Below are 144,179 nucleotides of genomic sequence, written 5' to 3'. Positions count from 1 at the left end.
TTTAGCCACAATAATCATTTGGTGTGACCATAGTTTTCCCTCCGAATAATATGTTTTTATATGCGTGACATTTCAAGTACAGTAATTTCTGAAAGAAAACACATACGCATAATGTAACATCCTTGTTCATGTACATTAAAGGCTTGTTTTAAACCCATAAAACTAATGTAGATGACTATCATACACTTAAGCCTGTATATGTGATTAATATTTCAGTCACAGAATTTAAATGTTATATTCTCAATTTTTTATACACTTTACAGGCTTGTTTACTTGTAAGTGCTTAGAATTAGTAAAAATATATAGATTTGAGCGTACTGTTTTAGTGATTAATATTTTGATTATTTTGATTATTATACATACAGTAGTTGCTGTCACATGATGGTTCATGTCAGAGTTACTGAGGCATTATGGCTCACCACCAAGCAAGGGTAAAAATAGAAAAATCAGATCTAAAATCTCAAAGACAAACATCTGATTTAAAACACACACTTTTGCGTCTTTGACAGATTACATGAAGATTACATGATCAATCTTTCCAATCTCTTTTCTCTGTGATAGCTGAAACAATAGTGTAAAATGTTAATAAATTCGAATGCAAGATTTATGATATATACTGCATATACTGTATAAGTGCCTATGTCATGGAAAACTAAAATAAGTAAAGTTTGGATTTTGGATTTGCCTATGTATAAGAAAACACTTTAATTATTCCTAGCTGTAAATTTCGTATCATTGCGATTTATTCTATTACATTTACACCTAGGGTTTTTAAGTTAATAAAAAATTAAACAACCAACTGAATAAATGAAAAACATATTCTTTAATTAGAAGGGAGAAAGAGTACAGCCATTCCCCGCCCTACATTGTTAATTGGTTCCAAGAGACGCAACATTTTGTTTTTTGCCGTAAGTCGGAAATGCCCCTATAAAGTGCTGTATATGTTCCCTATAATGACACTATGATTTTATTTCTAATATTTTCTGTGTGGTATCAGTACTATTTTTTATATTGAATATATGTATTTTCTTATTTAATTCTTATAATTCTTATTAGTTTGGTTTTATTAGCCATTTTTCATTGTTACTATGCGACAGAGGGACTGATGTAAGGTTATGTAAAGTGCCATAAATTAGATTTAATTTTTCAATTTAATATTTAAGGATGAGCGGCGTAAGGTTGGAATCGAAGTAAGTTGAAACAATGTAAAACGGGGCACTACTGTAATTGGAAACTGGGAATGTAACAATATATTCTGACACACATTATAGCATTATAACTGGACATAAAAAAAGAATAAACATCACATATTTCCCTTCACTAAATGTGGAGATGCTCATTGTGTGTAACTGCTTGCAAATGCTATGGTGCACTCTTCTTTGTTTTTTATGCTTTTGTTAACTCTGCCACTCGTGTTATGTTTTGGTTCATGTCCTTGTATCGTCATTGGCTGTCTACCTCATGTTTCCTGCTTGTCTTATTTTCAACTTGCCCCTTTAATGATTTTCTGTATTTACCCCTGTGTTTCATTGTTCTTTGTGAAGTATATAATATTAGCATTTAATGGCAATTAGCACTGGCATTACCATGTCTGGTTCTCTGAGTTTGCAGACGTGGTTTGAACCATGTCGTTTCCCTATTTCCCATTTTTGCCTTTGTCCAGTTTGATTTTTTGGCCATTGCCTGTATTCCAACCTTGAATCTGCTTATTGATTTGGATTTGTCTGCGCATCTCTCCATAAAACATCTGTTTCAGCCTTCTCCTTTATGACACTAAGTAGAACTGTTAATAGCTAATGTTAACATAATCTGTTGGGGAACAGAATTCTTTCTTTTTCTTCAAACCTTTTTGTTTTCAGTAAAGAAATTTCCCCACTGCTTTACTGCTGAGTTGGAATGAAAACCTGCACCCACTTCGGCCCATTCTGGATAAGATTGGACATCCTTGTGTCAAACTGATTGTTTAAACAATAAATAGCTCTGGACATCTACTCTTGGTTTTCAGTTTCAGCCTGCATTTGTTGTTAAAAAGGATAAGCCAACATGAAGATCAGAGAGTGTTCTATGGGAGGAAAGCAAGACATTTTGAAGCTGAGAAAAAGGGGAAAATCAGTCTGAGGCACTGCAAAAACACTGGGCATAACCAGTTAGGAATGTCCTGATAAACAAAGAAACCAGACAGACACCAAGAAAAATGAGTTGATGACAGAACATAGGGCATGACACCTCCTTAGGGTATTGAAGATATCACAATCCACTATTTGAAGCAGACTTTGACAGCAGAAATGCAGAGGCCATACCACAAATGCAAACCGCTCATCAGCAGTAATAAACAGAATGCCAGATTGGAATTCACAAAAAATACAAAGATGAGCCACAAAAGTTCCAGAACTAAGTTTAAGCTTCACTAAAATAATGGAAAGGACAAAATTTGGGAAAAGAAAGGATCTACTCATGATCCAAAGCATACAAGCTCCTCTGCAAATTATGATGGCTTGGACTTGAGTGGTTTCTTCTGGAACAAACTCACTAATCTTTATTGATGATAGAAGCAGATGGATTTCAGAAGTTTACAGGAACATTTTATCAGCCAATTTGCACGTGAATGCGTCCAAATGATTCCAGTCCAATAAGGACTTTATCATTCAGCAAGACAATGATCCACTAAATCAACAAATGTCTTAATCAAGGAGAAAATTTGAATGGTTTTAGACTGGCCAAGGCAGCCATCAAACTTTAAATCAATTAAGCATTCATTTTACATCTGAAGAGGAGACTGAAGGTAGAAACCCAGCTCCAACTGAAAGAGAAGAACCACAGAAGAAGAAACCAACAAGCGCTGATGCAGTTATTATAGTTTACAAAAAAATTCTCTTTAAAATGAGAAGTTTCAGAAATAACCCAAGCTCAGTATTTTCAACATCACATTCCAGAAAGTATTCACAGTGCTTCTCTTTTTCCACATTTTGTTAAGTTACACCCTTATTCCTAAATCCATTATTTTCCTCACTATTCTACAAACAATACCCCATAATGACAAAATGAAAGAAGTTTTTTTTGCAAATGTATAAAAAATAAAAAGCGATAAAATCACATGTACATAAGTATTTATAGCCTTTGCCATGACACTCAAAATTGAGCTCAGGTGCATCCTGTTTCCACTGATCATCCTTGAGATGTTTCTACAACTTGATTGGAGTCCACCTGTTATAAATTCAGTTTATTGGACATGATTTGGAAAGGCACACACATGTCTATATAAGGTCCCACAGTTAACAATACATGTCAGAGCACTCTCTGTGGAGAGAAGAACAACCATCTCTGCAACATTCCAGCAATCAGGCCTGTATGGAAGAGTGGCCACTCCTCAGTAAAAGGCAAATGGCAGCTCACCTGGAGTTTGCCAAAAGGCACCTGAAAGACTCTTAGACCATGAGAAACAAAATTCTCTGGTCTGATGAAACAAAGATTGAATTCTTTGGCCTGAATGGCAAGTGTCATGTCTGGAGGAAATCAGGCACCGCTCATCCCCTGACCAATACCATCCCTACAGTGAAGCATGTACAAAGACATCCTTGATGAAAACCTGCTCCAGAGCGCTCTGGACCTCAGACTGGGGCGAAAGATCATCTTCCAACAGGATAACAACCCTAAGCACACATCCAAGGTAACAAAGGACAACTCTGTGAATGTCCTCAAGTGGCCCAGCCAGAGCCCAGACTTGAACCCGATTGAACATCTCTGGAGAGATCTGAAAATAGCTGTGCACTAATGCTCCCCATCCCCGTCAGCACTGTATGTCTGACTGGTGGAAGTGATAGTGGTAAACTGGTAGCACGGTGTATTGTCCCACAAACTGTGATATGGGTATTCATCCTGCCTTTTCCAACACATATGTTTATGGAATGAAATGTTTCCTGGTGCCATATTATTATCGTTATTGTGAACACATTAGTAATGCTTGTTTTGTGCTATTTGTTTGTTAGTGTAAATTCATCTGTTCAGTGATGTTAGACTGGTGAGAAAACTGGCAACTTTGATGCAGCCAGCAAACACAGATGAAAATTCAACAGCCTGTGAAATGAGCATGATACCAAACTTCAATATTTACCCTTCCCCATTTCCCCACTGTGAGCATGCACATGAAATGACACATATGGACGTAACCTTTAGAAAGTTTAACACAAATAATGATTTGGCATTGTTTTACAGCTAAACTATTGCTAGATGAATCTCATGAGTTGCAGAGTTTAATCATTTCAAATATGGCATGCCCTTGATGTGATTTGTAAAAGAGAGCATCTTAAAGAACAAGTACAGAAAGAGATAAACAACTCAAAACTACTGGAATTTAATATTCATAGCCTATTATCTTAAAGGAGAAGTTCACTTCCAGAAAAAAAAATCGACAAATAATTTCCTCACCCCCTTGTCATCCAAGATATTCATGTCTTTCTTTCTTCAGTCGTAAAGAAATTATGTTTTTTGAGGAAAACATTTCAGGATTTTTCTCCATATAGTGGACTTCAATGGTGCCCATGGGTTTGATCTTTAAATGGCTCTAAATGATCCCAGCCCAGGAAGAAGGGTATTATCTAGCAAAACAATCGGTCATTTTCTTAGAAAAATAAAAAATTGTATACTTTTTAACCACAAAAGCTTGACTAGCACTAGCTCTGGGATGCTCGTCTGCGACGCTATGTACTACATAATCACGTCGAAAGGTCACACATGACGTAGGCGGAACTACAGACCCAGTGTTTACAAAGTGAACATGCAAAGACCAAGGAAGTGCATTTTAAACAAAAAACTGACACAAAGACATACAGTATAACTTTGTGTCATTCCATACACAACAACTTCTCCACACTAGTAAACACTGGGTCTAAGGAGGTGACAAGGGGGTGAGTCAATAACAAGGGGGTGAGTCAGTTATTTGTAAATTTTTGTTCTGGAAGTGAACTTCTTTAATATTTACAATAAAGCTCTTGTGTCACATACTATCATTTTTTTTAATCTGTGAGAAAATCCATGAAATGATTTGAAAAGGTCTGAAAACACCCTTATTTATCAAGCTTGCAGTTAAAACACCTTTAGTTGAAGGCAGTATGTGTATTTTCACAGTCATGTTTGCTTAATTGGATTCTCATATACCTGAAATAAATGTAGGGAAGGTTAGAAAGTTAATTTAAAATAAAAAAAAAGAATTGATCTTAAAATAGAGACGGCAAAGCATAGGTAGAAATACACTATATTGCCAAAAGTATTCGCTCACCCATCCAAATAATCAGAATCAGGTGTTCCAATCACTTCCATGGCCACAGGTGTATAAAATCAAGCACCTAGGCATGCAGACTGTTTTTACAAACATTTGTGAAAGAATGGGTCGCTCTCAGGAGCTCAGTGAATTCCAGCGTGGAACTGTGATAGGATGCCACCTGTGCAACAAATCCAGTCGTGAAATTTCCTCGCTCCTAAATATTCCACAGTCAACTGTCAGCTGTATTATAAGAACGTGGAAGTGTTTGGGAACGACAGCAACTCAGCCACGAAGTGGTAGGCCACGTAAACTGACGGAGCGGGGTCAGCGGATGCTGAGGCACATAGTGCGAAGAGGTCGCCAACTTTCTGCAGAGTCAATCGCTACAGACCTCCAAACTTCATGTGGCCTTCAGATTAGCTCAAGAACAGTGCGCAGAGAGCTTCATGGAATGGGTTTCCATGGCCGAGCAGCTGCATCCAAGCCATACATCACCAAGTGCAATGCAAAGCGTCGGATGCAGTGGTGTAAAGCACGCCGCCACTGGACTCTAGAGCAGTGGAGACGCGTTCTCTGGAGTGACGAATCGCGCTTCTCCATCTGGCAATCTGATGGGCGAGTCTGGGTTTGGCGGTTGCCAGGAGAACGGTACTTGTCTGACTGCATTGTGCCAAGTGTAAAGTTTGGTGGAGGGGGGATTATGGTGTGGGGTTGTTTTTCAGAAGCTGGGCTTGGCCCCTTAGTTCCAGTGAAAGGAACTCTGAATGCTTCAGCATACCAAGACATTTTGGACAATTCCATGCTCCCAACTTTGTGGGAACAGTTTGGAGCTGGCCCCTTCCTCTTCCAACATGACTGTGCCCCAGTGCACAAAGCAAGGTCCATAAAGACATGGATGACAGAGTCTGGTGTGGAGGAACTTGACTGGCCTGCACAGAGTCCTGACCTCAACCCGATAGAACACCTTTGGGATGAATTAGAGCGGAGACTGAGAGCCAGGCCTTCTCGTCCAACATCAGTGTGTGACCTCACAAATGCGCTTCTGGAAGAATGGTCAAAAATTCCCATAAACACACTCCTAAACCTTGTGGACAGCCTTCCCAGAAGAGTTGAAGCTGTTATAGCTGCAGAGGGTGGACCGACGTCATATTGAACCCTATGGATTAGGAATGGGATGTCACTTAAGTTCATATGCGAGTCAAGGCAGGTGAGCGAATACTTTTGGCAATATAGTATACATGCCTTATTTTTCAGCAGCCTGAATTGAGGTCCAGTGACATCAAGAGTTTTAACAGGCCACCAGACTTATGAGAAATGAACTGGAGACTAGCTATGAAAGAATCAAAGTGCATATTCACACAAACACAACCCACCACAAGTATTTTCCTGGCCTGTGTGCATCCTCTGTTGCCTGAGGAAGTGCATCTGCTGCATCATGATAAACATAGTAATTTCAGCCTCTCAAGAGCCAAGATTTCAACCGTGGAGAATCTGCAGATCACTGCTTTTGAGCACAGTAGCTGCAATTATTCTATTAAAACATCATGCATCAGCCAGAAAAGCCTTAATGAAGATTCGATGAAGCTTTGTTGATGCTTAAAATTTCCTGAATTAAATGGAAATAAATATGTGTTGCTCTGATTTCTGTTACATAAGAACAAGACACACATGAACACAATACAGAACTAATCTTCTAATTGCTTCTGTTTCCACCTTCTGCTCTCCTCTCTGGTTAAATTGCCATTGTCTGGTCATTTGTTGACAAGAGACTGATTAGTTGTTTGTCCTCTGTCCTACTTTTAGGTACTGCTCCATCTCTCTCTTTCTCTCTCTCTCTCTCTCTCTCTCTCTCTCTCTCTCTCTCTCTCTCTCTCTCTCTCTCTCTGTTCTAATTCAGGGAACAGTAACCTGAAGACCTACAGAAGATCAGGAGCAAAATATTTATGCTGGCAAACTTCTTTATCTGAAGGTATCTCAGATAAGATCTCAGATAAAATGCACAAGTACATTACATTCACTTCAGCTGTTCAGCATAGTGGAGTTTCATTCTCAATAAAATAAGCAATGCGGAGTCTCGATCCCACGCCAATCTCATACAGCCTTCAAAGTAAAGACACATTGTGCCTGAGAATGTTAGTGAAACATAAGGCCTGAAGAGTGTGTTACTGAGTCAAGTTTCCTCTTTATTTATGATTTCCTATTTGTGTAATGCACATAACACAGAGTACAGAAAAAAAGGAAGAGCTAGAAGTTTTACTGATAAAATGTGATAAAAGTAGCGTTTTTTGTGCCACACACAAACAAGTAATAAATCAGCACTATAAAAATCCTTATGTGTTTAATATTTAAATCGTAGATACAGCCTTATCTGGTTAACATATTCTGACTGTATCTACCACTTAAAAAAAAGTCTTAATGAAGCTTTGTTGAGTTAAATATCTTGAATTAGTTGGAAATAAAATTGTGTTTTAAGTGCTCTGGCTCTTTATGGTTCATAAAGAACAAGCACAGGCACAAGCACTATACAATACAATATTATATTTGAGCATGTGTTTATGTTCTTGGAGATAAAAGCCTCTCAGCTTTTAGTCTCTCTATAAGTCTGCAGCAGCGAGTCTATAGTTCTACATATCAGTAGTTCCAAATCCAGTGCAAAATCTCATGCCTCTATATAAGTATTTCTTTTCGACCTAAATCTCAATAAATAGAACTTAATAACAGACCCAACAACAGTGTTGCTGTTGTTCTTTCAGCTGCTCCCTGTTCAGGAAGGAAACAGCTCTTCCTGAAGGACACAGTCGTCTTCATAAGAACCAAATACCTTTTATTGTCATTAAGCCGCATTTACACTGAAAGCCTGAGTTCTTTAATAGCAGAAGAGAAGAAACAGAATTTTTCAAGTGTAAAATGTAGTGTCAATATTGTTGAAATTCAACAACTGTATCGCTTAACAGGGAAAATCACGAAAATAAAAAAAATCATAATGGTTATTATGGCTATTATTATTGTTAATATTAATTAAGCAGTTGTAATTCATAAAATTCACACAGGAACAGACGGCTAAAAGTGTTCTTAAATTGATGTTGTTTTATTCTCGGAAGAGCTGAGGCTTTTGTCTTTTCTTGAAGGTTACTCAAGAATATGCAGATAGAAAAAGTTGCTTGGTTCATTCCAGCATCACAGAACCATGAATGAGAAGAATTTTAACCATAGAATAACACAAAGCTTATTATAGCAATCAGGATAGAACCTAGGCTAATTTTGTCTAGCGGCTAAGGAGCCTGTGCTCTCGCTGCCACAAACCAGATTTGGATCCTGGGCAAGCACTCTGGTTACACTAGCCAGTGCACTCTCAGGTGGTTTTCACTCGGTTTGCTGCAGTTCAGATCTGGGTGTAATTGTTCCTGGTGCTGCCCATAGCATTGGTCTGGTTTCAAACCCGCTCAATTCTGTTGAACCGAGTGCATTTGAATTGATCTTACGTCATTATAAAGGCAAACTCCTCTCACCCCACCTCATACAGGTATTCTCAGGGTGTTTGCTTCTGCATGACAGCTTGCACATTACTAGTTTTTCCTGCGAACTGTGCCTTGTTTCAGACTAAACTGCCAGTGTAAAAGCCCCCTCAAGCTCGGCTAAAAATGGGAGGGATACATCAGGAAGGTGTAAAACCTGTGCCGAATGAAATATGTGGATCAGGTGATCTGCTGTGGAGCAGCTGAAACATGTCAAGTTCGTCTTGTTGTTTGATGATGGATATAACCATTCCTCAAATTGCTTGGGACTAGAGCTTATATGATCACTTAGACCTAATCCTTCACTTGGAAGGAGTGAAGCAAGCAAAAGAAGCCCAAATTCCACCATGAATTGATCAAAGGAAAATTGCTTAAGAAAATGGTTAATGCTGGCATTAAGGCTGCCAGGGCAAAACTGAGGATTGATCCTTCACCTAATGCAACAGATCAAATGCCTAAGCCATTTATTTTGGTATATGAGCACATGAGAGTGAATGGACTACTCCTCTGTGTTCTAGCTTGTTAAAAGGAGTTCTTATAGTCATTTGAGTGTGCAGGCACACTGTGACCTGATATGTAAGGTGTAGAACAGCATGTGCCACATGGTATAATAAACCCAATTCTATATCTGAGACACTTCTTAAAACACCTGTCATTAGATATTGTGATGGTGGCTCACACACCACCGAACATAAGCCACACAAAATCGGTCCACACCCCTGTAAAGCAGTCGTACTTCAGCACCAAGGACAGCGCATCTAAGTGTGGTTGCAAGGCGGGGATTCTGAAAGCACGCCACAACCGTGATCAACCAATCAGGAGCGCTGCTGAAATTATTCACCCTCAAAGAGAAGGCTTGGCACTAGAAGGTAACTGAGATAGCTTTGCATGATCTCTCTCTACTTATGTTCCAGAGTTTGCAACCTGAAGAGAATGACGCTCCCCATTCTGCTAAGCCAACACCACGCTCGCTGCATCTCTGCCTCACTATCCTGCTGCTTCACCCGCACTCCACCTCCGCTGCTACAGCCTCCTGCACCTCTGCGCCTGCACCTTTGCACTGAGTGACTGTTGTCTTTGATTGCAAGATTTTTTCACATTCTAAATAAAAGAGAACAAATTTCCATGATCCCTTGACTCTGCACCTTCCACCGAGTTCCCCTCTCTTATATACTTGATTTCTCTGCTTCTACATCAGCTGATCAACAGCTGGCATATCAATTCAACGTCTTTCCTTCGGATCAGATCTAACACCCAGGGTGTTCATGAAGTGTATGTAGCTACAGCGCTAATGTCTGTATGTACTATTCGCTGCTTTGAGTTTCATCAGATTCTGCAGACAGAACTGTGTCATTACACCCCATATGTTCTGTGGGAAGTTTGAGTGACACACTCCGGCCCTGAGGAATTCTTAGTAGAAGACAGCATTGAGTAATTTCGTGTAATTTCCTCCTCAATGGAGTATAGTAATGGAACTAACGAGTCCCACCTTTAGTGAAAAAAAGACAGAAGCAGTACTCTGAGTGATTCTGACTCCTCTTCTGTATAGTGCAGGATTAATATTTAAGACACTCTTATCCTCAATAGAATCAGCAATTAAATTATTAAAAAATAATCATTAAAGCTTCAGTCAAGTCAAGCATCTTGCCTCCAGAATGGATCGATGTCATTTTATAGGCTAAAAATGTGAGGTCAGTCAAGGATCGGAAGTCGTTATGAATCAGACCCATGCACAGGGTTAAAAGCCTTCCTTATTTTATTTAACTAAAAATGACACGACCTTACAAACGAAACAAGAAATAAACAATACATAAATACTTGAAAACATGACTGAAAACAAAACTGAACATGGCAAAACAGAAACACAAAGAACCGAATGTGACAGTACAATAAACAATAACTTGACAAGGACAGACACAAAAGGGCAGGTATAAATAAGGCAACACATTAGAGAAAATTAAGAACAGGTGACATAACACATGACACAATCGCATTACGCATTACAACAAGGAGTAACAATCCACCCGCCAGCGCCCCATCTGGTGGTCTGGCAGTGAATTGTCCCTTGCACTGTGATAGAGTTTGGTGCTCAGAAATGACCACACTGGTAAGCTGTTGGATGCAAGAGCAGGTTTATTAACAAAAAAAAATGTTAGTAAAAGTCAAATATTTAGGACCAGACGTAAATCGGTGCTGGTGAACAATCCTCAGACAATGAGCAGGAACAAAAGGTAAAAGAGTATCCACATAGACCTTCCCCAATATAGACATAGTTGAGAACAGGGAACACATAAACGAACCATGCTAATTTAAATAGCCAAGAGTGAACTGAAACATGGTGTTTATGAAGAGTACCAAACCTACGCAATGGTGGGAATGCAGGGCGTTGGAGTCGGTTCATAGGTCGTGGTGAAGAACACATTGTGACAACATACTAGTTTTAGGAAACTGCCTTGGCATACTTCTACTTACATGCTTTATTTGCAAGACAAACTACAATATGATCACATTTATTTTTTATTCATTCATTTATTTAACGTTGTGCCAGCCATCATTCTTGTTTCATCGATGAATGGATCTTATAGCACATGTGGTGTATAAACAGCAGAGGAAATGGCAGAAAATTGCTTTTCTTTGCCTTTGTTTCTTTCCCTCTCAAACCAGGATTTATTGGCAGTTCTGAATGACACAAAACAGAGGCTTTGGATCTGACATAATGGCATAGTCGAAATATATCACAGAAAAAAAGGATTTATTTAATTTGCGGTGAACACACCTTGGAGATTATTGGAGACTTTTTTTTTTTTTTACTCAAAATGCTTTTGTAGTGATTCAGCTGTCAAGAGAAGAAGAATATTTCCATGTTATTATATTATTATGACTATAATTCTGTTAAATACAGATCATGCAGTTTATTTTAATCACCTGAGCAATGTTTGTGTAGATTATTTAATGTGTAACAGGGTTACTCTCGGTACAGTGTGTCTACAGATATGTGTGTGTGTGTGTTTAGTAGGGAATATGTGGTTTTATATGTTAGTTGGGACTGAATTTCCTCACAAAGACAGTGTCACAAGGCAGACTCAAGGGGTTGGATGCAAAAGTAGGATATAATAACAGAAATTGTCAAAAAATTAGGAATAGGCAAAAGAATTGGAACAGGCACCGCATAAATCCAAAATGTTAGGGAAAAGTCCAACAGAGCAAAAGCAGGAATGTTAGAGCTTTACAGGATCAGAAGTCAGGAAAAAATAAAAAATAAAGTAAAAAAAAAACCTTGCAAGAACTGAAACAAAGAGGTATAACGCACATAATGGGAAACAGGTGTAGGAAATTATGACTCTGGTGACTGTGATCGTGGGAGAGATGGTGGTTCTTGGTGATGGAGTCTGTGGTTGTGTTTGTTGGCTGCACTGAAATGGAGCATGTTATGTTACATGATGTGACAGACAGAATATCTGGTAAATCATGTGGGTTGGTTGATCCCTAGAATTATAACCATTTTTTTATATATAAAATGAAACCAAACTAAAAGGTATTCTATTTAGGTATAGGCATAAAGCTGATTCATTAGTAAAAGGAATGAATGAATGAATGTGTGTGTCTGAAAGTGTTGATCCACAGGGAGTTAATGAATGTCTCACGTAAGCTACTCCAGCACAGATAACTCTCATTTGTCTTCTCTCTATCTCAACCCTCTTATTTTATTGCTTTCCTCCTCCATACTTCTCACTTTCATTTCTTTGCATCTGGCTTCTCTTTTTTTTCCACATCTTTCAACTTATACCCCTTTCTCTCATACATATTTCACACCTACAGTGTGCTTTTCTCAGTGCTTTTGGATTCGTTTACAGTGCACATGAATACAGTCTCGTGTTGGTCTGGTTTCATCTGCTCTTAAAATCTTGCCAATTAATTTGGGGTCAGAAATTATTTTTATCAGTTTTATTACATAGCAGGTGCACAGAGAAATCTGAAAGAATACTGTTGGTGTGGAACATCTTGTCTTGGTGCCAGTGTGAAAATAACTTCAAGTGTAAAAAAACAAAACAAACTCTTTTAGTAGACATTTTAAGTAAAACACGTTCAGCTCAGTCTGGACTCTGAACAGATTCATTTGAACTTCTAGACTGCTATAAGATGCATGTGTAAAACATTTGGTTTTGTTTACACCCTTATCCAGAACTGACATTTTATCTCACTTTATACAACTGAGCAATAGAGGATTAAGGGCCTTGCTCAGGGGCCCAGCAGTGGCAGCATGGTGGACCAGATATTCAACCTCACAACCTTCCAACCAGTAGGCCAACGCCTTCACCACTAAACTACCACATCCCCTTGACCACTATAAACAATATCATTAATACAGTGATCATTTACCTGAACAGATAACTATGCCTTTTTCTGAAAATGTGATATAATTAGAGTATATTTTATTGGAGTGGACACATATATATATTTCAAGGTCTTTATTTGACTTTTATATCTTTTTTCAGTTAAAGACCTAGTGTGCTACTGGTTCTATACATTTACCATTTTAGTATAAATTAGAAGAAGCCTTTATTTTTGTCACATATACATTACAGCACATTTAATTTTTTGGAGTTTGGGATCAGAGTGTGATGCAGCCATGATACATTCCTCCCGGAGCAGGAAGGGTAATTCATTACTCAGGTGCCCAACAGTGACAGCTTGGCAATGCTAAGGGCTTAAACCCTAACCTTCTGATCAACAACCCAGAGCCTTGATCAACTTGATCAACAAGCTAACTGGCTAGCATCTGTTATAACTCTAACGCTAATGATTACATTAGTGTGGTTAATATTATAGATTTAACCAAGTACTTTACCTGTATATTAACTGATCTAAAGCCAAAAATGCTATTGCTATACCCATTTAAAGGTAGAGAATGTTGTGTCAGGTCAGCACTGGCAATAACAATCTTCATAATCACTCAAACCTATTTTATTTAATTAGCATGGCAGTTTTAGTTCTGTGCTTTCTTTGTTGATTTCTGTCGTTCAAGACCGGTGTATGGTTTGGATCTTCGTGTTTTATTTATACTTTTGGAAAAAAAAATTGCACTTGTATTCACCCAACAGTGAATATTAGGGAAGTTCAGATGCTGCAATTTAGATTCTTATTAATTATTTTTTAAATTTAATAGGTTAAATTGAGCAGTGCTACCTCTGTATTTAATATGCTAGATTACTGATCAGAAGGTCCCAAGTTCATATCCCACAGCTCCACTGCTAGGCCCTTGTGCCTCATTTGTATAAATGAGATAAATGTGATAAATGTAAGTTGCTTGGGATAAGGGTGTCTGCCAAATGCAATAAATATAAGATCTAAATTCCATTAAATTCAGAAACTGTACAACATGATCAGCCTGAAACCCTGCAGAGATCTCTGTTTAATATACAAACCCACTTCAGACCTTTAATGCTCATAATCTTATTGCAGGATCTCACAAAATAGCTTTAAAGCCCAACAAGCAGGGGGTCGTAAATTATTTATCCTTGAAAACGTTCAAATGGGAAAAGCTTAAAAAAAAAAAAAATCACACTCCTCTTTTTTGACGCACCCAGAGTGAGCCTTTAATCCTGTGATTGGTATTTATGTGCATGAAAACAATTAGCTGGAATTTCTGGTGTGCATTTTTCTCAAGACAGTTGCTATGGAGTGAAGTCACTGTCAGTAAACAACAATAAAATACACCCAAGCAGAAGGCAGAGGGAGAGATGGTGTTGTTAATTTGTGGGATGGTTCATATTATCTGCTTCTTGTTGTGTCTGGATGCAACCAGACTTGGTGAGAACAGTTTCCATGGAGACGATTAGTGTGTGATCTCTATATCTGGAGCTGGTCTGAAGTATTACTACAACACACACACACACACACACACACATGCACAAACAATGTATGTTATCACTTGTGCCATTTTTCTGTAATAAACTCCTTTATTCTTTATCAACCCATTGCTGAATGTCCTTTTTTAATAATACAATTTATAATAGTATACAGTATCTCTCTCTCTCTCCCACTCTCTCTCTCTCTCTCCCACTCTTTCTCTCTCTCTCTCTCTCTCTCTCTCCATATGTGAGTCATATCTAAAGTATGTTCTTTAAAGGTAGGTACTTGTCTTGGCCAGACCTCTGAAGACTCAGTTACAGTGTTTGCCATTATGGGATAGAATAGTGTCTGTTCTGGGACTTAATTTATATCTTAAAATGTTATTTGCATAGTAAAATATCACATGGATAAACTTGAGTGCTTTTGACAAAAATGTCCTTTTTAATTCATTGATCTGATGAAAGGCTGCTGTATATCTGGACCTGGAGCTAGAATAAAGTATATTCTGTAGGACAAAGATAATGCCTAGAGATAAAGTCACCTGCTCAAAGGTCCAGAGAAATGACTGCTGCTATTGACACAGCCTGCAATATTGTCTGCTGCTCTTGGTCTCCTGTGCAAATTCTTCATTCTGAAATAAATATCGTGTCTCATACCTCAGTGTGTGACCATATTTATTGCATATAGCTCTGTGTGTGTGTGTGTGTGTGTTCCTGTATGCTCCAGTTCTTAGTCCTGTGTGGACTTTCCTTGACATTTAGATGAGATGCAGATACATGCACATATTAGCCTCAGAGGCAGAAAAGTTTAACGCTACAAATCATATTTAAATCAGAATGGTACTGTCAAAGCCTTAACCAAAGGGGAATAATATATGATGCTCTGTGTGTCTCTCAGAGAGAATGAGGTCAGTGTGGATAAGCGTATTATGAAGAGAGAGAGAGAGGGGACAATGGGTAACACTGTGGACTTTTTTTTTTGTGTTCTACTGCCAACTTTTTTGTGTTCATTAAAATCAGAGTTAAACTCTTAATGGTGTTATAGTCATAGTTCACATTTGAGAAAAGGCATGGGCAGATACACTATATTGCCAAAAGTATTCGCTCACCCATCCAAATAATCAGAATCAGGTGTTCCAATCACTTCCATGGCCACAGGTGTATAAAATCAAGCACCTAGGCATGCAGACTGTTTTTACAAACATTTGTGAAAGAATGGGTCGCTCTCAGGAGCTCAGTGAATTCCAGCGTGGAACTGTGATAGGATGTCACCTGTGCAACAAATCCATTCGTGAAATTTCCTCGCTCCTAAATATTCCACAGTCAGCTGTCAGCTGTATTATAAGAACGTGGAAGTGTTTGGTAATGACAGCAACAGGCCACGTAAACTGACGGAGTGGGGTCAGCGGATGCTGAGGCGCATAGTGCGAAGAGGTCGCCAACTTTCTGCAGAGTCAATCGCTACAGACCTCCAAACTTCATGTGGCCTTCAGATTAGCTCAAGAACAGTGCGCAGAGAGCTTCATGGAATGGGTTTCCATGGCAGAGCAGCTGCATCCAAGCCATACATCACCAAGTGCAATGCAAAGCGTCGGATGCAGTGGTGTAAAGCACGCCGCCACTGGACTCTAGAGCAGTGGAGACGTGTTCTCTGGAGTGACGAATCGCGCTTCTCCATCTGGCAATCTGATGGACGAGTCTGGGTTTGGCGGTTGCCAGGAGAACGGTACTTGTCTGATTGCACTGTGCCAAGTGTAAAGTTTGGTGGAGGGGGGATTATGGTGTGGGGTTGTTTTTCAGGAGCTGGGCTTGGCCCCTTAGTTCCAGTGAAAGGAACTCTGAATGCTTCAGCATACCAAGACATTTTGGACAAGTCCATGCTCCCAACTTTGTGGGAACAGTTTGGAGCTGGCCCCTTCCTCTTCCAACATGACTGTGCACCAGTGCACAAAAAAAAGGTTCATAAAGACATGGATGACAGAGTCTGGTGTGGATGAACTTGACTGGCCTGCACAGAGTCCTGACCTCAACCCGATAGAACACCTTTGGGATGAATTAGAGCGGAGACTGAGAGCCAGGCCTTCTCGTCCAACATCATTGTGTGACCTCACAAATGCGCTTCTGGAAGAATGGTCAAAAATTCCCATAAACACACTCCTAAACCTTGTGGACAGCCTTCCCAGAAGAGTTGAAGCTGTTATAGCTGCAAAGGGTGGACTGACGTCATATTGAACCCTTTGGATTAGGAATGGGATGTCACTTAAGTTCATATGCGAGTCAAGGCAGGTGAGCGAATACTTTTGGCAATATAGTGTATTTCTGAAAAACCTTTCCATTCTCAGTTCAGATTACTGCATTGTTAATTGTTAACTGTTAATTGCACTTTAAATATTTTTTATTAAAAAAAAAAAAACGTGACAAAGGCAATCTTCTGATTTTTGCTCTGAAAATGTTTTAAAACTCATACAAGAGGATGTTGTGTTAAATTTCCAATTGCATCTAATGTTATGAAAAATAACGTGGCTGTCAGTAATTGGGTAAACATAATCATGACACGATGCTTTGCAGCATTTATTCATTCATTCTTAGTTACTGCCTGGACAGGGTCTTGGTTGTTTAAATTAGGCTACTTGTTTGTGTTTATTTTGTGAAATAGAACCAACCGAGGCTGTTAGAAAATAATTTTGGGTTGGAGTGGGACTAGAAAACCATCCACACACATCTAAGGATTGAGACCAATTATGAAGTGGAGTGATGTAGCTGAGGTTGAGGGTCAGAATTCACACACCATGCTGACACTGCTGACATTTCTACTGCTGTGGTTTTTACAGTACGTCTGGGGGAAGAGTATTTCCTCAGCTGACCCATTCACCCCTGTTTGTATTGAGTGAACACATTTCTAATTGTGTTATTACTCTTCCAATATTATACATTAACACTTTGATTCAAACATGTTATTTTCGTACTTGGCACTATGGCAAATATTTTCGTGTGACAAATTGCTGACTAAGATTTTTGGCAGTAACACAGTTTACACACAATCTTGACAATCTTGACCTGAATAAAAAGTGTATAAATATCCAGAGAGGAGGGAAAAGAAGCTCCATGCAGTCAAACAGCTTTTGATTATGTCATTTCCTCAAAATTATGTCCAAAATGTCAAAGTGGTGTTTTTTTTCCGGGGAGGAAATGTCATGTCATGCAACTGAAGGATAACAGAACTAAATATTAAAACTACATACATTACAGGAAATTGACTGATTTTTAATTCCAACATAATAATGCACTTTTAAACTTGTCATGCTGTAAGTAAATTATCCAAATGCAATGGAAATCAGTAACGATATGATAAAAAGCTGTTTTTCAATGAAAGAAACGTTTTAAAAGATCTTTTTTTGTTTCGTATTACATAGTAAAATGCATGCAAATCTATTCATTCAACAGGATTAATTGTAGTGAATACTGAATTGAATTTCCTTATGAGCAAAAATAACAGAGTGATTGTGTACATGAAGGTCACCAAATCCTGAGAATGGCTCAGACACGTTATACTTCAAGTAGCGCAAATAACCTTCATATATGCCCTGAAATCCAAGAGAACACTAACTAGCACTGTATACTTTTCTTCCAGTTTCCTCAGCATGAAGTTGCAGTGCATCACTTTTTAAAAAAAGTTTCATTGAATGGTTTCACATGTGTTAGACCTACCAGTGCAGTGATAAACCTCATGTAAGCTCCAAAAAACAAAGCACATACATCACTACAATTCTTCACTATGCCATTTACACAACTACACCATCAACAAGCAACAAATTCACCACACTACACTTCATTATGGTGAGTCAGGCTGAAATATTACTCACTGTTAAACACAGGCTTGTGATCCCAAACTGTAAAACCTGATGAATGGTTCTGGACTAGCTTTCCACAGCACAAACAGCACCTCGTAGGACAGACAATAGCCCAAAGTAACCCAATGAGGAAAGCGCACCAAACGTTGAAAGTATTTATGCCACTGGTCTAAGTGGTGGACATAGATCCTAAGAGCCAGGACTGGTCAAAGTAGATAAAGCCTTTCTTGCTCCGGAGAAACATGAGGCAGAGGGAAAAAAAGGCTTGCAAGGTGACCAACTGGCTGGTCACAGAAGGCACCTCCAGTATATAATGCAGTCTGGGGCATAGAACAGCTTTGACCACTTCTTAAAGTCTGATCAGTGAAGTGAAGTTAATGCTAGAGACAATTTTAGAGTCAGTAACATCACTGAGGCTGATGCTAAGGGCTCAAAAGGGGCCTCAGATAACCTTTCCAGGACCACAGAAAGGTCCCAGGAAGGAACTAATAGGAACTAATAGGCCTTACCCGTCTGGCACCGCACAAAACCAGGGGATGCTTTCCCACAGAAGCTCCAACAATAGGTATGTGGCTAGTGGAAATAGCAGCCACATATACTTTAAGGGTAGCAGGGGGTAACCCTGCTGATAGCCACTATGGAGGAACTCCAGCACTGTACCAAGTTGCTCAAGCCAGCTCACCCTGGTGGTTTATGTAACTCTTCTTGAGGTTCAACCTGAGACCCAAACACCTTATGTGGGCAAGCAAAACATTTCAGTATCTGCTGCCATCTCTTTCAGCTGAGCTAGGATGAGCCAGTCATCAATTCAGTAATTCAGTATATAAATGCTTTGGAGTTGCAGAGGAGCCAGAGCTGCATCCATGCCCTTTGTGAAGGTGTGTGGTGATAAGACTAGACCATAATGAAGAACTCGACTGGTAAGCTTAAACCCCAAAAGTGAACTTCCTGTGTTCTGGTAGAATCTCAATGTGAAAATATATGTCCCATGATCTATCATGACAAACCAATCCTTAGATTGAATTTGCAACACAAAGAGTTTAAGCATTAGCTTCTTGAACCTGTATTTTCCCATGGTGTACTCTGGCCTGCCTTCAGGGACCTGGGCTCAGAAACATCTTCTTTTTAGCCACTTTGAGGAGATCATTGTCCTCAGATTGAACATCCCCTTGAACATACCCTGCGGCCAGCTGAATATGTGTGAATAAGGGAATTGACTAATTGATTGCAAGGACCTACCAATACTCATGAACCTTATGCTCTACTTTAAACATCCAGAATAACTAATCAATCACTGTCCTGCTTAGTAATTGGCATTTGGTGTCTTTTGTACATAATGTTTTTACTTTTGAAGAGCAAAGGCAGTCCTGGGCATGATTAAGCCTGCATCTCTTTTTGTTAATTTTATATATAAAAAAATAAAATAAAAACAATAATAATAATAATAATAATAATAATAATAATAATAATAATAATAATAATAATAATAATAATAATAACGATGCTCTAGTGATGTTAATAAAGTGAGAAAGAAAGAAATTTTCATAGACAAGAAAGAGTGTGACAGTGAGGCATCTGAGTGATCTAAGCTTGTGCAAGTCAGTCTACTGGTAATAATTCAACCACAAAACAGTAATTTTCCATTCATCAGCCAAATGAATTCTCACTATCTCCGTGTCTGCTGGCTTTCATAATATTCTGTGAGACAGTGAGCATTCTCCAGAGCTCATCTTACTCATGCTCATTCCAACAGAAGAATTTTTCTCACCCAGAAGGTTTCTCTCCAAATAATTGAGGGCCCACCGAGGCTGGTTTTTTATCAAATGCAAGAAAATGTCCCTCCAAATACGTCTATGTGCATGTGGCTGACAACTACTCTTCCCATAATGCTGTCATAACTTAGTTCAAACTAACAATTTCAAAGCTGTAGCTCTGCTATATCTTTTGTCATAAAGTATAATAATACAGTACAATAAATACAGTCATATAATAAAATATAACAATTTTATAAAAAAAAAAAAATCCTGGACATAAATAATGACGTTGGCCCACCACTTATATCACTCATCAGGAATACCTGTTCCCATTTCATGCAATTCTTCAATCAGCAGTGTCTCAATATACTCATGCAGGTTCATGGGAAGAGCTTCTTCAGTAAAGTGTATCTCAGAATGGGTAAAAACACGACCTCAGTGACATGGCTGGTGATGCCAGATGGTTTGGTGTGAATAGGTCAGAAACTGCTGATATCCTGGAACAGTCTCTAGAGTTGAGACAGAGTGGTAAAAAAAATATCCAGTGAGCAGAAATTCTGCAATCAGAAATGTTTTTGATGCACAAGGAATTATGGGAAATAAAAAAAATTCTTTAGGGCATGTCATTTTAACATGTTAATAATTTGCATGTGGAACATCTAGAGCGGTTAGGTGCAAGAGTGTACAGGTACTATTAAGATTTTTTAAAGAAGACATTTAATTCTTTCAGTCTTTTTTCATTGTGTCCTGTATGAGATAAGTATAGGAAAAAAGGTTTTGAAGTGTTTATGCATAATAAACATCAACAACAATAATAATAATGTAAAAATAAATTCATTTAAAAAGGTAATGGGTACATTTGTTTTCCAAGTAGGAACTGGAGTCCAAATAAATTCAGAAGGTTGTGAGTTTGAATCCCAGGTGCACCAAGCTGCCACTGCTGGGCCCCTGAGCACACAATTGTTCAGTTGTATAAAATGAGATAAAAATGTAAGTTGCTCTGGATAAGGGCATCTGCCAAATGCCAGAAATGTAAATTCTAATTCCTTAAAATGTTATGCTTAAGCCAGGGTTAGCAATACTCCATGTATATTCCAGGGCTGGGTGAAATGTGGAGATTAAAAAAAAAAACTAAAAAAGCTGTGGTTCCCCGACTGTGCAGTTGGGAATGCCAAAGGTTTAATCAAGGTATCTAAGAAAGATTGTGGGTACATGTCCAGGAAATTGTTCAAAGACTTGCTGCACAAATGAGGTTTGTATCAGAGGGTTGCATTTAAATGCTCATACGCCTCTTACTTGAGAGTAAAACCTGGAATTGAAGCTGATGCAGTTATGTTAACACCAGCTTTGATCATTTTAAAATAATTTAAGTGGGAGGAACCTTTTCCATTTGCACATATTGGGTCAAAGTTTTACTCCCAGAGGGATTATTTTCATCAATTCTTCGACAGCACACACACGTTAGTGGGTTTCTTGTCCCTACCACAGAAACAGTGAGGGCTAATATTCCAGGACATGGTATCCTCTGGGAAAACATTTCATTAAAATTACTCCAGTGATTTTCATAACAATGGAGAGTTTTTGTGGTGTGACTAATCAGCAAGCTGAATGAGATTAAACTTTTGAAGACAGAAAAATCTGTAACAAAATCAACCATGATGAGACCTGGGAGGATAATATATGGGAAGGGGTGGACAGAGTCTGGTGAGAGAGGAGCTCTTGAGAGGATGGTTTATGGAATGTTTTTGGTTTGTCATCAGAGATTTTTTTTTAAGGCAGAGGTGTCCAATCTTATTCAGAAAGGGCCAAGTTTTCATTTCAACACTTGAGTCTACTCAGCCAAGGTCAACTGATTAAACAGGTGGAATCAGGTGTGGCTCCTGCTTGATTGGAACAAAAAACCTGCACCCACGCTGGCCCTTTGCAGGTAAAATTGGACACCCCTTATTTAAAGTGTAAGTGGTCAATCAGAATTAAGAATGATGAATTGCTCCCTCCAGCCAGTGCCTTCACTCCTTTCAGGCTGCATCAATGGCTAAGGGTTCTTTGTTTCCTATATTAAAATTTTTCTCTACTTCCTAGAATAGAGAGTGCTGATAAAGAAAGAACATGAGGCATCTCGATGGCAGGAAAAGGTGCACTTGTGAAATAGTACTTGAGAGTTTGAAGTGTCTTGAATTTTTCTTTAAGGAGTAAGGTCAGTGGATCTGTCACAAAACCAAACCCTTAATAGAAGTGAAACCGAGGTGAAACTTCAATCGGTTGTCAACTGGAAACTCTGCAAAAATTTTTCAGTCCAAAAATGTTAAAGCTTCTACCTTGGTTTTAGGATCTTCAAACATATAACCCAGGAAACATTATTGAATTTTTATGGAATGATTTCCCTGATTTTTTGTGGAATAAATTAAAGATAATTTTGTTAGGAATTTATGGTGATCTTGACGAAGATGATCTTCCTCTGTGGGTGAAAAGTCAAGGCCACCAATGTACACCACCCAAAAGCCACTAAGATAGTCACATAGAACATTAATGAACCTCAGCTCAAACAGTGTTTACCAAACCATAGGGCATTACCAAATATTCATAGCATCCAAATGTGGCTATATATATTTCTTCTTACTTGTTCAGTTGCTGAGAGGACCAGAGGAACTGGGTGCTTTTTTGATTGCAACTGCAATAAGGCCTCTATAATCAATTTGTGGCCAATGCCCTTTCTACACAAAGAAGGTGACAGCTGTTTGTACATCCTGTTTGGCTGGAATGGAAACCTGTGAGGACCAAAGACCCATGCAATAGTACATAAGCCTGTATTAAAAACTCTTAATTAAATAGCTTTTGAAACTTTAAATTCACCCCAGATGGGATCCTCACCCACTGGTACAGCCCCCAAAGTGTTATCAAATATGTAAGTGTCAGCCCCTAATGGTGTGCTTTATCATGATCCAGAAATGAAAATCATAAGCTTTAAATCTCAAATAACAGTCAACACTATTGCTCTATTGTAGCTCGCCAAAAGCACTCCATCTTTCTGTCAGCCCCGTATTGAACTATTCATGTGAGTTCTACTCATTGATGAACAGCAGGCAAAATTAAGAAAATGTTCTGTAATTAATCAGCAGCTTTGCCCAAAGGAAATCACACATATACTCAGTCCCTAAGCCACAACATCTGAGAGTTACTTGTGAAAGGCCTGATTATGAAAGCCAAGTTCCTGTATTTGGCTAAGGGTGTATATGTCTGAAGGAGAGACAGTGCTACATGTGATAAATCAGAATATATAATAAAAACCTGAATGGCTAGAATATGACATTTCACACACACTCTTGGTTGCTATTCAGGATTTTTGTTTAAGTGTACTGGGCCCAGGGAAAGCCGATGACCAAAGCTAAATCCAGACATCCTTAGCCTTATTTAAAATGTTCTTTAAAATGTTTTATCCAATATCTGGATGATGTCCTTTTAATGCAAAGAACTTTTTGATGATTATGTCAAAAGAGTTCACAAAGTCCTTCAAGTCCTCCAGAATCATGTAATGATGTTGATGCACCAAAGATATCTTCATCCAGGACTTTTCAACATAGCAAAGCACATCTACAAACTACTAAACCAGGGCAGGAAGTCCTTGTATATGGGAAAAATGTACAGAACTTTGTTTCAGAGCCCCTGTAATCATCAGGAAGTTTGTCACCCTTCAAACATACATATGCTGTAGTTCCCAGAATGTATTGATTAGTACCTACTAAAAGTGGTCCAAGGAAGGGCAACAAGTGAACCAGTGACAGGGTCATGGGCACCCAAGGTAGAGTGATGCTTGTTGATAGGGATGATAGGGAAGAATTACCACTGACTGAACCTTAGATAGTCTTCTGTCCATAGACCAGGCACAGACATTTCATGGAAGACTGTGATTCTCTGAAATTGAAGACTATCATCCTAGTTTTTCAGTCCAATGTCAATGCACTAGATCTGCATGCAACTTTAAAGGGGTTTGTTAACCACATGGCCCCAAAATTGCCTTCTTCCATTGCTTTCTGAACAGAGGGTACTGGATTAAAGAGTTCCACAAAGTTCACTTTCTTTTGTTCAATAATATCCCCAGTAGTGGTCAACACTCCCCCACACTTGCTAAGATGATGAATGCCTTGCTAGAACTGGGGCACATAATAGTCTTTTTCCATAACCTCTCTAAATTGTTCCAATGGCCAAGATTTTGCTCTCACAGATCAACTGTATCTCTTACATGACTCAATTGAATCCGTAGAACTCTCCACTAACAGAAACCCTCCTTCTTAAAATCTTTACCACCCTCACCACTGGTTTACCAGCATGTCCTAGGGTTACCACTATGAAAGGCACAGACAGCCATTTACCCACAGATTCTTGCATGGTCCATTCAGAACTGATTTCCTCACAATTACATAGTACACATTAGACGAAATTTTGGTGGTGGGACTTAAATGTTTCTCTCACTGAAGCTTCTATCATAACTCAGAAGGCTATCTTGGGATTAACAGGCAAATCTGTTTGGCACCCTGTGCAATGAGTAGCTCTCATTACCAAGAAAAGTTCTGCCCATATTTTTTGTTAAACTTCCAAAAGTTACCAGTCTTATATATACAATAACAAAAGTAATCACTGACCTTTGGCCTAAAGTTCGCAGCTAGACTAATGAGCAACCTTGGAACAAAGTGTCTGTTGCTGACATTTCAAGGTTTTCACCTGACTGACACTGTAGCTGAGTCCTACCCATTATCTTGCATGTCTTATCATCTAGCACCATCTTATCATTTCTGGCTAAGCCTGACCAGGTTATACGGCTATAGGATAAGGTTATAGGATCACTACCTTTCCCTGTCCTTAGGATTGCTCTTTCGCTGACTCCTCCCCAAACATGGTCCTGAAGGTTCACTGAAGCTCTTTCACCAAGATTATTTGAACTTGAGAGCACGGAAAAAGTTCCTAACTGGCAATTCTTTTAAGATATCAAGCTAGAAGGTTTTCCTTAATTTGTTTACTTGTACAGAATGTTGGTTGTAACAAAAACATAGATACTTGAGCTGAACCTTGAAAAACATGATTAGAAAAGCTCAACATGGCTAGTAGATGGCATTTAAATGATCCTGGTGCTCCGGTGTAATGAAGAATGTAGTGGGTGTATGACGGTAATGCATCTAGCTCCCTTTTCCAAAAGCTAAAGGCACTGAGTGCAGCCATGTGAGAACTCATTGTCACTTTGCAGGGAGCCATGTTGTATAACTGCACTGCCCTCACACAAGCTGTTTCATAAAAATTAACAGAAAAACCAATCAAAATTACTCCTATCCCTTAGCAAGATCCTAAAAAAATGAAATCAATAACAGCACATGTATGAAAAACTTTAGCTCCGTAGCTCTTCATAGTTTGGCTCATTCCCCAAAATCCAATAATTGCTTTTAGACAAAAAATTTCAAAATGAGGAGCTTTGAATGGTCCAAGAAAGCGGGAATGTTTTTTTTTTTTTTTTTTTTTTTAAGGAAGATACATAGATTTTACATTCGGAGTGTAAATTGTGTTTATGCAATTTGATTAGACCTAAATTATTTTGTTTTCATTACATGATTTTCTTTACAGTAATAATTGGCTTAACTGTTAAAACAAGATAGGCTTTTTGATTATTTTTTATAAAAACTCCATAGATTTTTTAATACAACATACCATATTTTCAACAATTCAACATCAATAAAACTGTTAATTAAAAAACTGCATATTACCTTTTATTGCACAAAACAATCTGAACATTTTTTTTTCATATTTGTTTTTTTTTGTCTTTTACCCCCGATATAAAAGAATGTTTTGGACCACATTATTTAACATCTTGGTATGTAGGTAAAAAGAAATGAGTAAATAGCATTTTCTTGGTATTTTCAGAAGGGGAATTTGCACAAGATGAGCACAGTAGGTTTGAAACATAAAAAAAAGCATAAACAAATGGCATGGGAAAATATCTGAGCATATCTCACTCCTGTATGTGAGTAGAATTTTCTTTTAAATTTATCTAGTGAAACCATCTGTGCTCCTCTATCATCTGTGCATCCCATCAGCATAAGAGCAACAAAATAATTGCTCTGGTATTTAACCCACTTTGTCTAAGCACTCAATCCTGCTTTATCCCCTTCACATCCACAAAGCTCCAACAACCACATTAAAAGACTTTCACTAAGGTAAGAACATCACATACATATACTCTCCTGCAAAGCCAAAATCACAACCAGTATAATTCATTATCCGCTCTTTAAATGCTTGTGCAACTCATATTATCAAGGAACACTATTTCATTTTTACAAGTCATATGAAAAACGTTGTTTGGGATTGTTTTGGGAATGTTTATTCAAATAGTGATCAATTTAAATTGAAACATTTCTTTTAAACCAATCTGTCGGTTTTGGATCATAAGACTGCAGCAATAATTACAGGCAACATGAACATCAGGGTTGTCAAGCACATTAACTTTTATAAAAACTAATGCTTATCCATACGCACTCATTCAGGAACTTTCCTGCTACAATGATGAAATTGTAAAGCTTTTGATCCAAAAATAGGAACCAGGAGATGTCTTGTTATGTAAACATAAAATGGCATTAACCAATGCCAAAATAGAACCGGTCTCTATCTGTAACTTCAAGCGCTAACATACAATATACAGCAACTTTTGTAAGACCTGCTGGTTAAAATATATATATATATATATATATATATATATATATATATATATATATATATATCCAAGGACAATGCTGTAGAAATGAATCATATAACTGTGATTATATAATAATACAAAAATGTCTCCCTTAAGCTCCTTGAATTTTGTTAGATCCACATTCTGTTCCACACCATATGGATCAGAATACGCATTACATTCTTAATTTCTGTATAAAAACAAACCCTTAATATTCATATGAACCCTGTTTTTTTGCTCACTTTCCCTAAAATTAAGCATGATTTATAGGTTAGGATTTTGTAGGTTTCATTTAAAGGTTCAAATACTATTTTTAAAATGTATTTTCAACTATTTAACGTATTCGTTTGTTTGTTATTTAATGTATTAGTTCCTCAGCTGTAGTCCGTGTCTTAGAAAAGTATTCAGTAGGCTACTATTACCAAAGACGGACAGTAGGAAAAGAAATTTCACTGAAGCCGAGCTGCCAGGGTTGGTCTGTGTAGAAATATATTTCTTTTGGTAGTCTCACCCATTACTGCATATTTTTGTAGATCAATTCAATGAAATTAGGATGAATAAGGGTAAAATAAGCCAAGGGAGAAGTAAAAAGTCATTTTAGAATGTAATAAATGGCTCATCTACAGCTCATCACAGATGTGCTAGGGTTTACTTAGTCACTTACATATTCCACATATCGGTCTGTTAGCTTAGCTAGTCAGCAAGACTGTGACCACATGAAAGCATGAATCTTAGAGTAAAATATTTCTCTCCAACATGACAAGCCACAACTGTGACGGTAGCATGAAAGCAGCAGATACTTTTCTAAGACAAACTGAAACAACATACTGTAACCTTATTAAACGTTTTCTTCTCATCGTGTACATTTTACTGTATAAGTATCCTAGCTATTGACTTTTTTATAAATGAACTGTATCAACATTAGCCACTATTTAAGTGCTACTAGTCAACAACAAATGGTAGCTAGTGGCTAGCTATAGCATTCAGCTAGAGCTGAGCTACAGTGTGCAATTAGCATAAAAGAAGGCAGATGTGAGACTTTTGGTTAAAGTGCCTTTCTTCTTATCTCTGCAAGTACAAACAGATTTACCTGCTAAACTCCTACTGCTTCTGTGTTTTTCAGTTATGTGTAGATTAAGAATGAACCTTTTACAGAAGCCTATCACTGTCTACCAAAAATCATTAAAGCTGTCCTCAATTAAATGCCTCCTTATGTGTGACTACATTAATCCTGCTTTCAGGAGGAGTGACAGGTTTAACTGCAGTCCTGCAGCCAGTAAGAAATGAAATACAAATTCGATGATGACAGGACGCAAATGCTCAAAAAAACTGTGATCGAAGAACACAAAAATTGCGAAGAAACAAAATTTTCTCTGGGGAACGCCAAAGTTTTGCGAGTAAACAGCAAAGCATTGACAGAAATTTTCCTCAAATCTCATATTTTTTCCATTACCATGTCCCTTTAGGGACTCTGCAACTTCGCTGATTTACAAATCCCATACAGCAGCAAAATGATTTTATGTCAAGTAGTAATCAAATTCTCATTAATAACATACTATAAGCATTGTTAGTGTGACTTTTATACCTGTCATGAATGTGCTGTTTGCAAAAATAATGCTAGTTGTTTTTTCTCTCTTCTCTGTTTCATTTACGATCACATAAAACTTCAGTTACCTTAAAGTTGAAATCGATGTTTTTATTCGACTTTTATCATAAAAATTCTTTATTATGGTTTATGCTGAATGTGTTATAAATGCCCCATGTATGGACCCTACAAATAAAGTGTTACCAAGTTTAACCACTTCTGTACCAGCTTCCTGTATACTGTTGATGAAAGGTATACTCTCCAGTAATTCATGCACTTCTTTGTAATTTGCAGGGCAACCATTTGCATATTGGAGCCTCATATATTGGCTTTTATAGCCTGTGACGGAGGACCACTTGCAGTATTTCAATGAGGTTTAAAGGAAAGCTGCAAAACCTTTGCCACTGAATACCTCTTTTATACTGTCTGTTAAATCTACACGTTTTGATTTTAACTTCAATTTTCACATTTTTTAATTAACCGAAGTATAGCCCAGGTCTCACAGAACTGAAAAGAAACCAACACATATGGCATCCGTAAAGACTGAAGGTGCTGAATACAGCCATGTGAGAGATGAATGTTACCTTGAAGGGAACCATGCTGTGTCAAAATTTTAAATTTCAATTAGTTTAAGGTTGTAGAACTTATCAATGGGTTAAAGATTTCATTCTTTATTCTCTATTCTACCAAGATAAATAACTGTGTTTTCCAAATAGTCTTCTTGTGTCTCTATACATAAATATAAATAAAAAAAAATGAAAAACCAAATGAAATTCTCAACTGAACCTAAAATGTTTTTCAAGACACTCTTGTCTTAGAAATGCTCTGTACAGTGTATGTGATTTGTAGTGCAGTGTTTGACTTGGATACCAACAGTATTCAAGGAGTGTGGCAGTGATCATCTGAAACAAATGATATATTCAGCATAGCATTGAATTAGTTAATGTGCTTTTCAACCCAAAAATGTCTGCTGCTGCTGTATAATAAAACTTTCTCAGTTTGAATCTTAAAAATAAATCATACAATAACACATAATGCAGGCAAAAGGACAGCAAAGGAGGACAATGGTCTTTTGTGTTTTGGTGGTTCACACGAACATTGAGAAGGGTTCATTAGTCTTTTCCTTTTTGCCCATAAAATTCCAGTTGAATGTTTTACAAGAAAATTGTCTTTCAAGAAATGGTCCCTGAAGGCCAAGCATAAAAAGTCATCAGTATTTTTCCCTTCCCTTTTCAACAACAAACACACAACATCATAAACACTTCCTCTATAAGAAAGTTGCAGGATCCACTGGTTAATCAGGATGGGTTTCATATTTTACTCATTTGTTTTTTTCCATGACTTTAAGATTCCTTGCATGGATTAAATCATTTTCATATTAAATTTGCGGGGTGCATCCGCAGTACCACTGCTTAGTCCTGCATCTGATTTACGTGGTACATACTCGATCTCGATGTTGTGTTTGGTGTTACCTTTACCCCTGCTCCACAGAAACAGCAGTACCAAACAGAATAATACCACACCAAGGAACGAGATGAATCCCATGGTGGTGGCAATGATAAGAGTCTTAATGTCAAAGGGGAAAGGAACAGTAGCTTTGGTCCCATTCGCTCCGCTGTCACTGGGCTGGTTAGAAATGAAAGCAAAGGTTTTGTTGAGCTGGTTGGGCCAGTCAGGAGAGTAGCTGTGGACATGAAGGTGAGCGAGAGCAGTGTCATTTCCACCTGCATTACTTGCAATACATACGTATGTCCCATTGTCTTGGATCTGAGCGTAGCGCACCTCTAAAGTACCATCAGGAAACATGGTAAGTCTTCCTATTGTTTTTGGGGTAATTAACTGTTTTTGAGGGGAAAGCCACATGATAACTGGGGCTGGATCTCCATCTGCCTGGCATGCAAAATGCACAGTAGTTCCCTCATCCACATACACCTGCTGTGGTTTGCGGTCACGGATTCTTGATTTGCGACATGTGAAGTAATTAGGCTGTAAGATGTCAGGGAAATCTTTGAACTCTTTACCCTGGACGAACTCGGGTGAGGCGCATGTGGGTTGCTGGCGGTTGAAATTCAGTCTCCATCTGCGACGGAACACCCAGAGAAGCCTACAGTCACATGCCAGAGGGTTGTCATATAGCACCAGTGTCTCCAGGTTCCCCACTGAGTGGAAAACTGATTCTTCCAAGGTTGTTAGAGCATTCCCTGACACATTCAGTATCTTTAGATAGTTGAGTCCTCTAAATGAGTATGGCTCTATTATAGCCAGTCTGCCACCAACCAAGTGAAACTCTTGCAGTCTGAGCAAGTCATGGAGCTTGTTCCCTTCAATGACTACAATGGGGTTGTAAGACATATTTAAGAATCGTAGGTAAACCAGGTGCCGGAGTGCCACATATGGGATCGAAGTTAAATTGGCATTGGTGATTGATAAGGATGTAAGATTCAAACCGTACAAGCAGTTAGTAGTCATCGTGTCCAGATATGGCCAATTAGCAATCTCCAGAACTTTGAGACGGGAGAGGCGTTTGAAGGAATAATCTCTGATGCTGTTAATGTTGAGGTTGCGCAGACACAAAGTGTTGAGGCTGTGCAAATGAGTAAAAGCCTCTGTGGGAACAGAGGTCAGGTTGCACTTTTCCAGTGTCAGATGTTCCAGGCTGTTGAGGCCATGGAATGCTCGGTGGGATATAAACACCAGGTCATTGTCACCCACTTCCAGAGAGCGTAGATTGTAGAGATCCTGGAACATGTAGTCTAGCAGGATAACTATTTTATTCTCACTGATGTCAAGCTTGGTAAGGTTACTGAGGCCCGTGAATACACCCAGCTGAATAAGTTTAAGTTTGTTGCTGCGGAGCCCAAGAGTCCGAAGGCCATACAGGTTGTTAAAGGCCCCAGGTTCAATGGTAGATATGGTGTTTTCATTCAACTCCAGTTCCTCCAAGTTGGGAAACCCAGAGAACTCCTCTGGGTTAATTGTTTTTATGCGGTTCTTACTGAGATCTAGGAATCTTGTCTCAGATGGAATACCCTCAGGAATTGACATCAACTTTTTGCGGTGGCACACAACAGCACGCTCCTGGGCATTGCACTCGCAGCGGGATGGACAGCCGGTGGTAGAGCCAGACAGCACAGTGGCAAGCATTAGGATTAGGATGGGCTGCCAGCACGCCACCAGGTAGCTGTGCCCACTTACTTCCACTGCCACCATCCTACCGGTTACCTGCACAAAAAAGAGGAGTATTCAGCATAATCTAGCAAAGGAAATTTGTCGTATTGTACATATATACAAATAATAAAATAGTGAATATATGTGTTTTTTACACCAACTGTTTGGTATAATTTAAAATGCAAAGAGGTTTTACAAATGTATTTAAACAATCTCCTCTGTATTAAAGCAGAATATTTATACTATGAAAGAATATTTCATAGTGTAAATATAATGATACAAGAATAATAATCAGTACAAATTGATTCCAATTTTGCTCAATAGTATTTCATTCAGAAAGTCTTCAGATGATGTGTGATTCATAAAATTAAATTCTTGACATTTCACTGAAAAGTTCATTGAGGCTCTGTGGGCAGGAACAGCAGGAGGTGGAGGAACCAAGGAATAAAGGTGTATGTATGTGTGTGCATGTGTGTGTGTGTGTGTGTGTCTGTGTGCGTGCATAATAGTGAGGGCTGACATGTTCGGATCCTGCATCAGTTCTCTCTGAAACATAACTCCAAAGGCTTTCTTCTAGCAGTTATTATAGAAAGAATGAGAATATTGCATCACTATTATAGCAGATTTATGACATAACCTGCAGTCATAGTGTAGCTGAAAAGTGCAAAACAGAACTTTAGCACTACTCTATCCTAGATTATTTCTGGGTAGCTTAATAAAAAACACTGGTATTGTGTATTATGCACTGCTTTTATTACCAGCAACTCCAGAGAGTAATTAATGATCTAGTTCATGCAGTGTCAGGCTGCATGTATGGACTAACATCTGCATCATGCACCACCTGCACTAACTCAGCCAGAAAGGAGAAAGAACGGTCAAAGACAAAAATGCTTGTGGTAATAAATGTGTCACTGCAGAACATAATTTGTACAGCTGCAGACAGCTGGCTATAGACATAATTTGCAGGTGGAGTGATTAATCTGCCAAGTTAAGGGCTTTATTATTCATACACTATATTAAATATTTATACACAGCACAGCTTTCAGTAAAATACTTTACAAAATGTACAACGTTATTGTTCTTTTTAATGGAATGTCACATGACAATGCAAATTACATCCAAACATAGGAACATCCGAAGCAAAACATGCCGACATACTTCATACATTACAGGGCAGAGGAAATGAAAGCTGCAATTGACGTGAAAAGAAAATTAAAAGCATGCTGGCTTTCTTTAGTTCTTTAGTTAGTTCTTCAGCTCCTACATGCTGTGAGTGAGAACTGAATGTTATTGCGTCAGTGTGACTGAACTCATACACCACAAGAGTCCATTTACGGTTAGCGAGCACAAAACATAAAGCAGAATGAAAATGTCAGACTGTCTATTACACCGTGTTCCACTTTCACTGGCTTCTAAAAGTATTTTCTCTTTAGTAGCAAATCAAAGAAATATTCTCCAGAAAGGTGAACATATTTATTACTTAAACTTGAAAAGAAAGTGTTTAGTCAAACCTACATCATGTGGCTGATTCCTATAGTGTAGATATCTTTTTTAAAAGGTTGCTGTACATTATTTTGATCACTACAGAAGTAGATTGCAGTCAGTAGTGTTATTATTATCATGCACTACACACAGAACCTTTAATGTAATTTATTATAATGTAATTTTTAATAAGGCCACTGATCCGCAGGAAAAAAATCATATCAACCCACCCAAAAGTCCTGACACCAGCAACCTTGTTTTTTTTTTTTACAGTGACAGATGTTTTGCTGTTCCTGGCATGTGCAAATTGAGTAAGTGAAGAGAGATGGTATGTTGACAGAGAGACTGGCCAAATGCTATGGGCATTTGGCCCAGTGACCGATGCCAATCAATCATTAAACATTAGTACTAAGACAGCTGTATGGGTGCATGCTAATGATACCAAAAAAAACAAAAAAAACCCAAATCACTTGGCTGACTGGCTGAAATTTATCCCTGGAAAAAAAACATACATCAGAGATTCAACTGCAAAGCGTGCTGTTTATGGTAATCCCAAAGAAATAAAATGCACCATCTGTGAGAAAACACAAGTGACAATCCCTCTTAAATGCTCTAGCTAAATATGTATGATCTGCTTAGAAATCCCTCTAAGACTGCTGTCACTGCTATTAGTGCTAAGAGTTAAGAACGTAAGCCATGACAGTTTCACTCACACTGCTCACAAGCCCTAATCCTTCTAGCCTTTTACATCATTTTCCATTTGCATGTCTTTGAATCTCCGTCCCTCGTGCGGTGCTCGTACACAGCCTGAGTAAGATTGACAGATGAATTTCAACACCTACCATCCTTTATCTCCCTTACATTTCATCACTCCTACTTTTCTCTCTTCGTGACCCAACCCTATTATCATAAAGAATCCATTCTCAGTTTGTATTTAGTTCTGCACTTTTCTTTTTTATTTCCAACCGAGCTGTCTGACAATTTTTAAACGGTTCTAAAACAAAAGCATAAGCCGAACTCAGTGCCGGGGTCATCAATGTAGACGCCTCCACCACCAACAAGTCTGCTCCTTCTCCTTACTCATTTGTATTCCAGAAATGCTCTTAAAATAGACTTCAAACAGGAAGGAAGCTGTTGAAGAAAAACTATTTCAGACGTTTGACCTTGTTGTCACCTGTACCCTGCTGAATGAACTAGTCACCTAAATATAGTGCCCTTTATGAGTTGAATCATCACTTAGAGCAGGGGGAACATTACACTGCCTGGTACTGTGTGATACTGTGACACAGCAGGAATGTACCTTTACACCTCTGCTATGCCATCGTAGCAATTAAAGAGGCTGGGGTTTTATCAGGAATAGAGATAAAATATATATGCTACTTATTTTCTCATTGCCTCATTTAGGAAATATACTCTTACTTCTTGCTATTCCTACTTGTACTGCCACTGCTGCTAAAGCCAGTTGGTTGGTTTTAGTTATTATTTTAAGTCTAGGTTATTGTATTGTAGTTGTTGTTCTTTAACATGATAACATCTGGTCGCTGTTGTATTGTAGTAACAAATGCTAAACCCTTATAGTATGTGCCTTTCTTGTACTTTCTGAAGTGAGTATAAAGGTGACTGCAGGTGTTACTGTGATTGAGATGGGGCCCTGGTGGGATGATTGAATGCAGTGTGATGTGCAGCAGTTTAAAGCAAAGCTGTTGCTGGACAGATGGGACAGCCTTTAATCCCCAGCCAGGAGCTGCTGTTTGCAACAAGGTGCAGAGTTCCAACAGAGGCCAACTGCTTCATATACATACTAAACCTTATCAACACACACACGAACATGAATACACACAATCTGTAGTGATGATTAATATTCTTTCCTCTCTCCCTGTCTTTTCACAGAACGTTTTTGACCCCCATGTCATCTTCTCCACTGGCACCAACGCTAAACTGGCAAACATCCAATAAAGAGTAAGGCTTCGAAGAGAATCACTGCCTCAAATGTCATCCTGCCTCATTCTTCTCGTGACTGTGCGAGGCTTCACAGGCTGCAGATGAATACATGTGTGATGTCTCATTTTTTTCAGAGGCCTGAATAAGAAAAAAAAGTCCTCTGGCACCTTTCAGAGAGGCCATACGCATAAGCACACTGTGTGAAGCAGCCTATTTCTGGGAGATTGTCTCTCTTCTCTTCTGAGTCAGGACGGCTTTTTTCATTCTATTTTATTTTATTTTTAAATCCCAATATCTTGCTAAAATGACTTTTTCACCATAAATCACTCATATCTCCTTAATAAACACAAGGAAACATTTTATCTTCAGCTATAACACAGAAATACACAGCTTTAAAGAATAAGTTTTACAGAAATATAAAAATTCAGGATATAAGTTATAAATTTCGATTTTCAATAATTCCTAATGAGCAAGCCAGAGGCGATGATGGGAAGGAAAAATTCATTGAGATAATATGAAAAAGAAACCAAATTCTATTATATTTGGGTGATTATGACTTGAGATTAAAGCTTAAGTACAAAGTATAATAAAATAAAACAGCAAAAAAACTCATTTTAACTACACCTCTTTGTGGAATTCATAGATATATACACATTACCTTGCCATCTCTGTATAAAGTATCTTAGAGAATATGATTGGTGCATCTCCTTGAGATCCATGTGCCATTTTGATGATCGAACTGGAGACCGACTACATCACTGTAACTGTCTTGTGTTTTGTCAAGAAGAATTAATTCTATTTGTACTGATAATTGACTGCCTTAATACACTTCACTATATACAATACATCTTCTACAGCTGCTGCCTGTCATGCTGGCTATTCTATTTAGATAGTTTTGATAGGGAACAACTGGGAATTTTATTTCAGAAGCAAGTGCAGTGGAACCTCAGCATACAAACGCCCTCCCTTACAAATTTTTGCCTTGACATTTGCACTGGCATACGAAGCATTGTCGGCATACGAACGAACCGAAGTTGCGCGTATGTCTGGGAGCCGTTCAAAACTTGTTTGCGTCAGTGGAAAGCCAAGCGAAGCCAACCAAAGCGAGATTATGAATTGTATGAATGTTTTTTAGTCAGTGAAAGAGTCAACCCACGATTCCAGCATAGCCTTCGGCATGCATTCAAAATCTTTTTTTGTGCGTTATTTTGTTGACAGATTAGTGCATGGGTGGTCTGTTCTATTTTTAGCCCAAGTTTGGTGGCACGACTTCTTGTGAGGACCCTCGACATGGAATGCTTGACTTGGGTCAGTCCTTTAGCAGCCATACAGTTTACATACGTTTTGCATTGGAAATATTGGTAATATTTTTGGGTGGCTGGAATGGATTATCTGCATTTACCTTATTTTTTTGGGAAAATTCATTTTGCAAAACTAATTTTCACCTTAAGCCTCCAGAACGAATTAAATTCATATGACGAGGTTCTACTGTATTGCTAACGTTTGCAAAAGTTATGTGATATTAATTTACTGTCCTTATAATAAAAAAGAGGTTTTTTTCCCTTGTTGTTTCCATCTGGACATTAGGCGCTAGTAGGCTTTCGTTTTTTTCGCCGTTTTTTAGCCATCTTTCAGTTATAGCACGAAGCAAATCCAGAAATAAGGATGATAAAATATATATTAAAATATCTAGAATTTTGTCTTAAGAATCTGACCATAATCACTACCTTCTTTTTGTGCCAGAATTATTTATTAAATTTATTTTGTGGTAGATCACTAGCAAATGACCCCGGATTTCAAACAATAACATGGTTTTATTATAGAAAAAGCAGATTAATCTGTTGGAACTAAGTGCCGCTATGGGCACAGGAAAGAGTAAACAACTGCAAACTTCTCAAATGGAAGACATTGTGGAATGGCAGGAGTTCTGGTTGTATATATAATCTTTCTTGGTGATTTATTCATCAGCACTATTCATTCTAATAACATTTAGGCTTCCGTGACTAAATCATCATGTGTTCATGGATAAGCCATGCTATTCCACTGCACCTACACTTATAAAAGATTACAACACTAGTATAGAATAAAATTTTGCTTTTTGTAAATTTTTTAATGTAATTCATGTTGATCTTCATTTTATTATTTATTATACACTATTATTATTATATACTTCATTTAATCTTTATTATTATTATTATTATTATTATTATGAATTCTGTGGGTTATCTTTCAGTCTACAATTACATAATGGATTAGTCTTTTTTAATCTGTTTCTCAGCTTTTTAGCAGGAAATTCAATAATAAAAAATGCCGAACACACACATCCTGATAGTGGTGAAGATAACAATATGGGAATTGCAAATAAAATTTAATGGGCAAGATCAATTTACATCTTAGTAGAAGACAGGTTTACTCATATCAAACAATTACAGGAACGTCTAGTTTCTCAGACAGTATGTGATATCTGAGTGTTTTGATATTACATGACAATTGATTTTCTGTTTTGTTAATGTTCTGTTTTTCCATTACCTTGGTTAAATAGCATAAATAATTCTGGCACATGGCCAACAGTTTTCTCCATTCCTTGTTGTAATAATGTCAATTTTTAACTCAGAGGCATAAAAAATGGATTTGCTCCTGTTTTGTTTTTTCCAAAGCAGAAACTCTGGGCTTTAAGAATTTGTTTAATTAATCTTCAAAGAAGTCTAACCTTTTATTAATCAGATAAAAAGAAAGGATATTTTAATATTTATTCTTTTAATAATATTTTGTATTTGTCATAAGTAAATGCTCCAAAAACTAAAAATTCTAAAGCAAAAGTATTATTTTGGTAAATGAGAGGTGTGCTATTTTTGTGTGATTTAAGATTACAAGTGCACATTACAGATAAGCTGAACATGAATAGAATGGAAACCCTTGGAATTTACCTAAGTGAAATAATTTTCTGTTGTAGGTTTGACTGTGTGAAGAATGGTGTCAACATACTAACAATGGGAAAGTCAGCAATTGCAACGAAAGTCATGTTTCACAAGAGACACCGACATCAATTTTAGACGTAAATCTGCGCACATGCACCTTTAAAAATGAGGGCGCAGGTTCCGAGCACTGTAGCACATCACTCGACAGATTAAATCCTGCCGCTGTCAGCAAGATGGGAGATGATCTACGGCTACAATCCTATTAGAGCAGGATGCTGCGCTGCTCCGATTGTTCTAACGCGAGACGAAACACTACAAGACAACCCATGTACTGTTTTATTTCTCTGTCCATCATTTGCACTGACTGAATAACTAACCATCAGGGCGACTGACTTTCATCTACCGTTCTTTTCTCCTTCAGAGGAATGACAAACAGGGAACAAAAAATTTAAGATTCAATTTTGATCCTTGGCCAAAACAGTGGAGGAAAAAACACTAGCAATTTGCAAACCAGTTGCTGATTCATGGCTGGAGAATTTAGGGCCTCTTGAATGATATAAAACTGCCTCGGCAAAGTCAATACTGTTTACTCATTTAAAATTTATCCCCTCTGATGCAGCGGGTTGGAAAAACTATTTTTCATAAGTGCTCGCTCTAAAAAAGGAAATGGCAATGAATTATAACATTTGCCTATAAACAACTGCATGCTAAGATGGAAAGAGAAAGAGAGACAGAGGAAGAGGAAGACTATACTGACTAGAATAAGAACAATGCTGCAGTACTAGCCGATGAGGAGGAAATAAAAACTTCTAGTTTAATCTCACTTTTCTGAGCTCAGATATGTAGAAGTACCAACGTCTACAGTTTGGCTGTAGCATGTATGATTTTTGATGCCTTGCTATGGTGATACTGAAGACACATGAAAGCTACACTTTTCCGCTTTCTCAGTTGCAGTGGTCAGATCGAATGCGAATAAAATTCGTCTTTTACAGACAGGGAAAGGATGTGATTCATGAATGATATGCTTTCGGTTACTGCTACTTATTTTAGAGATCTTTGAGATATAACCACCAACAGAAAACAAAGGTGGGCTTTAGTCAATAAACAAGTGGAGGAACTTATTATTACTTGATCTTTCACTTCACTGTTTTCTTACTTGAAAGCTTTTGAGCAGCACACTGGAGTTACAGGATGCTGGTGGAATGGAAATCAACTTTTCATACATTTTCAATCAGTATAAACAGATGAATGATGTTTTGGCTTTGAGTCTGACAAAAAATAAGTCAGGACACTGTTGGCTTTTAGTGTATTTTAGACGTGTGTTTTTCCCTCTGTTGTATGACCTTACACAGAATTTTAGTGGTTGAAAATCAAATTTTAGCTGCTTTTTAGAAGAACAAGCACTTCATATGAGCTCATATTAACCACCACAAAACTTTTTTTGGGCATCTGGGAAAAAGTTAAAGGAAAAAGTTAAGGCTATGGGTTGCTGATCAGAATGCACCACCAAACTGCCAATGTTGGGCCCATTAGTAAGGCCCTTAACCCTCTCTGCTTCAGGGATGCTGTATCATGGCTGACTCTAACTTCTGAACAAGCTGGGAAATGAGAAGAAAAGCATTACTTTTTGCTGTAATGTAGAAGTTTCTTCTTCATAATATCACCTGGTATTGGGGAATTCTGTATGAGTATAGCACTGAGCTGACACCTTGATACCAGAATAAGTAATGATGTGTCCTTATTAATAAATAATACTAAAACAAGTTTATTTAGTATTATCTAAATCCCCATTAAAAAAAGAAACTTTTTTTTATTCTGAGAAAAAGCTGCTCTTTTAATTTGCACAGGAACAGCTGCACCCTTGATCTGACACTGGCCAGCTCAATCTGTCTCTGAAGCCTGTGTGTGTTCTTCTTTGGAACTGCCTAATGCTATTGATCACTGTGGGCTATTCTATTTCCCTGGACAGGGCTCAACTCTTTCATTTGTATTCTTCCCTTTCACATCCTTTTCCATCTCCGGGCTACCAGGAAGAAGGCAAGGCCAGAAGAGTTGAATGGTTTCACTCTAAGTGTGGCTGGGGAGAGAAGAGGCCTTAATTAGACCAATGAACTGTCCTGGAAGAGGTTATTGTTCCACGCTGCCGAGGACTTACTGAAGATCTGACAGCGAGAGAAAGAAAAGGCAGAATGAGAGAATAAAAAACGAGGCTGCAGCAGATCATACTTGTCTCTCGTCTGCTGTGAGGGCCTCTTTTACAAACCTTTCATACTCCAGCTAAGAGGCTTATCAGGGAATGCTGACCCTCACACTATCAATAATTATAAGCTGGAGGAAAACGACAACAATGCAACTGCAATTTGCTGGGTGTTAAACACAAGGGAATTAGAACTAATTAAAGATGAAATTACTCATCTAAGCTGTTTCATGTCCTCCTGAGCTCTCTTTCTTCCAGCCCCTCTCCACCCTCATTATTCAGAGAGCTGAGGTCACAGAAATGTGGGATGAAAATAGTGGTAGTAGATAGTTTTGAAGAAGCCTGGTTGTATTAATCCAATCCACTTTTTTCATGTAAAAGGTGACCCAGGATAGATGAGGTTCTGCAAATATACTGATTTCATAGACTGTTTTTAATCCTGAGCTCTGGGTTACTGTCTGTCTGGTGTTCTATGCATTCTCCCTCTGGGTTCTCCAGTTTTCATCCTAAACTGCCCCTCGATGTAAACATGCATTGTTCCCTGGAATATCCTGGTGTCCCATCTAGAGTGTATTAGGGTGTAATTAGCTATTTTAAATGAGGCGTTTTCTATATTCATTAGTGTATTAGACGTCTAGCTAAATATTTAAATATCTAGCTTATATTTGAGCCCAACAGACCTAATCTTAAGCAGAAACTATGAAACAGAGCAGAATAATTTATTTGACATTAGCATATCAGCCAAAATCTTGGCCTAGGGATACTGCATTATGACTCCTGACTTATTCACTTTTTCACTTGACATTGGCTGCAAGGAAATGATATAAAAGAAAGTATAGTGCATTGTTTAGGTAAGAGAAAATAGGGAGACTTACAACAGTTGCCTCAACGGGATTCTATATCATCTTGCCATTATTCCTTTTCTTCTTCTTTTTCTCTCTGATTACATTAATCTACAGCACTTCAATATAAAATATACAGCTGCAGTCTGAAGTCATTTTAGGCCTTGATTCCTTAAATCAAAGGCTGCATAATATAGCCTTCTCTAGCCAACCTGCCATCATCACGCCAATCGACTACTGCAATAGCAAACACTGTCTCTGAATATAGACAATGACGGGCACCATTTCATTGTCTCTTATAATTGCTCTCATCAATACAGCCCTGTCTCATCACTACATGTATTTAAGGTCACACACTGCCCAGAAAACAGCAAAGGTATGAAATACATACTGACTAAACCACCAGGGTAAAACTTTATGTAAAAAATGTCAACGTAAACAAAAAATATGTCTGCATATATATAAATACTTGGGCCCAAACCCCAGTATGTACATCAGACATTTCCTGCTTATGCCATTTCACCCCTAACATGTAATTAAGCATAACAACTCCCCTCCTTAAAAGTAAAAGAACACTGTCATTTTTCTTACAGAAGAACACTCATTCTGCAGTATTTACATTACAATATCTCCATGTCTAATTTACTGATACAAGATAAATGAGTATTGTGATCAAACATAATGCAATTTGCAGTAGAGTTACTGTGAATTGACTAATTGAATTTCTACAGTGAATAAGACCTGCATTGCATTTCTCAGGCTGATAAATCCTGATAAAAGAATTGTATTCATTACTTTAAAACCATGGCTGCTACTTTCGGGATATACAATGGATGTACAAACGTCCACACACCCCTATTGAAATCACAGGGTTTTCTAAAAAATGAAACTGAGATATGTCAGCTCTTTTCGTCCCTTTTCGTTCGATATAGCAGCTAAAAAATTCAAGTGAAAAACAAATAGAAATGTTTCAAAGACAAAAGGAAACAATATAGACAAATCTGGTTGTTGTTGTTGTTATTATTATTATTATTAATAATAATAATAATAATAATAATAATAATAATAATAATAATAATAATAATTTTATTTATTTTAGAATTTTTCCAAAACATTCTACCTTGGTCTCATCAGATCATAACACAATTTACCAGATAGATTATTTACTTTACATTAAAAGTAACAGGCATTTTAATTTGGGGTCTGTGACTTTTTAGCCACTGTACATTTCTTCTGTCAGAACTATGCAAAATACACAAACTTGGGACAAAACACTGGTCCTGCTTTTAATTCAGTAATACATTATGTTACAGTGTGGCTTTTTTGGGGAAAAAAATAACATTAATAACAATAATAATCCTTGTCTGAATATACCACAGCTGCATTATGCAGTATGAATTCTATTGTTCTGGGCATGTGACATTACATATGCAGTGAATATTTACTAAACACTGTTTGCCTTTTCCAACCTGTAATGATGAGTTTATATGTGAGAATATTGTCTCTGCATTAAATTATTTACAAACCCGGAAGAACTACTCTGAACTATTTCAATGAATGATACTAATTACAGCTCTAATCAGTTGATTCCTTTATAGATACCACATTTACTTACATTACTTGGTAGATGCCCTTATCCAGAGCAACTTAAATTTTTATCTCATTCTATACAACTGAGGGTGCCTAGTAGTGGCAGCATGGTGAACCTGGGATTCAAACGCACAACCTGCAAATCAGTAGTACAGCACCTTCACCACTAAGCTACCACTGGCCTCTAAGCTACCTGATATTTGTCAGACATTTTTCTGAAAAGAACATCATATTATCTTGCCTCTTAAGTGTTCATGTGACTAATGGTTTTCACATACAGTATAGGGACTAGTCAGTATGATTACCAGAGTAAAAGTCTAGAATGAAATATTGAATTATGCCATTGATGATGACTGAAATTTTGGACCATGTAACTTCTAATATAAAAATTCCCTCTCTCTCTCATTCTTTCTTTCTCTTGTTTTTTGAGGATCTTTAAATGGAACACCTTTAAATACCCCTCCGATGCTCCCAGAGGCTTTTGGGGAACACATTGATGCACGCGGGCACACATACACTTAAACTCTTGGTTCAATTTACACCAGTAATCACCAGTGCGACTTCAGGGATCTATTTCCCAGAGGATCTCTGACATGTGTTAATGTGTCATCAAATCACTCTCTGTCATTCACATTGGCTTGGCTCCTTGTGCCTGTTTAGCAGAGACATTTTTCTCCAGCCTCTTCTCAATAACCTTCTACTACTCTCTCTCTCTCTCTCTCTCTCTCTCTCTCTCTTTCCTCCACATGTAGATCTTATAATCTAAAACACATGGATGTGGAAACCTCCTTGGAAGTGGAAATCAGAAACATATTACACAAAGCACTATGTAACCACAGGAACAACAGTGACTACTGCATGGATATGCCAAAGCTTTTAGGGCGGGGCATCTGAAAATAAAGTGCTCATCAGTAATTGCAGTGTGACCATATGTGCTATACAGCGACTGCACAGTATGGTAGGATTTGGATTGAACCCTGTATTTATGACTGGCTCATCCCACCAACCCGGACTAGGTGCTGGAGGCTCTAATTAAAGACTAATGCATGAACAGTCTCCCAGGGTCGCTTAAAATGAGCGGTACGAGTGTATTGAAAGGCCACTCTATTGTAACATGGAAAAAAGGGGTGCAAAATAGGCCTAACATGAACGTTATGTTTGTTAAGAAGCGGATTAAAACACACATTAGGCTTTTCAATGTACGGAGAAAGAGGCTTGTGAATTGTGGAATCATTAACACCGAGTGAATTAGCAGAGGGAGTGATCTTCTTTTGTTGGACTGGGATCCATTTCCTTAAAAGAAAGCTCGAATCTTTAATGTGCTTTAATGGTCTGTGGCAAATAGCCATCCAAATAAAGTTTGCCCCTGTACCTCTCCTACCAAAAAAAATAGGTCCTGAATGTGTACAATATGCAAGCATCTACATTAGGAACACATTTAAAGCGAAGAATCACAAAGAAAACCACAGAGGCATTTTCAAAAAGCCCCTATTAAAGCTTTCAGAAATGAAAGCAAAATGTGAGAAGCCATTAGAGAGGACCCAAGTATCATCTTTGATTTTTATGTCATTCACGTCTTGTTGACAGAGGACCAAAGAGCTTGCATGTGTGTGTGTGTGCGTGTGTGTGTGTGCTGTTATCACCTTCTGATAGTGGCTACAAAAGTCCTCGCATGGTAGATAAATGGGGTTTGGGGGGGGGGGGGTTCTTGGAAAAATGCTACTCATACTAATCCACACACACACACACACACATTGTCTTAACACCATCAAAAGAATATAGCAATGTCAGACACCCTGTATGAGATGAGCAGTTTCTTCTTCAAGTCTTCCTTAGCTGAATCCGCCCACATTTACACTTTGCCCCTCCCCATGTTTTTTTTTTTTCAATTAAACACTGATACATAATAAATATTGATCCTGTCATAGTGACATATTTAGGATGCAACCTAAATCAGCATGACTGCTGTAGATAAATAAACAAATCCAATTAAAGAATGCGTCAGTAACACTGCGCTTAGCTCAGCTCCCTTCCTAAGCATACACACACACGCACACACACACACACATACACACACAAATGAGCTACAGACAAACACATACTGGCCTAATGCTGATTGATAAACCATGCCAAACCTGTGTAATTTACAACCTCTCTGATCTACTAAGCATGCACATCAATCAGTCTGCACCAAAATGATGAGGGTTGCCTCGAGATTCTCTCAGCAACCAGGCAGCCATTGATTGGTTCATTAGAACATCCTGTTTACCAAAACTTATGCCACACACTGCAGGATTCTTAATAAGCTTTCTTTCTGACTATAATGAGCTTAACTGGAGTGTGTTAGTGGCGAAGAAAGAGAGAGTATTGCAACCATACTGCAACATTCGCAAATTACAAGCTGGAATGTTAAATGATCCTGAATATTTTCAGTTTAAATATATTTTCCTAAGAGTATAACACAGGCTGACAGTAAAGAAAAGACTGATGAAGTTTGGAAACAAAGCAAGAGCATATTAAATTAGATTAAATTCAACCTAACCTAATGTTTTATTTTTACTGCAGAATTCGCAATAAACAGAATCCTGTTGTGTGCCAATGGTCCAATTTAGCCTGGATTTAATGAATTTGATTTGGAGATTTGAAACCTGAAGTGCTGACCTCAACGTACAGCAATTGAAATTTCAGTCAATAAGATAATAGATTAAAAACAACGCAGAATTCTTCGGATTGTAGTGAAGTACATTATATTTCAAAATTAGCTGTAAGCTTCTCCATTTCTCTCTTGTGTTCTCTTTCTGTCTGTTTGAGGCTAAGACTGGAAGTGTTTTGGTTTTCAGTGCAATAGGAATGAGTGGGATTGACCTTTCGGAATAGGGTAATATGGCCAGACTGAAAATCAATGCAGTCACAGATAAAGATCTTTGCATTAAGAGACCTTTCCACTAACTTTAAATGAGGTATTAATGTCATATTTGCAATGAGAACTTCTCAGCACTGTCCTTTTTTTTTTCCAGAGGACTTTTTTTAGACCTAAAGTGATGAAAAACTGTGTGTCTCTCAACCCCCATCTCCCTCCATGTCCCATCAGGCTTTGAGTGTATGAGCTATGGAAGATTTCTAGGAGATCTGCACTGCATGGCTCCAGCATAGTAGCCATGAAGTACAGCACCTTGAAATTAGCCTTTTTTTCAGAGTGGCTTCAAGTGTGTGCCTGCTTTAGGATGCTACATCAAGCTCCTGCTGGTGTTGTAAGGGTGCTTGAGGATAAACAATGGTACATGGTGAATGGAACTTGAGTTGAAAAACCTACCTCTTCTCTCTAGCACACTGACTTCAGGGGCAGGGTAATCTGTTCCATACAGTCTCTAACAGGATCCACAGTAAAACAGATAAAAAATATACCACTTGCAGCTTTAGAGCTATGCTCTACCTGTAACACCACAGCACTATCTAGCGCCATTTAGCAAAATATGCACACATAATTTTAAAAAGATGCTGGGTTGTAAGTTCATGCAACTAAAATCGACCATCTACAATAACAAAGCAAGTTATAAGCAATTCCAGGACAAATGGTTTAGCCCAGGGTTCCTGATCAGAAGGTTAGAGGTTCAAGCCCCAGTACCACCAAGCTGCCAGTGTTGGGCCCTAGAGCCCTAGGGTGCTGTATTGTGGCTGACTCCATGCTCTGACCCCAACTACCTGAGCTAGAATATGCAAGGAAAAGAATTGCACTGTGCTGTAATGTATATGTGATAAATAAAGGGTTCTTCTAAGGATATAGGATGGAGCTTCTCTTATTAGATAATATTTGCATCAGCAAAAAGTAAACTGATATTATTTTGATGCTGCAGCATGGTGTAGCAGTGGGTAGCATTATTTCATCACAGTCCCACTGTCCTGGTTAAGCTTGGGTTACTCTCTGTAAGGAGTTGTATATGTTCTGTACCAGTTTATGTGGGTTTTCTTTAGGTTCTCTCCTACTGTCCAAAGACATGCAAGTTCCAGGTTGGCTATGCTACATTGCCTCTAGCTGTGAAAGAGCAGATCTGTGTATAATGGAGCCCAGCAATATACTGGAGTCCCATCAAGGGTTAATACTACAGCCTTTCCCCAAGTGTTGCCCTAGGCTCTGAAACCAACCATGACCAAGCTGATCAGGATAAAGCAGATACTGAAGATGAATTATTTAGACTTTTTTCATTCACAATGAGCATTTCTCATAAACATTGTATTAACCCTATTGATACTTGGGTAAGGTTATCTATTTATGTAAAACATAATGCACACCAAGGAAAAGGAATGTATCGTAACCAAGAATCTTTAACTTAGTGGAGCACTGGTGTTTTTTTTTTTCACATTTAGCTCCACTGCACGAGCCATGAGATGAGTGAACAATGGTCCATAAATGATCCATAAATGCACAAATAGTTCATGTAATTATCTGTATTCTAGATTTCTCTCATTTTCCCACCAATGCAGTAAGAAAGAAAAGTCTTTGTGCTATTCGCTGAGATTAGGGGGAGTGTTATAAGAAGCAGGACGTACATACATCTGTAGACAGCATGATGGATAATGATTTTCTGTAATGCAACCTTCATGATTGCCCTCTGGCCATTCTTGTAACCCCAACTGAACCAGATGGCCCTGGTCTGTCCCTCAATCAATCATAGAACCAGATGTAAACTTCCACTCTACTTCCTTTCATTCTGGAGCACCAGTGCTGTTTCCTATGGAACTAGTGGAGGCTGTGTATCACAAAGATTTCTAATGGTGCAACTCACCAACATACAGCTTTCCAAAATCGTGCAAAATTCCAAACTTTATTGACAAGACAGGTTTGTGAAGGCTGTCATCAAACTGTCATCAATCCTCATCTTTCTTGACCTTTCAGCAGCAATCGACACAGTCGATATGGGACAAAGAAAGACAATGGTTTCTTGGAGAAATGGCAATATCAGGTGAGCTCTGCTCTGTGCATGCTTTCTGTTAGTGTCCCACAAGGCTCACAGCTTGGTCCATTTCTGTTCTTCCACTATACCCGCTCTCTCAGTGAGGTCATATTCTCACATACCACTGCAGTGCTTGATGACAGTCTACTGCTCCTCTTCTTTCCTCCATCAGATGCTCATGTTTCTGCATGCATCTTAGAATGCCTGGCACTCAACTCGTCATGGATGGCAGCTTATCAGCTGAAACATAATCCCAGCAAAACTGAGATGCTAATCATCCCAGGAGATGCGTCAAGATCTTTTCATCTTTCTGAACAACTCTCAAATCATTGCACATAACCTTGGGATAACCATGGGCAATCAACTCTCCTTCCTACGTCATATCGCTAAACTCACATTCATTTCTATCCATAGATATAGCTCCTGGTCATTTTGAGAATGCACTAATGCAACCCATGCAAGCGAGTCAGACTATCTTCCAACAAATCCAGAATTCAGCTCCCAAAATTCTCCCACACTACTCCATCTCTATGCTTCTTCCAATGGCTTCCCTGTAACTGCCCGCATGTAATTTAAAATCCTTGCCTATGAAGCCAAAAACAGACCTCCAGCCCCCTTTCTTAAAGTACATATCAAACCCCATTCTGCACCATGATTTCTTCGATCCTCTAACACACTCTAGCACATCTTTGTGTAGATCCCCCATTTATCAAAGAAAAGGAAGATGTGCATCAAAGGCACTTCTCTCTTCTGACACCAAGGTGATGGAATGAACTTCCCTTAGCTGTCCAAAAAGCTGAGTCACTGGCTGTCTTCATGCATCCACCCACCTCCTAAGCTTGTTCACCCATCTCGGTATTGTTTGCAGTTTTGTGCCCTCTAGTAGGTTAATAAAAATGCAACTGTTGTGTTGTCAGTCCACACTAGTACATGTGACACTTTTAGGGAGTGTCACAGGGTACATTTGCAAGCTCTTGTCGCTTTTTGATTTTGCAATATGGCTGACAGTCAATGAAATTGTCAGAGATGCTCATGATTTTCTTCCTTCATTTATGATAATGACAGCTCAGCCATCAGAAAGGCCTCGTTGCTTAAATATCTAAAAAAAAAAAATCAGGCTCTCTGCTCCATGTACTATTTCTATTGCCTATTTTTGCAGAAAAAACTGCAATTACACAGTTATTATAGCCAACTGGCTTGTTTCTTGCAACTCTGTGATATAGACTTGGACTAGACTAGACTTGGCGATGGCTGTAGGTAAACTGTAAGCGATGCACTGGCAGTGTAACTCAGTAGCCACTATAATAGCGTTATCAAGCACCAATCCGCCAGTTACAAAAGGGAAAATCATTCCATTGTCATCTGTGATTTCAGAACAAAAGCAAGGATTACTCCAGGGTTTGGGTAAAATGTGCTTTAGAGGCATGATTATACCCTGTTCTGATGCAAAAACACCTTCATGTTCTGAGCTGCCATGGCAGCACTGATGTGATCCTACATACCTTCTTTCATCCACTGTTGCGGTCATTAAAACCCAACCCCACAGGAATAATATGCAGACAAAGGGCAATTTGCTTTCTTTTTTCTTCTACATTGTTCTTCCTTGTGGCTCTACAGCCATATCTGCTGTTAACTCTATTCCTGACAGCTTCAGTTCAGTGCCAGAGGAAGGTCATAAATAGATAGTGGTGTTTTTCTAGCTTGTAAGGTGCACTCTGTGTATCACTAATGACATTATACTCTGTAAGTGTCTGTCGCAGATGTTCAGTTCCTAAACATTCAAGTCATTGATCATGTCTATCATCCAGCTTCATCGGGGCTTGGCAGAATTTGTTTACTAATTAACACAAGCTTAGAATTTTATAAATTTTCAATTTTTGTAAGATGAATTATTTTGTGGATACAGCAATAATTCTGCTATAAGGCAATTTAAACAACAAACCATTTCTTGTTCAGAAACATAGTCAGTCAGGGCAATATTAGTAATAATTCAAATACAAGAAACAAATCTTTGGTACTCTGTACTCCGGCAGGGAAGATTCTAACAAGTTCACTAAAAAGATTAGCACTCACTGGGTAAGGGTGCAGAACTGAACATCTGTGACATAGCTGAATCCTTTTATAGGACTTGGTCATGATGTGATGCTATTAGTTTTTGGCTTGGCAATAAAATGAGAAAAGTAGTTCTGAATGAAACTGTCTGAAAGGAAGTAGAACCAGATGAACCAGTGAGCAGGTGGAAAGAATAAAATGCAAGTTATAGGAAGGGACTAAAATTTTGGACCTGGCAAAAAAATGCAAGCACAATTTCCAATCAAAGTGGGTTTCAACATACTACAGTTTCATCTGATTTCAAACCCACAGTGTAGGGCAATTCATTTCAAAGGGAATAAACTGGCTTACACCAAAAAGTATGCAAATCTTTGCACTCAACGGTACATAAAAGGGCTGGGTGGATGGTGCCAAGAAGTACTTTGTCATAAACCATATTCCTTTAAAGCAGACAGTAAGACTGCACTATATATGATTTGCTCGTTGTTAACACAATATAGGATTTTGAAATACTATTACCGTTGAACACTGCAACGTGCAAATGCACTTTCTGAACAATTAGAAAATGTTTTATGAGCATTGAGACCAATCTCACCCATTTCTCCCAGGTGATAATCTCTATTTCTCCTGAATCTCCCGATGGCCAATCCAGGCTTGGTTTGTCTTAGAAATAGCCATATTCATAGAAAAATGGAGCCCAAGTACCAATATGAAGCATTTGTCATTCCTATGGGTAATTTGTCTATCCTTTTCACTATCCAGTGCTCATGCATCAAAGCCGTGTGCAGTATGATTTTTTAAAGGGGACTAAAGGGGTCTATTGTCATTAGCCTACCATTTAGCAAAATGGGGGAAAATGCCCTGCACTTTAAGGGGGAAAAAAATCACCAGAGTGAGTACTAAGTGATGATTTCTTGTATAAAAACACAGTTAACTGATAGCAATTGAATTTGAATTGAATAACAGGCTTTTATATTTTTTTAGTGTGCTTGAGCTTTTATCAAAAAAATATTAGCAGCATTAGGGACTTCCGTTGTACTGACTGTTCGTGGAAACTACATTTTGTTTGGAGAAATATACCAAATATAAAAGATGATGCAATCTTTTATATTGTACTTACAAACTAGGTTTTTGTTCATTTCCATTCATTTCAGCCAGGCATTTTTATGTCCTGTGCCATGCCCTGTATGCATTATGCTTCTTAACATAATGATAAAATCATAATTAGGCTTTTATATATGTTTTAAATTAAATCTATGAACACATAGTTCTATGATACGGTACTTATGTACTTCTGTATGTACTGATGAAAGTGATCAGTGAGATTATTTGGAAGTTCAGATTTGTGGACTAGCCCAATTTGAATTAAAAAGTTCCACCCTGGCAACCCGGCAGGCTACAAAAATGTAAAAATGTGCGCGCACAACAGTGAACTTATTTTCCACACACTTTCTGAGATGTAGCTGAGGTGAAAAAATGCTGCACACCAATGAGTTAATGTTAATGTTTAATCGGCCATGTTTCATTTCATTAGATTCTACTGCACAGCCTTTATTCCATTATATGCTGCTAAGAGTGTGAATGAATTGCACAAACAACATCATGATGAAGTTTCGATTATTGTCCTTTCATAATGACGAATGTTTAATCAATTGAAAATGGAAACCACACATGCACACATTCAGGTGGTGCTTATTTTTGCCCGAGTGCAAAAACGTATTGTATCGAGACGCTACCACTGAATTTAAATGATGTGCATCGTTAAAGCTCCAGGCAGCTGTGCTGTGAGTGAAATATATGACTTGGCTTGGTGACAGTATTGTGAAGCGTCTAGGATAAACAATACTGTGCATAACTCAGTTATCAGTTAACATACAGAACAGGCAAAAATCCAGACATGCTCACAGAGAGAGAGAGAGAGAGAGAGAGAGAGAGATGGATTTTTTTTGATCAATTCTTTATATCAATGTGATATAAATAATCCTTGGAATATCCTGACAAGGCAGACCATGTTGTGTGGGATATTATGAGACAGACTGACCTTCCTGGCAGTGAACAAATTTGTTAAAATGCCTCAAAATACAACTAGGGTTGTTAGCAGCGTTCTATAAAAAGTTATCAATCATGTTTAATACCTGTTTCAACAACTGTTAATTGGATGGATGTTGTCCAGGACCACCATTAAATATCATGTCAAGCTGATCCAATATATAAAACACCCTGTCTAATTTAGAAACCAGTGACGTCAAAGAGTAATGATAATGACTTCAGACTGCAGAACAAGTAAAGTTGTATTCTTTTGCCTTCTTCTGGTACAAGAGGCCACAGAAATGGTATTTTTTTAACCAGACACTACCTGGACTATAGCTGATGGTGGTGTAGTGTCACTCCAGACATTTTTTATGTGTTTTTTTTTTTTCGCCACTTCACAGTTACACGGAGTCCCAAGGCTTTCTCGCGTTTCTTGGGGTTTGGTTTGTGTCTAAGAGAAAGGTGAAATGCGACGGAAAACGCTTGGTGATCATATCCGTCCAATGGCGCACCACAAACCCTGCTAGAAACTTGCGGCGTTCCGGGTTATACTGAACCCACACCATCAGAACTGAGCAAAATGAAACTGGATAGAAATATCCGACAGATAAAGTGAACAGAAATGGGTCTGGGCTTTAATGACGTTTATTCAACCCTAATGACATTTAAACACCCTTGAAAGCGGTATCGCCGTCGGCCGCTTTATCAGCCATTCATCTGAAGAGCTACATCCCTGAGGTCGGCAAAACGACATGCACGACTATGAAGGATTCTATATCGTTTGTGTCCCCATTCTGTCCGACCGCCTTTAAATGTCTTTTAAGCGCGCTCTCGCCAGTGTGTGTGTGTGTGTGTGTTTGTGTGTGTGTACTCACCTACCGCCGTTCGTAAGCATCCTCAAGGGTTTCACACTCATACAGCGGCAACTCCCCGCGCAGAACGAACCGACTGCACTATCTCATCTCCATCGCTCTATACACCGAGTGCCAAAAAGAATAAAAATATGGAAGAAGAAAAAGAAAAAAAAAACCCGCACACAAACACCTTTTCGGTTTCCGTGACAAATCTGTCACTGTGCGCAAATCGTCACGAGCATCGTTTTGTCGCCGTGGTTCGGTTCCGGACGGCAGGGAGACTCGAGAGGAAGGGTTTCACACGCGCCTGCCGCTGCTGCGAGCTTACAAAATGAGGCGTGGATGGAGAGAGAGAGAGAGAGAGAGAGAGAGAGAGAGAGAGAGAGAGAGAGAGATTGATTCCCACGGACCGGAATTCAGTTAGCTCAGCTGGCAGACATACAGATTATATTGTTCGGTACAGAACAAAGACACACGCACAAATACTTATTATTATTATTATTATTATTATTATTATTATTATCAGCCATAATAACAAAGTTGTAGCTACATCTAATATTTTTGAAAAATACGCAAAACAATAAAAAAAAGATAGAAACATTACTGCTTATTGCATTTTAAAGAAAACTAATCAATAAGCGATGCATCAGTGACTTGGAATATCCTGACCCTGTGCAGTGTATCAAATGCTGACGGTCAGAGGTTTCATACAGGGTTGCAGTTCTCTAAACGAGGACCTGGTGGCACTGTTGGACTCAAAGATGTTCTTTATGGAACAGCCATATCTTTAACTCTTGCACAAAGCTCTCAAGGGTCTACTCAGAAAACATCTCAGGAAAACTATAGTAATATGCAGCATTGTCAAGCCCACTCAAATAAAACAACAGATGTGCGTCCTGATTGAGGTTCTTCCATGCACACATCCTGGCAATGTTCCTGCACCGGATGCACAAACATGCCTTCCCAGATGATCAGCTGGTGTATGTCTTTGTGTGTGTACCATCCCACTGTTGTTTGTATGCCTCCACACGGGTGTCACACATACATACAGCGTCAACTCCCTGTGCAGTGTGTGTGTGTGTTTGTCTGTTTATGCAAGATACTGTATATTCACAGAAAAAAGATTTTTTCCTGTCTGATGGTTTGCGTGGGTGGTAGATCATTCAGTACAAAAGCTCTAAAAATCTTTTCCGTAATGTATTTAAGCTTGTGCCAGCCTCACATCATTCAATGTTCACATCAAAACACACATCTCCTTACAATGCTGTAAATCTCCCATCCTAAGGGCTAGCCTTGCATCCATCATGTCACCCTTTTTATGCCAGATAGCAAGCATTTGTCTTTTGAGTCCACACACACACACACGTGTCTTCTAAATAGCATGTGGTTCTTCTTCAGGTACAACAGCACTCCAGTGGAAAACTCTATTTTAGCACAGATCTTAAACATTCTTGTCAGTATAATTGGTTTGATTATATGCAGGTGGAAAGTTCATCAAACTACAGCTAATCACCCCTTAGATAGGTGTAAGATTTCACAAGTCAAATGATGGTAACAGTGAAGTAAAAGCGAAGAGAAAGAGTTGCAGGATGACCTGAAAGCAGTCAGGGAACAATACGCAATGCATAGTAATCATTTTCTTTCTTATCCCTCATGCAAAAAAGAAGCAAGGCAGTGGGGGTATCATGATATGGGGCTGCTTATCTCTGAACAGTACCTAGGCATCGCATACCATTGAAGGAAACATGAACGGAGCAATGAACTGGGATATGAGGAGAAATGAATTTCAGTCGCCAAGAAACTGAACCATAGGGGAATGTTGTTATAATGTAATAGTAATAATGCTGTTAATTAGTATAATTTAACTTATATCTTAGTTTATGTTTATGAATACATACTTTTTTAATGTCCAAAAATATAAAGTCTGTGAATTAGAAGTGTATATAAGCACGGAATGTATATTAAATAACAAAAATGTCAAAAATACGTCCAATACTTATTACCCCTCACTGTGTATCCGCAGTCATGAGCCTGTGATTTGCAGAAGTGTTTATAGCTTTTACAGTTATGAAATAATTCCTCCTTCAGGGAAATATGCTCCAGCTTTCTCTCTAGTACATTGACTGAATTTAATTGCCCAGTCAAGTCAACAGCTCTCTCAGCTACACTGAGCACTAACTAGAGAGAGACAGCCAGAAAGATTCCATAATGAAAGCTCCAGATCTAAATTATCATGCCAATGTGATCATTGTATAGAGCGTTTTTCCTGGGCTTTGATACCTTATTTGTTGTTGCTGTTGTGCGTCTTTTTTGAAATATCAATTGCTTCACAAGCAAAATAGCAAGGAAATCCACTCATTTAGGACAGGTGTGTTTTTTTTTAAATTTATGCTAAGAAGGACCACTCCTGATTTCACTGTTATTTTCACTGAGAATCTAAATGACTAATGTAGTAGTTGTGCTCCTGCTTATTGTTTGCAAACACTTTTTAGCAGATACGTTGAGTCATCTCTGATCTAATTAAAATGTAATTTAATTAGGCACAAAGGAACAAAATGGATCCAACAAACAGTAATAATAAAGAATTCACATAATTTTAACATATACACACTATATGGCCAAAGGTTTGTGCACACATGACAATCACACACATATATGCTTGTTGATTCCAGATTTGGTCATTTGCTGTTATAATGAGTTCCACTATTCTAGGAAGGATTTCATGTGGATATGTGACTATTGTGCTACAAGAGTGGTGCTGCTGCTTAGTGAGAACAGGCACTGATATAAGAGTAAAGAGGACTGGCATGCAGTCGGTGTTCCAGTTCACCCCAACCATAACCTCCACACCATGTCTTCATATAGCTGCTTTGTGCACAGGGGCATCGTCATGCTGTAACAGGGCTGTAACAGAGTCTCTTAGTGCCACTGAGGAGAAATTGTAATGTTACAGCAAACAAAGACAAGTTAATTGATTAGGGAAAAGCCTACCTGTGGGTGTGATAGTCAGGTGTCCACAAACTTTTGGCCATATGTTTAGTGGACATGTTTAAATAGTTCAGGTTCATTAAGAGCCTTGGCCACCAGCACCTCCACAGTATGTAGGCCACTGTGCGACACAGATATTTCCTTCATACTGTATCCAACAGTTTTATTAGTTCTTATAGCTGGGAATGCTGAGTCACTGTACTGCAGTGTTTTTCCAACTTTTTCCTAAAGTACCCCTTAACAGCACAGCTGAGTTTCCACCTACAAGGGGGAATTCTTAATTCACTGTTAAACAGTATAATATATGTTGAGAACAGGGAAAGGTGTTTTGTATAGACTGTAAAAACTCATGTCAAAGACTTATTTCAATTTAGGGTTTAGAATGTCATGTACAAAAATTGGAATTGAAAATGAGATCTTATTGATAAAACAATTGTCTCAAGGATAGAAGAGCAGGTGAGACGGATACATGCTTACAAATTCCTAAATGTTTTTTTGGTGGGTTTAAAGGTTCTGGATGCAGCTCTGAATCTTAATGAGTTATTTGGGTTTCATCATCTTGAACTTGAAAAATCAGGTCCACAACTACAAAACTGCAATTCTATAAGGGTTTGTGTCCAGATTAGTCTGTATCATCACAACACCTTGAATAGTCTTGAGTATTAAAACTGCTATGGGACGACAGATATATATCAAAACAAAATCCTAATGAATGAAGAACAAAAAAAGGGAAAAATCCTGGTTATTTTCTCTTAAGAGCAGACCAAACACACTCAGATTTTCATTTTTCTTATCCACCCTGACATTGCATTTTATTGACATGTTTACCCAGGCTGCCCTGTTGCAGATATGCTCCCTCTCATTCTCTCTCTCTCTCTCTCTCTCTCTCTCTCTTTCTCTCTCTCTCTCTCTCACTGACTAATGTTTTCCCTGTGTGAGCTTCCATTACCTTCACCTCCAAGCCTTGAAGCTGCCAGACATTTCTTTTCCCGCCAGACTCAAACAATGCCCACCATACAGCTATTTCCTCCCTCCCCAAGACCACAATTTATCGTGACTCACAGTCCGTCACCTTCTTGCAGAGACAATAGCCTCGTTGATGCCAGGAGCTGCTATAAAAGATGTTTCCAGCCAATCTCAGCATGGAACTCATCTAATCTGAAGCCAATCGAATCACATCCCTTTATTTCTCAGGCACACCAAGAGGAGGCTGGGTGACACTCACATTAAGCACCAGCACACGGATCACTCACTCAGAGCCTGTTCGAGGTTTTCAGTGGAAATGCAAATTCATGCACACAGCCTCAAGGACAGACAGGATTACAGCCTTCTTCTAGTTGTAGAGCACTGCCTATTAATGGATGTCAGGTCACATGTCACAGAAATGTCTGAGAAGCTCTATATATACAGTGGAACCTCACAAGCCTGCTGTAAATAATAATAATATTTTTTAAGTTTTTTACATTTATTGAAAATGGAAAAAAAAAAGCACTGAAATATTAAAATGGAGGGTTAAATGCACAACCATGCTCACTCTAAATTCAGTTTCCAGCAGACCTTGAAAAGCTGATCATTAGAGTCAGGGGAGGATGGTGGAAGCCTTTCCTGAGAATGCTGATATAAAACCTCTATCTCCATTAGCGAAGTGTTGTCAATGTGTGCAAGCTTGACATATTGCCTTTAAAAACCTAAAAGTACATATATGCTGAACTCAGAGACGCAGAAAGTTCCAGAATCCAGAATGTTTGGCAGTAGAATCCACTTTAAGAGAATGTTCATGTGGCAGCAGTACAATGCATAAATCCATGCAGATACAGGTCAAGATCTTCAGTTAATATTCACATCAAACATCAGATCGTGGGTTCGTGTGAGTCTTTCAGAAACTGCTGATCTTTTAGGATTTTCACCCACAACAGTCTCTGGATTTTATACAGAATGGTGTGAAAAACAACAACAACAAAACACTCTGAGTTAGTGGCAGTTTTGTGGGTGGAAACACCTTATTGATAAGAGAGAAAATGTGCTTCGAGCTGCCAGGAAAGACATAGTAACTTAACTGATCACTCTTTACAACTGTGGTGAGCACAAAAGCATCTCAGCATGCATAAAACATTGATCCTTGAAGTGGATGAGCTACAACAGCATAATGCCACATTTGGTTCCACTCCTGTCAGCCAAGAACAGGAATTAGAGGCTATCATCAAAACTGTCCATTTTGGGTGCCTGTGGGTGTGATATCTGCGAATTCTTATTTTAACTGACAGGAGCGTAATCTAATGTGGTCTTGTGGTGTTGTAGGTCATCCATTTCAGGGTTTGATGTGTTGTGCAATTTGAGATGCTTTTCTGCTCATCATGGTTGTACAGAGTGCCTATTTGACTTACTATAGACTTCCTGTCAGCTCAGACCAGTCTGATCATCTCCTCTTATGTACAAGGTGATTCAGTCTGCAGATCCTCTGCTCACTCACAGGATGTCTTTTTGTTTTTCCACACAATTTTGTGATTGTTGTATGTGAAAATCCCAGGTAACCATCAGTTTCTGAAAGGATACCAGCCTAACTAGAAGCAAACAATCATACCAGGATTAGAGAGATCAAATTTTTCCCTTGATGTTGTAAACATTATCTCTATTAACAAGTACAGCTGTAGTGTAGAAACATTAGATGAAGCTTTTGACCTGTATCTGCTGCCACATGATTGGCTGATTGAATAACTACATACATGAGAAGGTGTACAGGTGTTCCTATTGAGGTGGAAAGTGAGGATAAGAAGGTGATCACTACTTTTAAAGGAGAATACTGAGGAAAATGAGAAACAGGCAGCTATCCCTACTTCCTCTTCCCTTCCATCAGATATAAATTATATAATCATGTAATCCTTCTCTCATCTGTTTGTGTGTGAGGTTGTGTGAGATTTTGTACCAGGGTTTTGCCTGCCACAGAGATCTTATAAACTGAGAATTCAGAAGACAGACAGAAAAGCAATTCCATTACCAGTGGCAGTTCACTTTATTTTACTGATCCAATCCACTGTCCTCTAGTCACTCTAGATGCCTTGTTCCCACAGACTCAGATCAAATCATAATGGTCATATGAATCACTTCTCTTAAATACTGCCTGGGCAGCATGGTGGCACAGTGGGTAGCATTACTGCCTCACAGCTCCGGGGCCACTGGGTCAGTGGATGTTCCTTCAGTGTTGGAAAAGGTTCTTCTCATCTCTCAGAAACATGACGCTTGGTGCAGTATGTTAATACAACTGTATGTGCACAGCACCTTCTTGGCTGATATACAGGTATGATGATACTGTACGCTACAAATATATCTTATGTGAAAAAATACAGCTATGACATTGAAAAATGGAGGATCAGGATGTTTATCCAGCTGTAACTGCAGCAAAAAAACTGACAGCAGGGCACTAGACAAACAGCCTAGTTGTTGTTTCTGATTATCCATTTGTTGCACAACCATGACATTTTTTTAGATGTATGATTTTTTTTATAAAGCACACAACGTATAGAAAGTTTGATTGTGTGATTTCAATGGTTTCTGTGGAGTTTATGGTTCATGTACATGCACAAGCATAAAACAACTGCAATATGATTCATCGCTTGATGTTTCAATATAGATGGTGTGGATTTTAATGCTTGTCATCATCGTAACAGTAACATGTAACATGCCTCTGATGCAGAATAAACACACATCCGCTTTGAAAAATGTGTCTGGAGTGAAATGGCCTTAAGGCAAATTGGAACAGTGTGTGTGTGTGTGTGTGTGTGTGTGTGTGTAAATATGCATTGTTCCAAGAATCACCCACTTGTGAAAAAATCAATGGAAGAAAACATTTTTCTTTTTTGAAAATTTACCTCATACATGTTAAAATGACTGAGCTCCTGAGAGCAGTCCCATTTTGTGCAGGTCAGACACCAAAGAAATCCTTTCTTTCCACTGCATGACCAATAAATGTATGCAAGTGAAGACCAACAACTTTTTTTAATACAACAAATTTTTAATCATGCAAAATTACTTATTAGTATATGATTTGCTTGGAATGAATGGAATTGATGTCATGAGTTACATCAGTAACTGAGTGTGGTTAGCTAATATTTTTATTTCCAGCTAAATATTTTGATTAAGTCGAATATGTACGTTCTAATGCTGTAACAGTATGGGACTTTAGAAGATAATAAAAGAATATTTCTTGTGCCTTAAGCCTGTAGAATTGAACAAATAGATAGATAGATAGATAGATAGATAGATAGATAGATAGATAGATAGATAGATAGATAGATAGATAGATAGATAGATAGATAATGGGTGACATGGCTGTGTAGCGGGGAGAATTGCTACCTCACAGCTCCAGGGTCCCATCTGTTCCTCTCCTTTGCTTGTTTTTACAAAGCCTTTGTAATAATTTTACTTATAATTGACTTATTTCAATAAAGGAATCCAATTTTCTTCAGCACGCCTCTTGTCCGTTTTCCCCTTTTATAAGTGACACACAATGGATCGCCTCTGATGTATGCATGTGGCACAATTTAGATATCCTGTCACCTATTCAAGTGTTTAAAGGGATTCGTATGCTACTAAAGAGTCTTTGTGATATAAAGGGTAGAAGGCAGCTTGTCCTGAAGCAGCTTCCTTCTCCATTACAGTAAACATTCCTTTCTGTATGATTTATAGATTTACTTCTGTCAGCTGTGTCTCAGGGGAACGCAGCCACCGTTATGAAGTGCAGCCTGGCTGTAATGATACACTTTACAGCACTGCACAATTATTGAGCTAACACTGGTTAAATGCTACAATCATTTGGATGATTGATCTTTTTTTCAGTTTCTGTCTGATAAATAATTCAGGATTTTTATTTTTTACTTTGGATTTACAATGACAATTCTGCCATGTATTTTATCATTTGTAACGATAAAATATTAGTGTTAGATTATATTTGTGTTTACATTGTACTATGATATGAAAGGGGCATGTGAACATTCCAAGTTCAGATCATTGACTTTTGATTTTACTGCAAGATTTTATTTAAAAAGAAAAGTACAACATACAGCAATATAATGTAATAAATAAAGCAATTTGCACTCTAATGAAGTTACTGAATAATGTAAAAAATACCACAGAACCCCCCCCCCCCCAAAAAAATACATGATTTGAAACTATATTTTATAAATTATTAATAAATAAATAACATGGTATTATATTAAATAAATAAATAAACTTATATTGTGGGTTGGCCTTAAAGAGACAATTTTACAGCCGAAGTCCAAAATGTATTCATTTCAGAACTGGAGCCTTAATATTTTCTAAAGTTTTCTTTAATTTACTCAGCTCACTCTTGATTGTCATTCCTTAATTGAGAGATGAGCATCTCCTCAGTGCTTTCTCATTATAAATAAAGAAATTTTAAAACAAATATGAAAAAGCAATTAGGTTCTTATAAATAGGAAATTATTATCAGGTTATTATAAACATGCTTCACTATTGTATATGATCATATGAAGCTCATTTTCAAGAAGTGTTTATTAAACTAATGCCAGTCATTGCTCTTTAATTCTACTTTTTCAGAGCAACATCGTTCCTCTTTTAATCACAGCAAGTAAAAGCAAAGATGTATGTTATACAGCTAACAGCCAGTGACCCTTTTCTGTCATTAAGTTTAAGGCTTCATACAGTCCTAATTAACACCTAGGAATTAAAAGACTCACTCATTTTTCCAGGTGAGTGTTCAAGGGTTAAAAACAAGCTCTAACCTCTAACCTAAATCTCTGCCTTCTACTGCCAAGTTAATAACACAGAGTATCTTTCTGTAGCTGACCGTCCCAGTCAAAATTGAATCTTCTCTGATTCAGTGGCTGGTAATGTGTTTGACAATGGGGCATGACAGAAAAACGGCTGCTGGAGTTGCCCTTTAAGGCAGGATTATAGCTGCTGGCTGAGTGAGTTTATAGTTTAGGTTACTATTTAGTACACTTTTATTTTCTCTTTAACTTGATCCAAGTTCTTAGCTAACGTTCTTAATTTAATGGTGGATTTAGGACCGTTTGGCTCGGGTGGTCAAGATGAGAGATAGAGCTAGTAGGCACTGGCCATTGCAAAGCAAGATGTAGTTAATCTAAATGTACAAATGCTGTGTGTTTTCACTCGTTAGTAATTTTCAGGAATGGTTACACCTTTCATAATAGAATCTCTTCACTAGATTATGGCATGTATAGGTAGTAGATATGTTTAGGTTGTTGCTTGAAAATGGATATATTTTTACCTACATATTACAAATTAATATCAGGCCATTTGGTCGAAAATTAATTAAGCATATAATCTTTGGATAGTCTTTGATGTAATATTAAAAATATAGCTATGTCAGAGAATTTTTAAAGTTTTATAATCTTCTATTTACCAGCCAATTATCATCCAGCAAGAGCATAGGACGAAGGCAACATAGACATCCTTGACCTATATCCATGATTCGAATACAGTCTGACATAGAAGAACTAAATTGAACCATCAGTATGGTGAGTTGGAAATGTGTAGCCTTTAGCTGAAAACATCTTATATATGCTCCATGAGGAAATATAAACAGTTAAATTACAGGTCTACTGTATTCAAGGGAACTCGACTCGCACTTTTTCTGTGTTGTTTGTTTGATAGTGGAGTGTGCACTTGCGGCTCTTGAGGGAGCCAGAAACTTTTCTTCTCCGTAAACTCCGCTCTCACTTGGCTGTTTTCTCCAGCCAAGCACTTATGCCTCATGACTGGGGTCGCACGTCTGCTGAGGCAGCGCGCCGACTTAGATCATGGGTCTCGCAGGCCGAGTTAGTGGAGGCAGAATAAAAGACGTGTTCCCCTTTCTCTTTCCCTCTCTCCCGACTCGGATTTCCCTGCTTTGGCTCCAGGAGCTCGTTTTGCGATTTCTCCCGACCCAAACGAGGAATTATTGTCTTCATCGGACACTGAGGAGCTCGATGTGGGCGATGATGAGCAGTATGTCACTGAATTGCTTCTCGAGAGTGCTGTTGAGTTTCGCGGGCTGTCGCTAAGCTCATTCCAAGTTCACTTGCTTGTATGTCCAGTCAAGCACGGCTTCGTGAATCCCTTTCATCCTCTCAGCTGACTCTAATACCTCCTCCTCGGCTCTGGGAGCTCGCTTTGCGATTTCTCCCGAACTAGATGAGGATATAATGCTGTCTGCATCGGACTCTGAGGAGCATGATGAGGGTAAAAAGGAGCAAACAGCATTCAAATTGCCATTGCATTCTGTGGTGTTTGAAAAGTTCCTGCAGGTGATCACATGTGCTGTTGCTAAGCTTAGCTTAGTTTGGCATGATGAAGGTTAGTGTTGTCCGTTATGAGCTTGACAATCTCTGACTACATTCATGCCACTTTCCACCTCCATGCAGGCCTCGCCCATTTTTTTCCATACCTCCACAATGAGGTGTCGAGGTTGTGGAATAATCCTTATTCTGCCTGACTGCTGACTATTCAGCCATTGTGGACCTTGGTGAACAGGAGTATGTGACAATGCCTAGGGTTTAAGAGACAGTTTTAGGCTATCTCTCCCCCTCATTGACTGCATGGGGAAAGTCTGCATTCCCACTGAGGCCCTGTTGGGCCTCTCACATCTGAGAAAGGAGCTGTAGAGTGCATTTCCCTCAAAAGCCTTTGCTCCCAAGAAGGACGGGGGCTACACCCAATTTTAGACCTGTGTGCTCCGAATTGTATGCTGAAACATACAAGTCCGGGATGTTAACACTCAAGGTCATTGTGTTGCAGATCAGGTCCAAGGACTGATTTGTGACAATAATCCTGAAGGGTGTATATGTTTACATATGCATCTCGCCAGAGCACAGGAGACACCCCTGGTTCGCTTTCGGGGGGAAGCGTACCAGTGCCGGGTTTTCCTTTTAGGACTAGTCTTAGTGCTGACCCTCACAGAGTACATAGAGGCATGCTCTGGCATCATTGTACCCCGGGGCATCCATGTATTCAATTATCCAGATGACTGGCTCATCTTGGCTCAGTTGAGGGAAGTGCTAGCCAGGCATTGAGACGCTGTGCTTGCCCATATGAGGTCCCGAGGCCTCAACCAAGTGAAGTGTGTGCTTTCTCCCTCTCTGAGAACCACCTTCTGGGGGATAGTTTGGGATTCAGCCATGATGCAGGCATTTCCATCTCCACTCTGGGGAATTTCATCCTTTCTGCCGTAAATGTCTGACTTTAAAATCTGACTAGGCCAGTGCCTGTCTCAACTCTGGCTCAGGAGCAGGGGTTTTCACCCCCACAGACACCCTTTTCAAGTTATGCATCACAAGCTTCATACCCTTCTTATGTGGAGAGACGCTTGTCGCTGGACTCTTTCGATGGATGCCCCCCTCTCGGGCTAGGGAGCGGACCTAGACCGCTGCCCTGCCCACGGCTTTTCAGAGGGCTCCTGTCTCTCGTGGCTCACAGATTGCCTGAAGATTGGGCCTATGTTTCTAGTGCTGAAACACTTTTTCCTGAAACTCAGGGGCTACTATTGGGGGTCCTCTTAATCAATCATTAGGGTAGTCTGTGTTTGCACCCTCTGTTCAGGTTGGTCCACCAGATCTGGAAATAAGTAGAGACCAGATTTCACTCGCTGAGAGCTTTTTACCCTCCAGAGCACATGATCGGGAAGCAGGCTTCTTACTGAGGCAGGGGCTGAAGTCCGGGAAGTGGCATTTCCAACTGTAGGTGGTGAAATGCATATGGCAATTTTTGGCCATGCAAAAGTGGCTATGTTCACCTCTGAGGAGTTGACCCACTGTGCCCGTCAGGAGGAGCCTCCGCTCTCAGGTGCATGGGCAATTCTCCACCCCCAGCCTGAGATTTAGAACCTCTGGTTTAGCCCCTTAGGGGGACCAGCTCCTAGACACCGTTCTCCCAACCAAGGCTGTGGAGACTATTTTGAACTTTCACCTCTGGTGTAATCGGCGTTGTCAGGATCTAGTTCACTGCCCTGTTAGTACAGTGCTAGAGTTCCTGCAAACATGCCTCTATGAGGGCCTATCACCCTCTACATATGAGGTATATGAGTCACATGCCTGGTCTTTGGTCTCTTACCTCCTGTGTGCTGCAAGGCAGCTAAGACTTTCCTGTAGACCATGTCTCCAAACTCCCTTTGAGCCAATGGAATCAGCCTCTGAGGAGTTTCTGACCCAGGAAATGGCTCTGTATCCGGCCTTTCTGCAGGCCTTCTGCCCTCTGTCCCACAAGTTGGTGGAGCAGGAGAGACTGCACCTGCTGTGCCCTGTTCAGGTTCTTGGGACATATGCCTATTGCTCGAGAGCAAGGCATAAGTCCTCTCCCTTTTCATTTGCTTTCAAAACCTCCAGGACAGACATCTCTGGCGGTGTTGGTATTGGCATTCCCATAGCATCAGCCATGACACAGTGTCGAGTTCCCTCAAAAGGGAACTACACCAGGCTACGTATGTAACCTGGTTCCCTGAGACAGGAACAAGACTCTGCATTGCTAGCCACACCCAAGGTATCCACTTGTGCTTCCTTCATACAAGAAGAAGCTGGAGTGATGTGACGTAGATGCCCTTTTATGGTCTTGCTGCTAATGACCTACATGGCCTACATGGAATCACATGACCTACCCGAGTCGATAAATCTGTGTGATTTCACACAGAGCTTCAGATGCAAATTCCACATAGAAACATTCCCATAGTGTCAGCCATGACACAGCGTCTCATTCCCTTCTCAGGGAACTGGGTTACATACGTAACCTGGTGTAGTTTTACAGTATATGACATTCTAAAATATTAGAAAGTCTTTGACAGTGAAAATGAATATTGTGGGTAACATCAGATAAGAGTAGCATTAAATATTAACCAGATATTGTCTAGAAGTGCAATAAGGATATTGACTTGAAGTGCAATGTTAATGCTTTATAAACTGCATTTTCCAGTGGAACCAGATTCGAAGACATGTTTATTGTGTTTCTGTAAATCTCTTTAAGTGTTCTGATGTCATGGACTGCTTGGACATCTCCCTGCCAGAACACTAGCGGGCAATCTGGCAGAGTTTCTCTATAGAGTTTCTCTCGTTATTTGTTTGATTTTCTGTTTTTGTTCACGTTTTGTGTTGCCACTCTCTTATAATTAGATAATATGTGGTGAAAAATCTGAATTATAGAAAACATTTATAACATTATCTTAATATTTGTTCACTTGAGTTGTACAACTTTTATGGAATATGGTTTTGGGTTAAACAACTCGCTTAATAAGAAACCTTAAAACTAATGTATCTTACTCACTAATAATGTTCTATCTATGCATTCTAAATGTCTCAGAATAGAAAATTGAAGCAGTACACATAAATAAAACCTTCAGGATTGTTTAGTTTTGCCTACTGGTATGTCACATTATTCCTGTAGACAGTTCACACCTCATACAATGATTTTTCAATCAGAACATGAATCAAAGTACAGTCAACTAGTTAGTATGTGTAGATCAACTGACAAATTCATAGATCAGTGAAAAATCACAGAAGGCTTCAATATACAGCTTCATCAGGTTCACTGAGATGTGATGAGAGGAACTTATGGCAGAACATGCCTTGGCTTTGGCACTAATCTAATTAGACTGATGGATGATTGAAAATGTCAAGTGTATAAAATAAAGACAAAATACAGGAATATAGGAATAGGAACTCCAATGGACACCGAACATCACACATGGACTTTTTATTTTTATTTTTGTTTGGTTTTCAATTCCAGGTGGACGTTTAGCTGAGAGTCTATTGTGGTGAAAAGACTCCTTATACCTTAATAGTAGCATAATGATGGATGGAGAATGCAATGTCTAGAAGATTTTTAAATCCAAGCCTACAAGCCTAAGTAGTGAGATGAGTAACGATCCACTTCTTCAATCCAGCATGTGTCGTTGATCTGGTTCGAATCTACCTCAGCAGGAACAGGAGTGGACTCGCATGCAAACTCATTAAAGTGTTAAGAACAATGTTCACTTTAATATTTCTATCAAGCAGACCCTTATAAGATTGGAGCAGAAAAACACAATGCTGTTATGAGAGTCCAGTGTACCTGTAGCTGGTCTGAACTGCACTGTAATCATCTGTCAGTTACTCCAACATATTGTTATCCATTTTCATGTCAAGGTGCAGACTTATAATTGTGAAGGGCCATGAGACTGAACCATATAACTGCTCCAAACAGAAAGAAAACAAAAAGAGTTGCTACTACAACATCATGATGATGGAGTAGTGACTACTCAGTCACACAATTATTAGTAATTATAAACATTATTAAAATGTTAATTACAAGTAAGAGGTTGAATATTCCCAACTAGTGGGTGTTGGGGCTTTTTCCCTGTATTCTTTCCAACTGAAAAAATCAGCTAATCAGTTTGTCTGTGTTTGCAGTAGTGGGTACAAGAAGATACAGAAATCTGGCAGTTTTCACAAAAGTTAATTTACTTTGAATTAGGAGTTTTGATTAAAAGTGTGTACATAGTTCTTGTGTTGTCACACTGAGAACTTTTAAATGTCTGATTTTTCCGCTTGTATTCTATTGACCAGAAATTCCAGAACATCTGAATATGAAAATCACTTTATTAACAGCTTCCTGATATAAAATACAATTTATAAAATATATAATATATAGTGTAGAGAGATAGGAAACTATCCAGATATAGGTTTATAAAAAGCAACACTATTTAATGTCACAGAATAATAGGATTTATGACAACTGGAAATAAGATTTACTTTTTAAATATATTTTTAAAGCACCTTAATGCTTTAAATGCCAGCAGAGGATTAGAGCTTATACAGATGTACCAAAAACTTAAATCAGATCTTCATCTGATTTAAAATGCTAATACTTAATGTCAAGAAATACTATACATGGAAAGTCTTCACAATATATGGCTGAAATAAAATAGCTTCCTGAAGGTTATTTTAAGCCAGAATGTCACCACAATCTGATACTTAATAAGCATGGAGCAGATGATAGTCTTATTAACATGCATGGCATATTTGTCAATAAAGCAATCATAGCTCAGACTATTAACAATGTTGAGAAAAGGGCTGTGGACGGAACAAGCTCCAGGATTGACTGGCTCATCTCAGTAATAATTAATCAGTGAAGCTTGTCCTCCCAGATAACACAATGGGCCTGATCTTTATTTTCATACAGATTATACAAGACTCCAGTCTTTTCATAATGTAAACCATTTGGTCTTATCCTTTACAGAGCCGAAAACAAATCTGTTCCCTGAAAATAGTACTGATGTCATTTTATTACACAATATACACAACGGCTGTGCGAAACTTTAAAGGAACCAGAAATATCAGAAGCATTTCACTGTAGGGCTTCAGAGTAAGTAGTTTACTTTCTTACTAAGGCAGAATTAAAGCCTTTTGCCATCACACCAACTTCAGTGGTTTCAGTCTTTCCCAATTTTTATTTATTTATTTATTTATTTATTTATTTATTTTTTGAAATAACAGTATTCTCCTTTGTACCAGAAGACTCAGAGCTGCTATCTTGGCAAAGAGAAGTAGCACAAAATATTGACTAAAAGGGTGCCAATAATTGTTCCACAAATATATTTAACAGAGATATTTTTGTGAATTCTTTTAACTAAAGATCAAAAGTTTAAACAATAAAGAATTTTTACAGCCTTTTTTGTGCCAATATTTTTGGAGGGCACTATGGGCTGATTAGTTATTGAATACTGAGATCATATTAAAGCATTAAAGAAATCCATTGCATAAAGTGCAACTTTGATTATTGGTATCATAATAGCATTGATATTTGTATGTAAATAAAGTAATTATTTTTGTTATAATTTGCCTTGAATTGAATTTACTGTATATATCACACTTTAAACTAAAGTGTGCATAAATAGCACACCACATCGAATGAAACTGTTTCCACAGCTGAATTGTTTGTTATGGACTAAACCACACCAAAAAAAGCAACACACCAATGTTGACCAGTCCATTTCACCTATGCTGATGTTAGCATTAAGCTGAGTTTCCCCAATGAGTAAAAAAAAATTACAAGGTTTGGTCTTGATCACTTGTTATTAATGCATTATTAAACTGTATTTTTATTATTCTGTATGATATATACATCTACAGATAAAGTTATTTGAAAGCTTTTTTGTGTTAGAAGTTTGTTGTATTTTCCCACAAGGTTTAATAAAAACCTGACTTGAAAAGTGTATTATAGCTCTCTCATAGAAGATATGTGGGAAAATATATCGACTGTTAATAAATATATTTTATTATTTATCTAAATGAAAAACCTTTCCCCAAGCTCTAACCTTAAATTCTTTATTATGGTTTATTAGTGTGTTTTTCTTGGCAGTGGATAGCTCTGAGCTCATTCTCAGTGATGCTGATTTCTGATGTATCTCCAAGAAGACAGCATGATGGGAACAGTGGGATGATGTTGTTTAGCAGAAAGAATAATGGATTGAATTGAAGGATTGACTTGTGGCCTGATGTGTTTAATGACTCTGCAGTGCCACATGGCATGTATCTAACCATCTGGTGTATTTCATGTGCAATGTATACACATTTCAGTTTCTATCAATTCAAAGAATTTTCAGACATTTGTGATGTGGAATGCAAAAGTCATTGAGCCAAATAAAGGAAAATGAATCAAATAAATGATAACAAAAGGTCATCCGGTTTTATACAAAATTTTAAACAAAATAAAGTTTCTTCTGCCAATAATGCACTTTAAAATCTATACTTCAAATATTTTTTGAAACAGCGTGTTAATTATTTGATTTTTAATTGTTTTTTCTTCTGAAGAACAGTCAAAAAAAAGCTTTGCGCATGTGACTGTAACAAAATTGTATTATATTATTAAATTATAATATTAACATAGTATAATAGTGGCATTCATTCATTCTCTTCTACCACTTAATTCCACTAAATGATTGTATTGACTCAATAGCTAAGCTAGTTGTGGTGGCTCAGTGGTTAAAGGATTTGTGTAAAGATTAGAAGGTTGTGTTTTCAAATCACAGGACTTTAAAGCTTCCGTGGTTGGGTTCTTCAGCAAGACCCTTTAACCTTCATCTCAGTTGTTTCTTGCATCAGTTATCAAGAAAATTTACCAGATTATTTGTTATTTTTATTATATAAAATATGATAGAACAAGGACAAGTGGTTAAGGTGATGGACTGCTAATCCATTTTTTGCCCATGTGGGTTCAAATCCTTGTTGTCAACACCATTTTGGGGCAGTGGTGGCTCAAGTGGTTAAGTGGCTTGTTGATTGGAAAGTCAGGGTTCAAGCTGCCACCTTTGGGCCCATGACCAAGGCCCTTACACCTCTCTGCTCTAGGGACACTGTATCCTGGCTTACCCTGATCTCTGGCCCCAAACATCAAAGCTGGGATATGTGCAGAAAGAATTTCACTGTGTTCTGACAAAAATAAAGGCTGCTTCTATGTTGCTATAAATTTGTTCTCTGTAATTTTTACAGCATTTTACTCATAAACATGCATTTTTTTTTCTTCATTGTAGCCAAAAATTCTAGGTCTATTTGCAAAATTTAAGAAAAGACTCCTGACTGAAGCTCACTCATGAAGCGGGTTGAGAAGATACCAAGAGTGTGCAAAGTGCTCATGATATAGTTTGATTTTTTTAACACTTTTTACTTTAATGCATTTCTTGGCCACTGCATAATTCCAAATGTGTTATTTCATTGTGTTAATTTACCCACTTATTAGTCTAAAACTTAGTAGTCTAACCCTAGGCCTTCACTGGTGTCCTTCCTGAATTAATCCACCTCTATACCATCATTATGGCACCACCATGGGCATTGCTTGGCCATTTTTAGGGGGGCTTTAGCCATAGACTGTTCACAAATTGGTGATCGCCTCAGTCCCCTTTAAATTTCATATGAAAACAGCAGCAGACTTCAGCTCCTCCCCATCTTTCAGCGCGTTCTTCAATCCGCAGACCGCAACGTCGCAGAGTGAGGACAAGTGTGTGTGTGTGTGTGTGTGTGAGAGATCAGGAAGACTCGTATTTGGCTTGTTCAGTACTCAAATGTTATACACATCTATGCAATACAGTGGAATGCTGCAATAAGTTTACCATCCTACCCTGTTAGTCAAACCTTCATTTTATTTTTATTTTATTTTATGTTATTTTATTTTATTTATTTATTTTTTACAATTATACCCTCATTGCAGGTAAATGAAAATTGAATTGAATTAAAAAAAAAAAAATTCTACAATTGCCCCTGGACGCCACGGCAATAGATACAAATCAACCGTTACATAGCAAAGTAAAAAAAGGAAATTAGGCTATAGTATTTCACACCTCACAAGGAATAGTTATTACGGTTACTTTTCTCAAAAAAGTCATTCTTGATGCTGTATGCAGCAAACTGCAATCTCCGGAGGATGCAGCATCGGAAATGGGATGCAGCGAATATAGAAACACTGTATATGTGCAGTTTGCTGCCTCTGACTACCCCAATTATCCAATCAAAGAACGGGAAATTGCTGACGTAATCGTATGCCTGCTAGATGGCCCCAGTGACACCAACAATCTGATTGGTTAAGGTAACAATTTCATTGTCATTTATTTTAAGCTACAGGTGCCTGCACTATTGATTCTGAAGTCCTTACGGCAGATTTCTTTCACTCTGGCAACACATGATGTCAGCCACTGGCTGAAATATGATTGGATAAATACTCTTATCATAAATATACACTACAGGAAGCAGCGCAAATGAGAGAAAAGCTATGAAATGTAAAGAATAGACTATTGGGAATAATTTAATACACATTCATGGAAAAATATATTAAATATATTAAAATGCAAGTCAGTGATTCAGATCACTGCTGTTTAGGCCAGCAGAGAAGGCCTTGCTGGCCCTGACAGCCCACCACTGGTCTAAAATAGGAAATAGTAAAAGCAGGTGAACAGGTGAAGATGAGTAGATGTATCCACGTTTTGACTGGTAGGTTAGAATAAAAAAAATTGTATGCATTTATTTTGTAGGCAATAAGACATAGAGTTAGCCAAGTAAAAAATTCAGAAATGACTCAGTATGCAGTGAAAATGCTTCTTAGCCCTGCCCCTGCAGCATGATGCTCAAAAAGACAGAGTTTATTCTGAGACAGGATGAAGCACCAGAAGCAAAACCTTTCAATAAGATTTTCTGACATGTTTTGTACAAATGACATGCCTCTCCATTCCCACCTCAGACCTTCAGGATATATTTGATTGTTATGAATTGTTAGAGAGCAGGTTTAATTAAGTTTCACTATGTTAGGGTTACAAAACCTTTATGAAGTAGCCTGTTAATGCAATTTCAAGGATCTATGATATACCTCACATGTCCCACTAGTGTTCTTGATAGGGGGAGGATACTTTTATGAAGTAGTTTCCAAAATCCTAAGAAACACAGGTCTTGAAAACTTTTGTAATTGCTAATTACAGTGTTGTTATTTCTGCTGATGTTAATATTGGATTTAAACCGTTATGGGATTAAATGTAATTGAATGTCTTGGGAGTTCTACTTTTTATTTTAAAAATCATGGTTATTTTTAATAAGTGGTGTAAGACATTTAAATGTATCAGTAGGAGTAAAAAGTTTGCTCATGGCTATTAGGTTGTCACAAGACAGATTAGATGTGAATGCAGCATGTTTAATGATAATTTTTTTAAAAATCACAAAATTAGGAACAGCTAAAAATATCACACAAATGAGAAAAGAGTACAATCCAAAACCATCACGCAATCAGCGGGTACAAACCAGCACAGGTCAACAGGAGTAAACAGATCCATATGGGCTAGGTAGAGTCAAGGTCGAGAACAAAATCAGTGCTGAGATTAACAGGCTTAGTAACATGACAAACCCAAGGGAATGAACAGAACAGAACGTATACTTCGCTACAGTGAACTGAAACAAAGGTGCTTATGAAGGGTGTAAACCAAATATACAAAATTAAACACAGGTGAACATAATCAGAAGACTTGTGACTGGGAGCGTGAGAGTGCTGGTGGGGAGTCCATGGCATTCATATTCATTGGCCACTGTGAAACATCTGTTTACATCTATCCAACACTGTCATGGACTACTTGGACATTTTCCTGCCACACCACCAGAGGGCGATCTGTAGTGTCACTGAAGTGTTTTTGTGCCATGTGCTGTTGTTTACATTTTGTTTAACGTGTGTTTGCCCCGACTGATCTTCTGTCCTGATTCCTGCCCCTGCACACCTGTTCATGCTCCCCTGATTGCCTCCTCTATATATGCCTGTTGTGTTGCACTTGTTTTTTGCTGAGTTTTTGATTTCCGCGTCCATTTCGCACTCACGGTTTCATGTTTCTTGTGTCCGTGTCCCCACAGTTGCTCAGTTTTAATCTTAGTGTTTCTTTTGTTTTGTTTGTCTCTTGTCTTCCTTAATAAATCCCTCTGTTGCTTTATCCTGCATTCGGGTCTGGACTCTGTTCCAACAACACTGCTTTACTTGTAATTTCCAGAAATTTAATCCAATTTTTGACTTGGTATATCATCTGCAATATACACACATCAAAAGTGATTTATTTATGCTAGAGCCAGAACTCTCCTTTAAACTAGCTTACAGAATCTAGCCACTTCCTATATGACTGCTATGTACTTTGTTAGTCAACACTCAAGGTATATGCAATGCAGCCAAAAGAAAATAAACTTGTCAATAGCTCTTGGTCTCTCTTATTCCTCAGAAGGTTCTGGTGAAGGAGAATAACAAGATAGCTTTTATTTAAGCCATAAAACATGCAAGGCAGCATCTTATTGAGAATAACATGGTGGCTGTGATTTGGTCGCAGGAATGAGCCAAATGCAAGAAGCTCACGTCACTGACTCCGGTGTTGGTTGTTCCTCTCATTGAGTCATGGAATCTATTACAGTCCCTAAGTCCATCAGCTCCTGCCCATTCCAGCTTTCTCCATGCTCACTCTATTCTGCTCTCCCCACTGTGACCAATTGCAAGAGCTGGACACACAGCAGCTGTAATTGGCAGAATCTATAACAGCTCTGCTTACTGACACACTCCATCATTCTTAGAGCACCACACATGCTGCTGCATGATGGAAGACCTCACCTGCACATCAGGCAACCTCAGAGCTAATGATAATTGATTTCACACACACACACACACACACACACTTTTGCCTAACTATCCTTGTAAAGACCTTCTTGTAACATATCATGCAAATAAAACTATGCACATTCGGTCCCCTGAAGACATACAGAAATAATACACTATGCACACAGTGGATCAAAAAATGAGTCTTAAATACAAAATTCTGCTCAAAATATTTATAAATATTTTAAAATTCTCACAGAAGTGCATGGAAATCTATATGTTATATAATATAATTAATGTAATAAAATCTAAATACCCCTCAAAAATGACTGCTAGATGATACGAGGAAGAAACCTTGAAAGGAACCAGACTCAAAAGAGAACGTCATCCTCATCTGGGGGACACCAGATACTGCAACTGTAATAATTTCCTTTCTGTAACTGTATATTATGTAGTCAAGTGCAATCATGTAATCAGGAGCTTTTGAGCATGAGCAGCAGCATCATTTCTGAATACATTATACTTTTAATATAATATAACACAATGAAATAAAATGCATCCTCATCAGATCCTGTGCAATCCCAGCATTTTCCATGCTTACTGGGGTTTGCATGATAGACAAAGGACCATAACCTGTCACTTAAAAATAAATAAATAAATAAATAAATAAATAAATAAATAATCACCAGAGAAATTCTCCCTTTGCATTCTCCTTCTATTCAATCCCCCCTTTTTCAGCTTTGTATGAAATGACCTTGAACAACATTGCCCTCAATATTGATATCTCATGCATTATTCTCGCTGTCTTCGTTTCAATTTTTGACCCCAACCTCACACGTCAAGCTAGACTAAGTAGGAGAAATAACCAAGAACTGCACGGCTTGTGTGAGTTGGTTTTGGGGTCACATGTGAAGGATTGAAAAAAAGGTTTTATAAAAAGAACGGCTTTACCATCATGACTAAAATGTCAAACTTATACAATCTGTTATATAAGTTTTTTTTTTCCTGGATTATCTTTCTCTCCTTGATTGAGACAGCATACCTGTGTGGCAGCACATTACAGAAGCCCTTATTACCCTAGTTTCAACAGTTAAACCTGCAAAATCTGCAATCTTTTGGTAGCTTCTCTACATCCCCCATTACACAAACAAAACTAAAGGCAATGGTTTATAATTAGGAGAAGTGTTGGGCCTGCTGGTAAGCAAATCCCAGCGAGTGCCTTACTCAGTTTCAGTTTGATTAAAATCAGCTTTGGCTGAATTTTCTAATGACATCCTTTTGTCACTTCATGGCCATGGGCCTGCCTGTGTACTGCCACAACAAGAGCATTATTCAACTGTATTCCTGCTTGTATATTCAAGACAGCTTGTTGATGTGTTATTTATGCTTATTTGTTATTTGTTTAAATGTTTTTAGATTATTTATTTAATTTATAGTAGCAGACCAAAGATTCCATTGTGGCCAGGGAAATTACTCAGGAAACTGGTTGCATCAGTCCAAGCTGGTGCAGCGGTGCATGTATATTTTAATTAAATAAAACAAATGGATGGAGCTTAACTTTTGTAGTGAGAAAAAAATAAGAGAAAATGTTGCTGAATGTTGTATATATATATATATTACTTGTATAAAACAGCAGATTTCGTATTGTATGTGTCTAATACAAATTTGCTTTGGGACAATCTTATCTTATCTTATCTTATCTTATCTTATCTTATCTTATCTTATCTTATCTTATCTTATCTTATGTTGCTTATTATTGGAAATGTTTTTTTAATGATTAAGATATGAACTATAAGCTATTTATACATATGTTTGTATTCATACAACGGTAAAACCAGTCAAATAACATCCTGCAAAGATCCTAAATATGTACTTAGTCATGCTATAACTGCTACAACGTTGGTTAAAACTTTAGAATAAAAATAAGATTTTAACAAATTAAAGTCCTACACGAGGTTAAGGTATAGAGATGTCCACCAAAAACTGGTGTGCTGTGGGTAAGGACATCTTTATTTCGCTCACATTCAGTAAGAAGCAGACTGCCTATTTGAGAGAGCAAAGTAATCAAACTTCCAATTCAGGGGTGTGGAATATTATCCAGAAAGGGCAGGTGTGGCTGCAGGTCTTTGGTTCAAACCAAGCAGAGCCAGTCTTGATTCCACTGTTTAATCACTTGGTCCCACTCTTCAGTATAGTTGTGTTATTTTAGTTGTGGTTGAAATAAAAACCTGGAGCAACACTTGAACTTTGCAAATAGGTTTTCTTACCTCTGGGTTAAGGGTTTTTAATTATTATATGGGCTTAATATAAAAATAATCATTTCCAACACAAAATCCCTAGAAGTTACAAGACTTTTTTTTTTATTTAGTGCAAATCAAGTTACAAAGCTATAAAAACATTATGTTCCTATTCATTTGCAATAATTGTAATTGTCATTTTGTCCTATCCAGAGTGTGTTTTTGTTTCATGCCCAGTGGTCAGTGTGTAACCCGACAGTTAAGGTGTTGGCTTACTGAGCCAAGGGTTAAAAGCCCAAGCACTACCAAGTGGCTGCTGTTGGATCCTTGAGTTAGGCCCTTAACTCTCTCTGAAACAAATTGTGCTGTATCATGGTGAACTCTGTGCTCCAACTCAAACAAGCTGGGTTATTAATTTCAAGATTTTATTTGTCCTATACACAGTTATATACAGTATACAGCTTTCAATGAAATGAAACCTGGCCACACCTTCTACTGCGCACATAAATAAACTAAATTTAAGAAACTAAGTTAAAAAAGAATGAATAGAAATAATATGAATAAATTAGAGGTAATAGTAGATGTGATGTATAGGAAATAATTCAATGAAATATGCTGAATATGTGACAAATAAAGTCCAAGGCAGCTGCTTAATTCTTCTTCTTCTTCTTCTTCTTCTTCTTCTTCTTCTTCTTCTTCTTCTTCTTCTTCTTCTTCTTCTTCTTCTTCTTTCTTCTGTGATCCTGGGATAGACTGCTGGATTCACTGCTACACTAATCAGAATAAAGCAGTTACTGAATATAAATATATGAATTTTGGTAAAGTGAACTTAGAAAGGGAAAATCTTTAACACCAAGTAATTGAAGTAAGCCTGCTGCAGCGCTCTTCGCTAAACGTGTGGGATGCTGTTTTGCAACTCTCTGTGACGTCTACATGACGTGTTCAGATGGCAGGCCTTTAAGAAGCTCAGGCTGCTTTCCAAAGACACACATGTGTGGGCTAAATATCAAAGCTTTCGCCATCTCCCTACCACTGCCTCATTCCAATGTTGCTTCCACAAGCCTGAGAAGCATCCACGCTTGCCTATCCTTCACTCCCCCTCTCCTCTCCATAAGGAAAAACTGACCTTGACTTCACTCTCTACAATCTAGGCTCAGATTACAGCAAATCTTTTTTCAAACACTCAGCCTCCCCAAATCCTATTTTTTCCATGCCTGCCGGTTTTCTACTCTATCTGAACCAACAGATATTGAAGAGAACAGGGAAGTGAAACTGTGTAAGGCTGAGTGTATTTCATCTCTGCTTCATTTCTCCCACTGTGCATCGATTATGATTCATGGTTATGAATATTCATAGTGCACCTTCCTCTTGGTTTGCATTTCAGTAAATCTCACAAATCACTCTAAGCACTCAGGAAGGAGAGGAGTAGAAGACCTGAGGTTTTCTGCACATCCTAGTCAATTATTTAACAACCTTCTTGATATGTCATTTAAAGGGGTTCCATATAAATCTTAGCAACTTGCTTTTTTTACAGAGACGGCATGTGAGCTCAAATTTCAGAATAATGTAAAGTGATTTCAGCCATTTTATATCTGCTTCAACTCACACGATTAATCATAGTCATAATTTGTGAAGTTGTTTTTCTTTTCATTTTCTGAATAACTGTCATGAAACCTTTGTTCATTCTTAGTCCTACTCTTAAACTATTTTGTTTAAACTAACTGTTTCTGGCTCATTTCAGTCAATTCTCAGAATTGGACCTGGAATCTTTATGTCATGGATTGTAACAACAAGCATAAATAACAAGTTAAGCTCAGTTTCTTTCACGCTTTTTCTAATGAATTCAGTGCTAAATCATGCTGCTAAACATTAATAAGAAAAATTAATGACATGGATTTGAACATCAGTTTTAAATTGCTTGGAGCACAAAACTAGAGCAATGAGAGGCAGTGAAGTTAGTGCTAGAGAATCCTGACATCCTCTCCATCCACAACACATCCTACTCAATCTGGCACTAAAAACGTCTCCTCGATCTCACTCTTAATAATAATAATAAAAAAAAGATTAATGTGAAGACTAACCTTAATGTTGATTAAATTGTGATGGAAAAAGGGTTTATTCATTCATTTTTCTTTTTCCTGGACAGTGCCATGAAGGGCGCAGGAGCACTGAAGGCATTATCCCAAGAGCAGGACTATGGACTTTATATGAAAACATACATTTCTGATATTAGGTTCTGATGTGTGATGTCCTTATCCATCCAGAACAGCTTAAATTTATCTCATTTATACAACTGAGCAGTTAAAGGGATTTGAACTCACAACCATTTGATTATCAGTCCAACATCTTAACCATGAAAAATCCATCAGTAATCATAAAATATAGTCAATATTGATTGTTACATCCATTTTTAATATATATATATATATATATATATATATATATATATATATATATATATATATATATATATACACTATATTGCCAAAAGTATTCGCTCACCCATCCAAATAATCAGAATCAGGTGTTCCAATCACTTCCATGGCCACAGGTGTATAAAATCAAGCACCTAGGCATGCAGACTGTTTTTACAAACATTTGTGAAAGAATGGGTCGCTCTCAGGAGCTCAGTGAATTCCAGTGTGGAACTGTGATAGGATGCCACCTGTGCAACAAATCCAGTCGTGAAATTTCCTCGCTCCTAAATATTCCACAGTCAACTGTCAGCTGTATTATAAGAACATGGAAGTGTTTGGGAATGACAGCAACTCAGCCACGAAGTGGTAGGCCACGTAAACTGACGGAGCGGGGTCAGTGGATGCTGAGGTGCATAGTGCGAAGAGGTCGCCAACTTTCTGCAGAGTCAATCGCTACAGACCTCCAAACTTCATGTGGCCTTCAGATTAGCTCAAGAACAGTGCGCAGAGAGCTTCATGGAATGGGTTTCCATGGCCGAGCAGCTGCATCCAAGCCATACATCACCAAGTGCAATGCAAAGCGTCGGATGCAGTGGTGTAAAGCACGCCGCCACTGGACTCTAGAGCAGTGGAGACACGTTCTCTGGAGTGACGAATCGCGCTTCTCCATCTGGCAATCTGATGGACGAGTCTGGGTTTGGCGGTTGCCAGGAGAACGGTACTTGTCTGACTGCATTGGGCCAAGTGTAAAGTTTGGTGGAGGGGGATTATGGTGTGGGGTTGTTTTTCAGGAGCTGGGCTTGGCCCCTTAGTTCCAGTGAAAGGAACTCTGAATGCTTCAGCATACCAAGACATTTTGGACAATTCCATGCTCCCAACTTTGTGGGAACAGTTTGGAGCTGGCCCCTTCCTCTTCCAACATGACTGTGCACCAGTGCACAAAGCAAGGTCCATAAAGACATGGATGACAGAGTCTGGTGTGGATGAACTTGACTGGCCTGCACAGAGTCCTGACCTCAACCCGATAGAACACCTTTGGGATGAATTAGAGCGGAGACTGAGAGCCAGGCCTTCTCATCCAACATCAGTGTGTGACCTCACAAATGCACTTCTGGAAGAATGGTCAAAAATTCCCATAAACACACTCCTAAACCTTGTGGACAGCCTTCCCAGAAGAGCTGAAGCTGTTATAGCTGCAAAGGGTGGACCGACGTCATATTGAACCCTATGGATTAGGAATGGGATGTCACTTAAGTTCATATGCGAGTCAAGGCAGGTGAGCGAATACTTTTGGCAATATAGTGTACATTTGTAAATGAGATTTGTACTTAAAAAACAACAATTGAAACCTAGCTCAAAAATCTGGAAAAAAAACAGAACCTGGTGATAAGGAGAACATGCTGAAGCTGTGATCTTCCATGTGTTTCTGTGGTTTTGGATGATCTTATAGACTGTGTTCATAAGCATTTACAGTAGGCTTATTATAGGCATGGATGTGACCATAGCAACAGTCCTATAAAATTAGTCTGTGGAAATGAGAAAGTTTGCTAATTAAAACAATGTTTGCTCTTTCCATATCATTTGCTTGCAACTAATCCAAAAATATTTCCAGTGCTGAAAATTGACCTGCTGATTTTTCCCCTTTTTTCTTACATTATGATTTTTAAATAGAAATATGAAAGTGTATAACGAGGTAATTAGAAACAATCCTCTAACCTGGTAATGATCTGTCGCAGTAAATTAAGTAAAAAGGGGTACAACAGATGAAAATATCTGCAAAGACATTATTAAAATACTCAGAAGATATGACATCCAAACATCCAGAAAAAATTGTGACTAAAACTTTTTTAATTATTATTTTAGCATTATTGTCTTAACAAAGACTATTCAGCTGTCTTGCTGCTTTTCGTGAGGACAAAACATGGGAAACCTAACTGAGTAAATGTTTCGTTGCAGTACAATCATATTTTTTATATATTAGATGATAATAATAATAATAATAATAATAATAATTATTATTATTATTATTATTATTATTATTACCTAAAAGTATAATATTACTTTAAAAATACAAAAACAATGTGCTTTACGAATATAATTATAAGGTCCATATAGTACAGAATCACAAAATTTGCAGCCAAATCCATGGCTGGATCAGTAACTGCTGGTTTTGTTTGGATATGAATCGTATCAGTATTATAAAGTAGAGGCATTTGGACTTATGCTAGTAATAATAAAAAAATAAATTTGAAAATAAGCTAGATGTACAAAAGCTGTTGTATTTGAGTCCTGTTTAAAAAGACATATTAGTAATGCCTGCTGCTGATATTTATCCTGCTCACCCAACGTGTAAGAACAGTTGGTCTTCATTGTCTATTTAAATAAAACCTATGAAAGCAGAGAGCAAAAGCCATAACACAGCAGCACATGTGCACTTTATCTAAAGCCCATATGGTTACTGCAGCGCAGTGAAACGATCAGAGACAATGAGCTCACAAAGCTTTTTTGGAAAGATACTGTACACTGCATGAACTGCATGAACTCCAAGAGATGTCAAGGACTCCCAAAGCAAACATTTCAATCTACAGGTCAAATGGGGCTATCTGATGACTGTGGAGGATCAAAAAATATATATATAATAATCCAGACACACCATGACAGGCCATCTGATGTTACGGGAGATTAAATTAATACCATCTGAAAGTGTAGGAAATACTCTTTGTCCCTGATGTGTACCAGTGAAACAGGGATGCCATTTTGCCGCTCTGATGTTATAGGCTGATTGAATAGGTTTGACCAGCGAAGCACGAGGAGCATGAAGCAGTTCATTGTTCTTGTGGCTGAGCACTGATGCGATATCGTGCCTTTTCAAAAAGCACGGTCTAATGATTTGATGTGAACTGGAGAGAACTATGGTGCCAAGTTATGGCCTGAAAGCAAGCCAGCTTCCTCCAAGCTTATCAGTCTTTTTAATATTAATAACCACTGCTCTGAATTATGACTTCATAAAGGTTAAGGGCTTCAGGAGATTAGACGTGAAAAATAATATATATAGAAAAAGAAATGGATTTAGTGGGACCCTTTGCTATGAGCTCATTTAAATATCTGGATAATGGCATCATTAAATTGTTGTGGTGAAGGGTTAGGACACCTTGTGGTTATGGGATGAAACTGTAATGGATTTATATAGAGTATTGTATAGATTCAGAAAGAAAATGTTCAGCTGTGATGTCGTTAGGTTTCGGTTTTTGTAATATGAATCGAAATGGATGCTGATGTGCAGTAGGAAACGGAAACAGCATCAGTAAGGACATGCTATAATTCCACACATTTTTTTATCATGTGTTTAGATAAAAAAAAAGAAAAAAAATTAAACATCAGCACAAAAAGCAGGGTATCAGTGTTGCAAAACTCTCCCTGCCCCTTGGCATGAACATGCACACGCCTCCATTCCCCCTACAGCTGCTCTATTTAATAACTTCTGTTTTTAATAGAAAAGAAAAGAAAATCTACCCTCCAAATATTACATGTTAATGGGTAGGAAGAGTTTGCAATATTGTATTATTATTAACATTTATTATCTCTGTGCTGAACCAGTCCAATTTAAATTGGTGTTTATAAATCACACACACACACACACACACACACACACACAAAAATTCATAATCCTAAAATTCTTTGAGATAGAAGTTTATAGTTGCAGAAAAATGTCATGTCAATAATTTATTTTTTAATTTATTTAAAAAAAAAGAGTTTTCTGTTAGAAAGGAAGGAAGGAAGGAAGGAAGGAAGGAAGGAAGGAAGGAAGGAAGGAAGGAAGGAGGTTTACACAACATGATGTTGTCAGGATCTTGCAGCTGGATTAGGGAGGAGATGGGAATCTTTCTTACTTTAATTATAGAGATTAATCTGACTTCTATATTTGATAGTAATATCATGCGTAGTAAACTGCAGCAGATTAAAAGGGCACGGTAATGTTTCGGTATTATGTAAATTTTTCAGTGTGGAGATTTACTGAGACATAAAAATGATGAGACTTTAAATTATATTTAATCCGTAGTCTATTAATTCTAAACATTATACTTTTCTTACTCGCATCATGTAGTAAAGAAAAGCCTGGAAAATTTGTGATGTACCTGAAAATCTGTAAATTTATTTATTTATTTATTTATTTATAACAACAAAGCTAAGCATATGTGAGAGTGGGCGGCAGTATTATTACTTAAAGCATTTTTAGAAAATCCATTTAACAAAAACAAGCTGCTCGTTTCATTTTTTTTTTATTTTTATCATTTTAACACATTTTTATTTTAACACATGCACCAAGCACATAAAGCTGATGGGAACTTGGAAGCTAATGACATTATTCATAACTATCTATCATATTTCTCTGTTATTTTATTAACATTCCTAAATAATGCTAACCCTACATCTTGGAAAAAAGAAAAAGAAAAAAAAAAGATGGCACTTTCTGTTCTCTAATGATTTTAAGTGGTTGTTTGGATCACTCTTTCCTTCTGGGGAAAAAAATATTCCCCTTTTATCCATGCTACAGAAAGATATAGATGGATTTCCTCTGTAATGTTGCTTCAGTCAATATGTGATGAGATTCACAAACAACACGGAGATGGAAAAGTAACCTTTTAGGATTCATGTCTAATATAGTGGGATCTCCTGCAGCCAGAGATACTGATAGATATGAATGTGTTCTGTGTTCACAATCGAAAATAAACCAGTGTATTAAAGTGAACTGATTTCTTTATCACCCAAAATGCAACTCAAGGCAGAAGAAATCATTATCATATTTTCATGAGATTAATTGTGTACAGCACACCGCATATGAATCACAGACCTGTGCTTTTAATACTTTTAGTATTAGTAATAGTACTCAGCCTAGGTCTCTAAGGTCTTCTGATCAGTCACTCCTGACTGTCTTGGTTTTTTTAAATAAAAACACACACAAAATCTTTTTACTTTTGCTTATTTATTTATTTATTTATTTATTTATTTGTTTGTTTGTTTGTTTGTTTGTTTGTTTATTTATTTATTTATTTATTTATTTATTTATTTATTTATTTATTCCATCCATCCATCCATCCACTGTCTATACCCACTTATTCCTAATTAGGGTCACGGGGGTCTGCTGGAGCCTATCCCAGCGCACATAGGATGAAAGGCAGGGGTACACCCTGGACAGGTGGCCAGTCCATCGCAGTATTTATTTATTTATTTATTTATTTTATTTATTTATTATTTCCTAGCATTATTTATTTATTTATTTATTTATTTATTTATTTATTTATTTATTTATTTATTTATTTATTTATTTGTTTGTTTATTTGTTTGTTTTTTTATTTACAGCATTTTGGGCAACTATCACTCTTTTAAATGTGCTTCATAAATAAAACTTACTCCCTGACTTACATTGTCATGGGACAGTTCTTTTTTGTACATCACACTGCATATGAATTACGACAATAAACATATTACAGAAGAGGTTATTGTAAGAGATAATGATAAGGTAGAGTGATTATGTAAAACAGTCTAGTGGGTGTATTGATATGTTCAATTTGCTCATGTGGGTGTTGACCCAATTTGGTTGGCTGGTTAACTTTACAAATGCTGCCATGATTAAAGTGGCTGTTTCACACACCTACAGAATCTGCCACACTGCCATCATTCACCACACTGAACTACAAAGCATATAATCACATCTTACTCCAATTAAGATAAACCGAAATGCATACTGAGCTAGAAGAGCACCAGATTAATAAGTAAACAATGACTTTATTTGTCTTTGAAATCTTTTCTGTCCATGAGTCTCGAAAATTCATGGGCCAACCAAGAGTAAATCCACATCATCTTCATGCAGATTCTCTTCCACTGGTATCCCACAAGGCTCAGTGAGGTCATATCCTCCATCAATTTTTCTACCATTGCTATGCTGATGATGCCTAACTCATCCTCTTCTTTCCTCCCCCAGACACTCATTTGCACACTTTCTGCATGGTCCTCAGCATGCCTGCCAGACATCTCATCATGGATGGCTACTCAACAGCTGAAACTAACTTGAGCTGATGTAGATATTTGGAGCATGATTATCTCAAGATCTCAGTCATGCAGGTTTCTCTTTTACAACATTAATAAAATCTTTATAAAAAAAAAATAAAGGTCACTGATGGGTTATTTTATTTCACCCACTTTGTTATCTAAAACTGGTTCGAACCAGATCTTGGTAATAGTGTTCTGTTCGTCCTCCAGAACATAAATCCTGTTTTTCTCTTTCTATCTCTCCTGATAAGGAGTCATCTTTCCAGAAGTTTGTGTTGATTTAAATTCGACAAATTCACTCATGCCCCTGGCCAATCAGAACCCTCTACATATTGGCATGACTTGGCACTGTATACTGTATATGCTCATATTTCTAAATGAAGGTTCTTTTTCAGTTCCTTGCCATTTTGGGATGAGATTACTGCTACAAATCCAGAATGCAGCTGCATGACTTGTTTGCAATCTTCTCAAGATTTCCCACACCATTCCATTCCTACACTCTCTCCACTCGCATCGTGTAGTACTACTACCCCTCACTAACCCTAAAGCACTTTTCACTGCACCACGTTCCTGGACCCACCATCTATCAGGATACAAGGAATCCAGAATATTATTTGTCTTCACTGGCACTTAGGTGATGGAATAAACTTTCCTTGGCTGTCTGTACAACTGAGTCACTGACTGCCTTCAAATGATGACTAAAGACCTTGCTCTTCACTAAGCACTTGAATTAGCAATTTATATCTATTTAAAAAAAATTGTGTGTTTTCTTTTTATACTAATCTTCCCAGCAGTTTTGACACTTTTAGTCCCCGACCTTGTGAACTTACATGATGATGTGTTTTGATAAAGACTACAAAGACTGTCTGGATAAGTTTGCCTGCCATTAAAATGTAATTGTATGGAGTTGTTTAATAAATATAGGATCTACTGTATCTTACGAATATCTAAATAAGATGATTGTTTGCTATGGTATGTTTATTATTATTATTATTATTATTATTATTATTATTATTATTATTATTATGTGACTACTAAACACACATTATGTGGGCTTATGTGTTATGCACAACCTTAACTCCTGAACAGCTGCATGCACCTACAGTCTCTGGATTTATAAGCTTTTGATGAAGTGCGTTAGATTTGCAATGTCATGTCAGGCTTTAGGAAATATTAACAAGAATACTCACAGACAATGGATGCTGCAGTAGAGGATGAAAGATGATTTACTCAGTGCAGACCAGGTGAGATAAAAGCTTTTTCTCTGGGCTCCACATGCCCCTTCCTCCCTGCATCCTCAGTACCGCATACACCAGCTGAAACACAACAGAAATTTACTATACCTCTGAATAATGATTCTCTCTCTATTTATCTCTCTCAGGCACACACATACACAGAAAATAAGAAAAACACAGAAAGGAAAATATAAAGAATATTTACAATTTCTAATGTGATGATGTAAGCTTTAAATCAAGAAATTTCTTAAATCCAGAAATGTATTTAGGTTACATTTTTGTACCACTTATCCTACTTAGGTTCATGGGGAACCTGGAATCCGTCCCAGAGGACTCCATACACAAGGGTGGAGGACACCCGGGACAGGGGGCAGAACCACTGCAGGACATAATTACACGTTCACAGACCCATTCACATGATACAGACAATTTAGAGCTGCCAATGCTTATTGGCAGCTCTAAATTGTCTGTATCAATTTGTATGTCTGTATGTATGTCTGTATCTAAATTGTCTGTATCAGACAAGCATACCATGCATGTCTTTGGACTGGGAGGAAACCAGAGTACCTGGAGGAAACCTGCAAAGCACAGGGAGAACATATAAAACTCCACATACACCGGATCAGAGGCAGGAATCGAACAGGCTCAGAGGCAGGAATCAAACAGGATCAGAGGCAGGAATCGAACAGGATCAGAGGCAGGAATCGAACAGGATCAGAGGCAGGAATCAAACAGGATCAGAGGCAGGAATTGAACAGGATCAGAGGCAGGAGTCGAAAAGGATCAGATGTAGGAATCAAACAGGATCAGAGGCAGGAATCAAACAGGATCAAAGGCAGAAATCAAACAGGATCAGAGGCAGGATTCGAACAGGATCAGAGACAGGAATTGAACAGGATCAGAGGCAGGAATCAAACAGGATCAGATGTAGGAATCAAACAGGATCAGATGCAGGAATTAAACAGGATCAGAGACAGGAATCGAATAGGATCAGAGGCAGGATTTGAACAGGATCAGAGGCAGGAATCAAACAGGATCGGAGGCAGGAATCAAACATGATTGGAGGCATGATTTGAACAGGATCAGAGGCAGGAATTGAACAGGATCAGTGGCAGGAATCGAACAGGATCTGAGGCAGGATTTGAACAGGATCAGAGGCAGGAATCAAACAGGATCAGAGGCAGGAATCAAACAGGATCAGAGGCAGGATTTTAACAGGATCAGAGGCAGCAATCAAACAGGATCAGAGGCAGGAATCTTTATTTACTATGATACATTCTGTAAAGATCCGAAAAGCTAGACATGCTATCAGAATCCAGTATAAAGCAGGGAAAACTCTGACTAGGATTGAAATAGGATCCTTGAAACTACATTTCATTATAATGGCCAGAAGAAACTATCCATAATGTATGTACTTTATGTTTTAAAGGAATTAACTGATTGTTCTGATTGATTTACTGCCCTGTGAACACACAGCACACAGCATGAAGTCTGCATGAGCTATATAGAGGAGTGGCTTAATACATACTGCAAAAGTTTGTACAGAAATATGGCAGAAAACTCAAGAAGGCAGTTTGGGCTAAATCTGAATAGTAAATCTGCTATCAAGTTTATGAACTTGTTCAAGTTCATGAGCGTGGTTCTGCATGCCTGCATATTGCTGATATATCCTGCAAATCAGAAATGTGCACAACCACTAAAAAGAAGAAAAACACCTCTACCTTTTCATATGTTCAAACATTCTGGGCTATTTTTAAGTGTGGTTTTGAGTTGTAGTTGGGATGGGAATTTTGCTGAAACCTGTCAACCCTCTCCACGAGCTCTAGCAAGCTGTTCTTTAAAACTTAGCATTAAAGTGAAAACCTCATGCTTAGGATACCAGTCACCATGGAAAAAAAAAAGTGTAAAAAGAATACTTTGCCTGTTGTTCATATCCATTTATGCATTATCTGTTCAATCAGAATAATGTATTCATATTTGGAAGTGATGTTCTGAATAAGTGAGGTGAAATGAAAATGGTTTGACATTAGAATGGAAAAAAAATACATTTTCTGTAGAGGTGATAGTGGTTACCAAGCACGGAACATGAGGAAGCTGCTATTCTGACAACCGTCAGCTCCAGGAAGCTCTTGCATACCAATGTGCGCTCGTCGACACCGGCTTGGAAAAGCATAAGGGTGTGTGTCATAGGCAGCCTGATAAAGGCTTTGTAAATGCTGCTACAAATGATTTACGAATAAATCTGTTCATATACAGCTTGACAAATGACACCTAATGTGTATAAATATTACCTGGATAACAATACGACACCCTGAGTAGGATTTAAATGTTAATTTATTCCATTACAGCTGTATAAAATAACCATAAACAACACCTGTAGAATAGTTTAATAATCTATAATTATAAATCTAAAGATGTTTTCTTCACGCTTCCTGTTTTAGTACAGGTTGGTAATAATGTCCTTAAAATGTCTAATGCTAAACACAACCTATAGTCAGATCCCAAATCTCTAATCAAACATGCTCTACATTCTTTAAATTTCCACATGTCAGGTTTATGTTATAATCTATAAACAGGATGCTGAAAGAATTGAGAATTCCCTTAAGGAAAAACATTTTTGTATTTTTAATTAAAAAATGACAGCAGTCTCATATACTTACATGTGAAAATTTGTGTATGTGTTTCAGCCTCAGAGGGATTAAGAGTACATACGTGAAATATAAAATGGCACAAAAATAGTGCACATCTCATTTTATGATACCACCCACAAGCCTAAAATTAATCTAAGCATGCTTCAGCTGAACCTATAGCCTCATCCCCACTGCCTCCGGTCTACTCTCACCCAAACTCTACAGTTTTATGTTACTCTGACTCTGACTACCTTCATATCATCTTCAAAAAGTGTTTAATGCTGATCAGGGGCAATTCAGCACAGCTAGTGGAATTTAGCCACAGGACAGTGGAACAAATCTAGAAAACCTAAAAAGGTGGAAGTGCAGCATTGTACCACCCTTCAAACATATAAAGTCTCATCACAATCATCCTGGACGGTACAATACCGTCAATCATTCTACAATCTCATCCCAACATCCTTCTGCACCCGACTTTCTATTTCATCATTAAATAAATTACGTTAAACAAGTTTATGTTTAATTAAGTTAAATTAAATAAACCAAACCAATTCAATATATTTAATGTAATCTACCAAATGTAACAGACACCAGAAGATTCAGAAGCCATTCCCTATGGCTTCTCAGTGACATCTTCTGTAAACATCACCTGCCATTTACAGCGTTAATCCAATATGTTGTTGTTGTTGTCCTTCAGCTGCTTCATGTTCGGGTCACCACAGAGGATCATCCGATCCACAAGTCTGAATTTGGCACAGGTTTTACCCCCGGATGCCCTTCCTGACGCAACCCTCACATTTTATCCGGGCTTTGGACCAGCACTGAGAGTTAACCCCTCTGTGAGTTCCCAGTCACCAGGGACATACAGCATTAATCTAATATAATCTTCAGTAAACTACAATTTGATAATATCAGGGGAAATAAACACAAATAAAAGTCATAAATGAATGAGATGAGATGAGATAAGTGGGCGACATTTAAAATTCACCACCCTGTTGGGATTTTTCTTCCATTTCACTCATCTACATCACTGTGTTCTAGGAGATGTTCCCCTCTTAGCACAAATGCTAGGGAAAAAAAATATTTCTTGACCTCAAACAGAACTTTAGTTTTGAACCCCTCATAAATGTAAATTGGTATATTTATTTAAATTACTGATTTAAATAAAAATGATCTAATTAAACCAAATAAAATAGACTTCATTTATTTTTTCCTAATATCTAAAAAAAAGTAGTTATGACTTCTAAAGGACAAATCAGGTGTATTTTAGTTGCACAAGATTCTATATTAACACACACAAGTGAAACCTAACTCCTAGAAATCAACTAAAAATATCTTTATCCTTTCTCTTTTTTACAAATGAGTCATCAGTATCAACACTGTTAGGATTTCAAAGGCATTCTCAGTTCATTTAGCACTTCAGAGATCACCTCTTCTGGATTATTCTTTACTTTCTTCTTTGATTCTTTTCAGAACAGGGACTCCAAAGATATTAAAGATGGGCAAGTGGGGGACCCACAATGAGTTGAAGTAACAAGGAAAAATTGAAGATGGTGGCTAGCAGATAAGCAGGGCTAGGATGTTTGTCCAAGCCCTGATCCAACAAGACCCTGGGCAAAGATAGACAGAGGCTAGTCCAAGCTAGAGTGGGGGAAAGGCAGCAGAAGCAAAGCAGCAGAGAGCCTTGACAAAATGGAAGAAAATGCTGGAATGGAAGATTACCTGGTCAGACATGTGGCAGACACGCCCCAGTGCAGGTTCCTGACCCTGACCTGCCAAGTCCTCCACATTAGAGGCAAGGGAGTGTAACCACCAGCATCTGAAGAAATCACCCTAAGCAGCTGCCTTTGTGAGAAGAAATCAGTCACAGCCTAAAACATTCACTAAGGCATCTGATTGGCAGCTGGAAGTTGACCTAAGAAGTAGTTTTCTCCCAGTGTTCCACCAATATCTGCAGTCTTATATGTTGATTCTGTCAGGGACTTGGTAGTGATGAACTGGCAGTGATAAAGCTGACAGTGCACTGGGAAGGCCACATTGGGAAGGTGAATCACAGGAAGCGTGCCAAGTATCAGGAGCTTGTGGAAGACTGTGAGCCAATAGAAGTAGGGTGCAGGGGATTTGCCTGCTGCTCACTTTGTAAAGTGCTGATGACCTCAGGGAACATCACTGATGATGAGTCCCAGTTAATCTCAGGATGTATCTTCTCATTAGACTTATTGTGGCCTTGTGTATATTTCATGAGGCTGCACTGAGTATTCTTGGTTCTTGGATCTTAAACTGAATACGAAGAGCTGATCTGACTGAATACCACAAATGTGATTGCTCACGTTCAAACTCAACTGCGCCATTATGAGCTATGCTGATGACCACAAAGATACCAAAAATAGTCTTACACCTGTGATCTGTGATGACAAAAATAGAACCAACTTATGGATTTTTACTGCAAAAATATAACAATATTATCCCTGTAAAAAACAGTACTGCACCACTACCCTTATCAGACTGGACAACTAATTTATTTTTATAGCACTTTAAAGGTCAACATTGTTATTTATTTAATGGAAAAGATTATCAGCAGGACTGTCCTCTCCCCTTCCTCTTCCCCATTTCAGCTGTAATGAGTACAGGCACAATGCTGCTGCTCTCAGCTAGACTGTCTGAGGAATCACAGCTATTTATAAAGCGGATAGCAGAACATTATATAACAAACCAAAAAGACAACTTAGAACAAGCCGGGGTAATTAGTCTAGGTATGAAAATGAAAATCACTTAAATGCCACAGTGATCAAGTAACATATATAGCAATGGAGAAACTTTATTAAGAACAACAGAAATATTATTCAGATAAAAATAATGGTCACGATGTCTAGAGTTAAATGACTTTAAAGGATTTAATAATGCAACTGTGCACATGCACATATATACACTACTGTATTCATGAATATTCACTGTTTTTGTTATCCTAAGACCTTTGAAGGCTTCTTTGTTACTTACAATGCTTTAAGATTGATCTATTTGCAGTTTGAAATATACTGATATTTTATTATCAGTAGTAGTAGTAGTGGTGGAAGTTATGGTAGTAAATGTTACAGAGTAATGTATTATATTGTATGAGGGAATGATTCTAGTTTGGGATCCTGATCTACTGCTATTTAAACAACCTGGCTTAAGCTTTAGAGAAGAACCAGCTGAACACTTCTAATAATATTTAAGATAGATGTGGAAGTTTTAGTGTAATAGGGAAAGTTCAGAATGTTCTACTGAATAAAGGAACACAGGGAGAGTACACAAGAAATCGAATAAAAATTAGACTTAAAATGAGTTCAGTGTAGTTCAAAGGGGGCAAAAACCACACCATCAGCATGAACAGAGAAAATGCAGCAACAAAATCGAACCTTTTTGACCAAATACAATGTCCATGAAGCAACATTAAATCAAAAGTGCTTGGGCTTTGATTTTCTCTAAAGAAGTAAGGGTTCTGATCAAGTCAAAGGCAAACTTTGCCCTTTGTTGTTTTATTGATTTAGAAGAAAACATTATGAGCCTTCAAAATGCCATTCACTGCAGCACTCTCGGAGCGCTGAATTTAGCATCACTAAATGCGAGCAGTCTTAAACCTGACGATCAAAGTGGAATGTACAGGCCCTCCTTTCATAAATTGTGTTAATAAATGAGCTAAACACGAGTCTGGAAAGCAACTAAAGGCAATTTGAAGACATGGTAATGAAAGTATAGACATTTAAAAACATCAGACAAGTGCTGCCACATATTAACCCAGCTAGATTGAGTCAGTGTTTGAATACTAGGTTTGCTGATGTACTGAACCATCTCTACAGGTACAATGATGTGTACCTGGTACTAAATAACTTTTACTGTTAACAAAAATTTCATATTAATTAAACAGCATATGGCCAAATGTTTGTGGACAGCTAAGTAAAACATTCCTGATTTATAATAACTTCCAAACTCTGGAAATGCTTTCCACTAAATGTTGAAGGTGTGTCCTGAACATCACTGCTGTAGCTTAAATAATTTTGTATTAAAAATGCTCTTTTACACCATTAAGCTCATGATCAAGCAACACAAGCTCACCAACACCCCTGTAGGAAAAACAGCCGCATCTAGGCTTTAAAAAAAGGCCTGTTTTGTTGTGTCCATTTAGAGCATTGAATGTCTTTGTCATGTCCCACTCCACAGTGCTGGTTAATATGAATCTCATATGAAAATAGGCATTCAGGACAGGAAGTATTTGTGTTTTTCCCTAGCCTACTAGGGGTGATATATTCATAGAAAAGTTCCAAAAACAATACCTTTTTTTTTTCTTCACACAGATGCTTCTACTTTTTAAATTAAATGTTGATATCAAACCCATTTCTGCTCTCTAAGATGTTTCAAGTGCTTGTTCATCTAAAACACATGTCTTTTTTGAGTCATTTTAAGAAAATCATTCCTTACTTTATACTGATTGAAAATGTCCTATAAGGATTTCATCTCCTGGCTTTCTACCATCCATCAGATCTAAAGATAAATATGGATTTATCTGAAAATAAGGCAGTTCTCCAGAAGTGCTGCTCTTTTTCAGTGGATGTTCTTTTGCATATTTCACCCTTGCTTCTTATTCTTGACGCTGATGAATGGTTTCCTCCGCATTACTCTCTCGTTGCTCATTGATCCTGTTTTGAATAGTTTGTTCTCTGGTTGTATCTGCTAATTGTCATTGATGTTTGAGGCAATCATTGCTTCTTTTACTTGCCTGCGTTTATTGATTTTACTTAGAATTATCTTTCCCAGGCTCCCGGTGGTCTTTTAGGTGATCATGTACATTGTCTATTTCCATTCGTTCGTCATCTTCAAACATTCTATCTATCTATCTATCTATCTATCTATCTATCTATCTATCTATCTATCTATCTATCTATCTATCTATCTATCTATCTATCTATCTATCTATCTATCTATCTATCTATCTATCTATCTATCTATCTATTACTTTCATTCAGGCAAACAGAGCAGCCTTCATTGTGCAAATAGGTTTCCCTCTTCATTCTATTAGCCAGCTGCTCTCAAGGTTATTTATAGAGGATTTAGTCAACTACCTTCATTTCATTCAGCTAACCACATGGTTCAGTTCATAGTGAGTTGTCATGTTCTTGATAAATCCACGAATTCATGAATCCTAGATTCTCTAGATTCTTCATTTTCATTATCTACTGTCAGTTTGCACATGTGTACTGTGATCTGCTGCATCTACACCAATTTATTACAGTAGATTTGAGTCTGATGATATAAGAATCTCATCCTGAAGAGGAAATGGCATCATGTGCCTTTTAGAAATTTGGGCATTTCTAGTCAATAGAACATAAACAGAACACCAAAGTATTGTAAAGCTACAGATTTTGAATGTGAAATGAAAGGACAACCAGCTACACCTGAATATGTGGTTTAGAGCTTTAGAGTAGAGCATTTTCTCTGAATAAACTTTATTTATGATTATCTGTGTTGCTGAAAGATTAGGAATTATATCTACAGTGTAAAAAAATCTCAGACAAATGCTTGAACAAGAAACGCAAACCAACTACTGCAAGCACATACAAACTGAACTTAGCTGAATTATTAAGGTGGGAAGCATTTAAACATAGCATTCAATTCAAACCTATAAAACAAGTGTATCTCAGACATTAGTGTGATGTATTTAACCTCACATTTGTAATGAAGAAATACATGATTTTTACATAATTATGTTGGTGGTGGTGTTCTTTCAGCTGCTCCCTGGTCAGGGTCGCCACAGCGGATCATTTGGATTCACATATTATATTGCACAGGTTTTACACCGGATGCCCTTCCTGATGCAACTCTCCCATTTTTCCAGGCTTGGGACCGGCACTGAGATTTAACTGTTCAGTTGTTGGGCTAGCTCGCTTTCTGGGAATCGAACCCAGGCTAGGGCAATGAGAACGCAGGATCCTGCCCCTGGACGACTAGGAGACATTATTTTTACATAATTCTAATACTTAGAAATAAAAATGTTAATCAGATATAATTAATGTATGAGAGTGGCTGAGTAGTTGCAATTACATCATAAATTGTTTGCTAATCCCAGATAATCATCATGTTTTAGTTGCTACTGTTGTGTTTTTATAGCAGGAGGTGTTATACAGTAAGGAGCAGCTGTAGATTCATGATGTGTATGTAAAGGGTCACAGAAAGCGCCCCCACCACCTTAGGTTAACCCCAGCCACAGGTATGGTACACCTCATTATCATAAAAGCATTGACTTGTTCTTATTTTTATTATAATAGAAAACAGCCCTGCAGCCACCTAAATTCAGTGCTTGATAGCTACATTGTTGAACACCTCTGACATTCACCTGTTACCTGTTAGCACTGTGATACTACCAAGATTTGTCTTCTGAGATTAGCTGGCTAACGCTAACCAGACCGGGACAGATCAGCCTCAATCTGTGCATCTCATGGGATATTTCAGCTCAAACGGTTGTTTCCCGATATAAATAAGTTTTGCTCAAACAATAAAGAAAAACACAGAGAGAACATTGGTTCTATTTCATGGTCAGTGCCATATGAAGGATTTGGTAACATGCTGTTTGAAACCTGAGCTGACACACTAGTGAAGGAGAATTGAATTATAACCACTGAAGCAAAAAACTAAAGTATGACAGAAACATGTTGGAAAATATGGCTTCATGCTCAAGAATTTTTTTCTTTTTGTTTTTCTATACATAATATGAAAGGAAACGGTTACAGATTTTTATATGAACCATGTCAATTTCAGTTACTGGACCAAGGGTCAAACAGGTCATTCAATAGTTTAACATGCTGCAAATGAAGCTTATGGTGAAAAAAAAGAAAAATGTAATGATTGTGTCACATTGAGTGTCTGTCAAAATGTCTTACATTTTTGAAGGGAAATTGAGAAGTACATTGCTATAATCAGGCTTCCATGGCAAATGAGATCTTAGTGCAGAGAATTGAATTTTCCATCATTCTACTTAATGGCTGTTGGCATTTTGCGGTAGGCCTGGATATAAGAAATACTCCATTCTTCTCCTCCAGCTACGACAATCTATCAGACTGGGCATAATTATTCCTGAGGCACTGTCACAGTGACAGCCCTGCCACTGGCTTTCTCGACTGGAAGTGAGTGTAAAAATGGCTAATCAAACCAGCATGGGAGATGGCAAAAAAAGGACAGCCTAGTTTGAAAAAACAAAAAAATAAATACATAAAGAAATACACTCTATGAATTATAACAAATGACAGCAGCACTGGCATTAACCCTACCCATTTTCTTAAACTAACCTATTACATGAGTTGGCATACGCAAAAAAATGTGTGACCATATTTGAAATGGACAGAATAGGAACAGGATAGATGTGCATGGGTTGAATTCAGGTCCAACTATCTCAGGAATGAGGCTGTAAAACAAAAGCACACCTGCTCCCACTGGAACCAGACAATACAGGCGAGAATTAGAGAAGCCGTGATAGATACCTGGACTCAGACTTTTTTTTTTTTTTAATGGAACAAATGCCTCTAGCCTGCTGGATGATTATCTGACTGACTCCAGCATGCAAAACATCCAGGATCTTGCAAGGCAAATTCCAAGGTTGCAACTTACAGTATTAAATGTGAAACTGTTCCAATGGTCCCCATGTTTATAGGCTCGTGTTATTTCCCAAGAGCAGCAGCTTCCACTTGAAGAAGACTACACTGTAGCCCCGGTGCCTCTGGAAAGATTAGGGCTATCTCATTCAACACATGGATGAGTGGCTCTATGGGCCTCTGGTATCATCTCTGCCTTGCCTCATCTTACAATCCAGCAGTGGAAGTCACATAAATATATAAATATATATATATATTCTCTCTATTGGATTACATTGCCAGTGAGACACCTGCCCTCTAAGAGCCATATTAAGGCAGGACCAGTTAAAAAAGATCTGGGGATCTGGCACATTCGCAGTAAACAGTGTAATTTCTGTCAAGGTGTGTTATCATACAACCCACAACCACTGGTTTAATGTCTCCATTTAAATCTTCTTAAGAAAGAACACAGTTGACAACAATACAGCTAGTTATTTGCACTGTGCCTTTATTTTTTTACGCATCAGGTCATGACTCTGAAATTGCCTTCCATATTTCAAATTCATATTTAACGTAGCAGGCATTTAACAGCTATTTAGTTGAGATTTGAGTTTTATTTATGCTTATTTAATAAAAAGTAGAAGGCAAACATAGTGTAATCCTTACCTTTAGTGACACAAACACCTTTAGTGTAAATTATTCTGTACATACTGACTTTAATGATGTTTCTACTGGTAAATTACCCAGAATGCACCACTGCATGTTGTATTTCCACTGCCGAATGAGCCGACCAGAGCTAAAAATAATCCAGCCTGTATTTGATTGATCAAATTAAAATCGCAGAATCATCCTGTAATGTGTCTGACTGGAATTGATTCTCTTCTGGCATAAGAACCTTCAGCTGAAGTCTAATCTCTGCCATTCTCACCCTTTAACAATCCTACTTCAGGCAGGTTTAAGGTGCCATCCATCCATCCATCCATCCATCCATTTTCAAATAGCAGTTTAATGTTTCAGATGCATTGTTATTTAACTGTGCTTAGTAATATTTTACTAACAATGGGAAACAACCATTGCCAGCTCTGGGTCCTGAGCTTGGGTTAATAATCACAGGTTCTACTCCCAAGTTCTTGTAGGATCTCTGCTTTCCTGTTCTGATGTCCAAAAACATTCAGTGGTTGAATGTGATTGGTTCCTTGTGACTAATTGCCATCCCACCCGCTGTGAATTCTCCCACCTTTGGTCACTAGGATTAGCTCCGGATTCACCACATCCCTAACTTTAGTGGAAATGAATGAAGTAACATTTCTTTAGTGCTATCTAGCTTGAACTTGAATTTATTTCCCACAATCTGAGCAAAATCTTCCATTTTCTAGATAGAGCAAACCCCAAATGACTTCCTAATCTTTGTTTGTGTCCTACATACAGTAGGATTATAATATAATGGATGTCCTAGAATTATTTTTTTTATTAACATCTGCTCAAGTTTCTGTCAAACCCCTAAATGTTCTCAGTACAGATTAAAATTTTGTCACTCCTGGCTGTTAGGGTTTGAGTACATAGGCAACCATTAGGTTTAAAGGTTCAAATATTTTCCAGCTTGTGTTTGTGTGTGAGCTACCATTAAAGCAAGCACAGTGTCTCATTATTAATAATCTCTGTGAGAGAAACCAGGCAGTGCTTCATGCGTTTGGCATCAAATAAGATATGCCTGGATTCATTTCAAACTTGTTTATTTGAATTTCAAGTAGGATTTTACTATCTGTGCCTATCAATTGACCACACAGTAACCTCAGGAGAAACCTCTCCTACTTCTACGGGTAGAGTAACACACACTCAGCTGAGGTTCAGATAACCCTAAGTTCACATTTGATGCTGTTGCTTGGTAGAGAAAAAAAGCAATAAGATACAATCTGGATTTGCAATTCTGGGACAAAAAAAGTGCACTACTCTAAAAATTTCTCTGCAGTAGCAGATGGCCCAAGTTGGTTTTAGGTTTTCTGCATAAATCTAAAGAATAAAAGTGCTGGCTGAAGGAGTTTAGCCCAACTCATAAGCAGAAAAGAAAGACAGTGCAGCAGAATGGTTTGTTTCTTTAGTCCCCAGATTAATAGCACATTGTGGAAGGCCAGAGATATAGAATTAAAAGCCTAAAGAAAGACTAGTCATCCAACTGAAAATAAATAAATAAATAAACACTAATTTAAAGGTTTCAACAGAACATTCTTTCAATCATATCTGCAAATTAAATTGTCAATCTTAAAATTAAAACAAACAAATAAATAAATGTCTAATTTTCTCAATGTCCAAAAAATATGGTGTTGCCCAATAAGACAAATAAAGGCATTGCATACATTAAATCCATCACCATGGGCAAATAATCTCAAATAGCTTTTAATCAAAATTGACAGAAGATTGCTAAGAAAGCAAAAGTTTTTAAAGTTATAATATCTAAACATTAAAAAATTTCAACCTTCCTACCAGACTGTGGACATCATGCTTTGGAAGCACAGAGTGTCTGAGATTTGGATTCTGTGGATTGTTTCCCCTCTTTTTATCACGATTCTTAGCATATTTTTCTAGTTTATACAATTTCCAAATAGCACCTGTATTTGATAAGCGCTAAAGGAAATAATATGTAGCTGCTTTAATGCTTCCATGTGTTGTAATACTAAAAAGAAAAAAGGCTCCCAAATAAAATTGTGCAGTGATTTTTTTTGGATATTTTTCCAATTCATATATAAAGCAATATATCATACATATTGTTCTTTTTATATTTAAGTTACCCCTAATATCTTGTCCAATCATTTTCAATTGTTCTAATAATCAATTATCCTTGAGGATTGGGGGGGGGATCTTTCTTCTATCTTTCAGAATTTCAGCTAATTTGAGTTTAAAGTAGCTTGAGATTCTTGTACTGTCTGTTGCTCTTCTACCTCAAGGTTGAACATGTTGTGGATTTTGAATTCATAGCATTTTTTTGCTCACACAGATGTTATTTAGTACAGCATTTGCAGATTTTGCCCAAGTACAGTAGCCTTCTTGTCATTAGCATTTACTATTATAATTTACAAGGCTTTTCCATCTGCAAATCTGATGCCCATTTGATGTTTGTTTTTCAACACCATTCTGAGTAAACCCTCGAGACATTATTCACTCTAAAATCCTAGGAAGTCAGCAGTTTCTGAAATACTCAGACCTCAGCCTGTCTGGCACTAACAACCACTCCACAATCAACATCACAACATGGATCATGAACCAGGAAGAACTTTACTGTTATTGAGCAAGAACAAGGAAATTTCAAATATGTCAGCTTCCATTGCAAATAGAGTCAAATTCTTCTGCATTTTGATGTGATTATAAACTGAATCTCTTGATCTATATCTATATTGCTCTGCTAGACATAAAATCATGTGATATAGATCATGCTCACATGATTGCTGATTGGATAACTGCATGAATGAGCAGGTTTACAGATGCACTGTTTACATATGATATGTTTAGTGAGGTTTAGTGTTTATCATAACATAGAGCACTGACAGTAATATAAACTGTAAACAAATATCAGATTTTATATCTTAAAACAGATATAAAAATGTTATTATTTGGTATCTACCATTAGCAGGCACTGTATGGAAATACAATAAATAATAGTTTTGATTTTGATAGTGTCAGTAATAGGATTCAAAGGTTTCCACGGCTGTTATGTTTTATTTAAAAGGATTACTCACCTCTTTCAGTATATATGAATGATTTATATTTTCCGGTATTGGTCGATTTAGTGACAGATTATTAGGTTGAATGTAAATGCAGTCACTGTATCGCAATGTTCCAAATTCACACTTCTTAATGCTTTCTTCTTAAGCAGTCGTGATCTCCTACTGAACAACTTAACTGTGGAAAAGCACTATGACATGACCCTGACCACAGAAAGCTGGCTATGACCTGCTGGTGATCTTCTGCACATGAATGCAATTGTCCCATCTGGGTATAGTCATGTGGCTAAACCTTGACAGAACATTGCTTCCCATGATGTAATGTCTTTTGAAAATGTGGCCATGAAATCATTTTTTCATCTACTATAGTAATTCTATTAATTGATCACAAATAAAGTGATGTGGAGTGGTATGTGTGTATCAATCCCATAAATTGAGATTAAACTGAGGAATGTCAGCTTTAATTTGATAGCGTTTACATCCATATTGAGTAAATCACATGTGACTTTTTATACATGGCCCTCTCACAGTTTAGAGGTAATCGACTGTATTAGCATTAGGAATATATACAAGCAACATTTTCAGTATTTGGTTCTGCATTTAATCAGTGTCTAGGCTTTATGTGCTGTGGACATCACAAGGTTGGGTGTATTCTGATATGCTGATATTTTGTCAGACCTGTAACATAGCCACCTTTGGCTTGTTTTGTGGGGGGGGGTCTGTCATTTTGCCTCTAGCCATGCCTCCAGGAGTGAAAATAAATTCTTGGTATGGTTTAGGTCAGTTCTATTCATTGTTACTTGGAAAAATCAAAGTTTCGCTCATATTTTAAACCACATACCTCATGGCATTTGGTTCATTCTGAACAAGCACAGGCTTCTGATTATTTCAGATTAAATAACATTCATCACATGTAAAAAAAAACGGTGAGTCAGTTCCACTGGAAGTCATACATAGCATGTCACCATGGGCAGATAAGGTGGACAGATTTAACAGATACAGTAGAAGGTGTTACATGAAATCAGATCAAGTACACCGACAATCCCGGTTCCTGTCAGTCATCATTGCTCAAGCTCAGTGTATATATTGTTTTCACTCAGGTTTCATTGGTTAGTTTTGTCAGACTTTTTTGTATATAATTTCTGCCTGCTACACGGTTTTGTTTGTTGTTTTAACCCTGTTTTTGGATATCACTTTATCTATAACTAACTTGTGTTTTTAATCTGTATGTAATAATTTACCAGCCAGGAAGTTTCTTTCTTTTTATTATTTTTAGTTTATAACCTTTCTCCTCTTGAGCATTCTTTAATTAATGAAATCCTTTGACATTTAATATTAGATAGAAAATGGTGCGCTTTTGTTGCATTGGTAACATGGATAATGGGTATTAAAAACAACAGCAATTACAGGATCGTTAAAAATCTCTAAACGAATTATAGTACAAATGAGAAAAAACCCTTTTTTGTAATTAATGAGGAACAAAATACATACACTGCATACTAAATATATCCTATGAAAGAATTTGCCAGTATCTCATCAAAGCAAAGTAACACAATCGGTAATCTGACATGAAAGGTAAGATTGTGACAGCGCATATTAGAATAGTGTGTCAGGGCTTTGATCCATGAATGACCTTATCACAGAGCAACCCAAAGAACCCATTACTCCACGGAGCTAGCTCAACTGACAATCCACAAATGGGAGCTCACTGCAGCTGTCACTGCCCACGATAAGAGGTATCACTCCGATTGATTGACACACCAAAGTTTGACCAATGTAGTTCCACAAAAGACTTACTTAACAGTTACAGCGTAAAGTGCTGTAGATGTTGATGTTCCTTCAGGCGAGAATAAAGCCAGAGTAAGAAGCACAACAATCACAAGCTCTTAATTAGTCTGAGTAGCTGGTTGGGAATAAGCTGCTCTGGTTCATTTCCTAATGCCAGTGTGCACACATCAGCTCACGGTATAACAGACAAAATCAATGTATCTCTAAAAGCCAGAATATTAGACATGATTAGCATCTAAGTACTTAAAATAGATATCCCAGTAATGTAGTAGTCTAGTAATTATTCATTTATTGACTCATTCATCTTCAGTAACTGGTCAGGGTAATGATGAATCTGGAGAATTCACCTTGGATGGGATGCCAGACTATTGAAGTCACACACACACACACACACACACCTACAATTTTGTGAAGTGTAGTAATTATGGTCTGTTGATAACTGCAGCAAAACCTGATGGCACACAGCAAATACGGAAATGCTGCTCTAAAGGTGTGTATGAGTGCTCTGTGGGTAGATGCTATATTTCCTTACAGGATAAAAACTGACGCCTAATCACTGCAGTTACCTGGAGAAAGTGGCCTCAGAGCTGCTCTGTTTAATAAAACTGTGTGGGTTGTATGTGTGTGTGTGTGTGTGTTTTCTCACACCCAGTGCAAAACAGACTACATTCACTATAATGATGATCATCTCCAGCTCTGACCAAATCAGCCTGAAATCACTGACTCAACTGGTTTACAAACAAAAGAGGAGTGAATTTTCCTCATGAACTGCAGATTTATAAACTCAATCACTGAACACAAGAGGATTGAACCTTGGTCATGACTCATAACTCAGGATTCCCTGAGTTGAACGCTGCACAGCTGAACATGTTGAAATTTGTTGATTTTAACACTGACCCACTCAAAGATACTGACAGAGCTGAACATCTCAGATGGCACTTAACAAGTCTGGTATACATGTAATTGCAAATATGGCTTTTATGATGCAAATATTGCAATGCAGATGCACACAGAAAGTATATACTTAAAAATTATGACTGAAGGTATTATTATACTTTATCTTATAATTACAAATTATAAATTATAAAGCTATATAACTATAAGAAAAAAAGAAAAAGACACCCTTAGACCAACTTATAATTTTATACAACTGAGCAATCAAGAGTTAAGGGCCTTGCTCAGGGGCAGCTTGGTGGACCTGAGCTTCAAACTCACAACCTATTGATCAGTAGCCCAACAGCTTAACCACTAAGCAAGCATTCACAGTGACCACACACAGCACTTTTTCTACAAATAAAAATGGTTTAGTTTTCAAATTTCAGCTTTCAGGAACAAAACTCATCAGCAACATCAGAACGAAACACAGACGCATGCTGTAGATTGATTTCAATTTGTTCACCTTAGATACTTATTCAAAAAGGAAATAAATGAGACATTTTTATTATCCAGTTCTATAATAAAAGGCCTTTCTAAGGCATGTATTGTTGGTGGTAAGAAAAAATATCCAAGCATTTGCCATGACCAGTGTCTGAAATCTCCTATTTTTAACAAGTGCTTTTGATATTTTATAGAGTTTTGTTTCTGAAGAAGCAAGGAAAGCAAGGTAGTAGTTTGAGAGGTCCATTCACAATGACACATGGCCTTGGAATAAATACAGAAAAGCAAAAACACGGAAGATGCTCACACAGTAAAGAAAAATGAGGTGAGGCACAGTGGTGCATTCCTCTGTATGACCTTGAAAAGAGTTTGCTGCTATAAAGAAGTAGTCATGACGAAAGCATTTGCAGATTTTGCCCAGTATCAGAAGCTTCATTTATCATATCCAGGATGGCTGCAGCAATGGAATTTCCATTGCTTTTGTACTGAATCTCATCTAGTCAGCATGAAGCAAAGATAAGAATAAAGCAAAGACTGGAAAATACACACCTCCAGCTTCACTCAGGGACATATTAAATAATGATTCAAAATAAATCTCAAAGCAACCCTGAAATAGAAACCAGAAATAGAAAGCCATAGTATACAGCATGCTGTGGTATCTTAGCAAAGACCAAGAGGATTAAAGCAATTACCATAAACAAAAGAGTAAGTGAACAGTTTAGAGAGGAGCTTATAACCAACAGCACAGTTAAATGGTAAAGAGGAAACCATTTCAAAGACTGATTAGTACTTAACTGACAGAAACCTCTGGTTGGAGAGACCAATACAATACACTTAGTCTACAAAACAGCTGCACTTCATCATTTAAAATCAAGACAAATCGCTCTGTCCCTTTGTATTTTACATTCTATCCAAATATTCTTTTAAAGGTATAAATCATTCTTTCATTCAGGAAACCTGTGAAGAAACTAGGATTTCAGTGTCATTTTTTTTTTACCGGTGGTTAAATTTATTTATTCATTTATTCATTTTAAGAAACTGTTTTAACTTCGTCAAGGTTGCAATGGATCCGCAGCCTATCACTGGGAACACTTGCCAAGAAGTGAGGATGCAATCTATTTATCATAGACAGTCCACCTACATGCATATTTTAGAAGGTGGAAGGAAAACAGAGAATCCTGTGGAATCCCATGTGGCCACTGTGAACATAGAACACTTCACTTAGATAATACAATGCTTCTACCTTTTCTTGGTAGTACAGTATGTCTTTCAGTTCTTCATGGTAGATGGAAAGTAAAAAATAACTCTATAAAAGATCCATGCTATGTCACACTCATGTGCAGGAGATTCTTGAAAAATTCTGATATTGTTCACAGTTGAGCATGAAAATTGCTCTCTGTTGAGGATAAGAATCAGTTACTCACCACAAAGCAAAAGTAATGGAGCAGCATTCAGGGCTAGTTATACTAAGCTGTTTGTGATTGTTTTAGGATTAATTTGGATACATTATACACAAAAACCTGTAATAAGTAAATGTTATACACCGATCAGCCATAACATTATGAGCAGTGACAGGTGAAGTGAGTAACACTGATTATCTCCTCATCATGGCAGCTGTTAGTGGGTGGGATATATTAGGCAGCAAGTGAACATTTTGTATACAAAGTTGATGTGTTAGAGGCAGGAAAAATGGGCAAGCGCAAGGATTTGAGCGAGTTTGCCAAGGGTCAAATTGTGATGGCTAGACGACTGGATCAGAACATCTCCAACACTGCAGCTCTTGTGGGGTGTTCCCGGTCTGCAGTGTTCAGTATCTATCAAAAGTGCTCCAAGGAAGGAACAGTGGTGAAGCGGCGACAGGTTCATGGATGGCCGAGGCTCAATGATGCATGTAGGGAGCGAAGGCTGGCCCGTGTGATCCGATCCAACAGACGAGCTACTGTTGCTCAAATTGCTGAAGAAGTTAATGCTGGATCTGATAGAAAGTTGTCAGAATACACAGTGCATCACAGTTGTGTATGGGGCTGAATAGCTGCAGACCAGTCAGGGTGCCCATGCTGACCCCTGTGCACCGATGCCAACAATGGGCTCATGAGCATCAGAACTGGACCACAGAGCAATGGAAGAAGGTGGCCTGATCTGATGAATAACCTTTTCTTTTACATCATGTGGACAGCCGAGTGCGTGTGCGTCACTTATTTGGGGAATACATGGTACCATGATGCACTATGGCAAGAAGGCAAGTCGGCAGAAGCAGTGTCATGCTTTGGGTAATGTTCTGCTGGGAAACCTTGGGTCCTGCCATCCATGTGGATGTTACTTTGACATGTACCACCTACCTAAGCATTGTTGTAGACCATGTACACCCTTTCATGGAATACGGATATATATGACAACCACCAAAACAGGAAAGAAACAGCAACTCCCCCAAAACAGGAATGGTTTTACAGGTAGAGGAGAGGACACTGACATTTATTCCCTAGTCATCTTTTCTGACTGTTTCTCTAGTTTTGCATTTGGCTAGGGTCAGTGTCACTGCTGGAGCTCGATTGGCATTTACCAGTGAACACCAGAATTGGCAGGTCCACCACTAGCACCCTGTGCTTTTCACAGATGAGAGCAGGTTCACTCTGAGCACATGTGACAGATGTGAAAGGGTCTGAAGAAGCAGTGGAGAACGTTATGCTGTCTGTAACATTGTTCAGCATGACTGGTTTGGTGGTGGGTCAGTGATCTGGGAGATCTGGGAGGCATATCCATGGAGGGACATATTTTATTGCAATAATAAAACTTTCAAAATTTTGTAGAACCCATAGTAGATCAGACTAACAATATAATTCCATTACTATATTAGCAATCAACACAATCAAACTCCACATCATTTGCCCAAACTCTTGCCACAAAATTGGAATCACAGAATCACAGACAATGTGATTGTACTATCACAATCTTTCTTGCATTATAATTTCTCTTCACTGGAACTAATTAGTCATGAGCTGTTACAACTTGAGAATTCTTCTGCACCCCAGGCCTTCTCATCCAAAATCAGTACCGGACATCACCAATGCTCTTGTGGGTAAATGATTGTAAATCCCCACAGCCACACTCCAACATCTAGTGGAAAATCTTCCCAGAGGAGAGGAGCTTATTCTAAAAATAAAGGGAATCTGGAATGGGATGTTCAAAAACAACATACACGTACTGTAGGTGTGGTGGTCAAGGGTCCAAGTGTTTATACACAGCAGGAACAACAAACATAGCATGCTGTAATCAAATATGAGTGAAGATGATGGAATGAGAACAGTAGAGAGAAAGATCTGATGCAAATGCACTGTCACAATGAAATCCAGGTAAGATGGAAGTTACTCTTATAAAATGCATACCTGCAAACATTTACCTACTCGTATTTAACATAGCCCTCTCCATTGGTAAAGCTAATTACATCCACCCTTGATTAGTGAGGCTTGCTAAGAGAAATTTACCTGATTATACTAGTCATGAATTCATAAATGTTGGATTTCCATTGCCCACAGTGCTCTAACCTTTCGCTAATAATGACCAGTAGGCCTCGGTTCTATTGACACAGTCAAACAAAGCAAATAGATAAAAACTAGAATTAACATCACCCAAGATGCACCAAAACACTCCATTTACCATGGAAATATGACACTAGGAAAAAAGATCAAGAAAAAAAGAAATTAGCATAGATTAACTGCTATTTTTGCCATTCTGCCCATTGAGTGCCTTGCATAAATACTTTTCCCTTCTTGAACTTTTCCCACATTTGTGGTGTTTCAACCTGTGACTGAAATAAAAAAAGGTTTTTTTGTGACACAAAGGTTAATTAACCTAAAAGCAGTATGTTAGTTGGAAGTATTCACCCTGCATGGGTCGATTTTAGAACCAACTTTGGCTGCAATTACAGCTGCATTTTTAAGTCTTGCCACTGATTCTCAGTCAGATTGAGGTCCTGGCTTGGCCATTGTAACGCTTTCAGGTTGGCTTTGAAGCACACCAGTGTAGCTTCGACAGTATTCTTAGGGTCATTCTTAGGGTCATATTCATGGAAGTTGAACTCCCACCCCAATCTCAAGTCTCTTGTAGACTGGAACAGGCTTTTTTCTAGAATTGACCTGTACTTGGCTCTATCAATCTTGCCCACAACTCAGACCAGTTTCCCAGTCTCTGTTGATAAAAATAATTCATGATTCACTCTGGAAATGGTGTTCTCAGGGTAATGATTTTCCCAAACTGTTCAATTTTGGTTTTTGGTATCATATGACCAGAGAACATCTTTATATAGTTGCTGTTGAAAACTCATATGTTTTTTTTCCCCCCAAATAATGACATCCTTCATCTCGTCCTTTTATAAAGCCCTGCTTTGTTGAGTGTCCAGGCTCTGGTTCTCCTTGTATACATCTGATCTGTGGATATCTCCAGTTCCTTCAGTTACCCTTGGCCTCTTTGTTGTTCCTGTTATTAATGTGCTTCTTACCAGGCCACTGACTTTTGGTGGTCAGAATCCTTTAGCCATGGCTGTTCTATATTCTGTTCATTTATTAATAACAGACTGATGTTTAGTCCAAAAATCTCTTCACACCTTACACCATTGAACAAAGTGACTCTTTTGTCTTGTCTTTTGTCTAGCACGTGCTATTACCTTAAATGTAGTCCTTTTAGAAGGTAATAAAATACAAATAAATAAACCAAAATATAAGACTATTACTGTATAGTATAGTATATAGATGTATTCTTGTATAGTATAAGAATAGAAAGGAGCAAAATTAACTCCTTAAAAGAAAAGTAATTAGGTTGATAATTTTATATATATATATATATATATATATATATATATATATATATATATATATATATATATATATATATATATATATATATATATATATTGTAAACTTATAATTGGAAATTTCAGACATTGTAACTATATTCAAGATATTTTTATTTGCTATTGCTAAGGCATTTTTGAAGTAAAGTGAATTGGCAAAGCTGCATGACCATTATTTACCATTTGAGGAGACCACTTGCATTTCACAGGACACACAGGAAGCATACTGAGTATTTAAATACTAAAACAGTTTAAATACTAAAAGAGGTTCAGGTTCAGAAGAATGTTAGGATCACTCATCAGTCCTGGGCATTTTCTCATTTACTTTGTTTTTAGTCCTGACTGATTACATCTAGCAAAAATAACAATTGCAAAAAGAGAAAGAGGAGCAACATCTCAGCAGGTCCTCTCTCTCTCTCTCTCTCTCTCGCTCTCTCTCTCTCTCTCTCTGTGTCTTTTTTTCATATCTTGTATTCTGAGTTTCCAGAATATCTCACAGCTACATTTAGATCTAAATGAAACATGATAAGATGCTATATTTATCTCTCACAAATACACAAATATAAATGAATGCACATGAACGACCATTTCTGTGATATTGCTGTGATAAACCACAAAACATTCAACATGCAACAATGCTTTAAAAAGCATGATGGGTCCAAACAGACTTCTTTTTTTTTTCTCTCAGCATCTTATAATAGAATATTTTGGGGTTTCTTTGTTTTTTTTTTTGTTTTGTTTTGTTTTTTTAAAAAAGATGCCTGACAGAATAAAAAACCTTTTCCAAAGGATTACTGTGCAGCAGTGAAGAGAAAGGAGATGCACGTTGTTTTTATATTGACTTACAAGCATCTCTTTAACTTCACATGGTGTGGAATAAATAATTTTGCAATTTTCTGTGTAATTAGGTTCTTTAAATTCAAAGGCATTCTTCTTTAAGAGTCTATCACTGGCAGGAGCAGAGATCACACTTACACACACACACACACACAGTGATATCCCATGGGACTCTGCTGCTTGTGTCTGAAACACTTTGTGCTACCAATCTCCGCTGTTCCATTTTAATCACTTATGCGTTTGTTTTATTGTCAGTGTTTATCATCACATACGAAAAAAGTCCACGTACGTGCATGCAGGCATATACGCAGGTACAAATAACTTTAATCTTCGTTGTGTAGGACAAAGTAAGAATCAGAATTAAACACCACAACATGTATACTTGCTCATTTCTTTTAATATTCCCATATTATGCCGTATATATAAACATTTATTTAGCTCTAAATCAGATTAGTGTTGCACAGACCATATATCATATAGTCCATACCTTTTTTGCCAACTATTTTTTTTTTATCATATTTTCTATTTCTATTTCACTGAATCCTGTTTTATTTTCTTATGTCACCAGACAGTCATAAAAATAATTTCATCACATGCCTGCCTGCTGTATTATGTATGGAGGTGTAAGAAAAACATTTACATTACATTTACGTTTCTGGCATTTGGCAGACGCTCTTATCCAGAGCGATGTACAAAAGTGCTTTGAAGTCTCTGTCAATGAATACATTAACACTGGTTCAGTCGGTCACAGACTTAGGATACCATCAGCCTAAAAACTGTTAGTGGGCATTCTTTTTAAAATTCATACAACAATACATAAAACAAACCAAGGGAAGCTAAGAGCTAGTTTAAAAACAAGGATGCCTATATTGCAGTATTGCAGTCTCAAAGCATGTAGAAGTTCCTTGTACTCAGAGGAATTTGATTGATTACTAAACATTTACACAACATGTTTTAACCTTTTTAACACTTTTTGACATTGTGCTTTTAATGTTAATGAGGTTATATGCTCTCATTGTTAATAAGCAAAAGAAAATCCTTTTGTCTGCTATGGTGACCCAATGCCGTTCCTGTAGTATAACCAATCAGCGTCCAGTAGGCTTGAAGGACTGGTCTGAGAAGTGTTGTGGTTGTCCTCAAAAAGCTGTATTTTACTGATGAAAATTAAATGACTTAGGGGATGCTATTGTTAAGCTTGGGCTGGGGTAAAGAGAGGCACATAAACAGTTATGTGTGTGACCAATAAAATTTTTATTTGACCTGTGAAACACCACAATATTTTAAAATATTCATCAATTTAGATTCACTGCAAATGAACATCATGCTCTAACAGACTTTATGTTAATTCACATCACAGGAACTCTGAAAGACTTATCCTATTTTTATCCATCATCTTCCAGTTCTTACACATATTTGGACTCAAAGGTAGGTTTGTTGTTTTTTTTTTTGCCAAACTGACAGCTCTCCTGACAAAAAAATCACTAGATAGTGTAGAGTATATTGGTTCAACACAAATTTTGACAGCTTCTGCTGAAATTGTGAAGAAAATAAATAGCCTGTTGGTGAGGTCAGGTTTAACATTGATAAACATAGGAGGTGAGATGTATCTTTCTATCAGTTCTTTCAGTTGAGATATAAACGTGTTGCTGTTCATCTCCACATGGTGAGAAATAGACGTTTTGTTTTGGTTTTTTTTACAGGATGCTATTTCATATCTGTCTGTCTCATATCTGTTTCTTGGAAATGCTAAAGATTAAGGAGAAAAGTTTTCAGCAGAAAAATGTGCTCTTGTTGTACTATAATATCCATGTGTTGTAGGTTTGTGTCTCTAATCTGATTAGCCAGCTTCCTCTTGATGTAATTCTATAGTCTGAGGCTTGTACAGACTGTGAGTTAAACTTTAAATCAAATTTTTGTACATCTTTTAATATTTTAGATGTGGTCAGAAAAAAGAATGGAGTTGCCTTTTTGCTTCCTCATCATTTGTTTATGTTACCACATGTTTATTTTTATCGCCTGTCTATGTCCTTGTTGTGTCACTTCCTGTTAATTTACAATAACAGCATTTGGAAGACGCCCTTAACCAAAGCAATTTACATTTGTCTCCTTATACAACTAAGGGTTAAGGGCCTGGCTCAAGGGCCCAACAGCAGCAGCTTTTGATGGATATTGGATTTGAACTCACAACCTTCTGATAATTAGTCCAACACCTTAACCATTGTGTGTGTTTGTCTTCTTTGTGAAGTGTACATGTGTGTGTCTGTGGTGTCACTGAGATGTTTGATCTTTGTGTAATCAAACTTATTTTTGTCTCAGTATACCTGAATTTTGACCCGTCTTGGTCTGGTATTTGCAGCCCTGTTTTTTATGCATTGTTTTTGTCCACAGCCCTGACCTTGACCTGTCTTTGCCTTTGACTTTTTCTGGATTGCTTCAGTAAAAACACACCTGTGTCCACACAGCCTGCCTCTGTCTCCTGTGTCCCTCTCTGTGACAATGACAAAAGGAAAATATGTATATACATAAAATAAATATTTTTGTGAGAGTGGGGAAGGACCAAACAGATAGATATTTAATGTTGGAGTAGCTGTATTTAAAATACCCGGAATCTTGTCTGACTGTTCAGTTTTCTTTATATAGCAATTTTTAATTGGCTAAAAATAACTAGCTTCATCTATCATTCATTCTCTGGACCCAGGAATGAAGATGGAAAACTAGCAGAGACTCTAAATTAGGCCCCAAGGTAGGGGACCCCTCACACACTTCAAACCTAACTTACATATTCTTGATCCAGCCTCCAATTCCCAATTCCCAGTGCTTGTCATTTTCATAAATCGAATATGCAAATGAAGATTCCCAAGGTCCAACCGAAAACTGTCGCTAAGAAAAGTGGAGGAAAACGAATCTGATAAACACTTTTATGAAGTACATTCGGGCCATTATGCAATTATTATTCCTAAGGGCTAAACTAGTAAATTTGAGAGCTTTGGTATTTATATGGTCGATAAACCGAAAATGAGAGCATTTTTCCTGAGAACATTTTATATGAGAGTGATAAATCTGAGTCTGTAGTGTGCATTTAAGAGTATTTAACATCAATGAAATAAAAGCCACTGGACTGTAGAAGCCCAAGTTAACTGATACCTTTTGATTACATCTTCAGTAATATTAGACCTTATGTTTAGTTTTTCTTCTCAGTCTATATTTTTAAAGTAGAAGAGAGCAGAGAGTGCTGTATGGTAGAGATTAATGCTGATCGCACATCGTGGCATTATATTCAATGCCGTGTGAGTCACACCATGACTAAATACCATCAAATGCTGTGACCTGAGCTAATCTATGTGACTCAAACTGGAACACATCAATTGAGCTCCAAAAAAAAAAAGAAATTTCAAAAATGTTGACAATTTGCTGCAGAAGACATAAATTACATAAGTCACATAAATAGGTATATAAAAATAAAATATTTCTGTTTCTGTGTAATTAAGTAGAAATATCCAACTCGTAATTATATTTATCGTAATAATTTTTTTGAGTAAATAACTGTAAAATGTCTAGTAATATATATTATATAGATTCTAATATATATATGAAGTATATGATTAATAGAACTATAATATGCATCATGGATTATTACTGTGAAGTCACTTATTAATTACTTTTTATAAAAAGCAGAGTTGCATCTTAAATTCTCTCTTTATGTCCCTACATGACTTCAGTTAGCTAGTTAACTCAGTTAGCCAGCTAATATTAGTAGGTTTTCTTAACCTTATATCACTATGGTAACTTAACAACTCATTAATAATTAAGTTTAGCTAGAATCGAACACTGATCATCTATTCATCTTCATACAAATAAAATTCATTTTAAAATATGAATTTATTTGAACGAACTTTTTTCTGTAAAAAAAAGAGATCATTTTAACCATTTTTTTTAACTGTATAGATGTACAATTAATTAAGTAATTAGTAAGTTACAGTAAACAACCATCCCAGTAGATTTCAATGTACACAAGTTTTTACAGCAACGACCTGCAAACAGTGTTGCCAGTATTTTACTGTTTTAAAAAAAGCCCAGTAAGATCTAACTGTAAATGAGCTTCATAGATCACAGCTGCTCTGTTCCTGCCTGGATAGCAGTAGCTCGATAGGCAGGGGAAATTTTGCTAACTTTTTAGAAGAGGAAAACATTTTTACTCTAGACTTTTTTTACATTTTTTGCATGTACACTGCTATAGTGTCGGGTTCCGAATGACACCCCACCCCTACCCCCAAGAGCCTAGAGGTTATCCTTCAACCCTGTCTGTACACACACACACTACAGTTTCTACTGTTAGTGGTTAGTGAAAGGGAGGAAATGTGTGCTTATAATAAACATGGAGAGGTTTTATGTGACCCTATACATATATATATATATATATATATGATATATATATATATCAGCTCCACCCACCATATATGTTGGTTGCTATGCACATATTTGTCAGTTTGCCTCTACCCCAAGCTATTATTATTTGGGTGTTGAACTATATACATTACAGCACTGACACTGATGTACTATGAGAATCGTGAGCAGCAGCTTTTCTAGGAAAACACCAATCAAAAACATCACGCCAACAGCATTCCTGTGGGCAGAAACTAACTACAGATGATAGACGAGATAGTGATTAACACACACACACACATTACATGACCAGAGATGAGCTACTGTCTCTAACTGTACACTTCCAAGGTGAACCAACACATTATTTATGTCTAATAGCCAGTAATTAAACAGAGGTTCTGTTTTACTAAGGTCCTTAATGAGGGATGCTAATTGGCATGTGCAATGGGAGCAATTGAGCATGCAAATAGTGGGACTGTTGCAGGTGATTTACACAGAATAATTGCATGAATTACTTCATGTGGATAGTTGGGAGAGAAAACAACACACAAATGAGATTTATAGCATGCGCTAAACGTTTCTGGGGGTAGGGGCAAGTTCAGATTCTCAGATGAATAAAATGATCTTAAGTTTAAGAAGGGTGAAAAAACATACCAAAAATAAATATTCAGATGATTCTTTCAGACCTGATAAACTTTACACATTTTGTGTCAGAGCTCTGCATTTTAAAATGTATGAAAAACTGCAGGTGATGTTTGAATCTGAAATAATTGCCATGGCGAAGGTGTTTTAACTCTCTGATGGTAACGAAACCCCTGTGAACCCCAACCCTTCCACTGACTGACGTTAGTGCTGTCACATCTCACCTCAGTTTTCCTGCTTAAAAGATTATGTTATGGTACATGGAAATAAGCTCTCAAACTTTCAACTGTTTAGATAAAAGTAGACTGTATGTATTAGGGATGTCATTGAAAAAGTTCAGACAATGATGAAAAACTTCAGAAAAAATGTCCAGCATCAGATTGAACACATTGCATAGAATCATATACTAATTATTTAAATAATTATAATTGCATGAGCAGCTGAACAGTTTGAGGTGAAAACCATGCAGAGTTTCTATTAGAGACATTATAAAAGCTATTTATATAAGGATTAAATTGAAAATGCATTCAGAACACCAACTGTTTTTTTCCCCCAGATTTTGGGTTTTGATCCCAGCCTCTTCCCATGTGTGTGTGTGTGTGTGTGGAGTATGAATGTTCTCTACAATTTTGGGGGTTCCTCCAGGTGCTCCAGTTTCCTCTATGTGGTCTAGGCTGAATAGCATCTCTAAATTGTCCAAAGTGTGTAAGTGTTTGTGTGCCCAAAGTTCACGGGGACAGACTCCAGACTCCAGTATAAGTTAAGCGGTACAGGAAATGGATGGGTGGATGGATGGGAATTGGGCCTGAACTGGGAAAAATTTGAAAATGTCTCTACTATGGCATAATTTAATAGACATGGTCAATGTTAAGGTTTCGTAAATGGTGTAGTTTTGTGTTCATCTTATGGAAATGAGCTTCTGCAAATCCTCTGTGGACATCCAAATGCGGCTTTCAGGCTTAACAAGTGAATTAATTGATCTATAGATACAGAGACCATTAGGTAGAATCTAGCCAAGCTGCATATTCATTAACCAAATGTGCATAATGATCAAGACGCAATATGACACACTCCTCTACAGTTAACTAGCATGGATTTGAGAGTTTTATCACGTTTGCAAGTGTTTTTACACAATTAAAACTTTGTAAATTAGGACTACAGTGTTGCTGAATCCCATCCAGCACAGCTGCACATAATACTGAAGCAACAGAAGAACTGCAGAGGAACAGATGCACTACTCAGAAACTACACACAAAGGTAAATATCCAAAATAAAATGTTCAATAATTGTGGATATAAGCAATATGTGCCCAATAAACCAGCTACTGGATGTATTTATGACAAAACATTTTCAACAAACCCAGTTTTTGGTGCTTTAGTTCTCAGCATGCTCTTCATGCCTGTGTGTGTACACTTCCTGGAGTATATTTATTAGTGCATTTGGAGACTTCAAAGCCAACAAATCATCCTTCATCTCCCTCTTTTGTTGCCATGGAAACAAGGCAAGAGCAGCAAGGGAATGTGGGAAAGGATTTCTGTTTCCTTCATTGGGATCCCCGTCCCAATATATACACATGGTATCAGATGTTGCAAGAATATTTTATATTATCGCAGTAATGGCTAAAGCTGGGAAACATGACAACAAACAATCAGCAGTTTATGTGAAGTGCAAACCTTGTAGTATGGTTTAATAATTTGCTACTTCACTTATTTCCATAATTTACACCTCAGCACATTTCTCTATTGTGCTAACCCCCCACACGGCCCCCCCCCAAAGACCACCACATGTTAAAAGCATTCTGTATACAAACTCCATATTTGTCAGCTGCAGCACTCGATTGCTTTGTAAACAACGACAGAAAATGCATTATAAATAAATGGCTATGGGCTGTTTTTCTCATCATGGCACATGCACAAATCAAGGCAGAACGTATCTTTGTGACCGTTACTGAGCAGCACAAATGTAAAAAGGAGGTGTGTTTGAATGAAAACATTATTAATCGTTGTGGTTATGTGTTCTTTACTATGACACGCTAACGGTTGGAAATCTGCTCAAAATTCCAAGCTAATGAAAGAATAAATGTGTGCAGACGTGCAGTGAATTTCTAATAACTCAGAGTACTATTCAGTAATCGTTTTCAGAAACTTTGTGATTAAGGAATAATTCAGATCATCGTTATTTACTAATAATGAATGTGTATAAAGTATAATTCTCTCTTAAAGCTGTGGAAATGTGCTGTCACAAACATTTAAGTATTCATTTGCACCTACTGTCTTTTTCAAGCCTAGATATGGTACATAATATTTCATGGGCAAAATTAATTCACTTACATTGGGACCAACAATACACCTTTCAGAAGAAGTGCCCTAAATGACCAAACATGGATATGTGTTTTGTGTGTGCATGATTCTTTTTGAATGATCACTGCCATGTGTCACAAGAGGGAAGCTTATACAAGATAAACAGCGCTCTGCAAAAACACAGGAAACGCTCGGCAGAAACAAGGCCAACCCAGATCTGTAAACACAACACAATTTAACTTACACAATTAGCACTTTATGATGGATTAGTTCACAGATTTGTACTAATCTGGTGTCTCTGGTGTCACCCAGATGTTTCCTTTTCAGTCTGGTTCCTCTCTAGGTTTCTTCCTCATATCGTCTCAGGTAGTGTTTTCTTGCCACCGTTGCTCACCTCTGGCTCACTCATTAAGAAAGTATTTTTATATATATTATATTTTATAATATTTTATATCTGTATTTCTCTAGAACTACATTGTGTTTAACAATTTCAATTTTTACTTCCAAAAGTGCTTTATATATATATATATATATACATATATATATATATATATATATATATATATATATATATATATATATATATATATATATATATACATATATATATATATATATATTTACATATATATATATATATATATATATATATATATATATATATATATATATATATATATATATATATATATGTATATATATATATATATATATATATATATATATATATATATATATTTATATATATAAATATATATAATATATATATAAATATTCAGATATTTATGATAATTCAGATATTCAGATTCAAAACATGCTTCTATATTGACAGCAGACTGTATGCCAGATCCATGACTCTCGAGTCGGTGAATCCTTTCAGTCAAAATCACGACTCATTTCCTTTCACTTGAATCACTACTCGACTGTTTACTGTCTGCTTCAGCGTGATCAAGCTGTACATGTGGGCAAACCAGGCAACTGAAGACGAACAAATCTGTATGAATTATTTAACAGAACAGACTGAAAAGACTTCTGAGACTGTAAGATACCATCACCTCCAACTAGGGACCCAGTTAAAGTAAAAGTACAGATTTAAAGGTAAAACTAAAGTACCCAAAAGGACTTATAGAAGGACTTATATATAAAATAGAACTATAAGTTTTTTAGTTAGTTGTTTATTATTATTATTATTATTATTATTATTATTATTATTATTATTATTATTATTATTATTATTATTATTATTTTATTATTATTATTTTTATTTATTTATTTAAGCCAAGAAGTAAGAATGCTTTCAAGATTTCTTTAAATGCTACTCCTAAATAATTAAAGTAAATAATTGTAATAAATCAGGTTAATAAACTTTAATGTAAGGTATTTGGAGACATTTTTTAATTTGGATGTGAGATAATTTTTTTTATTATTATTTATTTTCTTATTATAATAACAGTGATTTACCAAGAATTCTAATGAATTATTATTTTTTTCTTTAATTGTTTACATTTGACATTATGGACCATTTTGTGAGGAGTTTGTGCTTTCCAGTTAGATATCACATTACATGTGGTAACAGGAACACTATCCCAGGATTCTTAATTAGTTTTACAAAGCAGTGACACATGAGACTCCTTTTTTTTAAATGTTATATGAACACCTCCTCCCAGATAACATCAATGACTTCCTTTGTTATGTAAGATGTTTTCTGTTATATAACACCACTTCTCGGTGACTACTGATGCCTGTTGGCACTGTCATTTTAAGCAATCTCAAGTGGGATGGAAACATCACCTGGATCACAAAAAAAGTGCTTGGAAAAAGATTGTTTTTCCTGCGAAAGCTGAAGGAACTCGGTCTCCCGCAGGCAGTTCTGGTACGGTTCTACACAGCTATCAGTGAATTTATCTTGACATCCTCCATAATTGTCTGGTTTGATGCTCAGGTCATGGGAAAACTTCAGCACATCATCTACTCTTTAAAAACCGAGTGTAGACCCCCCCTCCTTCAGTGAAATCTTCATGTCTAGATTATGGAAGTGTCTTCACCTATTTAAGCAAACATAATCTAGAAAACTGTTCAAGTCATCCAAAACTATGACAGCATGTATGAACTAAGTTCTGAAATTCTGTTATACCCGTATTCACACTGTGCACTTCGGAGCTCACATTTCTCCACAAATATTTGTACATTAAACTACACCTGTCTTATATTCGCACCTTTTGTTACTACTTTGGAATTGTTTGTTGTGTTTATTGTGTAATATACAGTACATTGCTTGCATTACATGTGTACTATGTCGGCATTGTTGCACTATTTATATTTTTTGTGTATTAATATTATATACATACAAGCGATCCAGAACAATAAAGTGGGAGAAGGTTTTTCAGAAAATCCTATATATTTTTTAAACAAGCAACTAACTACTGACCATGGTACATGATCAAGAAGCCCAATTAATCTGGACGGTGGAGCGATTACACAGACACGACAACCTCAGACAAGATGTCCAGCTAGTATTTGATCACCTGATCACAAAAACTCATAATCCAGGATTTTGCCAGCTAACTGTCAACTGATCAGTGAGAGAGAAAGAACTCGTGCTGACCTGTGAGGATTCTGGATTCTGCCATTCCTAGAACCATTACCATTTACCTTCACAGCATTTGACAGACAATCTTATCCAGAGCGATTTACAGAAGTGCTTTGATTTGAGTGTCTCTATCATCCTGCTACTGGTTCACTATGTCAGAGCCTAAGAACAGCATCAGTCTAAAAGCTCTGTTGGGGAAGTAATATAACAAGAAAAGCACACTTTTTTTAAGTGCTGGTTCAGGAAACAGTAGGTTCAGCTGTTCAGACATCTAGTGGAAATTTATCCCATCATCCTGCTGCCAGAACAGAGAAGAGTCTTGATCCATGGCTTTCCTTGTACCATGAAAGATGGTGGGTCTATCAGGTGGGTCTATCAGTCATCAGTCATGATCAGTCAAGCAATGCTGGAAGATGAGTGATAAGTGAATGTAGAATGTAGATGAGGCCTATAGATGTGCTAGAAGATAATTATGCCATTATCCAGTTATGGCTTTGTCAACTAACCTTATTTTCTATAGCTTTTCTCCAAATTTCATCAAATTTAGATGGAGGAATGAAAAGAGGTAGTATGTCTTCTAAATGTCTCACTACCTGTGAAATGCATCAGGATTCATTGGTCTGTATGAGAGATTTTATTTTAAAAAAGTATTTCTATGTGAGTAAATCATTTTATAAACTTTATAGGTGACAGAATTCAGGTGTGGCATTGAGAGCAGATCTGGAGTTTAAAACAATTTATGGATAATCAACCAACAGCTTCTACATGCTGTCTGGCTTTTTTAGGAAAATCACACGAACCCCTTGATAGAGTTCAGACTTCAAAAGTTTGAGTCTGTTGATGACTGATGGCTCATAAGATTCACAGTTTTACAGAATGCTCCAATTTAATAGGAAATATCTTATTTCATATCTTCTTTTCTTTTTTTTATTAAGAATAGCTCTAATTACCTCTGGGAGATTTCTCTGCTCCCTCAGACATGCAAACAGCTCCTTTTACTTTAGACTTTAATTAATGGCATAATACAATAATAACATAACAAAGATCACCTTGAGGATTACGTTAATTCCATATTGGACCAGTTTCAGCAAAAAACCATTAGCTACAGTTTATTAATTAGTACTGAACTAGACTCTTGTTATAAGGAAAAGCTGGTGATTTTATCCCCAATTCCACCTGTTCTGTGTGATTCATAAAGGATAAACGAAGCGAAACTTGACCAGACAGTACATGTACATAGGTTTGCTAAGGCAATACGCCAAAACAATGGTCTAAGAATCAGCATCAATTATATCTTCGATCTATGTGGTTTTGAAAGTTTTGTAAACTGAAGAAGACGACTGGAGAACTGGCGTTGTTAATGTTAATGAAGCAGTGGAACGCTCTGTGAAAGAAATCTCTAGAGAGTGAACTTCTCCAGAAAGACACTATTAATAAGCGACTCATACATGTTTTCTATTGCATCACACAATGTGTCTTAACACCCACTGATCCGCTGAGAGTGTCTCCAAGATATCTCACCACACACACACACACACACAAACCTGTATACACACACACGCACACTCACCTGCACACACACACACAATCACCTGCCCACACACAAACACACATGTATGCACACACGCACTCACCTGCACACACACACAATCACCTGCCTGCACACACACAAACAATCATGCACACACACACACAAACACCTGCCCACACACAAACACACATGCACACACACACAGACACACACTCATCTGTACACACACACACCTGCACCCACATACATGGACACACAATGCACACACAAAATGCACACACATTCACACACCACACAGACACAGATCTGCACACATACACACACACATGCAAACACACACACACACACACACCTGCACCCACATGCACACACACCTGCACCCATATACATGGACACACAATGCACACACAAAATGCACACACATTCACACACCACACAGACACAGATCTGCACACATACACACACACATGCAAACAAACACACACACACACACACACACCTGCACCCACATGCACACACACCTGCACCCACATGCACACACAATGCACACACAAAATGCACACACATTCACACACCACACACACAGACACAGATCTGCAAACATACACACACACACACACACGCACACACACAAACACCTGCAGACACACACAGAGAAAGACACTCTGAAGTCCCCTGAGTGGTAGGCCTGATCTGAATTAAAAATTGATGGCCTGCTCTGGTTTGCCATCCCTCTTTAATTAAGATCCAAAAGTGCTTTGTTTGTGCTGCACTGAAAATGCAAAGTCACCCTGTGGGAAGCCATTAAAACATCACAAAGGATGCTATCTATGGTAAATATACCACCTTCTAAGGGGAAGAACATATTACACTGAACCTAAAGGATGAGCACAACAATATAACAACATTTGTGTGTGTGTGAGGTTTTAAAAATATGAAATAAAATAAAATAGAAAGCACCAACTGACCTGAAAACTCTTAAATCTATTCAGATAAGAATGTTAGAAATTTAGTATCCTGATTTTTTTGAGTTTCCAGTGTGCAACTGGGATGCTATCCTTAACTTTTGTTTGTTTGTTTTGTTTTTTGGGGGCTACACAGGTGCAAATGGAGAAAAGGAGAGTGATCACCAACAGTTCCTCCTGAAGTCAACAATCATCTCTTTGATTTTATTAACATTGCAGGAGATTACGTTTCCCTCACCAGTCCTCAAGCTGCTCCACCTCCTTCCTGTATACTGACTTGGCTTTCCTGCTGATAATCCCTGCAACTGTAGTTCCGCCAGCAAACCTGATGATTAGACCCGTAGTTTGCAGCACAGCCATGAGTCAGCAGCGCAAACAGCTGTTGATTGTCACCTGCAGTGGTGGTGCAGGAAGTGGAGTTGCTGATTCTGATGGACTGGTCTCCCAGTCAAAAAGTCTACCTTCAGACAGAGATGCCCAGGAGTTCAGCTTTTCTGGGATTTCTAGTGGGATGATTGTGTTGCATGCTGAGAAGAAGTCGATGGACAACATCCTTGTCCAGGTGATTCAGACACAGTTGGATGACACCAGAAATAGCAGGGTAGACATACTGAAATTGGTCCAGTGTGATCAGAAGACTTCTATTTATGTGTCTCATGTCTAGGCGCTCAAAGCACTTCAAGTTGATTGGTTTGAGTGCAACAGGCCAGTATTCAATGATTCAGAAAAAGTCTTTGACACAGGGATGATGATAGTTAGCTTGAAGCACACAGGGATAACTGTCTTGGCTCAGGGAGATACTGAAGATGTCATTCCCTGAAGATCATTCCCTAGGACCAGACCAGGCATATAGTCAGGGCCAGCAGCTTTCCATGGTAAATACCGGACAGACGTCCAGTTTAGACTTCGGCGGTGGAAGGCAGGATGGTCTTCATTGTCAAAAGAATCCATGGACATTTCCTAAATACCAATTTCCAGCCTTCACTGACTACAAAGTCTGTGATGGTGATGCCTTGCTCCCAGATCCACTGAACAATTTCAGCTTACAGTTCAAAGGACAGAACGTACTGACAATGGTTTAAACAGTGAAACGCTCTGAAAGTATTGGGTTTAGCCTTCAGGTTCACCTGTGAATACTGCATTTTTTTTGTTAAAAAGGATAAACCTACATGTAGATCAGAGAGAAGTCTATGGGAGAAAAGCAAGCCATTTTGAAGATGAGAAAAGAGAAAATCTGAGCCTTTGCACAAGAATTGGGCGTATACACAACAATAAGTTGGAATGTTTAGAAAAAGAAAGAAGCCTCTGGTTTACTAACAACAGACATGAAAAGGGTTGGCCAAGGAATACAACAGTAGTTGATGACAGAAATATTGTGAAGAAAAACCCAAAAACGACAGTCAGTGACATCACCACCTCCCTTCACAGGGCAGGAGTAAATACATCACAATCCATCGTCTCACTAATCCTAATACTCACTAATCCTAATCTTTACTGATGATGTAACTCATGATGGTAGCAGCAGAATGAAATCAGACATCTACAGGAACATTCTATCTGCCGAATTTGCAGAGAAATGCATCTAATCTAATTGGGAATAACTTCATGATGTAGCAATGACCCACAACACAAGACAACAAAGGACTTCATCAGGGAAAATATGGAAGGTTTTCGACTGGATCCTTCACCTCTAATTACATACCCTAAAGAGGACTCATGGGGAAAAAAACACCCAAAATAAACAATAAATGAAGGAAGTTGTGGTTCAAGCCAGGAAAGACAAAAGAAGAATACAACAGTTTGGTGATGAAGCTTTTGGAAGCAAGGGATATGAAAACGAATAACATGTTATTTGCTTTAATTTACTTTTAAGTCTGCATGTTCCTATATTTTTGTTCATCTAGAAAACTGGGTTCCATTTAATACATCACGAATTAAATAAGTAAATAAAAAAGTAAAAACGTTTTCAGTGTAAGAATAGGCTTTTGCTGTTGTAATATGTTAAGAAAAGACTGAATAAAATAATCAGGAATTTTACAATCAATTCTGCACTTAACAGGAAGCTAGTGAAGAGATGCCAGAACAGGGGACATAATATCCTTCTTTTTGGTTCCTGTTTAAAAATCTAGCTGCTGCAAATGAGATAAGGCAGTCTGAAGAAGGCCAGCATACAGGGAATGACAGCAGTCCAGCCGTGTTTTAATGAGAGCATGATTACAGCTTCCAGGTAGAGAAACTGTTTTTAACTTGTTAATAGACAGTAAATGACAGAAGCCTCCATTAACAACAGAACCTTTGAGTCAAGGATAACACCATGATTTTTGACATGCTAAGGCATATTAGAGGAAAGAGGACATAAGGAATTCAAGGACAGAGGAAATGGAAGGCGAGCCTAAAATAATGCCTTCAGTTTTACTTTCATTTAACTGCAGAAAACTATTAGCCTTCCAATGTTGAATGTCATGGAGTCATTTATGGAAGGACATAAAAAGGCTGCTGCAGTTTGACTTAACTGGTAAATTGGGTTTTATCAGCATAGCAGTGATTGATTTTTGGAAAGTATTCACAGCACTTCACTTTTTCCACATTTTATGTCACAGCCTTAATCTGAAATGGGTTAAATTCAATATTTTCCTCAAAATTCTACAAACAATACCCCGTTATGACAACGTGAAAGAAGTTTGTTTGAAATCTTTGCGAATTGATTAAAAATAAAGTGTCGGGTTTAGCCAATTTTGGACCTCACTTGCCATCAGACGTTGTGTGTAAGACTCCACTTCCTACAACATACCTGTGCTTCCACACTTACAGTAACTAGATTGAATCTGACTCCACTAAGCAGGAAGGGGCAGGAAGTGCAGCGTAGGACAGAACCCGAGTCTACCTGTAGGAGGTGGTATGGGTTCAGCTGCACTGAAGTCACGTTGCGATTCTCGTGAACGTGAACACAGCTTGTACTTGGGTCTCGATAAAATCAAGTGAGTCTAAAACTGGACAAATGCGGCAGGGTTTCAGAAACAATCAGACCACAGTAAACGTGTGCAGTGTGAAAGTCAGTGTAGTCTCAGGTGCATTGCGAAGTACATACTCAGTTTCCCATTCATTATTATTGTTTATCCTGGTATGATATTTTGCTGCTTACTGTTTTTGACTCTGCTACCCTCTGATAATCTGTTTGTTGATCACCTAATCTGTGCCTATTTAGAGTTTTGAGATAGTTTGCCACTGTGAATAAACTCCACGTTAACCTGAGCCTGCATTCTCCTTACTCTCCGTTCTGTTCAGACCCAGACCATTTTCTTACAACATTTGATATTCATGAAAATCTTGTAATTTGTGAAAACATTTTTTTTTATAGTTCTCCTGCTTCTGAGTTTGTGTAAATTTATACATAAGTAAACTAACCAATCTAAAGTTTGATCAACTTCAGATCACATAATTTGCATAGATTACTGCAGTTGCTTTTCTCCAGAGACATGAAGAAGTGCTTTTGAGTCTTAAAAAAAAAAAGACTCATGCTAGGACTCATTAGGACAAAGAATATCAGTGATAACATTTTGTGAAACCCAGTCATTTTGTTTTACTGAAAGAAAAAAAAAAATTAAAAACAAAATTAAGACAGCCAGAACAAACCCATAAATTAAGACCCATAAATTCAATTATGACAAAAGAAATATCACCATATGAACGAAGAATTGACTGAGATGGACTGGACTCTGGGTAATCTACAAATAAATGTCAAAGCTGACAAAAAATTTTAGTGAGGGAGAAGACATTTGGTATGATTTTCTTTTCTTTTCTTTCTTTCTTTTTTTTAGAGGATGAAAGCTGGCTTTTAAATCAGTAAATCAGTTCCATTTCTCAAGTCACCTTCTTTTAGACCCAGCACATCATGCTTGTGTGCATGAGCACCTAGATAGAGTTTAGATTTATTTAGTTTCTTGACACATTTTCACATTTTCTCTTCACTTCACCTCACCTAACCCACATATTTTTGCCACATTCTGACTTTTTCAGGTGCTGTATATAATATAATATAATATAATATAATATAATATAATATAATATAATATAATATAATATATATAAGTTAGTCAAAATAACCACTTTTTTCCACTTTTTCTTTTCTGCCTTTTTGTTCAATTCATTTCATTTCATTTTTATTTATTTATTTTGTTTGATTTTTTTGGAAACATTAACTTCAATGAGGGGCATTGAGCTTGTTGGCAGAGCAAGTAACATGACACTTATTTTTCAGGTAAATAATAAAATAATAAAAGTTCAGCTTGAGTCTATACACAGTATAACTGGTTACTTTCTAAAAAAAATCAAGAAATCAGAAACAACTATATATATATATTATTCATTTCATATTATATGTGCAATTTAGTTGTGTACAGTTAATGTGTGACAAATAACATTTTACAGTTTTGAATTTGGTTTTCAGTAGGGTTGGGAATTTGCCAGGCTAAGGCCAAAAAGTAACACCAGAATTGATGTTTATACCCCTGCAGCTTGGTCATCAGAATCCCCCAGTCTGATTCCAATTCTGCTGAGTGTTTTCAACAGTAAACATCTCGACAGAAGCCCTTGACCTTTATGAACAGCTCTGCAGGGTGTTTAGATGACTGTCAAGAGTCAGAGAGCACGATATTTCTCCATTTAGGCTTCTACATGTCAGACAGAACTACATGTAGCAACCTACCTGATGAGCTAGGTTGTAGGTACTCGAGGGTACAATCTGTCTGATCCGTTTGGCTACACTGGCTTTTGATTCTGATGCTTGTGCTCCTTCTTCTTGTGTCGTAAGGCTAATGAATGGCCCTGGTAAGCAAGATAGTTTCTGCAGGGTTGATTACACATGTCCAGCAATGTGGATTGTGCCAAACTTGCCTGGTGTCTTCTATAAATCAAATTGGTGGAGATCCGTCCTGTATCCTTGATATTATCAAATAAAATGTACCGGTAGGGATGTTTAAGGTCTTTGCTCTTTACAATGGTTCTGTAGCTTTCACCATTCAAGATAACAATTGTTTAATAATGTTGTCCCTGAGAATTTCAGGAACTTTACTAGGATTGCTACTTATTGCTTGGAATCTAAAAAACCAATAGCAACCATCTGGTGCAATTCTTTGTAGGATTCATACATTTATATCTCAAGCTGTTTATTTGTGTTTAACTTTTACTGTATATACAGTATGTATACATTTAATATAATGTATATAAATATTCAAAAGACCTAATAAAATGGATATAACCACTGAAAGGACACTACATATTTGTGCCATTTGTGGGTATCCAATTCCAGATTTATTCCCTCTTTTAATAAGTTGGCTTATTAAGCGCCACTCTTCTGGGCAGGTTTTCCACTAAATGTTGGACTGTGGCTGTGTGGATTTGTGATCATTCAACTACAAGTCTGATTAGTGAGATCAGACACGGATGTTGTAAGAGTGAGGATGTCTGAGGTACTGTTGATGTTCCTCTTTATTCCAAAGGTTGAGGTCAGGGCTCTGTGCAGGACACTCGACTTCTTCCACTCCAACCTTAACCTCCACACCAGGTCTTCATGGAGCTGCTTTGTGCACAGGGGCATTATCATGATGAAATGTTAAGGGCTGTTAATTCCAGTGAAGAGAAATTGTAATTCAGTGGAATACAAATGCATCCTATACATCCTAGAGTGATAAAGTGTACATCTGGCTTCTGCTTGAACACCACTGATTTTAGCTGGCAGTTCCTTGCTGGATGAAAAGCTCTTTCCATGTGCCAGCACTTCATTGCTGTCTCCATATGAGGAGTTGGTGGAAAATAGTCTCCTGGCCTTTGCCAGACACTCTAGTGACAGACACAGGCTTTCACTATGTGCACATGCTGTTTTAGCAGCATACATTTCAGCCATATCTGACACCAGGTCATCCATCAGCCTTAAAAGCGACTCGGAGCTTTTTTTGGCTTTTTATCTGTTACAGCTAACAGCCTCAGTGGGCCGTGGTGTTCAGATCATATCTGACTCCAAGCATGAGTCCAGATCTGCCAACAAGTGTGCCATGTCAGCATCAGCATCAGTGTGACTTCTGCATCTGTCCAAACGTCTGTTCCAACGTCTGTTCTGTTCAACTGCTTCTCTGTTGATTGCGACCTAAGCCAAGGCCAGCAACCTAGACGTTAGTGACCCATAAGGCTTATCCAAAGCTTTACGTGGATTTATGTAAATACAAATGTTCAGTCATGAACATGCCTCTGATATCCTGAGCAAAGGATACTTTTTTAACGTTAATTCTAACTGGGTATTTATTTCTTCTCTCTATACCATTACTGAATGAGACTCTTGGCCTTATTAGGCTGTGAAGAAGAAAACAAAGGCATTCATTATTGTTCATTACTGAAAATCCTCCACCAGGGTGCTTGTGCTTCTGTAAACAGGCATACCTGAGCAGAACACTAAGCGTGGCTGCGTAGAATGAAGCGTGACTAATTAACTTTTCTGAAAGAATGTAGAACGTGTGATGTGGAGCATTGGGGTATGCAAAGAACTCACAAAATCAAACACACACATGCTCTAATAGTGCACTGTTTAAAGCAAATAATAATTACTTTGGCCTTTTAGATCCAAATTGACAAAAGTCATTTTGTATTCAAATTTACATGGTTATGTGAAGGTTATGGGTGAGTTAAGATTCATACCAATTCTTAAAACGTAATTTTTTATTAACTTGAACAAACACATTATTCTTGCTTGTTTGAATCTAACTAGATCAGTCTGATAATACGAAACAGACTTAGAAATACACTAGCTACATGACTTCTATTCATCTTTTTTCAAGGTTGGACATTCATTTTATTTGCAGGTTAGATGAAACTACGGTTCTATAATTTCTTTAGAAAATGATATCTCAATATCAATAATACAGTCAAATTTGGGTTCTGTTTCCTGAAAGGCAGTGGAGACAGGTGCCAGCTAAGAGAGCCATCAGATATATTAACCTGCTAAGTTTTAGTCTTTGATTATTGTTTGATTGATTGGTTTGGTCCACAATAAATGGCACAAAACAACTTCTGGAATACCTTCAGAGTTTCTCCATCCTGTAACTTCATGGGCTCCGGATAAATATGGCCGCCACAGACTCCCAGCAACCACCAGCACTCCCATACACACATTTACCAGACTATTAATTATATTTACCTGTTTTCTATTATGTACATTTGTTGCCCTTTGGTTCCAGTTCCTCGTTGCAAAGTATATGCTCAGGTCAGTGGTTACAAAGCTGTTTGATTTCTGCTGTGAATTTCCTTTTTTTCCTTCAGTTATCCCAAATTTGATTGTTTGACTGTTTATCTTTAACTGCCTTCTCTAGTGTTTTTTCCTGATGTTTTAGATTGTTCACTGTTCCTAGTTTTGCCCTGTCTCTGTTTCATGAGTTTATTCTGTACATTTTTGCATCCAACCTCATGAGTCTGACTCGTGACATACACCAGTGGTGATGTAAATCAGTTTGAGATTTTATTCATTAAGTCTAAATGAATTGTAGAGAAGCAATAGATGTCTGAAAGATGTAAATGATTGTGATTGATCATTATGCAGAAACCCAGCTCTGATTATTATTACCAACATAAACAAGCTTCATGAGCATTCAAAAAATAAATCAATAATATGCTAAATATACTTTAGTAGCTCTTTAATCTTTAAGAAATACAATAAAAATGATTATCTTTGGGCCAAGCTAGCTATAAACCAATACACACAGTCTCATAAATGTGCAAAGAAATAAAAATGAAATAAGATGAAATGAAAAAAAGAGTTAAAGTCAAAATAACATCTTATTTAATATCGTAAAATAATCAGATGAGTATAAAAAAAATGGCACAATATCTTTAAAGGACAGATTGTTAAAAAAAAAAAAAAATCAGTGCTTTTTTTTAGCGAGTATCTAAGAGCATTAGTGAAGTGTGTTTTGAATAATTTCAGCCTGTGTTTAATTAAAATTGAGTGGTGGCAGTTGCTCTTGAGCTACAGTCTCTGAGCTGATAAATGATAATGGAGTCATTCCTTTAAAGAAGAGGAGTTTTTTGAGGAATAGATCACAAATGCAATGACTGATTTTACTATCCTGGATAACTCCCACTCAGAAGGAGTTATACACACACACACACACACACTTAAATAGAATACTAGTACAATACAGAGTTACAATACAAAATATTATTGACAAAATGCAATGACTGATTTAACTATCCTGGATAACTCCCAGTCAGAAGGAGTTATACACACACACACACACACACACACACACACACACACACACACTTAAATAGAATACTAGTACAATACAGAGTTACAATACAAAATATTATTGACAAAATGCAATGACTGATTTTACTATCCTGGATAACTCCCACTCAGAAGGAGTTATACACACACACACACACACACACACACTTAAATAGAATACTAGTACAATACAGAGTTACAATACAAAATATTATTCATTTTATTGTTTTGGATTTTCCAGATTAAGGATAATGTCTTGTAAGGAGTTTTTTTTTTTATTCGAAATCCATGTCTCACAAAGAAAGATCCATAAGATCCATGCTTCATCACTAAAATCTTCCCATTAGAGTGCACCAAAGAAGCACATATTACATATTAGAAATATATTCATATATATATATATATATATATATATATATATATGCATGATGTATATGTATATATTGTGTATATTGTATATATTGGCTGTTATAATTGGGCATATTGTGTGGATATTTCAAAATTACCTACAAATAATTTACTATTTTCTAAAGTTTATATTCATCATCAATTTGCTGCAGTCTTAATCTTAACTTCGGACTATTTCCCTTTTATATATATATATTTATATATATAGGCTAGGCTTGAATGATGGAATTGAATGCTAAAAGTAAACCAATACACGTGTAAAGAGAAACCAGAAATTTAATAGTACTTAATACTATTGCTGATGTTCTTAATCAGAAACTGTCGGTTGTATTGTCCCCCTTGAGTCAGTGAATTCTTTAAGCCAAGGCTGAGATTTTCCTCTCATCTGTACCTTCAAAGTTTCTCCATATGTCCAAATTTACAAATACATTGTGAAATTGTAAATTGAAACACCTATGCTGTCACTTCCTGTAACGTCACGTGCTCCAACTTCCAGTACTCCCACACTTACACTCACCAGACCTTTAAATTATATTCACCAGTTTTTCATTATGAACGTTTGTTAATACCTTTATACCCTTTTGGTTCCAGTTCCTCACTGCAAGGTCAGTCCCTTAGGTCAGTAATGTGACTAAGCTGTTCGATATCTGCTGTGAATTTTTTGTTTTCAGTAATCCCAACTTTGATTTTGCCTGCCTTCACTAGTGTTTTTGCCTGACTTTTAGATTGTTCACTGTTCTTGTTGATGCTGGTCTCAGTACTCTGAGGGTCAGCACTTCATTCGGTGAACCTTTCCATCATTTTTTCCCCTCACGTTATTTGTTTGTGTTTCTTGAACATTTGTGAATTGAGTGATATGTTTGCAGCTATGTGGATTCCAGACCTGAGTGCTGCTTCCTGAAAGTCTAAACCCAAATCAGCTGAAAAGATTTCAGTTTTTCCAACATGTCAACACCTTTAAGTGTTATTTTTGCAACAAATTACTGCATTAATCTGGAATTTCCTGGTCGTCTTGTACGAAGTAGTAGCACAAGGACGACTCCATACAAAAACCCCAATGCATTTTGTGATTTGGGCACAACCTCTAAAAATAACCATCAACTAGTAATAAAGCTATAAGTGTAATTGCTTTTTCAATAGTGAAGTGGATCCCTGACATGTTGTATAGCTAAATCCTTGAAGAATTTGACCTACTTCAGAAGAATTTGACATATACTAATGTTAACACTAACACTAACTTGTTTACACTGTTTTTAATATGCATGCTTAACTTTCCTTTAATTTCCCACACATGTGCATATGTAGAAAACTGATAAATCTCTTTCCCTGTGTTTATCTACTCATTACTGGGCTGAAGCTGTAGCAAATTGTTCAAATTGGAACAAAAACAACCCAACTCTGATTTTATAAACACATTAATTGATATGGTGAAGTGTTCGTTTAAAGCGGTGTTGTGGATTCTGGCCAAAAATGGTCAACGTCACTGTCTTGGACTACTGATGCCCCTGAGGCAATATGTCATCTTGTCCCTGCTGCAGATGTGCTGGTTGCTTTGCCTGCAGTTTTCAGAACAAAGACACATGTTGTAAAAAAAAAAAAAAAAAAAAAGTTTTCTATGATGATTCTGCAACCGTTGAACATTTTCCAGTATAGAAACATAGTCTTTGACATTTCCTTATTCTTATTCTAACATCGCTTCAGGTATAGTTATGAGATGAATAGAAGTAACTGGTAGAAAGAGATGGAGATTTTCACTGTACAGGACGTGAAGATGTGGTAGACTGGGACAAGCAGAAGGAGCAAGATAGTATAAAAGAGGTAGAACTTGTCATGGGGGTGGCTTTACAGTTTAATTGTAATTTTATTAAAGATGTTTGTTGATTATTCTGTAATATAATGCTTTAATTTAGAGCAAGGGACTTTGATGCTATGCATGCTAATGTTGTTCATCGTATTTTAATGCTTCAAAGATATCTGGTATATGTAATAATAATAATAATAATAATAATAATAATGTGCCAATGTAACCTTGGGAGAAGAACTATTAATAAATAGAAGTAGGATTATTGAATGGAAAGGGATTTAATTCAATAATCTAGCTATCCTAATGCTTCCTTATACATTATGTCTTAAAGAGTTGCTATTATTGCTTATCCTTGTATCTCTCGCTCATTGTCTAATTCAAGATTTGTACTAGATTCCAGACGGCAGAAATGTGAAAAATGTGAAACTCAAATTGTGTGAATAAGAAGCTTAAACCATGGCAAATGAAATATCAATCTTTTGTTTGGCTTTTCTAATATATGGATAATTGGATAATTCGATATGTATTCATTCTTTATTTAAAAGCTCATGTAATCTTTAGATTATCCTGTGAGAATGGTGTTACAGAATGGTGCATTAGCTGTAATAATGGATCTGATGTTTACTTGGCAATGGTTAAGACTTAGAAATGACATCTTGAGAGATTTCTCTGAGCTAGAGTTACTTTGGTAAAACGTTGAGAAAGGTAAATACTGTATTGTTTGTTTGGCATTTGTATGTGTAAGAGTTGTTACTGCAGTGAAATTTTATTTAGGTCATGCACAGATGATCAGAGACTCGCAAGCTTTAACATAAAGAAAGGCTTGCTTTTTCGTCTCAGCAGTGCTCTTTAAAGCATAAAATAGAAGAATCCTGTTTACTTAAATGGACAAACAGTGCAATTTGAGCCCTGAATAATGTATGCAGCAATAAAGGAGCACAGGAGCCATTGCGGTTATTGATCAAATGCAGGATATACATGATCTCTCATGGAATAATAAATGCAGTAAGAAACAATACTCGACAAAAACACAGCAAATTGAAGCTGGTGGGAAAGTAAAGAGCGTGTTGTGTGTCCTAACATTGTGCTGGATTTAAAACTCGCCGCCTTTATCCTTTATAGCACGAAGATCTTAAATCAGTTTTTTTTTATTAAATGCAATTACTGGTCAAATGTGCTGTTCCTACAGACAAATAAAAATGGATGTTTAAAAATGATTTTTAATGATTTTCACCCACTGCCTGTTAAGATATTTACTAACCATCTAAAGCGTATGAAGAGAAATTACTACTGAGTGCAAAAGATAAAAGATAAAGATAAAAGATAAGGTCATGAAAGTCAATATAAGAAAAAAAAAATTAATTTTTAACCTTCATTCTCTCTCTCTCTCTCTCTCTCTCTCTCTCACACACACACACACACACACACAAATACTGTATACACAACATAATTCATACTTTACAGCATCTCTCTCTCTCTCTCTCTCTCAATAGAATGTCAATATAAGAAAAAAAATAAATTTTTAAGCTTCATTTTCTCTCACACACTCACTCATTCTCTCTCTCTCTCTCTCTCTCTCTCTCTCTCTCTCACTCTCTCTCTCACTCCAAATGAGTGAAGTGTGATCTATCAGTTTGAAAAGCAGACACAGATGTTGTGTTACTCACACATGTGGAAACATGGCACTGCTATCACATATCTGTCTACTGAAGACTTAGGGTGCTAAAAAAAAACAAAAACAAAAAGACAATTACATACACAGTTAATTAACAAAAATGTGAAATTATTATTTTAATAGATGATTAATTAAAAAACCCAGAATAAATTGCTGATCTATTTGAATTGATAGCTTTCGCCTGTAGGCTTGTTCTTAAAACTGGTTAAATGGCTTCTCTAAATACGCAACTGTTTAATTGTTTCTGAGAAACATCCGCAGCAGCCATCATGAAGCCGCGAGTTCTGATATTGTTTTCAAACATAGTTCAATTTTATTGTAGTCTATTTACATAAAATCGCAGTACGTTGACTGGAATAAGGATGCCGCGTTTTTTTTTTTTCCTGGTCTTCTGTGAGGAGGATCAGACAGAAATGTTGATCTGAAAGCATAAATCAAAGCTTTGGAATTTTACTCAGAACTTGATTAAAGCAGGATGCTTGTCAGACTCTTCTTAAATTTTCCCTGATTATGATTTGAATATGGACGCAACCTAATTTGAAAATGTAGTTCAAAGTAAATTTTAGGCTCTAAACACTGATTTGCTGCACTCCAACCAACCAACTCAATATATAGTAAGGAACTGAGTAGCTGCTTTCTTTTTTATGTTGACTACTTGACTTCAGATCCTTATGGACAAGCACATGGAAAGCAACTCAGAGAGCAGAAATGGGTTTGATATCAACATTAACTTTGAAGATTTAAACATTTGTCTGGGAAAAAATAACCGTTTTTGTTTTCTTCGAACTTTTCAATGCCCCTAGTAGGCTAGGGAAAAACAGAAATACTTATGAAACACTACAAATTCTTAAAGGGCTGAATGTCTACTTTCATATGAGCTTCATATTAACCACCACTGTGAAGTGAGACGAGACAAAGACTTTCAATGATCAACATGGACACCACCAAACTGGAACAAACTCCATTATTATTGACGTCTGGGGAAAAAGATTAATAATTATTTTTAATGAATAAAAATTTAAATCTGATCTGTCTCTATAAAATAATGCTTAGATTTCAGGTGTATAGAAATGTAGTGTACTGTAGCAGTGTAGTATGAGATACGTCTTTATTCAGCTTACAGAGATGCTACCATAAAGATGTCAGGAACCCAAATATCGAGTGTGCAATATTTATATCCATCTGACGCTCGGACAGAACGGTCTAAAAGTGGGAGATAAGTGAAAAGTGTGTCAAAGGTCATAACATCTTAAACACATTCATACAACATGGACAGTAATATTATGCAAAAATGAAGCAGGTCATTCTGTACAAACAGTACAAAGACATTATAAAGAAATTACAATGATTAATGTGTGTTATATAACCTTGGGTTTGCCTGATGGTTTAATTTATCCAGCGTTTAATGCTCTTTATGGAACGTCTCAAACCTTTGTGAAGTATAGCACTGCCTGTCAGAGTGATAAAGAGGGTCATTCATTGGTGGGCACAGGAAGGATGTTCAAGAAGGACACAGTGCTGTGCTAAGAATGTTCAATATTAGCCATATTATATTCGCTCACAATAGAACATCATACTTCACAGTACTGCAGCATGTAGCAAGATGAAGTGCTTAAATGTTTATTATGTTAGGCTTCTTCAAACAATTCTAATGTACAACATTCAATAAACAATTAGAGGGGAAATTAGTCTAGTATAATCACTGTCACTTGCTTAATTACCATATGTAAGGAGTTTTCTCTTGGTCCTCTGGTTACCTCCAATCAACCAAAAAACCTGATAGTGGTCAGAGGTGTCCAATCTTATCCGCAAAGGGCCAATGCAGATGCAGGTTTTCATTCCAGTCAAGCACACCTGATTCCACCTGTTTAAGCAACTGATTCTGACTTTCAATAGACTCAGATATGGTTTCTACTTTCTGGTTTCTGGTTGGAATAAAAACCTGAACCCGGACACCACTGTAGTAGGTGGACAGGCTATAAGGTCAGTGGTGGCTCAAGTGGCTCTGTTGATCAGAGGTTTGGGGTTCACGCCCCAGCACTGCCAAGCTGCCACTATTGGGCCCTTGAGCAAGGCCCTTAACCCTCATTGCTCTAGGGGTGCTGTATCATGGCTGCCCCTGTGCTCTGACCCCAACCACCAAAGTTGGGATATACAAAGAAAGAATTTCATGCTTTAATGTATATGTGAATAATGCTTCGATGTATATGTGAATAAAGGTATCTATCTTAATTACATATTGAATGAGTGCATGAATAAATGATAAACTGGCATCCCATCCCATACCGGAGTTCTGTTTCATACCAGGTCTTCCTGATTACCCATGACACCGACTAAGATAAAGCATAGATAAAGTTAGTGAAGATGAACGAATGAATAAAATGATAGACCCATCAACATTTTCTTGTTCACTGCAGCTATATATTGTTTTTATGATACAGATACATCTATTTTCTAACTACATTTCAGCTGCCATCATTTACCTTTTATTTTTTTATGCCTTGAGTGTCTTATTGTGCTTTCTGCCCTGTATGTAGGTAATGTGATAAATATTGATGTTCCTTACAGTAAAGACTGTTTTTTTGCCTAAACTAGGTTAACTGCCTCCAAGCCTTGGCAAAAACACTATAATACAATTGTCTCCTTCAAAGGCATTAACACTGCTTTTCCTAGCCACAGCCTCCCTGAAGGAAATGACAGAGGAAACCATGCACCGTGTAAAAGTTGTGATGCTCAGTATATTTGAACTCTATATTTAGCAGCATAATTTATTTCTATGTGCACATGCATGACAGCATCAAGCTTTTAGACGTGTTGTTAGACTTTTGTGTGTGTGTGTGTGTGTGTGTGTGTGTGTGTGTGTGTGCGTTTTCCTGCACCAGCAATGATAAAGGTGGCTCTGCCTGCTTCGCGTCCATCCAGAATACAGTTTGGCAGAGAATGAAAAGTGATGAACATCTGGCAGTTTTAAAGATTTACACATGCCAAAGATTTAGGATGAGAAAGTTCATCGCTACACACAATGATGAGCAAGTGCTCACACACACACACACACACACAGTTTGCAACGATGACTTGATTTGCGCTCAGCATTTAGACACAGTCTGCCAAACTTGTTCCATTAAGAGAAGAGAAGAGAAGAGAAGAGAAGAGGATTTTTTATTTTAAAAAATGAAAGATTAACAATATAGTCCAATTCAAAACTACTGGAACAAGGAGGCCAATCCTTTTGTTTTTGTATAAACTAAAGACCACTGACTGGGTTCGAGGTGATTATACAACAGTTAGTTCCTGTCCACTAATTTAATTGGTTGTGCAGTGTTCCAATTCCCTACAACCGCACTGGGACCTTTTGTCACAGTGTATCTCACTCCACCACGTAAAATTTCACTTGCTTATTCAAATGCTACATTTAAATAGTTGAACTTTTAGTCTAAAATCTGAAAGATCACAAGATCAAGATGAGATGAGAAAAAGAAAAAGGAGTGGGAATTTTAGCAGAAGCACCTTTAAACAATGTCCAAATTAATATGAGCTAGCTGACATGCTATTGTCACGGCTGTAAGGAGGAGTCTAAGTAGGTTGCCATAAGTAACGAGTGGCCCTTCACTTTTGCTCACGGGATGTTGCTATGATAATCTTAACTTTCCTGATATTAACATATGTGTTAAATAACGCTAAGGAGCAAAATTATTAAGGTAAATAACACTTAATATTTGGTTCCCTATCACTCGCTTGCAATAACTGCATCAAACCAGAAACCACCTTCATCACCAAATTGTTGCTTTTTTTGTTGTTTTGATGCTTTTCCAGGCCTTTTCTTTTAGGTGTTTTTGGTTTCTACCTTCTGTCTCCTCTTCAGAAGATGAAATGCTGCTCATTTGGATTACGGTCAGGTGCTTGAAATCTAAAAACTTTCTCTTTTCCCTCTGATTGTGTTGGCAGTTTGTTCTGGGTCATTGTCTTGGTGCATGATGAAGTTCCTCCCAATTAAATAAGATGCATTTCTCTGTAAATTGGCAGACAGAATGTTTCTGTAGATGTCTGAATTCATTCTGCTGCTTCTACCATGAGTTACATCATCAATAAGGATTAGGATTAGTGAGTCTGTTCCAACAGCAGCCGTGCTAACCGAAGCCATGACGCTACCTCCACCATGATTCACAGATGAGCTTGTATGGTTTGGATCATGAGCAGATCCTTTCATCCTCCAGACGTTGGCCTTTAGTAGAGGTTTATCTTGGTTCCAGAGATTTTGTGGGTCGTCTTTGTATTTCTTTGTGAATGTCAACCTGGCCTTCTGATTCTGACTGCTGATAAGTGGTTTGAATTTTGTGATATGTGGTATCTGTTTTCTTCAAAACATGGATTGTGATGCCTTCACTCCTACCCTGTGGGGGTTGTTGGTGATCTCATTGATTGTTGTTTTGGGGGTTTTCTTCACACCTCGCACAATGTTTGTCATCAACTTCTGTTGTTTTCCTTGGCCATCCTGTTTCATGTCTGGTTGCTAAAAGCCTGGCGAAACCCAGGTTCAAATAAAAGGTGCTATGTTCAACACATCAAGATGTAAATATCAGGAAATGAAAGCTTACATTCTGGTATATCATCTCAAATTTATCAGTCTCCATCTTCAGTGTAAAGCAAAAACAAAAGAATTGTCCTTTCTGTTCCAATATTTTTGGGACACTCGGTATATTGATGTAAACACTCATTCATTGTCTTTTAGTAACAACTTTATCCTTATCAGTGGATCTGGAGCCTATCCTAGGAACACTGGGCATGAGGTGAAAATTCTGGCATGTTCTTTGCTGGGAGAAAACCACCAAACTCTCAGAAATCCCACATGGGAAAAACATACACATATTTCAATGGAAACACTACATTATGAAACCCAAAAAAGATTTCCAATCCAACTCAAGATCTTTAAAAAGGTGAGGAATAATATGTCCAGAGCTAGCAGTCTTAAAAAATCGCTTGTACAGGTCAGAACAGCCACAGACGAAGAGGCCACCAAGAGGTTTATGTCAATACTAAAGTGGGAGAAACTGTGAATGAAACAACTATGACAACAATTACATGCTAGAGATTTCTGAAAGATATTTGAAAGACTGAAGAATTTGGAGGAAGATTCTTGCAGTAAAGACCACTCATATTAGTGCTAAAACACCACCACTCAAGCACTGTGATGTCATCAATGTGGCAGAAAGCTTGAATCTTCTACACTATAGACAGAGAAAATCCTGGAGAAAAAATGAGCTGCAACATGCAAAAGAAGTCAGTTGATTTTCTAACAGGACAATGACCTAAAACTTAAATAAAAAGCCATGATGGAGTGGATTAAACCAAAAAGCCCTGGAATGACCCAGTTAGATCCCAAACCTCAATCCATAGATGATGTGCAGAATGGCTTTTTGCTGCTCACAAATGATGTCCATCCAACATTATGGAACTCGAGTAGTTTCATCAATTACCTGTACCTGTATAGTTTGATTTTATTTTTATTAATAAAAAAAATATTAGTACTTGTTTTGATCAGTGGCAAACGTTATAGTTTGATACTTTACTAAAATAAATTATTAATAATAAATTAAATAATATAGCCACTTTTGCCCTGGCAGGGGCTTTTAACGGGTAGTTGGGGGTACTTTATAAAAATTTTTACAGTTAACGATTTCTAAAATCAGCAATACTAACTGCACAGGACAACATGGTCTGAAAGCTTTGTAGAAAAGTTGCCCCTGTTCCTCACAAAAATACAGAAATTTGTATTATCTCACAGAAAACCATCAAAACGATGTACACTTCCTCGAAATTCTAATGCATACTGATATGATAACTGTAGAGAAGCTGTCCATTGCATAGCTTTACAAGATCTGGGTCATTGTCAATATCTGTCATTTCTACTGTCTTTCACCTCAATTCTGTGTATTGTTTATCAATTAAATGTTTACAGATTTTACCAAGTCGCCAAGTGTTCAGCAAAATCAAAAGAAAGAGTCTTACCAGCAACTACTGCAGAGCTGTTTCTATTGATCTGCTTCTGTATCCAAGTGGGCTACTTAAATCCAGCAAACAGCAATATGACTAGAGATGCCATGAGAGCAAAATCTGCCAGGTCATAGACATAATCACTGATAACTAAAATATATAAATCGAGAAAGTCATGCAAGATGATGGCTGTTATCTGTGTCCACACATTTCAGAAATCCAGTTAGTGTGAGCACGCAAGAACGTAAAGCAAGCAGAACATGCAGAAACTGACACACACATACAGCATGTAGGCAGTACAGAGAGAGGCAGAGTGTGTGTGTGCATGTGTGTGAGAGAGAGAGAGAGAGAGAGAGAGAGAGAGAGAAGGGAAAGGGAGGGAAAGGAAAGGAAAGGTGGAGCTTTCAGGATAGTGCAAGGTAGAAGGAGGAGCTGAAAGGGACTGAGTGGGAGGGAGGGAGAAAGGGAGGGAGAAGAGGAGAAAGGAAGAGAAGGATAAAAATGTGAGCAGACAGAAGCATAGCACCCACAGGGGACACATGGAATATGCTTTCATAGATGGCAATACTGCCCCTTAAAATGAACATTAGAAAAAATCATGTGGAAATATGTATACTCGATTCTATCCTGAAGGAACAGAACATTAAAAAATAGCTAGTTAGTTAGTGGAGTAATAATTATATGTGCTGACATACAAAATGTGAATCACTGACACATTTAATCAGAGATCATTCTAGTCAGAGAGGAACAATGGTTGATATGACAACATTTACCTAACGCTTCCAAGAAATAGCTCAACATGGCCGCTTAGAAAATCATACCATTTTTTATAGCACTTTGTATTCAAATTGTTCTTTATATTGGCCTTTGTACACTGTGTACTGTTTGTATAATGACTATTTTAGCACAGTGTTGTTGCAGTTGGTTATAAAGTGTCATGTAAGTGTCATTACTGTAAAATGACTATTAACTATACAACTATTTTGTCCCTGTTGCTATGGCGTCTAATGTCCCAGGTAGATATTTACTGATGTTTTTTATAGGATTACTCAAAGATACACTGCAGGGAAAACCTTTTAGTGTAAACTGAAAGAATTAGAGTATAGAGAGAGCATTTATACCATAGAGACAAAATGGGTTTATTCCCATTTTCTGTCATGTCACTCCACATTGTGGGTTAATATGAAGCTCATATGATAGTAGATTCTCAGGACTTTAATAATGTGTAGGTTTTCATAACTATTTCTGTTTTCCCCTAGCCTACTAGGAGTGATAATTTCATAGAAAAGTTCCAAAAATGTTCCATTACTTAATTTTCTAGACATAACCAAAGGTGTTTTCTCATCATGACTTAATTTTCTCGTGATCTCGACAGTTTTCTCACAACGTAACTGTATCATAAGAAAATCTCACACCTTGAGAAGGTGTCTGGTGTATATCATGGTGTGTGTGTGTCACGTGTCGGACATCATGTGGAAGCTGTCAATCACTGACAGACAGAGAGCTATTTCAGTTTGAGTGAGGCCTTGATTAAAATAAAGGCGAACATGATCATCCATGATGATGTGTTATTGCGTTTTTGCTGCCTCTAGAACATGTTCCTATACCAAGTACACAGAAAAATGAAGTCATGATCACAAGAAAATAAGAAAGAAAAATATATAATAATGCATGGCCTCTTAGGACTTCTGACTTGCTCTTCTATCTTGCTGACATCAAACCTATTTCCACTTGCTGAGATGCTTCAAGTGCTTGTTCGTCTAAAAAAAGTAAAAAAAAAACAGAGGGAAAAACAGTGAGAATTGATTCATTTTATATCAGACTCACAGCCAGAACATCATTCATTTCTTTACACTGATTGAAAATGCCCTATACATCAACCAGCAGACTGGAACGCCAGGGTACAAAGGGTTAAGAAAGGTATAATAACTATTCCATATCATTGTGGTTGTGCCTAAATATCCTTCAGTAGAATTCCATACTTAACATATGACATAACTGAATCAAATATGATACTAAATGATAAGTTGTACGTACTTACAGGCTTTACCTTCACATAGAAATTCCCTGTAACCTATATTTGGTCACCCCCTAGATCCTTTCATTTGTCTCCAAGCAACCCTAGAATCAAGAATATGCCATTTTTTTAATGGACTTCAAATGGATTGCTCAATAAAAACGACTGAGACTGGCTAAGGCAAGACCTCCATCAGTTTCCGTGCATTGCAGTCTAGTTAAACTGATCCTGGCATGTTCCCTTGACCAGATAAATTTAGCCATGAGCGCAGAGAGCATTCACTCTTTTAAAAAAAAATCTAGTGAGGGAAGACGTGGCGTCATGAAATAAACAGTTAAATGTAAAGAACTACATTTATCTAAATCTATTGCAGTCATCCTTATATTATTTTTTAAATACGTTCAAAAAAGTCTTTGCTATATTGATCATAAAATGTATTTCAATGCCTAGATAGGAAATGAATTTTTAATTTTTTTTTAGATAAGTAGGATATAGAAGTATTTCCTTCTGTAACCTAATGAAAGAATTACATTTTTAATTTTGTTTATATTTTAATGTTATAATATTATAATTAAAGTATTATAAACTGTTCTTTTGCTTAAGATTTACTTAAATTTCCATATTTTATTACGTAAAAAAAATCCAACAGAGAGGAAGTTCTCCTTTCCAGTGGTACCCTGTTAACATGGTATTAAAAACAATGACATAATAAAATAGCATACTAAAACAATAGTATAATAACAACAACAACAGCCATAACGTAATTATTATAGTACCAACAACAGCAATAATAATAAAGTGGGATCATTATCTCTATCCACAGATGGTTGCTCAGCTGGCTGGACTGGATTGCTGTCTGTGGGACACTCTGGAAAGCCAGAAAACAATTATATAACGTATGACACTCAGGTGTCAGGGATTTATAGGGGCGGCGAGTCCCAGAGCAGACTTTTATTTTATAAGGTGCAAAAGAAACAACAAAATCGAGAAAAATATATTTATTTGTGCCATCAATTTGTTTATAGTCATCATTACCTCTCCCAGAGATGACCCTAGCTCATGTATCTGAAGCACCGTCTGGAAAACATTAAACTTAAAGCATATGAACAGTAAAGACGCAGAAAGATTATTAGGATAATAATTTTATATTGCCTTGTAAGGAAATGTGAAGTTTGAAAAGTAATTGGAATATTAAAATGCTCTTCATGTTGGTTAACGCTACAACTCTGCACCAGAAGCCTCACACTACACACATTATTCAAACAGCAGCACTGGATGTATGGGTTTAAGATCCAGCATTGATTATGTATTGATTTTTTTTTATTACAATTGATTGCTAAGATGAATGTAATGTTACTTTCTGTAACATTTAACCTAATGTCTAATTGATTTATGGCTACAGACATACAGTAGATTTGGAAAAGTGTTGAATTGGCCCATACTTCTCTTCGTGGCTGTTTGTGGGTGTTAATATGAGGGAGGACCCTGTATTCAAAGATAAAAGAATTACGAAAAGGCTTCAATTAGGTTCTTTAATGAGTGCAACAGCACAATTAGCGGCTAAAACATAATAATAAAAACACAGAATGGTAGCAAGCAAGGCTGTGGGTTAGGGGTTATGAGCCCAGTACTGTAGATTCATCAGAAACTTGTTAGGCGATTACACAATGACACGCCCTCTAGTTTTCCTCTTCACTGGGCTAATATCTTTCAGCCTTCTTCAGTGACATTTCCGTTGCACATCATCAGTAGGCATGTTACTGACTGAGTCTCAGGGGTAATGAATGTGAACAAAGTGGATTATTTGTCTATGCTGAGGTTAAACCTTGCATGATCAGTCCCAGCCAGCGCTAACAAACAGGATTTCCCAGGATAATGGACATTTGAATGAATCCCTGTATTATTATAGGGTCCATGTCAGAGGTGTGCATGGGATCCCTATTGGCGCCTAGCTATAGCAATTAGCATATTAGACATGTTCTTCCTCTTACCTTCTGTGTCTGTGTCTCTAGAGATAGTTCTGTGGTTGCTAATCTTGCTTCTGTTATAGGCTGTACGAGTGAATTGCCTAATTAAAAGAGAGCAGTTAACCGTGTTCCCTGTCTCAGAGTGTGATTAATTACTGACTCTGTGTGATTTTATAACACTGTGTCATATAGTTGCTGTACCTTTTTCTCCTATCTTCCACTGTATAAAACATCTACTCTAATGTCTAATATCCTCCATTAGCTAATGACATAATACCTGGTAGCTGAGATAATAGTCTGAGATAATGGCTGACTGATGACAAATTTGTGTTTTGTCAAGTTCATGTCATTGATTCTAGCGCATCATTACAAGCAGAAGATGCAAGTTCAACACCACATGAGACACACAACAGCTCTTGCACAGTGCCTTAACATGACCCTGCTGAGTAGGACATTTCTTCAATATGAGAAGTATCTGTGAAAGTGGCCATCTCAAACGTATCTGGTTAATGCTGATATTAAGTGAACCTCTTGAGGGTTTTTGTTTATCTATAATGGGATTATTTCTGATGAACTAATTCAACAAAATGCAGGTGGTGGAAGGTTAAGTTCATTAATGGCATTTTATTTACATGTTTTATTGAAATTCATATTTGTCCATCAGTTAGAATCAGAGATGTATCTGGATAAAAGGAAAACACTCTGTTGTGGGAGTAAGCACACACAGAGAGAGAGAGAGAGAGAGAGAGAGAGAGAGCAAATCATATGAAAAAAAGCCATGAATAATTGAACACCATCTCCAGCAAACCCTGATCTTTTTGTTCATTGACTTGAGAGAATCAGGCTCTGCTGGTATCCTGGCTCTCTTTGTCCTAATTTAGCAGCTGCTGTTCATTTAGATGATATGGGAGATTGTGTTGAGAAGTATGCTTTTGCTTTACTCAGTATCATGACCCCTGAATGTTGAATTCTGAGTAATCACCTGAGTAATCAGGCTGTATATCACACCTGTTTGGGTTGTCTCCAAATGGATGTTTAGATGTGTGACCATTTGTGGACAGTCACATCAGTGTCACTTATTAAAAGTGCTATACAAACAAAATCGAAATGAACTGAAGTGAATGTGAAAGGCACCTTTGATTGTTTCATAGCTTGTGCATAAAAAGAAAAAACATTTCTGGTGATTGTAGGACGTGTGGGACGCAGAACAAACACCAAGCAGTCTGATGTTCAAATGCAAACTAAAGTTTATA

At 37.4% G+C, this 144,179-nt stretch overlaps 1 protein-coding gene across 5 annotated transcripts; it reads right to left on the bottom strand.

The window, feature by feature from the left end:
* Positions 1 to 25,869: 25,869 nt before the first annotated feature.
* Positions 25,870 to 139,270, bottom strand: lingo1a (leucine rich repeat and Ig domain containing 1a). Of its 5 annotated transcripts, XR_009206555.1 has the most exons (5): positions 138,958 to 139,270; positions 134,319 to 134,402; positions 134,073 to 134,154; positions 132,944 to 132,998; positions 128,515 to 131,028 (listed from the first exon to the last, which is right to left on the bottom strand). XR_009206555.1 is itself a non-coding variant. In XM_058408700.1 (4 exons), exon 4 carries the CDS (start codon positions 31,740 to 31,742, stop codon positions 29,895 to 29,897), a length of 1,848 nt encoding a protein of 615 aa, XP_058264683.1. In that variant the 5' UTR covers positions 31,743 to 31,754; positions 85,542 to 85,667; positions 132,944 to 132,998; positions 138,958 to 139,270; the 3' UTR covers positions 25,870 to 29,894. The 5 variants fall into 5 exon arrangements, 4 of the variants coding, with proteins under 4 accessions (XP_058264683.1, XP_058264680.1, XP_058264679.1 ...); XM_058408700.1 differs by lacking the exons at positions 128,515 to 131,028; positions 134,073 to 134,154; positions 134,319 to 134,402 and adding exons at positions 25,870 to 31,754; positions 85,542 to 85,667; XM_058408697.1 differs by lacking the exons at positions 128,515 to 131,028; positions 132,944 to 132,998; positions 134,073 to 134,154; positions 134,319 to 134,402 and adding exons at positions 25,870 to 31,754; positions 85,542 to 85,667.
* Positions 139,271 to 144,179: the final 4,909 nt, after the last annotated feature.

This window comes from Hemibagrus wyckioides, linkage group LG14 (genome assembly GCF_019097595.1).
Source record: "Hemibagrus wyckioides isolate EC202008001 linkage group LG14, SWU_Hwy_1.0, whole genome shotgun sequence".
Classification (NCBI taxonomy): domain Eukaryota; kingdom Metazoa; phylum Chordata; class Actinopteri; order Siluriformes; family Bagridae; genus Hemibagrus; species Hemibagrus wyckioides.
The sequence above is the reverse complement of the archived record's forward strand: the minus strand, read 5'-3'. Positions and strand labels throughout refer to the sequence as shown.

Bases quoted from the DNA above. Each gene is read 5' to 3' on its own strand.
- lingo1a (XM_058408700.1), bottom strand. From the start codon at position 31,742: ATGGTGGCAGTGGAAGTAAGTGGGCACAGCTACCTGGTGGCGTGCTGG.